We start from the raw sequence: 137,923 nt of genomic DNA on the forward strand, positions 1-137,923 counted from the left end.
ATCTGGAATTTCTTGATCAGCACTAGTGAGGTCACCTGTACGATAAGACCTCCTGCCATTCCCCCTGAGGAAAGGTGACCATGCTTGAAAACAATCCTTTCTCTTCTTTTGCTAATAATGTCCTTGTCCCCACCCCCCTCATTTCTGCTGATAAAAGCCTTCCATTTTGTATAACTCCCGGAAGCCTCTTCTATTTGTCACGTGAGATGCTGCCTCATTCATGAATCTCTGAGTAGAGTCAACTAGATCTTTAAATTTACTTGGTTGAATTTTTGTTCTTTAACAGATTTGGTGGCAGGAGAAAGACTGGCAGAGACTTCTGTTGCAGGATTTCTTTCCCTTTAGTGCCCACAGTTCTTGGTCACATCACTTCAAAGAATGAAGAGATAGACCAGATGAAGAGTGGTGGGCAGCAAAGCAAATTTAAAGCGAAGTTTATTGACCAAAAATACAAAGCTTCCAAAGAGGGAGGGGACCCAAGAGGGTTGCCATTTTGGCACTTAAATCTTGGGGTTTTTTAGGTTCTTTGGTGTGGGCTGTCCTAATCTGATTAAGGTCCATGCACCCGTCACCCAGTCAGTGTCTTGTCCATGGCCTCATCTACCTATCAGGTAGTTGTTGCTGTAGGAAAGGGTTGAGGGCTCCTTCCAGGGTGGTATTTCCTAGCCTTTGGAATCAAGACAGCACAACCACCAATGCCCTAAGGTGTGCCACCCAGCCGCAGGCCACCAGATCAAGCTCTTCATTTGAATATCCCATGGCTGCTGAGCTTACCCCCTGGGCCTGGGTTAAGACACCCAAAGCCATTCCCTTTCTTTCTGTCACAAGTTGTAAGTTCCTCCAGTAGGAAGACTTAAAGCTAGGACACTGAATAAAGCCTAGAATAATAGGATGAGCTTTCTTTTCCTTTTAAGGTTACTTTTCCTTGGGATGGGGCCCCTTGTTCCTGCCTGCCTTTTTCCCCGACTATCCTTCATTACTTCTAGAAGCTCTGGTGACAACAAGAAACACAGATGTGACAGCCACAAATACCTTGAATTCTTTGAATTCTCTTTCTCCCCCTTCCTGAGGGCTATGGGTAAGTTCCTCTTGGTTCTGAGCTCCTGATCTAATTGGCTTTCCATAGTTCCCTGTAGAGCCCTTGGTTCTATCCCCAGATTCCACAGAGGACACTGCTGGTGGCAGCTGCAGTTCCCCATTCGTTTGGAATCAGTCCATAGTCCCCATTTTTGGATTCTGCTGGTTCAATCCTTCCCCCAATCCCCAGATTTCATATAAGCAACAGGTTGGTGGTTATCAGCTACCAGCAGACTAGATCCAACCTAAAAACTAGACTGGGCCTAGGATCTGGGTTTTCACTTGGACTGGGTCCAATTTAAAAACCAAACTAGGTTCAGGATTGGGTCCAATTTGGGCAGAACTAAGTCCTGTGGGAGGCCTCAGTGAATACTACAGGAGGGCTAGCTGCTAATGGAAACCTCAGAAGTCGAAAAAGCTGCAAACATTAGTGAGTATGGGGTCAAGCGTTAAAAGTTGTTAGAGCACATGTACCTCAAGAAGACTCTTGTGATGAACTCCCACTTACTCTCATCTTTTTTTTTTTTTAACCTGAGTGCTTACATTTTACTAATTATCTGTCTGAACTGCCTTTTCACTCTGAAGAGATTATGAGTTACCTTTTAAAATAAAACTACTTGAGGTTGCAGACAAACCTCTTCGGGTATCCTTTGTTCCTTGGTCAGGGACTAAAGTAAGGGCCATAGTTAAAGAATCTTCTAAGCCTAAGGAGGAATTCCAAACATATGAAGAATTTAGAGTCATTGGGCCTGTGTCCCAGGCTGCCAGATCTTTACCAGCCTGCACACATGTAGGTAGGACCTAGAAACACCCAAAATGGATGCAAAAAGCAAGATGACAAAACCCTGAAGAGATATCTGAGATCCTCAATCTTTAACATCTTGGGGCCCAGAAAAAGCTAAAAAATTAGCAACAGAACTTTTACGAGCCATTCCTAGAGTCTTCCCTGCCTTCACTGATTGATTTAATATCCAGACATGCAACCAAATAAAGATAAATCTGTTGCATACTTTAAAATCCATTTGGAAGTCCTTTTTCTATGTCCTTCAGGGTTCCCTTCAATAAGTTCACCCAGTCTGCTCTAAAATGACAGCAAACAGGATAGGAGGCCACCCACCTAATTGAACTTGTGTCTCAGCAAAGCATTTTATTTTTTATTTTTGTAAGTAGACTCCACACCTGGTGTGAAGCCCACCATGAGGTCTGAACTCAGGACCTAGAGATCAAGAGTCAGTTGCCCAACCTAACAAGCCACTGAGGTGCCCCTAAACTAAGCATTTTTTTTTTTTAAGATTTTATTTACTTATTTGACAGACAGAGATCACAAGTAGGCAGAGAGAGAGGAGGAAGCAGGCTCCCCACTGAGCAGAGAGCCTGATGTGGGGCTCGATCCCAGGACCCTGGAAGCATGACCTGAGCTGAAGGCAGATGCCTTAACCCACTGAGCCACACAGGCATCCCTAAACTAAGCTCTTTGGAAGGACCCTGGAGCAAGACTGCAAGCAAAAATCCTCTAGGCTATTAGCTTTACAGATACAACAGATCCAAGGCCAGAGACCCATCAAAACACTGGTCCAAAGATTGATGCCCTCACAATGATCAACTGGAGGGAAGACTGAAAAAGAGACTCTTCAAGGTCATATGCAAATTATTCTCACATGCCCTTATACCTCCTTCTAAAGGAGGGTTCCCATATAGAAACTCTCACAACTGATGGTACTCTGAGGAATTTTCCAGTGAACTATTACTATAGTTACTCCCTTAAACAACCATGGGGAAACTAACATTAAAACTAATGGGAAAATTTGCCAAATTTTAGTGGATACTGGAGTTATGCTTTCTACTTTAAACCCCACCCTCAGGAGAACATTTCCCTCGGGGTAAAAAAGAGATTTCCTTAGGGCAGGAATCTCATAAAGTTTGGAGAGAATTTTTATCTCAACCAGTACAGATGACTCTGGGATCTTCAACTAAGAAACGTTCCTTTTTCGTATGTGATACAACCCTAACCAGTCTATTAGGTAGAGATCTTTCTAAATTACAAGGGGTAATATATTTATTTTATGGCCAATGATGACCTTACGTTAGAATTTCCTCACCAACCTGATCTTTTATGTTCTCTACATTCTGTCTTTGTCATAAAAGAGGAAGAATTTCAACCAAAGTGTTCTAATTTAATCGAGGTGTTCAAAAATCTGTGGGCTACTTCTAAAATGGGCATTGGAAGAATAAAAAGTACAGAATCTCTAAATATTCAGATAGATAAAACTAAACCTCTCCCCAAAGTATCTCACTATCCCTTACATCCTGAGGCCATACATGGCCTCACACCCATAGAGGAGACAATCACCCAGGGGCTAGTCCTTCCCTAGGCAGATCTTGCCAGCCCAAACCTCATAGTTGGGATGATAATTTGTCTAGGATTAGAGAGCTATTGATAAGATATTTACTCTCCTACTAGTTCCAACCTAGACACTCTGCTGGCCCCCGTTCCATCACTGGCACACCTATTCCAGACGTCTATTAAGTCTTTTTCAGCAGTCTTGCAGACACCGAGAGCTACCATTTGCCTTTACTTGGAACAGATAATCCGCCTGGACAGTCATGCCTCCACAGTTCAGTGACGCCCTTTCTTGTTTCCTCAAGTACTTAGCCAAGATGCAAACCCCCTCCAGTTCCATGCAAAATGGACCCTTTTGGAATATGGAGATGACCTTTTGCCTTGCTCAGTTACTAAAGAGATATATCCTTAAAAGACTACATTTACTTGCTGCAATAGTTAGCTGAAAGGAACACAACTCCTCTAAGGAAAAGTTACAATGATCTCCACACGCTGTTCATTACCTAGGTCATGATCTAAGTGCTAAAGGAATTCAAAGGTCTCTAAAAAGAATGAAGCTAATTCAGGAATTTCCTCGATCCATAACCAAGCAATACTTTCATGGATTTCTGGACCTGGCTGGTTATTGTAGACAATGGGTTCCCAATTTTTCTCTATTAGCTTCCCCACTCCATGAACTTACTAAAATTTCCACCCCCGAGTCCCTTCTTTGGGACGACAAACATGCACAAGCGCCATAAGATCCACCTGCCTTGGGGCTCACTATTCAAAAACGTCCACTTTATTTGCATAGGAAGAGGATCATCCAACCCCAGGAATGCTTAAGCAAGAGCACGGTAATAAACATAGGCCTGTGGCCCATGCTAGCGTAAAACCTGATGGAGTCGGTCATGCCCACCTCGTCCAGCTGTCTTAAGACTATAGCCATAGCTGCAAAGTGAGCAGAAGACTCAGCAGACTTGACCCTAGGCAATGGCGACACCACACGCTGTCCAAAGTCTGAACTCTGAATTGATTTGATATTTCTCTCTAAGTGGATTACCTTCTTTTTTAAAAAAAGATTTTATTTATTTATTTGACAGAGATCACAAGTAGGCAGAGGCAGAGAGAGAGAGAGAGAGGAGGAAGCAGGCTCCCCGCTGAGCAGAGAGCCTGATGTGGGGTTTGATCCCAGAACCCTGGGATCATGACCTGAGCAGAGGCTTTAACCCACTGAGCCACCCAGGTGCCCCTGTAAGTAGATTACCTCCTATGAGACCCTTTGGCACCACCTCCTCTACCCCTGACACACTTATCCATAACCCTGCCATGTTACTCCCTTGTACTTGAGGAAGGCAGACCCCATCACTGTGAGGGAACAGCATCCCACTTTGTGACTGCCGATTTACAAGAAAGCCCTCTAACTACTCCTGAACTAATGTTGTTTGTTGAAGGGTCACACGGTAGGAATGAACGAAGGAATCTGCAAGCTGGTTATGCTATATGACCTACTCAGAAGGCGAAACCTCCTGCAAGCTAAAACCACACACCAAGCTGGGCTCCATGTCCTCACCCAAGTGTGCCGGTTATTGGAAGGACAGACTGTTAATATTTACATGGACAGCCCGTCTGCCTCTGGGGTTGTTCGTGGCTTGGGGATGGTATGGCCACAAAGGGGTTTTCTTACATCTTCCCTGGGACCCCGGGGAAAAATGAGTAACAAGTAAATAATCTTCTCACTGCTCTTCTTTTACTTTCTGAAATTGTCGTCATCAAAATTGAGGCTTACACTAAAGGGACTGAACCGGAGTAGCAGGGAAACGCCCCAGCCGACTTTCACGTAGAGGCAGCACCAACAGAATCTATAAAGATTGTAGTACGTGACCATCAAGTCTGTTCTTAATGGCAAAAAATGACCGTCCATTGTAGAATTTTGCAACATGTTTTGTAACATGGCGACAGTCTGCTCCTAAGCCAGAGAAATTAAGATGCGTCAGCGAAAACTGGTGAGTAAATGACCAGTTGGGACCATGGGAAACCTAGGACAGCTTCTCGGTTCTTCCTGGCTCTCTGGCAAACCTCATTTTTCAGTTTGTGCATTTCTTCCCCCACCATAGTGCATTTAGATGACTCAAATAGCACTAGTAGTAATGTTAGGAGTGAGCTGGACCATTAGGTGGTCGGGCCAGGGTCCCTGACAAGAAAATATGGAGTCAGGACAGCTCAAATAAAATAGCACTGACATCCTGTTTTGCAGCTTAGACAGGACTATGCTAGTATTCTGCTCTGCAGCCTTTGCAGAAATGACTTCTGCAAAACATCCTAACATAAGACAATTAACCTGAAAGGTAGACAGGTACATGACCAAAGTCCTGACTCAACACACACACCCTGATTACTTAAGATAGTTCCACAAAAGAGCTCCTAAAAGCCCCCAAATTGAGAAATTCTGAAGGTAGCCCACCTGGGTCCCCCTTGCTGGCCAGGAGATTTGTACTCTTGCTCAGTAAACTGTGCTTTGCTGCCCACTACTCTTTGGTCTACCTCTTCATTCTTCAAAGCGGTGTGACCAAGAACCTGAGCACTAAGGGGACACCCAAATCCAATAACAGGGAAAGGTCTATAAAATTACCAAAATAGTCTACCAGCATTGTCTGATCTGAAAGGTCCATGATCCTGGAAAAACTACTTTTTTTTCCTTATAGAAGCTTCAGATATCCTCCCATCTGGACCCTTTGAACAGCTTCAGCTGGCTTCTTTTCACTGACCCTTAGTTTGGGCTATCAATATGTTCTTGTTATTGCCCATGTGTTCTCCAGATGGGTTGAAGCCTTCCACTACTGCAAAGCTGATGCCCTCACAGGGACCAAAAAAAGAAAAAAAAAAAACCTGCTAGAAAACATTGTTACCACTTAGGGTATACTTTCCACAATTTCCAGTATTGAAGTATCCACTTCACTGGGAAAATCATACAAGCCTTAAGGAAAACTTGGCAAACTTCTGGGAATTATCACTGTCCCAATAATCTTCAACCATCAGGCAAGGTCAAGAGAACTGATCAGATTCTCAAATTGCTGAACTTTCCAAAGCTACTGGACTCCCCTGGCCTATGGTATCGCTTTCGGTCTTGCTGACTGTTCACAGAACATCCTCTGAAAACATAAACTCACTCCATACAAGATAGTCATTAGCAGACCAACGTCTATTGGTATACAACTTCTGGTCCCTGTGGTCTTCCGCTAGTATGACCACCTACTGTACATCTTTAATGTTTTATGTTCAAGATAATATCAATAAAGAAGTTTCCTGGGTCCCAATTCCAAGGATCCTGTTGGTTACAGTCTAGAGCCTGATGACTAGGTATTCTGGAAGTGTCAGCAGAGGAAGATGGTCTTTGAGCCTTGTTGTAAGGCACCTTACCAAGTGCGTCTGACCACTGACACTGCTGCACAACCAGAAGGCATTGAGCCTTGGATTCACATCTTAGAGCTAAAGAAGGCACCACCTGATATTTGGCCCTGTAGAGATGCTTCAAATGAAACTGACAAGGAAGAGAAACAGCAGACATCAAAGTAGACTATTTCTGAACAAGATGCCAGATCAAGGCTTCATACTTTAACTCAATAAGCCCCCTCTCCTTTTTCTTTTCTTTATTCTGTCATTCTCCTTGAAAGATAATGCCTTCCCCTATCTCCCAGGGCACTCCTAATGGGGTAATCTTTCAGATTGCTAGATTTGTCATGGTATAAGAGATCCCCCGATCTTCCCTGTGACCACTTACTCTATTCCCAATAGAGGAAGTCATTACCAACTACAACTGACTCATCTTAGAAGTATGTACCCAGTTAGACACCTTTGCCTATGTAAACTTAGTACATGGGTACCCTCACATTCCCATGATTATCCAGATTTGCCTCCACTGACTTCAAGAGATCTCACCAGCCCATCCTTGTGAGGCACTTAGGATGACTTTTTATTTCAGAATGGGAGATTGTCTTCCCGTATGCACTAAAAACCTAACTGACCCCTGGCTTAGGAGTAAACACAAAGGAGAATATGATCAGAAACCTCTCCTTAACTCTTGGAGACACTTCAGGTCCCATTGCCGAGACACTAACGGCCCAGCAAAGATGCTAACGCTCTCCGGCCAGTGTTATTCTTGGTAACATAATTCTCTTTCAGCTGAGCAATAAGGTGTGTGTGCTATAGTCAATAGCACCTACGGTGTCCAGATTGACACTTCTGGGGAGGCTGAAACTCCGTTACATAAAATCAAGAAGCAAGCTACTAGGCTTCTAAGGGGGAACTCCTTCTACAGAGGTCTCCTCCCTTTGGTTTGGGTCCTGGGGACCATGACTCCAAAGTGCACTCCAAACTTTGGGAATTATCCTGCTTACCGTTATAATAATCTCTCTGGCATGTTGTATTCCCTCAAAAGCTTTAAATGTGTGTTTGCAGCCACTAATGACCAAGCAAATGTCTCCTTAAGACTGGAACGTCAGAAAAGGAATGAAGAGGACAACTGACAAAAAAAAAAAAAAAAAAAAAAAGAGCCTGAAGCCATGACCTGTGAATATCACAGAGTTTTAGCAAAAATGGGATCACCAAAAGTTTTGAGAACTACAACACGGTGGCTGAGAGTGGTGCTAGTACCTTAAATCTTTATTCTGTCTCTCAGGCTGAGTTTAATCAAAAAGGGGGAATTGTTGAAAAGAAACAATAGGCTGGGGCACCTGGGTGGCTGGCTCCGTGGGTTAAAGCCTCTGCCTTCAGCCCAGGGCATGATCCCAGGGTCCTGGGATGGAGCCCTGCATCAGGCTCTCTGCTTGGTGGGGAGCCTGCTTCCCTCTCTCTGTCTCTGCCTGCCTCTCTGCCTACTTGTGAGCTCTGTCAAATAAATAAAATCTTAAAAAAAAAAAAAAAAAAAAAAGAAAGAAAGAAAAAAAAAGAAACAATAGGCTCAAAATGGAGTCACGTCAGTTCCACCAAGACTTAAGATCTAACCTAATTGCTGGAGTGGAATTTTAAACCAATGTATCTAGAATCTCCTGATGGGCACAGGTGAGGTCATCTGTATGATAAGACCTCCTGTCATTCCCCCTGAGGGATGGTGACCTTGCCCCCTCAAAAAGGCTTTCTTTTCTTTTGCTAATAACTTCCTATACCACCCCATTTCTGCTTATAAAAAGCTGCCTGCATTTTTGTTCTTTAAGGAGTAGTTGAGAGCATGCATTCAGGACTCAGATTTCCTTGGTTGGAATCCGCCCTTCACCAGTCACTCCTGGCTCTGTTAGAGTAGACAGGCTCTAATAGGACAGCGACAGGTCAGCAAAGGGAAGTCATGACCAGCTATCCAGAGGGTCAGAGGGCTGTCCTGGCAGCACTCCACAAGAAGCCAGATCAAACTAGACAAGCCAAAGATGGCAGATGCTATGAAAGAAAACCCTCTACTAAATTAGAAAGAAGTGCAAAACTCTGCTTCCCTGCTCCAATAACTATTCGGGCCTCAGTTAACAACTGTCAATAAAATCTAGAAAACCAGACCCTGTGGGCACAACACACACGTTTTTTCTCTCTCTCTCCCCTCTCTCTCAAGCCTTCTCATATCTTCAAAGTGTACTTTTTGCTTTAATAAACTTTCCCTCTTGTGTTATTCATCTGCCTTGCTATGTTGCATGTCTGTCCTTAAATTCATTCTTGTGACAAGATCAAGAAAATCTGCCAACTCCTTTGACTCTGTCTGGGTCGATTCCCCAAGTCCTAGGATTTCCCCTGGGCACCTGGTAATAGCTCTGTGATCACGAACAAGTTACTTAATCTTACTGTACTCTGCTTCTTCATCTGAGACATGGAGATAATCATAGTCCCTACCTTGTAGAGTTATGAGAATTAAATTAGTTAGTAAATGTATGAGATTCTAGAAGGATGCTGGCACAGCCTAAGTGCCCACAAATTTTAGGTGCTGTTGGTACAGCCCTAGTACTCATTGATCTAAGCGTCTCATATCATAGACTTAATGCCTTTCTTACATAGTATTTGCAGCATGGAACTTCTAACTTCATATTATTTCTATTGAAATGATTTCTTCCCAAGCAGAAACCATGTTTGTCTAGATCCCCCAGAGCCTTCTGCCTGGCATAATGCTATGCAGATGAGAGTTACAGGTGACTGAGCAGAAGGGAACAGAATTCAATGAGTGAAACGGAGTTGAAGGTTCTTACTCGTTGGCCCCATATAGTCTGCCCTGAATTAAAGAAGTGTCAGCAGTCATTTTTGAACTAGAAAGGACCTAAAGAATCATCCAGTTGGATCTTTCATTTTATAGAGATCCAATGACTCACGCAAGGTCACACAGTCAGTTAGAATCAGAGCTTGGAATGGACTCCCTTGGGAACAAAGTCTGGTATGATTTCCACTGAGCACTGGGAAGGAAACCTGTGTGTTATTTCCAAGACATAACCGAATTCCAACCATATGTGTGACTTAGAGGAAGTTGATGGATGATGGTAGGAGATTAGCTGAGCAGATGTGCACCCACCATGTAGAGAAACTCAGAGAAATAACAAATCACTGTTGTCATGTCATTCTGACTGGGTCATCTTTCAGACTTGGCAATCGTAGGATTCTGAGGTATAGGGTTTATTTAGGTTAACAATTCGCATTACTGTATTTCCAGCAATTCTAGTCATACTACGTAGAGCAAGCCAGCCCATCAGCACCTCTCTGCATAGCATGAAGAAAAAATTCACCAGCTCTGCTTAGCTCAGTGGTCAAGCCACATCTCTAGGGAAGAATAGCCCCTGGCAGAGGAGGGGCAGAAGACAATGGAGCCAGCCTCCACCACCCTCGTTAGGAAAACAAGCTGTGGGTTACTAATCTGCTGGCGCACAGCCACAGTGAGTGTGTTATGGCCGAGTTATAATAGTGAATGCAGAGCCCGTGGGCCAGGCCCCATTCATACCCTGCAGGAGGAATTCATAGAGAGAGATGCACCAAATCTCCCGTCTCACTAACATTTTCAAGGTGCCCACTCACGCACATGCCACTTGGATGGTGAATCTGGACAAGCCTAAAGAAACAAACTGCCTTCTTTTTTTTTTTTTTTCCCCTTAAAGATTATTTATTTATTTATTTGACAGACCGAGATCACAAGTAGGCAGAGACGCAAGCAGAGAGAGAGAGAGAAGAGGAAGCAGACTCCCTGCTGAGCAGAGAGCCCAACGTGGGGCTTGATCCCAGGACCCTGGGATCATGACCTGAGCCAAAGGCAGAGGCTTTAACCCACGGAGCCACCCAGGTGCCCCCAGACTGCCTTCTTGAGACTAGAGGGGCGTCGGGACCTAGAGTCAAGCCTGGTTTACTTCAACTAAAAGCTGCACAAACTTGAAAAAAATCCCTTAACCTCTGAGCTTCTAACCTAATCATTTATCAATTATAGGATCCAGGCTGAATCAGGGGTTCCCCAAGCTGATGGCATAGGCTGGTCCCTTGGGGAGGTTTTATTCTCTCCTTCCCTTTTCTCCCAGTCTTATCCTCAAGGCCGGTGTCCAGCAATCAAATAATCACTCCACAAATTGATCTGCCTCTCTAGCCCTTGCTGACAGCTACCTTCTCTCCTGCCCATCAGTCCCCACGTACTCACACTTGACTACAAACTCTCCACCCTTGCTCTGTAATTACATATGGTGTGTGTGTCCTTATCCTACTGGTCCAGAAGCTTCTGTGGTCTGGACCACTTCTGTTTGTTTGTTATTTTCACATACTCCTTCCTGACTCAGTGGACCATCTTTAGAAATTAGACTACCAGTAATTCTGTCTGGCATGCACTCTGCTCAGCTGAACACCTATTTGTCTCAAGCTGTGACACACTTGCCCTAGTCACCCCTCCTGCTTTTATACATATGGTTGTGGTCCCCTGTCTTCCCCCAGGATGGCCACCAGCTGGTCACGTATCTCGTACCATTTCATGAGCCACCTACGTAAATAAATGTATAAGGGCATATTCTTTCATATGACTTTTAGTTGATACACAGGGTCCCACATCTTGCTTTGTCCCATCTACTATGTCCAGTTCATAAAGAAAAGCAAGGTTCTGGGGCGCCTGGGTGGCTCAGTGGTTAAACCGCTGCCTTCGGCTCAGGTCATGATCTCAGGGTCCTGGGATCGAGTCCCGCATCGGGCTCTCTGCTCGGCAGGGAGCCTGCTTCCTCCTCTCTCTCTCTGCCTGCCTCTCTACCTACTTGTGATTTCTCTCTGTCAAATAAATAAATAAAATCTTTAAAAAAAAAAAAAAGAAAGAAAAGAAAAGCAAGGTTCTAACGGCGAAGTGTGAGCTTGCACGGCCAGACCTTCCCTCTGAGGCAAGTGAGGCATCACGGAACGTGGCTACTAAGAGGTAGCCACCTCTTAGTAGTCGTGTTATCCTACGGCATAACACCGTAGGATGTGATCTGAAAGGCAGAATCCAGGGCAAAGTCAAGATTAAGCCCAAAGACCATCTGAACAAAGGTTCTAAGCGGTAAAACACCAGAAAGGAGAGGGGAGCGGATCCTGAGGCCCCGAGCCGAGCCAACAGTCTGGGAATGTAGGAGGGTAGAAGGTGACAGCGGAGGATTTGGGTGGATTCCTGAGAGTAGGACTTTGCACCTGCCCACCTGTGGCCAGTGGCCTCGCTAGAGGATGTTGCTGTTAGGGGAGCCGAGCCCAGAACCTGGAGGCAAAAATGTAACATCTCAGCTCAGCTGGTTTTCATAATGTGTCATTCTATACAGTTACGTATCAGCAAAAATAAAATTGTCCACTTCGTGGTTTATCCTTTATTCCTCTTTTCTTGCTTTCTACTCTGACATACCTTTCATAATGGCTTTATTTACATTTTGCATATTTAAATACTTGGTGGAAGATGATCATGTTACATTAACATCCATTTTTAGTTTCTGCTCATTACATCCCAGATCTCACACGTACCTGCATGTTTTGGTAAGTGGTGGGTATACATACTTTTTAAAGCAGGGTTTCATGTGTAAAATACAGGCAATCCCTGAATGTTATCCTATCAACAATGCACCATTTTGCAACAGTCTCCAAAATGATCATCAAAAGTAGTGCTGTGATATTCCTGTAGTGTCTTTGGTTTAATGCATTAACTTGACTTTACTGTAATCTTACTATCTTTGAATGTTGTGCAACATCTCTGGGATTATCAAACCCAGCCTTACCAGAATGCTCAAGAAATTAAATGTTTTAGTTAACAAAACATTCTTTTTAAATAAGAGCAGGAAACATTTTCCCCAAAACTGTAATTCATTTCAACCTATTTCTCTACCTTAATGCCTAGCAGACTGGGAGTAGCTGGATCTTCAATTATTCAGGACTGTGAGCTTGATGTCAATAAGCACTCCACAGCATTACGGACATCTAGAGTTGATACAAGATTGAGATAAATGTCTATAACAATTTTTAAAGACAAAATTCCTGAAAATTGGCTGTTCTTCTTCTGCATTCTTCTACTGTCTTGTGAATAAAAATAGCTCCTCTTAATTGAGACGGCTTACTGTGTATGCCAAGCTTCACTTGCATGACCTCATTCCGTCCTAACAACAGCACAATGCGGCTGGTTCTATTATTGCCCTCCCCACCCATGTCCTGAACAGAACAGAGCTGTGTTTTTCTGCAACCTGAACACTGTCAGAACATCCAGTACACCCTGAAAGTCTTGTATCCTGCCACCCCCACCAATCCATCTCTGGGGGAAATGTTGGAAGGCCTGGCACTGGCGCCATTGAGTCTGAGAAGAGAGAGCCATACCTTTAAAGCTGGATAAGCTTCCCCCCCCCCTCCTTTTTAAGTAGGCTCCATGCCTAGCAGGGAGCCCAAGGTGAGGCTTGAAATCACAACCCTGAGATCAAGACCAGAGCTGAGATCAAGAGTTGGATCCCTAACCAACTGAGCTACCCAGGTGCCCCAACTATTTACTTTTGATCAACTGTTTTCTGGGGTAGAAATCCATTTGAAGGTCAGTGTCAGAGATTGGCTACAACATATGCTTCTACTTCCCACTGCAAATTGGACCCAAACAGCACATCCAGGTAAATCCAAAAACCAAGGGAGAGTCCCCAAGTTTTCATGAAACATCATGTGTTCTGCTCAGAAAATAAAGCAAAGTGCACTTTAAAGGAAAGTGAGTTTTTGTTTTGTTTTTAGAAGATTTTATTTATTTATTTGACAGAGAGAGAGAGAGACTACAAGTAGACAGAGAATCAGAGCAGAGAGAGAGGGAAGCAGGCACCCTGCTGAGCAGAGAACCCGACGTGGGTCTCCATCCCAGGACCCTGAGATCATGACCTGAGCTGAAGGCAGAGGCTTTAACCCACTGAGCCACCCAGGTGCCCCGGAAAGTGAGTTTTGAATTAAAAAGAAACCTGCACAACCATACTGCCTCTGAATTGTACACTTAAAAATGGTCAATGTGATTATAATGGTCAATTTGGTGTTATGTTTATTTGACTGACATAAAATACACTTGATCTTAGCCAAAAGGGCGAGAAGCGATTGACTGACATAAAATAAAGCAAAGGAAAAAAAAAAAAGGCATCTTGCTCAGTACATTAGAATATTATAGTATTTACCAAAATCTATGCAGATTCCTTCTGGACAGTGGGATTCTGCTGTTTATAAACACTGCTTAACATCTGTCTCTTTTCTATTTAAAACGTCCTCCAGACCACACTCCTTTGCAATGTTGGAAAGGATTAGATTGGCCTGGAGCCAGCTGTCTGCTGCTTGGGCTGCTCTGCCTTCGTGTTGTCTGTGAGTGAGAAGCCAGATGCCCTCCCTTCTTTCTGGAAGGCTATTTATTGTTTTAGAGGAACCAGCCATCAAAGAGATCTCCTGTGCCCCACCCACGCCTCCCAGCTTAACGTTCTGGACTGGAAAATGCTAACATCCGACCAGACACACAGAAACATCCTGAAAGACAATGCCTGGGCCCTGATTTTCTAGGGAGGGGAGCTGGGGCTTCTTTATGATCACATCAACCCAGCTTGTTTTTAAAGCTCTGGCAATGCTAACAAGCTAGCTCAAATCTACAGTGTCTTCCTGCTCTTACCCAACACTGACTTATACTCAAGCCATCATCTAGGCCACCTCACTTAAATTTCTTATTTTCTTCCTTGCCTCAGCATTGTACCAAGATTCCCCTGCTCTCAACTCTGAAAGTCTTTTTTTTTTTTTTTTTAATTTATTTATTTGAGACAGAGTGAGAGAGAGCATGAGAGCAGAGAAGTCAGAAGGAGAAGCAGACTCCCCATGGAGTTGGGAGCCAGAGGCGGGACTCGATCCCAGGACTCCAGGATCATGACCGGAGCTGAAGGCAATCGCTTAACCAACTGAGCCACCCAGGCACCCCTGAACTCTGAAAGTCTTATGACAGGAATAAAATTTTTCCAGAAAAGATGGAAATGGATTGTGCTGATTGCCTAGTAGAGGTTAATCAGATGGTCCAGAACATTCTTATATTAGTGGGTTTTTTTATAGTATCAGCAGAGAAAAGCAAATTTTTTTTTTTTTTAATTTTCAAAGAAAACTTAGGTCCAGAATATATCCCTAGTTTGTGGAAAATGGTTGTGAGGTGCATGGAGGGACAGAGGGTGTGCCTGACACTGGGAAGTGATGTTGTCTTTCTCCTAAAGGCAGTGCAGAGTAATAACCCTCACAATGGGGTGTATATATCTCTCTGTACTTTCTATGTGTGTCTATTTATGAAGGCTTGAAGTCAACACCTAATGCCCTTACATTTCACTCTAAATTCCTCAGCATAACTGACAAGGCCCTGTAAAGGCGGGCTCCGGCTTACCTTCCAGCATCATCTCTCCATGGCCATCCCCTTCCTGCTCCACTACCTCAAGCTACCCCATCCTCCGCCAACACCTTCAGTGTTCCAGGTGCTATACTCTCTCAGCTTTAGGCAACTCCTTATGCTGTTCTCTCCTTCTGGAATTTTCTTATATTCTTCTCCCATCTCCTTCTTTACCTGGTTAACTCTCACCCGTCACGTATTAGCTTGAGTTTTCTCCTCTCTGACCCTGTGCTTCTGCTAACAAGGCTTTCCCATAACTATATATTAAAATTGTTTATTTAATAGTGCCTTGCCCTACAGTTAAAAGCGCTACAGGTACAGACGTTGTGTCTATCTTGCTCACCACCGTGTCTCCAGCGTCTACCTAGCATAGGACCATGAACATCATAAATGCTAAATAATAGTAATAATAATAATAATAATAATAATAGTTGGAAAAGAAGAACAGAACAATTAAGGGAGAGTGGCAGTGGGAAAACAGACAATGGACAAGCAGGAGAGCAGGAAGGGGGTAGGCAGAGGAGTCGAGAAACAGAACGGTCAATAAATGGTCCCAAATACAGTCAGAAAAATATCCCTGCTCTTTCCAGTCTCAAAAGAGAGTAGAGATCTATGTGGTCTAGAACGGACTGAATCTTGAATTAAAATCTGCGTCAATTTTAGCACCTAGAAATACAGAATCTTCACATTGCTGTAGCCTCTGAAGCATCCCCTACGCTGTTCAAGGGCCCGGTGCTCTGGGAAGAAGACTCAGCGGGACTCGGCACTCCCAGTGAATTTACCCTGGTGTGTGCACATGAGCTTGCAAATGTCCACCTCCTTTTTTTTATTGGCTAGGAAACTGAATTCTAGACCGCTTAAAATATAACTTGAAACTGTGACTACTGAGGAGCCTACAAGGATGGAAGAACCATCAGGACAAAAGCACCATCGTTTTTTCTAACTGGTTTCCTTGTTTCTTTCACGCGTGTAAGGAAGTCTAACACAGCTGAACCCTGCCATCTAGTGGCCTTCTAATGACAGGAGTTCGCCACTTGGAAGGGAGCTAGCATCACAGGACAGGAGGCCTGAAGAAGCCCGCAAGCACGCATCATCTCCGGTCTTCCCTGGGGGTGGTCCATATCCACCTTTGAGAAACAGGGATCATTTATGGCCTTCTGACAGAGCTCCTCTTTCCAAGTAGCCCAGTGTAATGTTTTCACATTCTGATGTCCACAAGGTTAACAGAAATCAATGTGAAATTTCGATCACTTTAAATTCAAAGCTATCCTAGCAAGAAATCAGTGCCCCCTTTGGAAAAGCATACAAATCTTAATTCTGTTTTGAGTCTTAAATTTAGAAATCAGATTTATAAGTTGAGTGCCCAACTTCTTTTTTAGAAGTTATTTAAGAAGAAGAACTGTCTTCTTAAAAAAGTAGTAGTAGTAGTAGTAGTAGTTAGAAGTAGTAGTAGTAGTCGTCGTCGTTGTTGTTGTCAACAACAAATCTATCTTCCCTGAAGCAACTACCTACATGAGGCCAAGAGTGGTCTTTGGTCTAAAGGGCTTTGGTCTAAATGTGACCCATATGGCATAACTCAGAACACTTGCACAGAATATAGCAGCTCCATGTCAGGAACCAAGAGGCCAGGTTCACCCTGCTGCTCACCCATTGTCACTCAGAACCAGCCACCTACCTTCCATGAGTCTCTGTTTCCTCATTTGTTAAAAAGACACACTTAAGCTTAACAACTACTAAGTTCCCTTTGCTCTCTCAAGTTCCATGAGCTTGTTCCAGAGTTAACAGGTCTCCTGACCCCAGTGGCCTGATTTTTGACCTACTCTGTGCTCAGTGCCCAGCACCACACTTGCACTGAGATACCAATGGAGAGCCTGAGTGTGCTTGTGAATAAGCAGATGTCACCTCTGCCAAGCCAACTGCTGAGTGAGGGACACAAACATAAAACAGGGATTGTGCCATAGGTGATGAGGGCTTCAGAGAGAGTATGTAACTGGGCCTGAGGGTGGGGCCTGAGGGGACAGAACAGGCCTGGGTCTGAAGATCTGTGAGCGGGCTTGTCCATACGTGCCTTACAAGCAAGAAGACACAAATGGGCAAAGGCCCAGGCAAGACGGAGACTGGCACATCTGGGCATCAGAGTCCACAGAGCCTGGACTGTGAACAGGAGACGGAGGTAAAATGAAAGAGGAGGGAAAGGCAGAGGCTATATTATGCAGGGCCTTGTGGGCCATGCCAGGAGTTGTCATTTAATTCTAAGAGCAACAGAATTGCTTTATGGAAGGGCTTGAAGCAAAAAAGTGACAGGACCAGATGTGCTTTTGTGAAGATCTGACTGCTCTGTAAAAGACTGAGGTCAGGTTCAAAACTGGATGTGGTAAAGCTAGTTACAAGATTATGCTGGAGTCCGTGTAAGAGATAAGGGTCATTGCTGTCATGATGGAAAGAAGGAAGACGCAAGAAATCACTCAATAGTGTCATTAGGGTACCCAGTAGTAGTTGACTGGACATGGAAGACAAAGGGAAGCATCGAAGATGATTCCAGGCTTTTGATGAAGGACAACTGGGTAGAATTAGTGCCATTCATTGAACTGAAGGACACGGGAGAATGACCAGGTATGGAGAAGACTTATGAGCTCTGTTTCAGATGGTTCTTTTCAGAGAAAGGCTCAGGCAGTTAGCAGGATGCTGGACAGTCAGATCGGGAGCTCAACAGAATGACTCAGGTCTGTCATATGATCAATGGAGAGCAAGTGGTAGCCTGTACTGAGAAGAGAAAAAGACACAGAACCAACACTTAATGTTTGGGAGAGTGGACAATGCAGAGCTGGTGAAGCAAACCTCAAGGAGGGGCCCAGGAGGCAGGAAGAAAACTGGCAGAAAATAATGCTGTGGAAGCCAAAAGCAGAGTGTTCCTTTCTGTCGAATGGACCTGGTGGGGCAAGTCACGTGGGGACTGAAAAGAAAACCCTGGGTTTAAGGACCTTGACCTTGGTGATTAAATGCATGTAGAGTAGTGGGGCAGGAGTCAGGTGGTCTTGGTGGAGGATGATAGGAGAGGACAGTGGAGACCATGAGGGTGGAGAGAGAGTCTTCCAAGGGGCCCAGTTCTGAAGGTGAGAGAGGACAGTGGCTGGAGGCATATGGGGGCTACGGCCGGATTTCTTAATACAGAGAAGGCTCATGGGAGGGATCCTGTTGAGAAGGGGAGGTTGAAGATGCCCAACAGGGAGACAGTAACTTAGATCTCAAATCTCCTGAGAATGCATGCATGGGTGATATCCAGGACACAGACAGGGATTGGCCTTAGTCCGGAGGAACAACCCTTCTTCTACTATAACCGTCAGAGTAGGGAAGGCAGGGATGTGGTAAGATGGAGTCAAGGCAATTCGAGGGCTCCAACTGTTCAGTAAATTAGGGAGAATTTCATTAGCTCAAAGGAGAGAGATGGAAAAGATCAGAAATTTAGGAAGAGAGAAAAAGTGAGCTCTCTAGAAAAATCTATCCAGCAGTGCTTGACACAAATGAAGTGACCACAGTCTAATGGCACCCGCCTGGCCAGCTGCATGCTTTCCTCCACCAGGGTTCAGTACCCAAGTGTGGGCAAGAAGAAGTGGGCAAACAGGTTCATGGGGTTGTACATTTCCAAAAGGAAAAACAAAGGGTAACATAACTTACTTAGGATGGATTCAAGAGGTTGGTAGAAATAACAGACCCTGGAGTCTGATGAGCATAGAAGGAGGCAAGACAGATAAAGCGGGAGAAGTTCCTGGGGGTGGGGGTGGAAAGATCAGCTGACAAAATGGCTCCATAAGGTGAAGCCAGGACAGGCTCTGAGAGAGTGGGGACGGATCCTAGGTGGCACAGCACCGTAGATATAAAACATAGTCACATTTTGTTTTCACTCCCCAACCCATATGTGCAGCGCACCCGTTGCGCTAAGTATATTTGTCTTTGAATGTTGAATGAACAAATGCATGCCCAGGAACTGGCTTCTGAAATGACCACCAAACCCCTGGGGAAACCAAAAAAACTGTTCCCTGAGTTTTGGTGTGTGTTGGGCACTCTTCAGGGTGCTAGGAATAGGATGATGAACAAAACAAACATGGATATTGCCCAGCAGTGGCTTACATGTTCATGGGGGGGAAGATGGGGATAGGCCCCAGATTACAAAGAATTGATCAGTTCAATGAAAAAGGAAAGAGGTGTACTGTATTTTCTGGATATTCTAAATTATAAATTACATCGGCTGTGCAACATTCTCTGATTTGAGTCTTGATCAGAATTAACCGTCCCAAAAGAACCCTTGATGATCATGCTTGAGAAATACTCACTGCTTGGTAATGATTAGTTGCAGATTATTGAACATTTGCCATAGGCCAGGCAGCACTTACATTAGGTAATATAATCTCCATATTCCAGATGAGGAAAGTGGGTTCTAGGCAAATTGCTGCTCAAAGAGCACTTTGCGGCCTAGTGGTAAAGGCAGGATTAAGCCTAGCTATGCCTCTGCCTGACCTCTCTGTTCCGTAACTCATTCCCCTCTTCTGGTCGGAAGACTGATGGACAAATGTGGTAGCATTGTGAACTTTGTTTCAGAAAGCTACCAAAACTGCTTAAAATGACCAGGCTTTGTTGGAAGCACACCTGGGAGGCTTCCAAGCCCAAAGCTGTCAGAACACTGGTAAGAACTCAATCCACAGGAAAAGAAAACACAAGATGAATACTTCTCTTCTCTCCAAAGGTACCACGTTCTGGGAAAGATGTCAAGAGTCGATTTGTTGAATCTCTGGTGTCAAATAACTTGTGATTTTGTTGTTGTTGTTTGAAATAGTTATGACTAGATGTTTTTCACATTTTTCACATTTTTTGGTAAAGTCTTGGAAGCCCACATCTGTCTTTACTTTCTTATAAAACCCTGACTGGGCTTTGAATGAATACAATTAAATGTTACAAAGTCAAAATTGGGTTTTTTAGCTCTTAGATAGTTCTTTTTGATTCAGATTCATGTTCGCTTTACTTTGAGTCCTTAAGATAGTTTCAAAAGTATTCTGGCTAATACAACTTTGAAAATATTTCTGGAAAATACTAGATCTTCAAGGACCAAATCATCTAGGTTTAAAATACTGTAAGTCAGGGCACCTGGGTGGCTCAGTGGGTTAAAGCCTCTGCTCAGGTCATAATCCCAGGATCCTAGAATTGAGCCCTACATCAGGCTCTCTGCTCCAAGGGGAGCCTGCTTCCTCCTCTCTCTCTGCCTACCTCCCTGCCTACTTGTGATCTGTCAAATAAATAAATAAATAAAATCTTCTAAAAATATACTGTAAGTCAAAGATTAACTGTTCAGAATGATTTTAAAAATCTCAATTCTGAGGGTTTTTTTTTTTTTAAGTATGTAAATCTATCTCACTTTGGGAACTAAATCATTTGAAAGTTAGTAAATGGTAGTAAATCTTTCCAGATTCCCAAGCAGGGGATGCACACACATACTTTAACACACACACACACACACACACACACACACACACCCCACTCTCTATTCTTCATTCCATATCTCCCAATATCCCTCAAGGAAAAGTCTACAAGATTACATCTCCTGACACCAGAAGAGTATCCTCAGAATAAAATGGGAAAGAGTCTTAATACAAGAAGGTAGTGAGATGGAGAGATATTACTTGTATATATTTTAACTTATTTATTCTCTAAGGTGTATGTGTGTCAGAAGTGGGAGAAGATTGTCTAGTCATTGGATAGCTAAAGCTAAATGCCAAGGACTCAGTTAAGTCCCATGAAAAACACAGATTTTTAAAAAAGGAGTCCTAAGTATAAAGAGTGATCAAAAGAGGATGCATCCCAGGCCTTGGGAAAGCAAACCCCGGGAGGCAGGACAGCCTTCCCTGAGAAAGCCACAGGCAGGCTGAAGTTGGCCAGGTTGACGAGGGGGCCCGGAGGGAGCTGGGCACCTTTGATGATCTTGCAGGAGCCCAGGCTAGTGAAAGCAGAGATACTAATCTAGAGATTAGAGGTGACTCTACAGAGATTCTGAGCTCAGGGAGGGTCTCATCAATTAGGTGAAGATGTTGGACTTTATCCCCAGTGGAGCCCTACTCTTTAAGTAGGGAAAGGTCATGTTCAGATCTTAAGACCTCAGCCCAGTGGCTGTGAGAAGAAGTCCAGGAGGACATCTGGGTGTGGTTACTGCGTTTCAGAATTGGCAATGAGGGACAACATTGGCTGGGACTGTGATTGGACGGGTTCACGGATTGAGAGGATGTGGGGGCATGAGGGGTGTTGAGGGGGAAGGCAAGGATGCTCCTCAGTTTAGTGTCCCAGCTGCCATGTTCCGTGGCCTGGAGGGAAGGGAAGTTGTCCCGGGGTGGAGTCTGTATGGAAAATGAACCTCTCAGGAACGCCCAAAATTTTTGATCCTAAGATCCTCATTCTTTCTCCATTTGAGTCATCCCAGACAATATCCTGCATAGATTTTTTTTTTTCCTGAATCATATGAAGAAAAAGCTGGAAAGATTCTTAGAAGTCATGCAGTCAGATCCCCTTCATTCTGTGCATGAGAAAAAGGAACCCCGGGGATTTCTGGGCAACCCCCACAAAGATGCGCTGGAACCTCAGCCCTTAAGGCCCTGGGGTCCTACCAGGACCCACTGAAGTGTGCTCTGTGTTCTTGCTTTTTAACACTTTTTCTAAGCATCATCTTCGCCACTTTTCTTGTGCAAGAAACCAGGCACCGGAAGATACTCATTCAAACGTAACCCTCTCAGCAACTGAGGCTCTGAACGTGAACCTCACATACTCGGGAAAGTAAACACAAATCAGAAGCAGCTGAGAAGTTCAAAATCAGTTTAAGTTGCCTTCTCCTCAATGTGCTTACAGGCATCTCCAGTTAGATCATTTCGGTTTTCATTATGATCACATACAAAATAACAGAAAGCAGTGATTGGGCTCATTATTTTTATGGTATGAATTCTTCAATATCTATGCATCGTGGTTTCAACTATTTGTCTTTTGGCTTCCAATAAGATTTCACCATTTTAACCCATGTGGATAGTATTTGCAGTAATTTTTTTTTAAAAAGGACAAAGAAATAAAATCCATGGCTTTTACTCATGGAGCTTTCATTTTTATATAAGCTGTGAGGGTGAAATCGTAGATGGCAGAAACAACACCATATTTAACACTAAACACTTGACCAACGTAAGTAAAAATAAACAAACAAATGCTCACCTAAGGCGAGAGTCCTTAAAGGTGTCAAGATAGGCAGGATAACTCCATTCAATCTTGTTCCCTTTACATCGAAGCTCTAGAGTTTGGCCTGCAGTCAGGCTCAGGGTTGCTGCAGGCTTCTGGAAGCGGCCTTTATCCATCATATGTATCATTATAGATTGAGTCTTTGGTGGGGCATCAGCTGCATCCCTGTCCTTTATTTTAGGAATTTTGGGTTTCACCTTCTTGTTGGTAGGCTTGATTCTATTCTCTCCAGGCTCCTTTGGACGCTTGCTCTTGGGAAGCGGTTGGCCAGTAACTAGGACAAAAGTGAAGAGAGAAAAATGCAACTCAAGTAGTAATGAACCGGAGGATTCTGCACCTAAAACAGGTAAACTTTGGACACTCTTCTCCTCCATGAAAATTATTTTCAGGAATTATCATTATTTTCTTAGTTCATCCTTCTGTTGGAAAACAATGACTCACTGAGAGGTAAGATATTTCATTTTCAAAGATTTTACTCCAATTCAGCAATTTACCTCATTGCACATTATGAGCTAAAATTTGCACTTGTCAAATAACAAGACTATTTCTTGTAGTTCATCCTGTCTCGCAGTCCCTCAGGGATCACAGAGAATGGCAGCATCAGAGCCGCTCAAAGTTGTTGCCCATCCTTGTGGCCTCAGAGACATCACTGTTCATTCTGAATTTGCTGTTTAAATGCAGGAGAATGTCATCTCCAGGGAGTACAGACACGAACTGCACCATAAACCCTCTCAGAGGAGTTCAAGCCACTATCAACTTTCTCCCAAAGGAGTGCACACAGCGGAGTCTGGGTGTATCTGGATGGACGATGTCCATATGGATGTTGTCCATATAGCATACAAAGCTTAAGAAGAAGTAAGTCCCAAATATTCCCTCATTTATTTTTTATTTTTTAAAGATTTATCTTAGAGAGAGAGCATGCACATGAGCGGGGCAAGGAGCAGAGGGAGAGAGAGAGAATCTCAAGCAGGCTCCGCACTGAACAGCGAACCCGACAGGGGGCTCATCCTATGACCCCCATCATGACCTGAGCCAAAACCCAGCTGGCCACTTAACCGACTGAGCCACCCAGGTGCCCCAAATCCGTGCTCATTTAAAATTTCCAAAGAAGTTATTGAAAGTTCAACAGTAACTATAGCAATGGTTTAGAACTTGGCCAACAAAATATTGGGGGGGGGGTAGGAGATTATTTGATCACCAACATTGTTGATAATTGCTGGCAAAGGGTGTTAATAAAAAGATGATCTAATTAGAGTCTATTTTATCACTGTTTTTCCTTTCTCTATAGATGTCCACCCCTGCTTGCCTACATCCAGGGAGGATGGCTCCCACTTTCCTTCCCTTGCTATGCCTCTGGGCTCCAGAATGTCCCACATGCCTGCACAGACTTGGACTTGTGTTTGCCCAGCAAGGATGAGAAGAAGATCATGCAGTTTCAGTATCCCCTCTGTCTGCACGAACTCAAGGGCAACCTCACTATATGCCCACAAAATTACTAAATGTCCCAACTTACGGGGCCCTGACAGGTCATTTAGGTAAAATTCTTACATTATACATTTAAAAAAGGGACGCTGTTGCACTCAGCTGGTTGGTGGCAGAATGTGAGAGTAGAATTCAAGTCTTCTGACTCTTACTGCAATGTAAAGTATGTTACCTATGTAGCTAAGTATCCTGTATATTTTTTAAATAGATAGCAACACAAGTCTTGGCCAAGATTATACAAATACAGGGCATTTGTAGAAAATGAGAAAAAGTGATAAAGCAGAAGAAATTTTTTTCCTTTTTGATGTATTTATTTAACTAATACTATGTTGGTGTATAAACGGGGATCAATAAATAGAAAAAGGTAAGTGTTGCAAGCTCTTATACGGGTGGGCCAGGCAGGTGACCACAGAAGATAAGCCAAGTGGGCCTGGTCATGCCATGGCCTCCCTAAGGGACAGCTGCTCCTGCTTCAGCAGGGACAACTCCCTGCCTGCAGAGAGTACATGCCCACACTTGCCAGATCTGAGACCTCAAAGGGTGGCAGAAATGCTGATTTCCTGATTTATAAGTGCCAGAAACTCAATTTTTAGAAACTTCCTGTTTGAACCAACCCCTGAGTTTAGAAGTCTGGTAGTAATTGTCCTTGAACAGGTGAGATGACCAGGAGGGGACATGAGGGGAATTTCCAGGAACGTTCTCTCTTGATTTGGGCTAGTTACAGGCATGTGAACAGTTTGTGAGCATTTCATGAAGCCAAATTTTAAGGCTCTAAAAAATGTAGCTGCTCTGGACTCAACCGCTTAATAGTAAGCTTGGCTTCCTTTGCATATTGCCCTGTGCCCTTTGAAACAGGAGCCATTCCGATTCCGCTTTTAGTTCAGCTGAGCCCAGACGCTGGAACCAACCCCACTCTGATCCCAGTATCCATCAACATCAACTCTTCAGCCTGCTGCCTTCTTTGGGCTTATATGTCTTGCTGTCTGAGCCCTGTTCTTTTCCATGGCTTCGGGACCCGTTGAGACCCTTCCTTCTTTCCCTAGGTCTGAGTCTCTTATTATTTCCCATCCTTCCGCTACTCTAGCTGCTCTGGGTCATGGGCCCTGCTGAGCTTCTTCAGTCCTTCCAGAGAGCACAGTTGTGTCCTTGAGCCCCAGACTCCAAGGTGAGTCTCCAATGCCTGCTGCTGAACCTGCTGTTCACCAAGACGTCCCCTCATCCTGCACATTTGCCTTATTTACCTCCAAAGTTCTAATGACAGAGAAGGGTGGGCAGTGGCACACATGCACATTATTTCCCCAGCCTTCTAGAAGGAGAAGCTCTATAACCACCGGGAACATGTCAACTCAACAGGAGTGCACTCATCCAGCAACGTCAGTTGTGAACTTAAGTCTCAGTTTTGCAACAGAGGGAAAATCACCGCACTTGACTTAGGGTAGCACATTCCGTAGTACCATGAGAATGTCTGTCATCGGTGCTTTGCAGGCATTTCGAACGCACTGTGCCTATGGGATTCATGGACTTCTGAGCTAACGTCGAATTTGAGGTGTTTTCTTTATCATGGAACAGGAATCCAGGGTATCAAAAATGACCACAACTGGCTGTAAATCCTATGGAATTTAGACAAACAGTGCAACTCACCTGACTTCTAACCTCTCAGATCCTATGGGACTCTGTTTCTCAGGAAACTAATAAGGGATATTATGCATCCAAATGTGGTATTATCCCTGCAAAGTAATTTGACTTGTTCAACAAATAGACATAGCAACTGATCTAACTGTATAGTTGGTCCACCTACCTGATGATGGAATTGGTCCAAGGTCTGATAACAGTGACACTAAGTTACAAGAGCCAGCTTCCTGACCCCATAAGGCATACAGACAGACCTGGGATTGAGTGATTCCCAAACTCCATGTCTAACTTCTTAAAGAACATGACTTTTCTACCTATGTAAATTATTTTCCAAAGATCTGAAAAATTTATATTACAGATAAATAAAAGCAAAAGCCCATTACCATTGTGTTTTTGAGATGATAGCATAGTAGTATGTTTTATAGAGAAATAAGTGATAAAATTCACACATCATTAAATATCATTATTGACTTCAGATCCTGACTGCCACTTACTAGCTATGTCACAGCAGGATGTTACCTACCCTCTCTCTGTTCGTTCATCTATAAATTGAGAATTATAGGTTAACAATGACTATCTTATCAATACTTGTGGAAGATTACATGAGTTAATACATTTAACACACTGAAAATATTGTCTGGCCCATAATAAGTAAGTGCTAGGTAAGTGCTACTTGCTATTTTGTGGTTGTCTTGTGATAACGTCTCACGGTGATCTCCATGATAAATTTGTAATGGAAGCAATGAAGCTAATATTCTTCCTAATTTACAGGTGAAATAACTGAGCACAGATGCCAAGTAGCTCACTGCAGGTTACTAAGAAGTTATCTAAGAAACAGATCCTTGGATGTCAGGTCTAGAGTCTTCCCTGGTTCATGCTGTTGTCTCTTGAGTCACTTAAAAGATTAGAATATTGTAACAGTTTCTTTTCTTTTTCTTCTTCTTCTCCCTGCCCCATATTGTAACAGTTTCTTTTCTTTTTCTTCTTCTTCTCCCCGCCCCCCTCTCCCCACCAAAATCTCATGCATAACACCCTGTCTAAATGGTTTCTTTGTGTGATATGCCCCAGGCTTTGACAAGAAGTTCCAAATCAAACAGAACATGATGCCAGGGAGGCGAGTACAACCTTCCTGGAAGGGCTGGGTATGCTTTTCCAAGGCATACATTAGAATCCCTAAGTGAAGAGACACTGGTCAAAAGCCTGTCTCCAAAATAAATGAATAAATGTTATAAAATAAGAAGTAAACAAGACAAAAGACTGTAACCTTTTGGCACTAATTGAGGATTGCAATCACCCCTTAATAAAAGTAATTTAACTATTAACCTCTGTAATTCTATAGACTAGAATTATGTTGGAGAAGTTAAAAAAAAAAAAAAAAACAAATTCACTAGCAGAATCATTGACATCTGCTCAAAGGAAGACTATATATGAATACTGTCATTAATATAAAGATCTGTAGCTGTTTGCCTTTTTCTTCTCATGGACAGTTAAGGGTAAAAGTCCGACATGAGGGTTGCATGAAAATAACTACACCGTAAATTGGCTGAGGAGCTTAGGGCTTCCTTAGTGAGTTATATAAAGTGATGAACATGCCCTACTCTAATTTTTTGGTTCCTCATGGAACACCCCACAAGAATACATACACTTTGCCAAGAACAACGTTGAGAAGGTAAGAAAGCAATGACACTTGGGAGAAGAAAATATAAAGATGAGAGGCTTTCCTTCCCCTACTCTCTTTGAGAGACTCACTCCAAAATACCCTCTTACCATTTATTAAAGTATCATTTTCTTAAAATAGCAATTTCTAAGAAGAAACACTTCTACTCAAGGAATAGGTTGTTACTTTGACAGCTCCTGCCTAACTCCATCAGGTCGCTGACCTCTGCTAGGAGCAGTGCACCCCCAAAGTGGCTCCCACATGACTAGCCTCACCCAAAAGTATGCCCACAGCAGCTGTGTTCCAGCCACAGCAGGAAGGCACATGCAGCCCACACAAGGTGACCCTGGAATGTCTGGTTCTGATGACCAAGAAGGACTGCACTTCCAGGCCTCACTGGACACCCTTTACATGACACAATATTCTTCAAGGCTGGAAGATGTAGCTCCTCTCCCTAAAACATAGAAACAAACATAGAGAATGAGAGAATGAGGAGACAGAGGAATATATTCCAAACAAAAGAACAAGACAAATCCTCAAATAGAACTAAACAAAATGAAGATATAAGCACTCTATCTGATAAAGAGGTCAAAGTCAAGGTCATAAAGATGCTCACTGGATTCAGGGAAAGAATGGATGAAAACAGTGGGAACTTCAACAAAGAGAAAGAAAATATTAAAAAGAACCAATCAGAATTGGAGAATATAATAACGGACATAAAAAATACCCTAAAGGGAATCAATAGCAGATCAGAAAATGCAGAAAAGTGGATCCATGATCTGGAAGACAGGGTACTGGGAATAACACACAAGATTAAAAAAATGACAATAGCTTAAGGAATCTCCAGGACAACATTAAGCATAGTAACATTTGCATTATAGAGTTGCCAGAAGACAAAAAAGGACTGAAGATTTATTTGAAAAATAATGGCTGAAAACATTCCTAACCTGGAGAAAGAAACAGACATTCAATTTCAAGAAGCACAGAAAGCCTGAAACAAGATGAACCCAAAGATACCCATACTAAGACACATTACAATTGAATATCAAAAATTAAAGATATAGAATCTTGAAACAGCAAGAGAAAAGCAACTAGTTGCGTACAAGGGAACACACAAAACAGTAGGGTTTTGAGCTGAAACCTCACGGGCCAGAAGGGAGTGTTATAATATATTCTAAGTGCCAAAAGAAAAAAACTATAATCAAGAATACTCTACCCCACAAGATTATCATTCAAAATTGAAAAAGAGGTCAATTTTCCCAGACAAACAAAAGTTAAAAGGGTTCATCACCACTAAACTGACCTTATAAGAAATGTTAAAGGGACTATTTAAGAGGAAAAATAAGTGGAAGAAAATTGTGAAAGAAAAAAATCTCACTAGTAAAAGCAAATGGAGTAAAGGAAGTGGACCAACCACCTATGAAGCTCTTGTGAAGGTTAAAAGACAAAAGTAGTGGGGCGCCTGGGTGGCTCAGTGGGTTAAGCCTCTGCCTTCAGCTCAGGTCATGATCTCAGGGTCCTGGGATCGAGCCCCGCATTAGGCTCTCTGCTTAGTGGGAACCTGCTTCCCATTCTCTCTCTGCTTGCTGCTCTGCCTACTTGTGATTTCTGTCTGTCAAATAAATTAAATAAGATTAAAAAAAAAAGACAGAAGTGGTAAAATCAACTGTATCTACAATATTTATTTAATGGATACACATACCAAAAAAATGTAATATGATGTCACATATGTAAAACATGGGAAAGGTAAAAATATATCATAGTGCCTTTAAAATGTGTTCAAACTTAAGCAACAATTAACTTAAAATAGATTGCTATATACATAGGATGTTATATATAAACTTCATGGTAGCCAGAAACAAAAAACCTAGAAAAATTTTACAAAAGAGTGAGAGAGATTTCTAAACATAGCACTAAAGAAAGTCATCAAGTCACAAGAGAGCAATGGATGAGAAAGGGAAAAGAGAACTATAAAAGCAACGAGAAAACAATGCACAAAACACTGTAAGTATATATGTCAATAATTACTTTAAATGTTGGTAAGTGCTCCAATCCAAAGACATAGGGTAAGTGATAATTTAAAAAACAAGACCCATCTTTATACTGAATATAAGAGACTTAGTTCAGAGGTAAAGACACACACACCAACCAAAAGTGAAGGGATAAAAACAGATTATCCATACAAATGGAGATTAAAAAAAAATACCTGGGGTAAAAATATTTATACCAGACAAAAGAGTTTGTTTGTTTGTTTATTTATTTCAGAGAGAGGGAGTGAGTATGAATTGGGAAGGGAGGGTAGAGGGAGAGAGAGATTCCTAAACAGACTCCATGCTCATCACCCTGAGATTATGACCCAAGCTGAAATCAAGAGTTAGATGCTTAGGTGACTGAGTCACCCAGGGGCTCCCAGACAAAAGAGAACTTTAAAATGAAGATTGTAAAAATGGCAAAGAAGGATATTATATACTGATAAAAGCATCAATCCAGCTGGAAGGTATAAACACTTTTAAATATCCATGCACACAACATGGGAGCACTAAATACAAAAGCAAATTTTAACAGACATAGAGAATTTCACAGTAATACAGCAAGAATAGGGGACTAAAACTCCCACTTCTATCAATGATCATCCAGACAGAAAATCAATAAGGCATCAGTGACTTTGAGGAATACATTAGACAGACAAATATATACAGAACATTACATACCAAAACAACAGAAAACACATTCTTTACAAGTGCATATAGAAGATTCACCAGGACAGATCGCATGTGAGGCCACAAAACAAGTTTCAGTAAATTTAAGAAGACTGAAATCATATCAAACATCTTTTCTGACCCCAAGAAAATGAAACTGGAAATCAATTATGAGGGGGGAAAAAAACCCTAGAAGAAAACACAAGCATATGGAGGCCAAACAAAATTTTATTAGCCAACTAATGGGCCATTGAAGAAATAAAAGAAATAAAAAATACCTAGAGACAAATAGAGATGGAAACACAGTTTTCCAAAATCTATGGGATGCACGAAAACTGTTCTAAGTTTATAGAGATAGAGACCTAACTCAAGAAGCAAGAGAAGTCTCAAATCTAACTTTACACCTAAAGGGCTTGGGTGGCGGGCGGGGAGCCCAAAGTTAGTAGAAGGAAGGAAATAACAATGATCAGGTGAAAAGCAAATAAAAGACTAAAAAAAAAAAAAAATACAGAAGAATATTGATGAAATGAAAACTGGTTCTTTGAAAAGATAAAGAAAATTAATAAGCCTTCAGCCAGACACATGAAGAAAAGAAACAGGACCCAAATAAAGAAAATCAGAATTAAAGAGAAGTTACAACCAACACAATAGATATAAAAATAATCACAAGAGACTACTATGAGAAATGACACACCAACAAATTGTACAACCTAAAAGAAATGCAAGAATTCCTAGAAATATAAAATCTTCTAAGAATGAAACAAGAATAAAGAGAAAATCTGAACAGACTGATTACTAATCATTAGATTGGATGAGTAACCAAAAAATCTCAAGAACAAAAGTTAGAACCAGATTGTTTCACTGGTAAATTCTACCAAACATTTAAAAGAAGTGTTAATACCTAACCTTCTCAAACTATTCCAAAATACTGAAGAAGGATTGCTTCCAAATTCATTCTATGAGGAAACTATTACTCTGATACCAAGACCAGACAAACACTACAAAAAAGGAAAATTACAAGCAAATATTCCTCATGAACATGGATGCAAAAATCCTCCAAAAATATTAGCAAACCACAGTCAACAATACATTAAAAGTATTATACATCACAATGCAATAGGAATTATTTATTCCCTTGAATCAAGGATGGGTCAGTATCTGCAAATCAATCAACATGATATACCACATTAACAAAATAAACGATAAAAACCATATGATTGGGGGAGGAGTCAAGATGGCAGAGAAGTAGCACTCTGAGATGACATCGGGTAGCAGGAGAGCAGCTAGATAGCTTATCAAACCATTGCAAACATCCACAAATCCAACAGGAGATCTAAGAGAAGAAGAGCAGCAATTCTTAGTGACAAAGCATTTGATAAAATACAGAATCCTTTCCTGATCAAAACTCTGCAAAGTATAGAGACGAAGGGTACATACCTCAATATCATCAAAGCCATCTATGAAAAACCCATAGCAAATACCATTCTCAATGGGGAAAAAACTGAGAGCGTCTCCCCTAAGGTCAGGGTAGGGATGTCCACTATCACCACTGCTATTCAACATAGTACTAGAAGTCCTAGCCTCAGGAATCAGACAACAAAAAAATTAAAGGCATCCAAATCAGCAAAAAAGAAGTCAAACTATCACTCTTTGCAGATGATAAGACACTATATGTGGAAAACCCAGAAGACTTCACTCCAAATCTGCTAGAACTTGTATAGGAATTCAGTAAAGTGTCAGGATATAAAATCAATGCCCAGAAATCAGTTGCATTTCTTTACACCAACAACAAGACAGAAGAAAGAGAAATTAAGGAGTCAATCCCATTTACAATTGCACCCAAAACCATAAGATACCTAGGAATAAACCTAACCAAAGAGGCAAAGAATCTATACTCAGAAAACTATAAAGTACTTGTGAAAGAAATTGAGGAAGACACAAAGAAATGGAAAAACATTCATGCTCATGGATTGGAAGAACAAATATTGTGAAAGTGTCTATGCTACCTAAAGTAATCTACACATTTAATGCAATCCCTATCAAAATACCATCCTTTTTTTTTTTTTTTTCCAAAGAAATGGAACAAATAATCCTAAAATTTGTATGGAACCAGAAAAGACCTCGAATAGCCAGAAGAATGTTGAAAAAGACAATCATATCAAAAAATGGGCAGAAGATATGGACAGACACTTCTCCAATAAAGACATACAAATGGCTATCAGACACATGAAAAAATGTTCATCATCACTAGCCATCAGGGAGATTCAAATTAAAACCACATTGAGATATCACCTTACACCAGTTAGAATGGCCAAAATTAGCAAGACAGGAAACAACATGTGTTGGAGAGGATGTGGAGAAAGAGAAACCCTCTTCCACTGTTGGTGGGAATGCAAGTTGGTGCAGCCTCTTTGGAGAGCAGTGTGGAGATTCCTCAAGAAATTAAAAATAGAACTTCCCTATGACCCTGCCATTGCACTCCTGGGTATTTACCCCAAAGATACAGATGTAGTGAAAAGAAGGGCCATCTGTACCCCAATGTTTTTATAGCAGCAATGGCCACGGTCGCCAAACTGTGGAAAGAACCAAGATGCCCTTCAATGGATGAATGGATAAGGAAGATGTGGTCCATATACACTATGGAGTATTATGCCTCCATCAGAAAGGACGAATACTCAACTTCTGTAGCAACATGAACAGGAGTGGAAGAGATTATGCTGAGTGAAAAAGTCAAGCAGAGAGAGTCAATTATCATATGGTTTCACTTATTTGTGGAGCATAACAAAAAGCATGGAGGACATGGGGAGTTAGAGAGAAGGGGGTTGGGATAAATTGGAAGGGGAAGTGAATCATGAGAGACTATGGACTCTGAAAAACAATCTGAGGGGTTTGAAGTGGCGGGGGGGTGGGAGGTCGGGGTACCAGGTGGTGGGTATTATAGAGGGCACGTATTGCATGGAGCACTGGGTGTGGTGAAAAAATAATGATACTGTTATGCTGAAAATAAATAAATTTTTAAAAAGAGAAAGAAAACCAAAGTTGGCAGCATCACAATTCCAGACTTTAAGCTTTATTACAAAGCTGTCATCATCAAGACAGTATGGCACTGGCACAAAAACAGACAGACAGATCAGTGGAACAGAATAGAGAGCCCAGAAATGGACCCTCAACTTTATGGTGAACTAATCTTTGACAAAGCAGGAAAGAATGTCCAATGGGAAAAAAGACAGTCTCTTCAACAAATGGTGTTGGGAAAATTGGACAGCCACATGCAGAAGAATGAAACTGGACCATTTCCTTACATCACACACAAAAATAGACTCAAAATGGATGAAGGACCACAATGTGAGACAGGAATCCATCCAAATCCTTGAGGAGAACACAGGCAGCAACCTCTTCGACCTCAGCTGTAACAACTTCTTCCTAGAAACATCGCCAAAGGCAAGGGAAGCAAGGGCAGAAATGAACTATTGGGATTTCATCAAGATCAAAAGCTTTTGCACAGCAAAGGAAACAGTCAACAAAACCACAAGACAACTGACAGAATGGAAGAAGATATTCACAAATGACATATCAGATAAAGAGCTAGTATCCAAAATCTATAAAGAGCTTAGCAAACTCAACACCCAAAGAATGATCTAATCAAGACATGAACAGAAGACATAGATATTCTGGCAAAGAAGACATCCAAATGGTGAACAGACTCATGAAAAAGTGCTCCACATCACTTGGTACCAGGGAAATACAAATCGAAACCACAAGGAGATACCACCTCACACCAGTCAGAATGACTAAAATCAACAAGTCAGTAAATGACAGATGCTGGCGAGGATGTAGAGAAACGGGAACCCTCCTACACTGTTGGTGGAAATGCAAATCGGCGCAACCACTCTGGAAAGCAGTATGGAGGTTCCTCAAAAAGTTGAAAATAGAGCTACTCTATAATCCAACAATCGCACTACTGGGTATTTACCCTAAAGATACAACTGTAGTGATCCAAAGGGGCATGTGAACCCACATGTTTATAGCAGCAATGTCCACAATAGCCAAACTATGGAAAGAACCCAGATGTCCATCAACAGACAACGAATGGATAAAGAAAATGTGATACACACACACACACACACACACACACACACACACACACAGAGGAATACTATGCACCCATCAAAAAACCCCAAGATCTTGCCATTTGCAACGATGTGGGTGGAACTAGAGGGTATTATGCTAAACAAAATTAGTCAATCAGAGAAAGACAATTATCATATGATCTCTCTGATATGAGAAATCTGAAAGGCAGAGTGGGGGTTGTGGGGGAACATTAAGAGACCTTTAATCTCAGGAAACAAACTGAGGGCTGCTGGGGGAGGGATAGAATGGCTGGGTTATGGACATTGGGGAGAGTATGTACTATGGTGAGTGCTGTGAAGTGTGGAAGCCTGACGATTCACAGACCTGTACCCCTAGGACTAATACATTATATGCTAATAAAAAAAGACAGTGTGAAGCTTCCTCAAAATATTAAAAATAGAAATGCCATATGATACAACAATTCCACTTCTCAGTATTTATAAGAAAATTAAAATACTAATTCTAAGATAGATATATACACATATATATATTTCTACCTTCATTGCAATATTAATTATAACAGGCAAGATATGGAAGCAACCTGAGTGTCCTTTGATTGATGAATATATAAAGATGTTTTATATATATATATATATATATATATATATATATACACACATATATAAATATATTATATATATAATGTATAAAGATGTTATATATATATCAAGATGTCATATATATATACACACATATATAAAACAATGAAATAGTACGCAGCCATAAAAAATGAGATTCTGCCATTTGCAACAACATGGATGGGACTAGGGTGTATTATGTTAAGTGACATAAGTCAGACAGTGTTAGACAAATATGATTTCACTTATATGTAGAACCTAAAAAACAAATGAACAAATAAAACAAGAGTGAAGGAAACACATCGATGTAAGAAATACAGGTTAGCAAAGCAGGGGTGGGGGGCAGGGAACAGGGGAATGAGGTGGAGAACAGGAGGTACAAGCTTCCAGTTCCAAAATGAGTCAGTCACAGGGCCACAAAGTATAGCCTAGGGAATAGAGTCAATAATATTGAAATAAGTTTGTATGGTAACTCGAGTCACAGCGGTGAGCATGTCATAATGAATGTAAATATTGAATCAGTACGTCCTACACATGACATTTATGTACTAATGTATGTTAACTATATTTCAGTAATAAAAACCTGGCTTTGAAATATTCCTTACAATGTTCATTCGAATAGTGTTGGTTGCTCTTATTTAAAAAAATGTAATTGATATATTAGTTTCAGGTGTACGACCTAAAGATCGGATATTGGTATGTATTGTGAAATAACCACTCTGTTCTTGAAGCACTCAATTTGCCTGGGTCCTAAAACACAGCGCCATCTTTGCTTTTGGTTTCTATTTTGTTTTTACCTCCGTCTCGCACAACTCCTTTTCAGTCTCTTTGGCAGTGTCATCGTTCTTTCTGGCATGACCCAAGTGCCAAGGGCTTACTCCTTGCAGCTCACCTCAGCCGTTTAGGACACTCAATCTCTAAGTGGCCTGACACAGCCTCCTGGGTCCCAGCAGCATTTTTGTGCTGCCAGCTGCTGGCCTGGTCCTGTCCTGACTTTGCCTCGAAACTCCAGATCTGAATATTCTGGCGTTTACTCAGCACGGCCACTTGGAAAGCTAGCAGGCATCTCCAATTGAACGTGTCCAAACTGACCTCCGGAGGCCCCTTCTGTCTGGCTCCTTTCCCTCTGTCCCTTTACCAGACTATGACAACTCTATTCACACAGTGGCTCAGGATAAAAACCTCAGAGTCCCACGTGGTTCTTCCTTTCTCTCCTGGGCCACATCAAATCCAGCCACAAATCCTTTTGGCTTCATAGAACCCGATCCTCGTCTATAGGGAGAAGTGCCTACAGCCACAGTAGCCACACCAGACCAAGGCACTTAGCACACGGACTATTAAAACCGCTTCCTGTGTAAGCTCCCAACTTCCTCCTGAGCACCCCTGCCTTTAAAAACCTCAGTCGCATCAGGGGCGCTCCTCTGCTCAAGACAGTCCAGTGACTTCCATCTAATTCAGAATAAAGCCCCGAGTCTTCCTGTGCTCTACTAGGCTTGCCAGTTCCTGTCTCCCACCTATCAGTCCTCGGGCCACACGGGCCACAGGACCACCTGGAAACTGCTGCAGGGCTCCCCCACCCCCAGACCCCTCCTCCCCGCACCCCGCCTTGCCCTGCACACCTCTTCTTCCTGATACTTGCTGCCTGTGCATCATCTCTCTGGCCAGGCCTCTGACTCGCCTATCCAAACCATGCTCCCACTCTGCTCCGTGCACCTTCTATCCTCTGACCCTATGTTACAGGTTGACTTGTGCCCACCAAAAGGTACACTGAAGTCCTACCCGGTGGTAGGGCAGAGTGTGACCTTATTTGGAAATAGGATCTTGGTGGTTGTAACCAAGTTAAGAGGAGGTCCTCAGGGAAGGCTCTGATCCAATATGCTGCTGTTCTTATAAAAAGACACATGGGGTGCGTGGGTGGCTCAGTCAGTTAAGCGTCCAACTCTTGATTTCAGCTCAGGTCATGATCTCAGTGTCATGGGATCAAGCCTCCAGGCTCAGTGGAGGGGGCCGTTTGGTGTGGGTAGGCTGCTTCAGGACTCTCTCCCTCCGCCCCTCCCTCAACTGGCCACACTAATAAATCAATCTTAAAAAATAAAAAAAAGAGAGGCACACACAGAGGGAAATGCCACGTGAAGTTCAAACACACATAGGATGCAGAGCACCTCGTGGCAACAGGGGGCAATCGGGGTGATTCAGCTACAAGCCCAGCAGCAGGAAGGACAGCCAGCCACCACTGGCAAAAGCCAGGAAGAAGCCACGAGACCCAGCGCTGCAGACACAGCTGGTCCTGCCGACACCTTGCTTTCTGACCGCTAGCTTCTGGAACTGGGCGATACTCAACTTCTGTTGTCCTAAGCCACCTGGTCTGTGGTGCTTTGTTTCAGCAGCCCTGGGGAACGGATATGTCCGGGTTAGGATTCCTCATGCTGCTTAGCACTTCCTGCTATTTTTAGCTTTTCTTGTTGGTCCACTCACTGTCCTCCCCATTAGATTATGGGCACCAGAGTTGGGATCTCTCAACCTTGTCCAGGGAGAGGCATCGGTCCTCAGGACTCACTCGTCTGGCCATCACCTAGTCTCTCTGTTGCCATCAAACTTTTCTCGTTTATGACTCTAAGGATGGGAGATTATTTTTTATGTCAAACATATGGGCCAAGATCCCATGTGCTTAGAACCATTATTTGCACTCCTAAATGGTGAGGATTTTTATAATTCTTTTTTCATTATAAGGATTTCTGAGCTAATTTTTATACTCCTTTTCCAAGGAATACATGGAGATGCAAAATGCTAGAGTCCTGATTGAAGATTCATGAGCCTGTGTCTCCCTCCCTGCCTTAATGGTCGGCTATTTTGCCCTGGTATCACAACAAATTCCTGCTGTCCTCCCCGAGACAGAACCTTCCACAGGATACAAAACAAGCCCATGTGAGACCGAAGATCACATTCATTAGCACTGACCAAAGGTCTGGGGTAAATTCAACAAAACAGGAACAAATCCATTTTTATGGATGTATTAACTAAATGAAATATATTAAAACTATTTATGTAAATATTTATGTAAATGAAAAGCCAGTAAGGGCTTGGGCTTTTATACTCTAGTATGTAAGAACAGCAGCACCATATGAAGAAACCCGGTGGGGACAGATTCCATACAAATGCTGACAATCCCGGGCTGGATGCCGGACCTGACTCTAAAGGGGGTCTGAGCTGTTTACAGTCTCAGTCCCTCACTTTCATGCCTCCTGAGTTGCAGGTGCCTTTCTGGCTATCATCCTTCATGAGACAAGATTATACTACTTCTAAAGATGTTAACAACGCATTTCAGATTTAGGCAAGGCAAACATTACTGGGGTAGAACCAGATGTAGAACCAATATGTGCTCGCAGGGTAACCTTCTACTATCAGAAGACCTTTTTTTAGAAATGATCAGAAAAACAAAAGGCAGTGGCCTGAGCTAAGTCATGGGCCTTGGGGCTGCGGTGTGTGCTCTGCGATGGACTGGGTGCACCTGGGTCTAACCTGCCCATCAGACTGACTCTGGACGGCTTCTATATATACATCCGTCTTTGGCTGGTTCCTGGCCCAGCCAGCCATGTGATCACTCAAAACAAAAACAATTATTCTTTTTTTTTTTTTTTTTTTTAAAGATTTTATTTATTTATTTGACAGAGAGAGATCACAAGTAGGCAGAGAGGCAGGCAGAGAGAGAGGAGGAAGCAAGCTCCCTGCTGAGCAGAGAGCCCGATGCGGGGCTCGATCCCAGGACCCTAAGATCATAACCTGAGCCTAAGGCAGAGGCTTTAACCACTGAGCCACCCAGGTGCCCCCAAAACAATTATTCTTAATGGGTTTAAGAAAACATGGGACGCCTGGGTGGCTCAGTTGGTTAAGCCTCTGCCTTCGGCTCAGGTCATGATCCCAGGGTCCTGGGATGGAATCCCACATTGGGCTCCTTGCTCGGCGGGGAGCCTGCTTCTCTCGCTGCCTCTGCCTACCTCTCTGCCTGCTTGTGTGTACTCTCTCGATCTCTGGCAAATAAATAAAATCTTTAAAAAAAAACCCAGTTACATAATTTAATGAAGCAGGTATACTTTTCTAATTATGGATTCAATATTTTCTTGCTCACAAGTCTACATATACTTTTTAAAAACAAAGCTACAGTACTATTAGCACACCTAAAATGTACCCATTATTTCTTGTAAACTAGCCTTTGTGCTCAGCTTTCTCTGTCTCGCCAAGGTTTCTTGTTTTTATGAATCACATTGGGCTTAAATAGAGACTAGCGGATTCAGGCAGTTATTTGCAATCATCCCCGAGGTCTGGACACATACTGGCTGAGAAAGACCCAGGAGGTAGTGGGCGGGCCTGCCTCCTGGCCCTTGGAGGGAGGCATCATGGGTGTACTGTATAACCAAGCATATGGGCTATTGTAAGTTATTTTGTCTGGCCATCTCCTGACCTAGTTTAAAAAAAAAAAAAAAAAGAGAGAGAGAGAGAGAGAGAGAGAGAGAGAAGATACCAGATTCTGCATTTCTGGCACTTGAGCAGTCACATTCAAGGACCTGCCAGGAGCCTCTTAATAGTGATTTTTACAATGTGACCTCATGCCAGCTCCTCTCTGGGCAGAGTACCCCTTGCTCCTGGGACAGAAGCATTGCCCAGCTTTGATTCAGCAAGTCTCTAGGGCAGGAGGGTCCTCACCTCAGCTTCAAGCCCCAGGACCATCTTGGCCTTCACAAACTAGAATATGGTTGGGGGGGGGGCACAAATGCCTCCAGTTTCACGGGAAATTCAGGAACTGCTGAGGATTGAGTAGTGGATAAAATGTGAGCCAGGTTGAGGTGATTCCAGAGTGAGGTTGCATAATAGCAAAAGCTATTCAAGTAAAACTAAGCAAAAATCGCGGCTGTAGCGGAGGAATTCTGAGGGAGGTTCCAGGATACCAGGATGTACCAAGGGCCAAATGTACTATACCTGTAAATAACACTGTTTGAATAAATAATGGGGCCAACCCAACAAAAATCTAAAGTCATATATCAACATAGATACAAGAATACATACACACAGACACACAGACACCGACACACAAATAAAGCCTGACCCTGGTTGTGAGTCTAAACAACGGGGTAAGCCCAGGGGAAGCCCACACTCAAAAAAAAGTCCAAGAGGCACTAGGGAGCCCCTATGCTATACAAAAATGCATTTTCTTTATCTTTTCCCTATCAGTTAAGAAGTGCTAACAGCGGCTGGATTTTTTGATTAAGGAAATCTTGCAAGATTCAACCCCAGGGTGGTATACGAAAATAAATCAAGGACTGCCGCGGGAGGAGGAGGACACTTCGAATTTTGCTAAAGAATCAGCAATCGCCTTGCTGGGATCCTCAGAAGCGGAGATCCGGGGAGAAGGCGCGCGCGCAGAGGTGGCAGCGAGCCACCGCTCCCTGCTCCGGCCGCCGCCTCCCAGAAAGACACGTTGACACTGGGGCTGGACCAGGCGCTGGCGGGGGATGCTCGGTTTGCCCGCCAAGGGCTTTCCAGGAGCATCGGTGCGTTCCTAGTGGGGACCCTAAGGGAAGGGGTCGTGGCCATCGTTCCCGGGGGAGTCCCGAGGTGGAGAGGAGAGAAGAGGCAGGTGCACCGGGCAGGGCCAAAGCCGAGCCTTGGAAGGTCAAAAGTTAACAGAAGGAGCTGGCTGGAGGACGGTCGGCTGCGGGAGGGTGTTGGTTGGGGATCAAAGCTAAATGAAGGCACAAACTGGGTAGTCCCCGCCCAGGGTCACTCACTTTCCTCGAACGCTTCGTGCAGGAGCAGAAAACCAAGCAACAGCCAAACCTTCATCTTCAGGGCAAAGGGCGCACGAGCAGAGGTGCCGGGACCGTGGTCGGCGGAGCAGCCGACAGCACCGGGCAAAGGCAGGGGCGCAGGGGGGAGGCGGCGGGCGAGGGGCGTGTCGGGGCGGGCGTCTGGGGCGTCTGGAGGATTCGGTTTCATGAGATGGAAACCAGTTTGGGGGAAAAGTTGAGTTTTTCTTTTCTTTTTTTTAATTCAACGTTATGTGACCTCTCCTGCCCCCTAGCGGAGCAGTGGAGAGAGGCGCTTTTTCGTGCGCGGAGAGGAAGGGGCTAAGGGCGAGATGTCCATTACAACAGTCATTTCTTGAATTTCTCCACCTGGGCGGTTCACCAAGTTTATTGACTTCAACGAGGCCCGTGTAATCCTGTAGGTACGGATGGAGTCTTATTTAACCATAATTATCCAAATATCACCAACACTCTCAGGCAGCGCCAGAATGCCCTGTAAAAAGTGCCCTCTAAATATTTTTTTATTCCCAGGTCTGTCCCTTGGGCTAACAAGACCATTGTCCTCAGCAGTTTTTGCTGTTCCTCCGTATCTGGCCAGAAAGGGGCTCTGCACCCAGCCCTGTTTCTTCTGGGCACCGGCATTTTTTCAGCTGATGAGATGTTAAAATCCTGGGGTTCCCAAATGTGGAAGCCGGCCTTCCATTAGAGGGATCCACAGTAGGCCAGCTCCTTCCTTAGTTTCCCAGCAGAGGTTTTGGAGAAATAACTCTGGCCTTTTTGTTCAGAAGTCCCCTTACCGTGCAGGACACTCAGTTGGGTGTATGGGAGGGGCTGTGCCAGAAAACAGTTCCAAGTAATAGCATCAGTGCCTCTGGGTCTCCCAACACATACAACATATCTTTCTGGGGTGCCTGGGTGGCTTGGTTGAAGCATCTGCCTTCAGCTAGGTCATGATCCTGGGGTCCTGGGATGGAGCCCTGCATGGGGCTCCCTGCTCAGCAGGAGCCTGCTTTTCCCTATCCCTCTGTCCACACTCCCCCTGCTTGTGCTCCCTCTGTCAAATAAATAAATAAAATCTTAAACAAACTAACACATCTTTCCTTCTGAATCAAAATCAGTACCATGGGCTTCTTTTAAAAGTACTATCTCTATTCTCCCAGGAAGCTCCTCAGTTCTAGCAAACTCTTCCCCAGCCTTCAGGTTGGAACCCAGAGAGGTTCACTGGTGCTCCATGAACCCTTCCGTATGCTTCTCAAAGCATGCCAAGGACGTAAGTGAAAGGAAATAGTTTGGCAAACCAAAATATCCTCAAATGCTCCATGGTGTAATATAAGCTACTAAGAGTGGCGAAGTTGAGAGGGGTGAGAAATCGTGCAGGTTGGAGGAGTGATGGGAAATCTCGGGCTAGGGCTCGACTTTGGAAAGCAGAGGAGAAGTGAGGGGGCAGGTGTGCCTCTTTTCGGATTCCTGGGCCAGTTCTTGGGAGAGCGGGGACCAAAGCACAGAGCAAGACCCGGCCAGGCTGGAAAGGTAGTTTGCTATGGGAGTAGTGTGGGAAGGAGACGGAAGCAATAGCAGGTCCACAGAAGGCGGGCTGTGGTGGGGTGGAGAATTTAGCATTAATGAGCCCCTCTGCAGACCCCTAGGATAGGTTTCTCAGCTTGCAGACCCCTATGATCAAAGCAGCTTGCAGGTACAATCCCCCAGTGAGCAGCAGGGTCTAGACCTCTAGCCCACTTCATTCCAACATTACTATTCAAGCGAACTTGATTCAAAATAACAGGAAGGGGACTTTTCCCTCAACACTGAAGGCAACGAATTCAGCACAAACCAGTATTCATCAGCCACTTAATGCCCAAGGAACCAAGAATTCCACCTACCATCACCAGCTCTGGGGCCAACGTTGCTCCTCCTTGGGTGCCGTGGAGAGAACAGTTGCCTGGGAATACGGGAGACCAGGGTTCGGGTCCTAACACCGCCGCCACCTCCCAACTCCTCCCCCAACTCCCGTTCACCTCTCTAGATTTAAGCTCTCTCCTTGGTAGAGGGAGGAAACTAGATGATTATTTCCACATGTGTCTACAAGGTGTTTGCTATTATGACGGTGGAGACCTCATTGCTATCGTACGGAGTGGATACCGTGAAGACAAGCATTTGAACCACCATAATGGGATGTGTCTCCTTGTGGGGAGCACACACAGGAGTGCTGAATCTGCCTGGTCTGCCCCCACGGAGATCCCTTTTCATGGGGACTCCACGACGTTGACAACTTCACTCTTACTGGGTGTCAGAGCCTGGGTTCAGTCTACATCTCCTCTCCCCGACTCCCCATAGTCGCCAGGCCCTGCCTGGTCTACCTGCTGACTGCACCAAGGCCACCCCTCTTTGCTGTCATCCCTCGCTCCATAGCCTCCTTGTTGGTCTCCCTGCCCCTTCTTTTTGCACCCCAACAATTCCAGCAACCACATCTGTCTGTACAGTCAAATGCTCTACCACCAACCACATCTGTCTGTGAATGATACTCTAAACATCTAATGCAATGGAAACTCTTCAAAAGTCCTCTGGGAAGGCTGAAACTCCCAAGTTCACCGCCTTGCTGGTCTCTCTGGATGCCTCCCTTGGTGCCACTCTCTGTCATGTCCTCCACACTACCGGCACACCGCCTTCACCCGCCCCCAGGCTTCATTGTGCGTTCGCCGTTCCTGGGACTCCCTCTGCCCCAAATAGCCCACTCCCCTGTTACATACCTGCCTGCTCTCTCACCACACCCCAAATCCTGGCCTCTCTTGCCCTCCAAAACTTGGCTCAGATCTTGTCTCCTCCCAGCTGGGCTTCGCCCTTCTCTCATAATGGAAACTTCTATCACAGCATTTAGAACAAAAGGCAGAATTTAGTTGTGAATCTAGCTATGCTTCTTTCTCCTGCACCCTTCTAGGAGTTCAAAGGTAGGAACTGTGTCTTATTAAATTTTGTATTCCATTACCAGTTTCTGGAAAGTAATCATTGGTTAGGAACTTATTCTCTTCCAGGCAGGGTGTAATCACTGTTTCTTATTGATCCAATCAACAAGCCTATAAGGTAGCTTCTGTTGTTAGTATTGTCCCCATTTTATAGATGAGGGTGCCCAAAGTTAAACTTGTAGCTAAGTCATAACCCAGGTTCTGCCTGACTCCCAGATCTGTGGGTCTAACCCCTCACTCTACTCGCTAAAATGAGCTGCTGAAATCACTACGGATAAAATTTGTCCAACGGGGCCTGCCCTATAAACTCGAGATACCACTCAGTTGTCTCTCTTAAGCTCCTGAGACTAGCAGTGAATACACCGTGACTTGCCTCAGTGTTGCACAAGACGACAGGGCAGCCAGATGAGCGGAACTGCACATCCTTCCACGGAGAGAGGAAAACACACACCCTGTTCCCCCTTTTGTAGGAGCCGGAAGAGCAGGTGGCCATGGAAGCAACCATTAGAAGAACACAGCTATAATTTTAATGAATTGTTAAGAAGCCGAATGCGGACTGGAATGAAGCTTGAGAATCTCCTGGAAGCCTCAGACTCCAGAAGAGTCCAGATTCACTCAGGAGCTCTTTCCATCACCCCTGCGGGTTGCTGGTGAGGAAGAGCAACCAGATGGCCCCACACAGGAAGAGTCTTGGCATTAACGATGCACTGCACTCAGTAGCTCCACCTGTGTTTTCTTTTTTAAAGAAAGTTTTTTTTTTTTTCTTTCATTCCTCAACCCACTTAAAGATACTTAAAACTTCCACAGAATTATATAGGACAGAAAATGACAAAAATAATAAAAACGGCTTTTCATGTCCCCTACCCTTCCCACTAGCTATGAAGGGTTTCAAAGGCAAAATGCACCACAGCTTCATTGCTGTCCTGTTGATAACTAGTTTGGTTGTTTAAAAAACTCTTTTACAAAAAAAAAAACAAAAAAAAAAACTTAACTAACTGTTGTGATCCAAATATCTAGATGCTCACGAGTGGTCATTCTACAAGAAGTGAAGTGAAAATGAAATTATTCAGCCAAAGGTCACGATCTCTCATATTTTTGGTGAATGTTGCCAATTTAACAAGGCTGTCCCTGCTGACAGCCAATTCTGCTTTCCTCTGGAGCAGCCCCCCCCTCCCGAATCACGCTACTCAATGTTTATAACCTGGAGTGGGGTGGGGGTGGGGGGTCTCATTATGCTCTTTTTTTAAGAAACGATTTCATTTACTTATTATTTATTTGAGAGAGAAAGAGCACCAGCCAGAGAGGGAAGAAGTGGGCACAGGGAGAAGGAGAAGCAGATTCCCAGCTGAGCAGGGAGCTCAGTGTGGGACTCAGTCCCGGGATCCTGGGATTATGACCTGAGCGAAATGGCAGACATTTAACCAACTGAGCCACCCAGGTGCCCCTCCTTATGCTCTTTTAATCCCCTTTCCTTTTGTTACTATTGAGAACGAGCGTTTTTTCATGTTTTTATTAGCCACTTGTATTTGCCTATTTTTGAAAACCCGAGTTATTTTGATTACTTTCTTACAATAGTAGAATCTTAATATATTCTGGTTTGTAAGCTCTTTGGGTGTTATACATATCACAGACATTTTCTTCTAATCCTTTTCTGGTGTTTTAGTGTTGCTAATGGTGCCTTTCTTCGAACAATTACAACCAATGTTTAAGCAATTACATTTTCAGTAACTTCTTTCATGGCCTCTGAGTTTTATATCTCCTTAGGTAGGTCTTCTCTGCCTCTGATTATCCAACTCTTTTATATTTTCACCTAAAATTTACATAATTTTGGTTTTATGTTTGGTCTTTAAACCCATCTATATTTTTTTCTTTTTTTTTTTTTAGTATTACAGATTAGAAATCTAATTTTATGTGTTTCCATTATTTGGTTAATGTCACATTATTATTTGTTAAATGATTGGTCCTTTCTCCATCGTTTTGAGTAGACTTTTAATGCGCATTAAATTACATGTGTACATGGGTCCATTCTGTTTTATTCTATTGATCTCTTCTATTGATATTTATTTGTACCTATAGAAATATCAGAATGCTTTAACTGGTACTGATTTATAGCATGTTTTGTCATTTGTTTTGGCCTCCATCATTGTTCTTTTACTTACCATTGTACTTTTCTCTTCTAGATGAAGTGTGGAATCAGCCTGTCAATCTCCATAAAAATTTTATTGTTTTGATGATGATTGAATGGAATTCATGTTTGGGGGAAGAATGGTTATATTTACAATATTGAGTCTTTCCATCCGGGAATATTATAATATGAGCTTTCAACTTACTCAAGTCTACTTTTATGTCCCCATTATATTTTAATAATTGGTAGTGCTGGTATTAGGACAACGGTTTTAGAATTCTACATTCCCAGGTATATTTTGTCCAATAGTCTTTAGCTAAATATTGGCTACCTAAATTTGTTTGTGTGAGTGTATGTATGTGTTTGTGTTTAGCTACATAGCTAAAAACCTATATAGTTATATTCACATAGTTATATCTTTTCATGTGTCTTGTTTGTTAATAATAAGCAATAATAATTAAGCAAGGCTTATTTCTTATTTTTACTTGCTTTTTTATTTTGCTATTATGAGTGACGTTCCCCCAGTGCCTTGTCAAATTGGTTAACTGGTACATTGAAAATAATTTTGGAATTCTGCTTTCCCAACTCTTGAGGCAAAGTTAAGTATCTACACTTATCTGAAGTCTGCATTAATAGGCTGAACTGTGTTCCCTCCTCCTTTCCAAATTTAAATGTGGAAGTCCTAACCTCCAGTACTTCAGAATGGGACCCTATTTGGAAATACGGTCTTTAAAGAGGCAATTACATTAAAACGTGGTCATTAGGGTGAGTCCTAAACCAAGATCACTGGTACTCTGCTGAGAGTTAACACAAGCACAGAGGGAAGACCATATGAAGATACCAGAAGACAGCCTCCTACAAACCCAGGACAGAGGCTCGGAAGAAACCAATGCTGCCAATGCCTTAATCTCAGACTTCTAGCCTCCAGAGCTGTGAGAAAATAGATTTCTGTCACCTGAGCCATGAGTTTGCGTTACTTCGTTAGGACAGCCCTAGGGGACAAATACTCCTTGAGGATGGGAGCAGAAGTTACAAGAAGTATAGGGGCTTTTCAAAAACACGTACCTGCTTCCTCACAGACTTATTATCCTTGAAGGAGACAATCTCAGGATGACTGAATTTGAAAAACAAAACTGCCAAAATTGTACATTTTATGGGTTGTATTTCACTATTAAAAACCCATTGGCTTCTCTTGGGTGAGAAAGATTATTAGAATCTGTTTGCCTTGGTCTTCCATTCTTCCTCCCACAATTGCTGGGATATTGGCCAATCAAAACAAGCATTTTCTTACAGCTCCAAGTCAAATACAACTTGAAGCCTGGTTTCCTAAGGCGTGATTAATTATCGTGCGTTTGTGTCTGATCACCTTAATGGACCCTCTTACTAGTCCGTATAGCTTTCCACTGATTTTTTGTTTTGTTTTGTTTTGTTTTTAGATAAATGATCATATTATCGGCAACAGCCACTTTCTGGTTCTTGGTTAGCGGCTACCTGTCTACTCCCTCCACCTCACTTGTAGGGCAGGCTTTCATGTCGGTCGCCCACCACACAGCCTCAGGAAGCCCAGAGCACCTCAGGGGTGGGGCAAATGCAGGAGCCCATGCCTTCTCTGAACCATTAGATACGGCCTGATGTAGGAAGAGGATGCTGCAAACACAGCAATGGCTCTTTAAAAAGCTCAGTGGGTTAAAGCCTCTGCCTTCAGCTCAGGTCATGATCCCAGGGTCCTGGGATCGATTGAGCCCCACATCGGGCTCTCTGCTCAGCGGGGAGCCTGCTTCCTCTTCCCTCTCTCTGCCTGCCTCTCTGCCTGCTTGTGATCTCTGTCTGTCAAATAAATAAATAAATTTTTTTTTTAAAAATGGTGTCCAGGGAACCGGTGTGACCCTCGGGAGGAAACAGCACTATTTGAGGGAAGGTGTGTTACTGCCTCTCTCTGAAAATCTGGGACAGCAGAGCCCCTAGCACTGGATTAACAAATGCCAAACCAGAGAAGAAAGAGGAGTGGCAGACGTCACAGACATCAGGAAATAGAAGAGAGAAGTGAGTGGGTCAGGGGTGGGGAGTAGGCTGCGCCCGGAGACTTGGGTCTAGAGAAGCAGATTTCTTCCCATCGTCTTTAGAAGCAGAGTTGTTACACAATGTGTGTCTCAGGGATGCAGAATCAGTGATCCCTTCAGGTTACCCAAGGCCAGAGTTCAGCACCTCCATTATGGTTTCAATTGTGAGTTATTTTGTATGTTGCCTTTTCAATATAAATCTTAATTAGTAACAGTTGTCTATTACTGCTTCGTTCTGAAAAATCTCCCTACTCCTCTGCTCCCTCTACTCTTTCTTCCCCTTCAAAGTGGTGACTAGCACCAGGAATTTGTTAGGTCAGCGAAACAAAAAAAAAAGTCCAAAATTGGGACATTTCACTTCTTGAACTAGTCTTCACTAACTACACAAATATAACCAAGAAGGACTCTCGGGTGGCTTCAGCTCAGGTCATGATCCCAGAGTCCTGGGATTGAGCCCTGAATCAGGTTCCCTGCTTGTGCTCTCCCTCTCTCTGACAAGTAAAGAAAATCTTAAAAAAGAAAGAAATATAACCAAGATGACTATTTTTTAAAATTAATATTTCGAGGTTTAAGCAGGAGCTAAATACAGCTTTAAATAGTGGTTTTAGATACTGCTCTGGAAATCCAATGGAATGCCCATCTCTGCTGATGTTCCCACAGCTTCTCCTTGGGAGACATGTGGGGATCCCAGAAATTTAGTTTACTTAAAATAGGTGGAGCAAGCAAAAGAACTTTCTTAGCTTAGCTCCAGGATATAGCATGCTGTAAAGATGTATTGTCTGTTGGTAACAAGAGCCTTTAAATAATGGGTAAACGCTAAACGAAAATGTAAGTGACTTAAAACCACCATCCTCTCCTTCGTTTTTCTTTATTTTTTCATCATTTTATTATTTTCTTTATTTGATGGTAAACGATCAATGATCCTGTGCCCATTTGTTTTCTCCTACTTCCCCGAGCTGCTCGTTTTCTGAAAGTGTCTTCTATTGGTCATTTGCACCTTGGTGCCAAGTCAATGTTTCAGTTCCAAGAACATTGTCAATTTAAGTCTGATTTCTACCGGGGTCCTTGCTTGAAGAATTCCCTTGGTCCTGGCTTGAAGAAATGTCAGATGTCAGGGCAGTGCACAGACAGGGAAAGATTTTGGAGACCCGGAGACTCAGCCACTGGGAAACTTATGTTCCCCAACGGTGTAGTACTTGTGAGTTAAGGGATTCAGAGCCCAGAAACAAGCGTGCTCCTCATCAGGGAGGTTCAAGCCCACCTTGAGCTGTAGAGTGCTCCTGGGTAGTACAGGCCTGTCTTGTTTTCCTCTTCATGTTGGCTGCTCCAGTTTTATTTATTTTTTTAAATATTTATTTGAGAGAGAGAGAGAGAGAGAGAGAGAGAGAGAGTGCAAGTGCACACATGCATGTGAGAGCAGAGAGAAGAGCAGAAGGAGAGAGAATCCCAAGCAGACTCCACACAGAGCTCGGAGCCCACACAGAGCTGGGAGCCCGCCCAGGGCTCCATCCCGCTGCCCTGAGATCATGACCCGAGCAGAAACCAAGAGCTGGACACTTAATTGAGGGAGCCCCCCAGGCGCCCCTGGCTGCTCCAGGTTTAGTAGAGACCAATGACTCTTTACCCAGCGTTTACTGGAAAAGTTCAAGTAAATCAGTATTGAGCTGAGTTTCTCTCTGAATAGTTTCACCCCTACTGCTTTGACCTACCCAAAAAGAGAAACTGTGATAATGCGTTATTTTGGCATGTCTTTGAGATTTTCTTCTCTGAGACATTTTATGGGAAGAAATGAATCACTTTTTCCACACAGATGGGGACTTTTCAGTACACTCTCCTAGCAATCTGAGGGCTTTGAGCCCTTCACCTGAAGTGCAAGCCTATCTGTGGCCTTCTTTAGAGAACACTAGGAGATGATGTTCTTATCGCTGGGGTTCCTGGCTGGGCCCAGACACAGTTCCTGGGGCATCACTTCCTTCACATGGGGCACCCAAACCTAGTAACAATCCTAAAGGCCAACAATTAGATAAATCAGGGTTTAAGGTTTCTGCTTGATAAATACTTTGCTCTTTTAGCTTGGTTTTCAATGTTGGTTATACTGATACTTCAGTTTTCTTAGTTCAACATGGTTTACCCTCCAATTTATTAAAATTAATGGGAATAAAATATATACACAAAGACATTTCAAAATAACAAGCTAACTCCAGAGATTTGAAATTTAATGTAATGTTGGGCCATGTCAGAAAGCGGAGTCCTTCCTCCTGGTCAGAGGTTAAAGAGGGTTGAAGTTGGTAATAGTTCTTTATTATACTATAAAAAATGTGTTAGTTGTACATAAATGATCACCAATTATTAAAGGCTATGATTTGGTAAGGGGAATATTGAGGAAGGAGCTTCTTACAGATAAAAACAATGATGAAGAAGTTGACGGTTGATGTGGGAGGATCTCAGATGTGTGGTCCTGGGATGGCATGCTTCAGGAACAAGTGATATTTTTTTAGGATGTGCCACGTGGACTAAGGGTATGTGAAAACATGTATTTTTATCCTACAGGATATGGTAGTCCCCATGTAATCCGCGGCTGCCAGGTGAATATTCTGGATGTTATAATCATTTCAGGTTAGAGGGTACCATATTTCTGAGCTTTAAAGTTCCCCCAATTTTTTTAAAGATAAGTGTGAAATGTATGCTTTGGGTGTGTGTGATACATATGCATATTCTATTATTACAAGTTGTATTACAATTTATTTAAAAAGTACATGGTCACATTGGAAAGCCTATTTTACAGTGGTAAAGCAGCAATGGTTTTTATTTATTACAATTCTAAAAAATAATCCAACTTTGTAAGTAAAAAGGAACTCTGATTATCATTGAGAACATTTAAATTTGAAATTATCTACTAAACAGAAAATCTTTACATTCAGACAAGTCCAATGTATCTGTTGGCTTTTACAACATAGAATTTCTGTAGGGGTTTGGGCCCTATCAACAGTTTCTGTTACATACAAGGAGAACAAAATCAAGCAAGAACACAATGGGGCAGCCCTTGTGGACATCAAAGATGAAAAGCCCGTTAACCTGGCCTGGGCCAGAGAACCTCATTGTGCTGGCAATACAAGCTCTCCACCAGCTGAGCCCGGGCCCATGCACTCTCCACCATGAGGCTGTCATTGCCCATTCGGGGGTTGCAGTGGGCCAGACCCTGTGGTACCAGTTGCAGGAACCAGCCATCCTTCCCACGAGTCATAGACGTTCCTTATCATTGACCTTGTCGTGTCCCTGGGATATTCAGAACTGAAATTAAGGACCCAAACTCCTACCTCGCATGGGAATCTTTCACTCCATACCCCATCCTGTCATCCCAAGACCCTACTCAACAAGGGTAGCTATGGACGCTTATGCTTTGCAGGCTGCCTGATCCTAGAACCAGCCTGGGCTCTTGGTCATGATCCCCATGGGGCACCAGTGGTCACAGGAGGTTCTCTTAAGGCCAGAGATAATGGCAGTGACTTCAGCCATGGTGACTGTAAGCTCGGTATAATTACTCGCAGCCAGTAAGGCTGCCAGTTGGGTTGAACTGTAAGAAAATGCACTTGAGATCAGTAAGACTAAACTGTGTACATATAAGCAATAATGAATGCTACAAAAACCAACAACCACAAAAACAGAGCAGGCCTCTCAAAAAATCCAGAAACCAGAAATTCATTTAAAAATGCTTAAATACAATTATACAAAGAGGGGAAGAAAAAAAAAAAAAACACCTCAGCTAAACAACAAAGTCAAGCAAACTGACTTCCAAATCTACATGGCTAAAAAACCTGTGCTGAACTTTGGTACTTTTTTCCCTTGATATTTTAGGACATGTGAGAGAATATAAGCAGAAACTATACAGAGATGGCACTAAAAAAAAAAAAAAAAAAAAAAAAAAAAAAAAAAAAACAGAGATGGAAAAAAAAAAAAAACTAATCCCCTTCTCTCTAAAATTCACGTTCATCATGTGAATTTTAACACTCCTTGATGTTCACGCTAAACCCAATCCTTTGAAGTTCTGTGGAAGTGGTAGTTTGGGTATTAATTACAGTTGCTTGAAGCACTTTGGGAGAAAATCATAGAACATTAGGAACAACATCAGAGGGAGAGCTGGAATCTTGGCACAAAGTCATCGCCCTGATTTATGAAGGAAGAGGACTAGCCCTGCTGGCCTGGCATTCTCGGCACTCGAGGGCAACCGTTTTTCTTATTCTCCCTGTTCAGCACTCAAATCAGTTTAGAAAAGAACTTGGTAAATATAGAGTCTGATTCAAAATAGGTCGAACAACTATCTGCAAATACCCAGGACTCAGCAAATATTGTGGCTAATTTTTAAAATTTAAAATTTTAAGAAGTTCAAAAAGATCTTTTATTCAGAAAATGAAAAGAGAGGCTTTTGTATTTTCGAGGAAAAGAGTTCTGCAAGAGATATTTTCTTCTAATTATGGTTGTTAATAGTAAAGTTTTAAATATATCAATACTAGTTTTTCTTCAATGTATATATCCCAAAGGATGTATTTGGTCTTAACGAAGTTTTCTTGATGTTTATCTCAGGGGGAAAATGTGAGTAAGCAATCATCTGCATTTCAATATTTATCAAAAGTTGTAAGTTTTCTCATAAACAGGGCTTGAACTTGAATTTGTATAGCTACCTTTTTAAATGTAAGGTAGGCAGGGACTTTCTGTGGTTATTTACAAATCTTCTTTTCCCTTCTGTGAAGAGTATAAAATAAAAGTGCTCTGATATGAAGTTTCTCATTGAAAATATTAAGAAAGTGTATTTCCTCCCATCTACGTACTAACCAGGCCCGACCCTGCTTAGCTTCCGAGCTCAGACGAGATCGGGCGCGTTCAGGGTGGTATGGCCGTAGACAAGAAAGCGTATTTCCTAATGTAAGAAAGAAAAGTAATTTAAATGGTTCTTGCTCAATCACAATTAAGAGAATGTGTGGTATGCATTTTTTTTTTTTTTTTTCATTTCTGGAGAGGTGTTAATGGAAGTGTGATGGACTACCAGTCACATCTGCACCCAAACATCTTGGTAATCCTAAGAAAGTAAAAGCAGTATTTTGTTCCAGAGGTTATGAATTCGGATGTAGGAATAGGGAGGTAGTGAAAGAGTTGACAGAATTAGGTTTTACTAAGAAACACAGAGCAAGACAGAGATGTCAGAAAAGGTGCGCCAGAAATAAGTAAACAGAAAACCCCAACACCTCCTATACTTACTCCATTTCAGATTATAAAGCACCTGTTACAATGGACTAGAGTTTAGTGATTCCACATTAGATACATGATAAATATATCTTTCTTAAAGAATCTATAGAAAATATCATACATATAAAATTGCTGTATATTGCAAAATAGTTTAAAACCTAAAAATTTTGTATAAGCATACCTATCAATATAAAACGTTATTTTTTTCTCCACATCAATTGGGTTCTTTTATCCATACAAATGCTATCATCTCCAAAGACCATCATAACCCAACTGACTTACACACTATTTGAAATACACAGACATATACATATATATATACACACACTCATACAGAGATAGAAGCACACATTTGAGTCCTCACAGAAAAAAAGCACAATCACCAACAAAGCATCTTTTCATAGATATTTGTGTTTGCAAAGTGTTTTAATGTGGAAAAGTAAATTTCTAACTAAATTCTGCTCCTAATTGAACACAGTGGGCTTAAGAGTTTTAGCTGCCTATCACATTCTAAATAAAGTTCTTGATTTTTGTTACAAAGACTCAGATATTTATATATGAAAGTCCTTGTGTTCCCTGTGTGAAGGGCCTAGTCTAGATCAATTAGAGAAGAAAAGGGGGTTCTCAGCCTAATACTAGAACAAGGATTTAGGATCATGCCTACAGTCCTTACCAAAATCGTTTTACTCCTTGCATATCCAACTCTTCCTCTCCAGAAAAAACATGCTTGAAAGAGAATTCTGGGTCTCAGATTTTACCAGGCACCCTGGCAATAGTGGAATGTCAGTACTGAGCTCTAGATCAGGGAGGCTCCAAGACTAGCAGCCGGAAACCCACGCTTTCTCTCTGTTTATCTGATATTTAGTCACAGTAAACTCTTGGTTAGAACGATCACAACTTGCTTTTTAATAGCATCAGTAAAATAATCTCTTGGAAGAGCTGTCAGGAAACAAATGTTGTCCTTGCGTTTTGGATTAAGCTGGTTAACTGGTGTGCTTGATTAACATTTATCCTGGGAATGTAACCCATCTGTGTGTAAGTACACAGCCCCTAGCCTCACCCAGCAAACCATTTAATTATTTGTAAGAAAGCTAATTCATAAGAAGCAAAGCACTCTGCAGGTAAAAAGTCCACTACGAGAGAACCCTATGAAGTAAAATAGAGTAACTAGAGAATCTTACATAGAAAAACAATTCATTTACTCCTAAAAAGGTTACTGTGCTATATGCCTTTAATTTAATTAGGTTCATTTTTCTTTTTTGCTTAAGGTTTTCGATAATCATGTATTTAGCCCACATATTTTATCCCCCAACCACTGGGAATGGGGTATTGACAGATTTACTGTGGTCAATTAAAAGTAAGTGAGATAAAAAGTGCTAAACAATTTATAGGATGAGGGGGAAGGAAAACATCCCTACATGTTTCCAAAAGAAACATCAAAGGCAAATTAGATCCAAACCCCTCAAACTGGGGCAAATGCAACTTAAGATCCAAATAGGCACTTTAAACTCAGAACAGGGACACTTCCTCTTCTTGTATCCCGTTGTTTTTTCCACTGTGGCATGTAGTAAAGACATAATTTGCTAGTGCAGCCCCTCCTATCTAGGACAAGACAAAATACTAGGAAGAAAGGAGTGAATTCTGTACCTGAAAAGGTTTTAAGAAAAAACTGAACTGTGATTAGTTATTAAGTAAAGGAGAAAAGTGTAAAACGTTCGGCCAATTGTGTGATCCGGGAAGACTTTACTGGCTTATTTTATGGGACATTGAAGACCAAGTTGCTTGGTGTCTCCTTATCCAAGCGTCTGTCTGACTCTGATTTCCAAATACAGCCTCTTCGCTGCCACTCACACAAGCTTTCCTGCCAAGGGACTGCCTTCCTTTTCTAGCAGAAAGGGTCCCAAGTAGATCACACACACTGTTCTCAAGCCTCTACCAGGACTGAGGGGGAGTCTATCATTCACACGTGGAAGGATTGGTTCTCTCAAAAACCACAGCAGTTGCAAGGGGCGTCCTCGGGTGACCCAGAGCGCCGCCCCCGCCCCGGGTAGCCCAGCAAACACACTTGTGGCTGAGGTTTTCACAAAGGGCCATACTTTGTGGAAGAAAAAATCTGGATTAAACCCACTGCTGGCATTGATAAGTTCTAGAAAAGGCTCATTTCTTATCCCCTCCTCTTGCTCCTGACCAACGACAGATACCAGGAAGGGTAACTGCATTTTGAGCATGTTCTAATCAACGTTAATGACAGCTAATAAGGAAAAGCCACGGTTATTTCCCCGAAAGCACCAGGCACGTACAAAACACCCTTCTAGTCAGTGATCATTTCTATTTCAGCATGTGCAGTATAAGCCGCCCATTAATGACAACACCAGAAAAATACCAGGCGCAAGAGTGAACCACAAACAACTAATAACATTCATTCACCCCCAGGTACACATACACACGTACACACGCTCCCACTACTTGAGGGATAGTCATCGCTGAGGAGAGAGCTTGGGAGGTTTCCCCAGGTACACAATTCACCATCTGAGAAGGTGCTGTCCGGGTGAGTGAGTATAAGTTAGGGGAGCTACGTCTGCAGCAAGGCCACGGCAACCCAGCGCGATGATGACAGCCTGTCACGGTTTACTCCACGTAGGACACGTACGGTACGACTGTGGACCAGCCCGGCCCCAGCCGGCGTTAGCATTCGCTCGTCTTCTCGTGGAATATGAAAGGTAAACTGAGGTTTCTTTGGTGCTGGTCGTTGGCTTGAATGGCGGCTTTTTCTTTCGCTGCGGCATTGATGTTGTCTGAGGAAGCCTCTTCATCATCTTCCTCCTCTCTCGGGTGACCCTCCAGGCTGTGTCTAATACCGTAAGTGAAGTAGATCAGGAAGCCTTTCAGAGGAAAAAAAAATAAAAGAAATCCATGTTTTAAGTATGTCAGGAAATGACAATATGGGAAAATGTAATATAGAACTTAATGGGGTTTTTTTGCCTTCTCTTTCTGGGCTCTTTCAGGACAGAAGGCAAGGACAGAATATCCCTGCAGAAGGTCCCCGGTGGATGCTTTCCCAGTAGAATGTGCTTTTGCATTTTTAACACCCAATCTCTGTAGAATGTTTCTCTCAATTAAGGGTTTTTCAGGCACTTGGGCTGAAAAAATTGTATTTATTTTCTCAAACTCAACACTACACTTTAAACAAAAGGATGTGTGGGGGAGGGTAAAATCTCGATTCACAGCCCCGACACAAGCAGCGGGTTGTCTGAGTCATAATGGGGTATTTTGGAAAATGCGCTATGTGTAAACAAAGGGAACTTGGCTGGGCCTTAGCCATGTTACTGTCACCAGGAGAGGCCAAAGAGGGGCACTGGGTGGCTCAGTGCGTTAAGCATCTGCCTTCGGCTCAGGTCATGGTCCTGGGCTCCTGGAATCAAGACCATATTCTCATTCTGGGGAACTGGGGGGCTGGTGCCTCGGGTCACAGAATATGGGCAAAACTCTAGTGTGGGTATGGGGAGATGAGCAAAACAGAGATTAAATCTCCCATCAACTCAAGTAGACTGGTGGCCTGAACTTGAAATTGAATTAATTTCTACCCAAAGCAAACAATCACATACACAAGAGCAAAACTAGGCTCATTCTTGCTCAGCCAAAGGGAGGACTGTCAAAACGCACACTCTTCAACTCCCAAAGTGGCCCAAACCAATGTAGACTTAGGACTCATCTCTCCCTGCTTCACCTTACAGACATGTCTGCTCACATTTTTAAGACAAGTGATCAGTGCGTTACATCGAATGTAAACTCTCATTTTCCAACTCAATTTTCACATGGGAAAGGAATCATAACAAAAAAACCATGTGGTAGAAATATAAATAAGCTCACTCATCTTATTTAATGCTAAATCCCAAGGTTCAAATAATAAGAAATTTAGATAACAAAAGAAATTTTGGCTATCAGCTCATTCAAAATGTCTTCAAAATCCACTGGGACACTGGAAAGAACTGAATTTGGAATCAGAGTTCTATACTGCCATCCACGAATTTTATCCTTTGCCTTTTGGGTGTTTTATTTCTCACCCATTAAGTTGGAGAAAATGGAATCTACAAGGTTCTTCTACAGGGTTACTGGGAGAATTTAATCTAAAAAAAAAGTATCACATTTAGAGAAGCACTCGTTCACAGGTCATCATTCCACACGGGTTACACTAATTCTCTCTTTCTCTCACTGTGGCCCTACTGGTAGGTGGCTCTGCTGCTTCAGGACAAGTATCACATTTAGAGAAGGAGTCAGATAATCTAAAATTTGGGAAACGAAGAAACTGACAAAAACCCTTTATTTCCAAGAAGGGGGAGAGGATGCACTTCTCTAATCACAGAGCAAGAAATCGGGAAGACAGAACCACGGTTCAGAAAGCTACAACATTAAAGGACCTACCGAGTGCCATCCAAATGCTAAATCTGATCCAAGTGTCTGCGCTCAGCTGGACCATCAGGTAGATGTTCACCAGAATGCTGAAGGCTGGCAAGAATGGTAAGAACGGAACCTAAGTGGGAAAAACACCCTCTTCAATATACTCAGATTTGGAAAGCACATTCTCCAAACTGTTCCAACATGGTGATGACAAATTTGACATGGATACTTTCACCCTGGGTCGGTAAGTTTATATTCTTACACAAAGGACAGCCTGAAGAAAAACAATCCTTCTTGTCGAGTCTACTGATGGGACAGTTAACACTACTTAAGTGCGGCCCAAAGCAACAGGGGATTTCTCCTGTCCACTAACACTGGCATCATGACCAAGACACAGTCAGTTGGTAGGGCTTGGTTTCGTTTGGGGTTCACTGGTTTTGTTCAGATATCAACAGGGTGTGCCTCTGGAAGTCTGGATATACATGGCATCTGAGAAGGGGGGGGCGGGGATCCTTCCAGAAAGCTCTCTTCAGGTCCAAACCTGCTTCTATTCAAATCTGACAGGATATTGGGGCGGCTGGGTGGCTCAGTGGGTTGAGCCTCTGCCTTCGGCCCATGTCATGGTCTCAGGTCCTGGGATCAAGTCCAGCAGCGGGCTCTCTGCTCGGCAGGGATCCTGCTTCCCCCTCTCTCTCTGCCTGTCTCTCCTCTCTGCCTATGTGTGATCTCTCTTTCTGTCAAATAAATAAATAAAATCTTAAAAAAAAAATCTGACAGGATATTTATAGCAGAAGGGCTTTTAGGGGTTAATAATCTTCCTGAGAGAGGACTGAATTTCTATAATAAAACATGCTACTTATTCTTCGATACTACAGACCACTTGACAAGGAATGTGTTTATTTTACCGTTAGAGTTAATAACGTGAAAGGGGCATATTAGAGTTTTTGAAAAGCCACATACAGAGAATCCTTAAGACAAATGGATAACTTCCTCAGAAGTGTCTTCACCCCCCCACCCCTTTTAGAACAACTTACGAAACTAACACATGAGATAATACTGAGGATCCCTAATGTTCATGATTCATACCATGAAGGCTACTTTTTGCTGATTCTGGGGCTGCCTCCAAATGGTGAGCACAATGGCGATGCAGAGAACAAGAAACAGGACAAGAAGAGCAACGCTCCATGCTTCTAGCCGGGCAATAGCTTGGACTCCGTACGTGGTCAAGATACTCAGGCCCAAAACAAGAAATGCTGCAAAAGCGATATGTCGGGGACACAAAATCAGCACACACATTCCACTCAGATTCCCCAAGTTCAAGCAGTCTCTTATGATAAGATATTGAGCTCTTTCCATAGCTTTTTTTGGCAAATACTACAATTCTTCACTTTCGTTATGGGAGAAAATGGCTCTTTTCACCCATTCCAGAACCACCGCTTGCTAACTCGTGACTGTCTCTTCCCCCCTCAGCACTAGCATCCTGCTTTTTCTGCATGGGTGTCATCGGGCTCCTCCTTGGCTACAGTCTCTGACTGTAGCCCATGGATTGAATGTGATACTTTCAGGGGTGGAGATGTCCCTTTTTTCAAACGGGAAATGGCCAGTCCGTTTTCTGCTCTTGTAGACACTGTTCATGCAAACAAATAATCAATAATCTGGGTCTGCTTTCCCTCTTTCAGAAGGTGACATCACCACCCACCCACCATATTCCTGACCATCATGTCTGCATTTGGGGTTCCTCCTCTGTGCTCTAGAGAAGCCTCTACTTTCCGTAGCTTGCCATCAAGAGTCTGTTCCTCAAAGCCCAGTGAGAGCAAGGACCATCTTTCTTACCATCCCAAGTGTCCTGCAGAGTTCTTAGCATGTTGATGGTGCTCAGTGAACTGAAAATATGACTGATTATATAACTGTATAACTGTCTGTGAGCAAACAAGTTGTTCTGTATTGCCTCCCAGTCTCCTTACTGACAGGTCTTCCTGGCCAGAAACTTGTACACAAGGAGCCCCCAACAGCCCCTGAAAGGGACCCGCTCCGTACAGCTACCACTCGTACCTCAGGAAACTTCTTCCTTTCTTCTTCAGTGGCAGGACCCATGTATCCTGCTAATACAGGGTCTCCACTCCTAGCGACCCATCAGGTGGAGATTTCAGGACTCAAGGCAGTGGCCAACAGAGGCGAGGGCCAGGTAAGACCTCTTGTGCTCTCACATCGTACCTGCTCCCCCGACGCACACCCGGGGCCCTTCCCAGTGGACACAGCGCAGAGGACTCACCAAGAAATCCCACCAGAAAGCTCACGAGAGACGACGACTGCTGTGTAGGCAGAGCCGATGGGCTGATGAGGAGGCGCAGGCTGAGGCCCGGCCCCTGCAGCATGGTGACCGGCGACTCGCTCTTGGAGGCAGCCTTGCCACATGACCCCAGAGCTGCTTTCTCAGGACAGTATTTGGGCTGCTCATAAGATAAGCCGGGCTGGTACCTGGCCCCAAATGAACAAACAAACATCTCAGTCTTTATTCTCAACAGACACTTGGCCCAAAGGAAGCAAACAAGAAAACTTGAAGGGAGACACCCGACAGGGTCCTGCACCAGAGCGGCCTCAGCCAGGTGGCAAGCCTGCTCCGCGAGATACCCACTCAGCCTAGATCTCCCTCGACAGGCATTTAACTGCAGAGTTACACATTCGATGTGGAAGGGAGTGACCTTTTCACCCGAGGCAACTGTGACTAGAGGAGGATTAGCCTGGCAATATCTGTGTCCAAAGGAACTGCAGTTCCAGAAAACAGCACAGAAAGTCTGCTTAGTCAGCAGCTATAGAATGACGTTCAGGCTTCAGGATGCTGTTCTGCTGTCTTGGGCAGTCTGCCTCTCAGGCCTCATGTCCCTCCAGTTCCCCTCTCAGTCCTTCAGTGTAACCCTGACGAACTCCGTTCTGCCACCTGCCATGTCCCTTCATCAATGTAGCCTCTTCTCCAGCCTGTGTGGGTATCAGCCCGCCTCACCTCCTAGGATCTGCCTGTCCCTTCAGTGTGCTCTCTTTCCCTCTGAGCAGCCTTTACTTAAACTTAAAAGTAACATCTGTCCTCAGTCTAAAGAAGAAATAGGCTCACTGAGAAAAAAAAATACACAAAGTATACAGAAGAAAATCAAAACCACCCCCAATACTCCAACCCAGCGTTAATCACTGCCAGCATTTTTGTACAATTTCAGCCAGGCATAAGTGCATAGATGTGTATCTTGATGCACATAAGACTCAAGATACATCTCGGTGACTTCTCCATGCAAATTTATGTTAAATTTAAATAAATTCAGATGCTGCATACAACTTTACTGAATCACATACTTTTCTCTATATAATTAAGTATAATTAAGAAAAAGAGTCCACTGTGTTTAGTTATTCTGCTATTAATATTCAGGTTTGCTCAATTTTTTCACTATGATAAATCACCTTTTCATAAATATCCTTTATACATACGTATCTGCATGTATCTCACTGTGTAAAATCTTCATTATAAAATTTTAGCAGTTGAGATAGTGGGACAAAAATGATAATATTTTAAAGTGTTTTTATACATTGTAAGAACTTGCTGTTCATATAGATTAAGCCAACTTATTTTTAATTATCAATTGTGTTTAATTCTTTACTAAGGACCAAGTACCTTTATTATAGCTTATACTGGTGTTTTTCTGTCCATGGCCTCTCACTTCTGTGAGACCGCTAGCTCCTTAAAAACAAAGATGATGAGTCTTAATTTTCTTTATTCCCTGGGCCCCACATGACGCACACCATTGGACACAACGAGGACACTCACCTGAGGATGAGAACACATGCGGCAACCAGAGAGTAGGCCAGAAGTGTGCCAATAGACATCATGTCCACAAGTGCCTTCAGGTCAAAGAGAAATGCCATCACAGCTATTGGGAAAAGAACAGCAGGGTTACAAAAAGGAAAAAAAAAAGGCCTATGATAAATCTCCATATAGCTGATAAGTTCTAAGTCAGGGACGACTGGCATGTTACAGTTCCAGTATCCATGATAAATCAAACAAACTATAGGAAATATATTTCTCACAGTTAAAAAGATGATCCTTGGATCATATAAACTGCTAGTAAAACTTCAAAAACCCTCAGCCATCTATCAAGGATAAAACACATTCTACTTTGATTACTTAAAAAATATTGGCCTGACAAAGAGTGAAAATATTCTATGACAGAATTCTCTCTTTTGATGTTTCAAAAGAAAAACATGGCTCAGAGATATTGCCTAACTTGTTTTAAAACAAGCATTGAACAATTCACAGAGGATCTTTCACTATAGATGTTACATAATCCTTTCAACTTCCATCCCTGCTTTGAGTTATGTCACATACAAAACAATGTAATTTCCAGTTAAATTGTGTTTCTGATAGAGGTGAAATTGTATGCTGGTTAGAACTCCACACTCGGAGAAGACTGACTAGATTTGAGAGATGAATCGATGTCTCACACTCAAATCTTAGTAATGTTCTGAGGCAAAATATACTTTTCCAGTTGAAGAGTGAACTTGCACTGAGCAATTTTTTTCTCCGTTGAAACATCAAATAGTGATGACCTGATTTGACCACACAGTTGTCCCCATCATCCTAAGTAGAAACACCACATTCCATTCACATGCTGTTCCAGACATTTCTTAGCAAGCTTTACATCTCTCTGACCTCAATTTATCTTTGATCCAATAATCCTCTGAGACCGAGGAAATGATATAGGTTTAACCAAATGCAATGGCCACAATTTGACTGGTTTTGACCCCGAAACCAGCAATTTCACATAGGTTGACCTGATAAAATTATGCTCCTCATTCTATAGACAGGCTAACTTAGCATGGCAACAACTCAAAGGGGACAGCAGAGTTACAGTAAACTCAATCTGTTCCCAGTTCCCCGTGCTCCTATAGTATCACATGGTTTCTTTAAATACACCTCATGCCTTACTTTGAAAACCTTCTGTTGCTAGTATACTTATACATTAGCTTATTAAAATTTCAATACGTTTTGTAAGAATCACAAATAGAAAAATAAGTGGCCAAGACAGAATAAAATGATTAATTATCCAGACAAGCTCTCTGATCTAAGCTAAAAATGAGCAAAGTAAGGCAAAGGAGTACAAATAACAAAAATATAGTATTTCAGAATGTCAAAAAAAAAAAAAAAGCCTTCTGCTACAATTATCTTCCTTTAGTTATTACTGTCAATATATTAGGCTGCCAAATAAAACTTTTCCGGAAGAAAGAAGGATACATTTTTTTTTTAAAGTTCTGAATATGAAACAGAGTATTACTGGGCAAGATTTCACTGCCAAAAAAATAAACATTTTTATGGAATAAATAAAATGTGTGATCCTTTGTCAAGATTTATAAACTCTTCTGAAAAGCATAATCCACCATTTAATAAGAAAACGGGCTTTAGATCATCTAGTGCAACCTTCATTTCATGGGGTCAGAAATCTAAGCACTAAGAAAAAAAGGGAACTGACCTTCCAATGTATGTCTAATTAAGTGCCCGACTGATTGGAAAACATTTACAAAGTGAAGTTGTTTAGGCAAATACTTTCTGACTCTGACGAAAATACCATTTCGTACACAATTAAGCATTGGCATTCTGTAATTTTTCCCAAATCCAAATCCAGAGTCTCAACCAAGTTATCAGCTTGGCTTGAATTTTACTACCAAAATAGCTTTATAAAGCATGATGAAGTCTCTCTCTTGCTTTCTATAACAGGACCTTTAAGGCCTTTCTCTCAGTCTATAAAATCTCTTTGAAAATTTCTGCATGGAATAAGAATCTGGCCAATGGCATTTTACAAAAATGTTCTGACGTCTCCTAAGGTGGGCATCTGGGAGGTGTTTTTTTTCTTTTTTCTTTCTTTCTTTCTTCTTTTTTTTTTTTTAACATGAGTTGAGTATCAAAATAGCTGAAAGCAAAAATAGATTCCTAATAGAGTCTAAGAGGAAAGAGTTGTTAGTAAGTCTTAAAGAACCATGATGGTCTGGGATGTGCAGTGATTACCACAGCCAAGTATCGGTTACCCCAACATTTCTTATACGTGATTAAAAAACGAGTAAAAATACAATCAAGAACCATTACAGCCCTCTGCATATTTGTTAGAAACCCAAAAGGTTAAAATAACAAAATAGTAAAAAAAAAAAAAAAAAAATCCCCAAGGGTCAGTTAAGAATGAATTTCCATAGACCACCACCACGATTACCAGATCCCACTGCTCATAACCTCATTTATCAGTGATTTTTTTAACTTACATGCACAGCAAGCAGACCCTCTTTATAAGTCCATGCATGCGCATAAAACGTTCAAGGCCAATGCTGAAGAATCCTGTGTTTGTAAAGCTTACCAGAAATGACCCCTGCAGTCAACGTGGCAGCAACTGGTGACTGCCTCTTACTCACTCTGCCAAGAAATCTAAACAGTAAACCATCCCGGGCCATGGCAAAGAGAATTCGGGGTAAAGGAAACATAGAGCCCAGAAGACTAGAACAGAAAAATTCATAATCCACATGTGAGTTATTGCAAGTCGTATTCCTAGACAGATATATACAGGTAAAGACCGGACACACTAAAATGCAAACCTATGTCAAAACAATTCAAAACAGGAACACATTCACACACAAGTTCTTGAGCTTTATATAAAGAAAAACAGAAAACTGCCTAACTTGGGCATTTCTCTTCAGAATCCTTGATGGAAAAAACATTCCCCCTTTTCTTAAAAAAAGTCAACTCTCTCACCTGCCACCGCACCCGATGATAAAGTAGCAATTACTGGTGTCTTCGTTTTGGAATTGATTTGAGCTAGACATTTGAAAAGCAACCCATCCTCCGCCATAGCATAGATTACACGAGGCATTGGGAAAATGGATCCAAGAAGACTGAATAAAAAGCAAACACATGCAGGATGGCAAACACATTCATGCAAGATTACATCCAGAACAGAAATTAAGTACTTGGATAAAACTCAGCATCACAGCTCTGATTACAAGGTCTTGTTATTTTTAAAACGTGTTATGATTGGACATTTGAAAATATTTGCCAATATTTACCATAGACTAAGAACAATACTGCAAGTAATTTGTGCAAGCCCACAAATTATTACTGAATTAAAACTAAGTAATTAAGACTTAAGAAAACCAAACCCAATTGTATCATTAAGGCATTTTTAGTGGCCTTAATGCAGAAATTAAAATTCCTAAACTGACATGAAATTAGAGATTAGGTTATTTAATTGCATGGTATAGTCACTTCATTACTTCGATAATTATGAACTTATCATATTTATTTTACCATTATTTTGCTTCAGATAGCCTTGATATTCCATCAAATTAGTCATAATACCCAGCAGCACAAGATAATCAAGAAAGGAAGGGTTAAAAAAAAAAGAAAAAAAATAACTCACTGTAAATTTAGTACACAGAAGTAGCCACGATTAAAAGTCAGGAACAGCGAAGTTTAAGAAAACACTCTTTGCATTAGATGTTTCAACTTTCTTGTGTGTTTACTGGCTGCACCATTCCATACATGACTTAGTTATTAAAAAAATAACCATTTAAGAGAAAAATATGTAAAATATTTTATTTTAAAAATTCATTTTATCTTTCGATAAAGCTGGGTTGAGCTTGGCCCTGGATAAATCTTTATCCGGCTGTCTTCGGAAGACCATGATGGCATGATGTCTTCATAGCTGAGATTTTTGAAAGTACTTGAAATTACTCAGAATAAACCTCAACACTAGCAGATCGCTGAGAAGCCAATGAGGGTACATTTCTAAGTGCTGCTTACTATTATCTTGAATAGAAAACAAATCAGACTTTGAAAGAGAATCAAAGCTAGGTTGAGAATCATATAAAAAGATTCCTTTTTCCAACTTTGGACTTTCAAAAAACTATTTTCCCTTTAAAAAATTAGTCATCAGGCAAAGAGATTAATTTTCTCTTCATAAGAATGTCCTATGGGATACCATGATATAAACCAGAATGAAATATCTTATGATCACATGTTAATCTGGAATGTAAGTAGCTCAGGGAACCTGAGAAATGAATTCTCAAGTATTAAAACAAGTAGCTACTGCAAATCTGAGCACTTGAGATTCAACGACTCTTTGCTTTCCACACAGACATTATATGAACTTCCACCATTAATTTCAGAAGAGTAATTTCTATTTCTAGCCCAAATTCAGTCTGATGAGTACCAAGAGAAAAAGCCTCAGTGTTTCACAATAAAAAGCACATTATACTGAATGATGTCACAGCATATAGTTCCCAGTCACATAGACACGATGTAATTTTAAAAGGCAGCAGAAAATGTGAAGTCTGCACCTAAGGTCTTGGCTGTCTGTAGTACTATAAGAAATCCTTCAACTAACAGGGAGACATGTTAATTTAAGTATCCTACCACTCTTTAATACATACATATATGAATATGCATGACATACATGTACGTGTATGTGTTCATGTGTATCGATGCCATCTACACTTCTACCGAAGCTGGACCACCATTACCTTGAAAAAATGACCTTGAACTGATAGGTGAAAAAGTTTTTATCACTTAAGATTTGTATGTAGCTATTCTGGTCAAACTATTCAGAGAAGACATAGTTGCATAATATATTCCTTAGATTAAGATTACTTTAAAAACCTATAAAAGCAATTCTTTAAATACTGACTGCTTGGCAGTGTCACCAACAGCCCCATGTTCAAAGGCAACGCCATGTACCTTGTTGACAGAGCACAGAGAGAACCCGCTGCAACAACGTATTTGGCGGGGCCCCATCCAACATATTCAAACGCTACCGGCAGAGGGCTTTTCTCGTCCAGGAGGTAGTATGGCATCATAAGGGTTAAAGCTGCAGAGACCCCAAAGTAGGCCATAAAGCAAACAAGCAAAGAAGTCACAATTCCAATAGGAATAGCTTTCTGAGGATTCCGGACTTCTTCACCTAAGGAGATATAAACAATAGATATGCACCTTTAACGAAACATTAATAGATACAATATGAAGTCGTCTTCTCCTTCATAATCATTTCCCTCTGCCTTTGTCTTTTCTGTTTTCTTAGCTTGCTCCACACATTGTACATGATGCTGTCTGTCTTCTTGAGAGCACGATGCTATTACACAAAATTCTGAACCCCAGAGGCAAAAAGAGAGAGCAAGAAATCATGCAGGTCCATTTCCCATTTCTAGAAAGAAAAGACATGTTCTACCAGTGCTATTAAATATTTCAGGATAGTATGGCAGTCTTAATTCATTTGGAAAATGTTTCGTCCACAGAAATTAAGTGACTGCCATGGCATTCTGTGGGCCCTTCAACAGGAAGGCCCACAGAATAAATATGAAGCTAAACTTTTTCAATTCATATCAAACTCTGGCTTCAACACAAAAATAGTACTTGAATCTTTCTAATAAGATTTGACATTTGAAGTGCCCTTAAAATGGCCAATGATAAGGCAGTACAGTAATATGAACCCAGAAGAAGTACTTAGCATGTGTGGCATGATTACTTTGTTGTACAAGTTAAAGAGAAAAGAATGACCACAATCTATTTTGTCCGACTAAAGAAGAAAGAATTTATGAGCACGATCATCATTTGTTACTCACTGTGATAGTACTGGAGATTACTTCCAGACTGAAGGTTAAGGACAGTAATTACAACTAACATTTATAAGATATTTGACAGCCTACAAAAATCTTCAATGTGTATTGTTATCTTAAGTAACCTTCATAACATGAGCATGTTACCAAATAATGGAAACCAAGGTTCACAGAGTTTCATGAAGTTTCTTTTTATCATACACAGTAGGTGTCATAGCTAGAGCTGGGACCAGTCTGCATTACCCAAATCCCACTCTTTCCTTGACCCTCTGTTGCTACCCGTGGGTACTCCTTAGAACAAGGAACACCTTTCCCTCTACATAGAACCAAGATTCTGCCCTTACCAGTTGTTGCAATGCAGTCAAATCCCACAAAGGCATAAAAGCAGGTGGCAGCCCCAGCCAAAGTTCCTGCAAAGCCATAAGGCATAAAGCCACCAGCCCCATAGATACTTGTCCCATTTTCAGAAGGCGGATCTCTAAAGGAGAGAGCAAGCACAATGCAAAGTCATTTTCATAGAAAACTGTTTCTTGGAAGGCTACTGTGTTCACCAGCTCTTTGAAGCTCACATATATAAACATAAACCCTGATTTTCTCACCGTGTCCTAGGGAATGTAGTGATGTTCCCAACAACGGCACCCTCTTGGGTTGTCAGCACTCAGCTGGAGGTTGGTCAATAAGAGCATGAGGACAAGGCCCAGATCCACTCTGACTAGAACTCACAGCCAGGCAGGATTGTGAGAGCAGAGACACCATGTATGGGCCATGCTCCGAAACAAAGACATAAAGCCTCTTCTTTTCGTGGACAGTTGGGCAGGTGGTGCATTTAAAAATTTTACTAATAAGACATTTGAAAAGATGAAATCGAATTCTCTAGGCTTGAATAATAATTTTGAAGTTGAATACTTTATTACATGTTAAAAATTGTCTAAACCAGAAGTTCCTAATTTTTTTGCTTCAAAAGAATGGATTAAAACAGAGTATCTAAGAAAAACATGTAGTTATACTTCACTTCATGTAACAGACATTTATGTAACCTCATTTTATTTGCACATCAGAATATTAATATAAAACTTATGATGAAACCTTTTGTATATAATCATTACTAATTTAATTTTTGAGACTACCAGGTTAAAAGCAAAATGCATGGACAACTCTGCTTAAGCAACCAATGATGTTCTCCAAGAATCAAGGCCCGAAAATTACTAAGGGGCTGAAAGAATGCAAGGAAACTAAAGGGAATTCCCAAAGGAAGAACTAAGGGATACATGGCTCAAAAAGATCCATTGTGGGGCGCCTGGGTGGCTCAGTGGGTTAAGCTGCTGCCTTCGGCTCAGGTCATGATCCCAGGGTCCTGGGATCAAGCCCCGCATCGGGCTCTCTGCTCAGCTGCAAGCCTGCTTCCTCCTCTCTCTCTGCCTGCTTGTGATCTCTCTCTGTCAAATAAATAAATAAAATCTTAAAAAAAAAAAAAATCCATTGTTTCGCAAAGGTGGCCAAGTTTTGGGGGGAAGAGGCATCCTTGCAATGGTTAGGATCTCACTTTGCTCTTCTCCTATATCTCCTGCACAGCTTGAAGCTGAGAACCAGTCACTGCTTGGCTTCAAATAGCTGTTCAACAGTGAGCACACATACACATCTACGTTTAGGGGGAGATTGGGAAGAAGAGCCTCGGAACAGACCAGACCCTCGGAAATGTCTCCACAGCAAAAGAAAATTGAGAACCACCTTGTAGAAGAAAATGTAAGAAAAGAGCAGGCAAATTAAAAACAAAAACAAAAACACATTCAAAATAAGAAGGGAAAAAACCCAAATATTATACCTGGCACTCGCTGATATATTTTTGAGAAACTCTTCACTAATCTTCCAGTTTGCCACATTTCCTTTCACAAAGCCAGCAACCATCACGAAGAGAAGGACCAGGATATTAATAGCTGTGAAGATTTTATTCACCCAAGCAGATTCTTTTACTCCAAACGATAAAAGACCTATGGAAAAAAAGAAAGGGTAATTAAAAAAAAATTTTTTTAACCTAAGTTTTAGCAAAAGCAATAGGATTTTGAGGCAGTAATAGGGTTTAGGATATTATTTTACCAAAATCCATGTTTTTAACTTACATTTATCACTTTCTCTTGTGAGTTCTGACTTAACCTGTCACAAGATTTCCTGAGTACAACCAAGTCCCTAGCAGACAGCAGGTGGTGTGCAGAGCCTAGAGACACCACACTCCAAGAGATCAGTTAATCTAGTAACTTTGGCTCTTATTACCAATGGGTAGGGAGAGGTAAAGTAACTGAATTTTTTTTTTTTTTTTTTTTTTTAAGATTTTATTTATTTATTTGACAGAGAGAAATCACAAGTAGATGGAGAGGCAGGCAGAGAGAGAGAGAGAGAGGGAAGCAGGCTCCCTGCTGAGCAGAGAGCCCGATGCGGGACTCGATCCCAGGACCCTGAGATCATGACCTGAGCCGAAGGCAGCGGCTTAACCCACTGAGCCACCCAGGCGCCCAAAGTAACTGAATTTTAAAGCAATGCTCTTCTCAAAAAGCCACCTTAAGATTAGTGGCTACAAAATTTTGAAAATAAGAGTTAAATCATATGTCTGCTTCATATTTTCAGAATATATAAAATAATTCAACTGCCTCACCAAAAAAGGTCTATTTTTCTAATTGATTCCCATTGTAATTGTTTTATTTTATATTCTGATTATTAACAATAATCAATTTCCTATTCAAGTTATTTGAAGACACAGAAAAAATAGGAAGGGAATAAAGATCAAGTATAATCTGTTCTCCAGAATTTGGGGCGTGCTCACACACGCAGACACACATATACATGTTCAAGTTGATAAACAGATAACCTCATTTTTAACAACTGCCTACTCTTCTACAACATGAAAATGCCATAATCCCTTAATTATAGACTGTCAGGTAACTTTTAGTTTCTGACAACTATAAATAGGACTGACACCATCATCCTTTTATACATATCTTTGTACACATTCAAATTTGTACTTCAAAGTAATGTTCTATAAGGTTATACCATATCAAGGATATGTTTTTTCATGCAAGGCTTTTGGTTCACATTGTCAGAAATATTCTCCAGAAAGTCTGATCCAATGGAATCTTCCTGTTTTTTTCTATTAGGTTATTCTATTTATATCAATTTGTAAGACTTTTTATATAGTAATGTTATATAAGATCTCTGTCATGTATTGCTTATGTTTTTCCCAGTTTATCATTTACTTTTACTCTTAGGATTGACTTCATGTGTATGTGTGTGTGTGTATGATTTTATATATATATAGAAGTTTTAGAACATAAATTTTTCTTTAGTTTTTACCTTTAGAAAGATTTTACCCAATACGAACTCCAAAGCATTTACCTTTGTTTCCTTCTAGTAACTTCATGACTGTATTTTTAATGTGTATATGTGTATTTTTAAAAAATTTTATTTATTTATTTGACAGAGAGAGATCATAAGTAGGCAGAGAGGCAGGCAGAGAGAGAGGAGGAAGCAGGCTCCCTGCTGAGCAGAGTGCCCGATGCAGGGCTCGATCCCAGGACCCTGAGATTATGACCTGAGCCAAAGGCAGAGGCTTAACCCACTGAGGCACCCAGGTACCCCGTGTGTGTATGTTTTTAAGAGAGAGAGAGAGATAAGAAAGAGAAAGAGGAGGCGCAAGTGGAGGGGAGGCGCAGAGGGAGAGAGAGAATCTTAAGCAGGCTCCATGACCAGCACAGCACACAGTCAGAAGATCGATCTCATGACCCTGAGATCATCACCTGAGCTGAAATCAAGAGTCACAGGCTTAACCCACTGAGTCACTCAGGCACCTTATCACATTTTTACCTTTAATCTGTCTTATATAGAATATAAATTATGGACCAAAAAGAGTTTAACTGTTACCACTGGGGAGAGGATGATGACGAAGGGATTATGCTGTACATCTCTATTTGTTCTGCCCACAAATCTACACCCAGGGTCAAAAAAGCAAAATTAGGGCGCCTGGGTGGCTCAGTGGGTTAAGCCGCTGCCTTCAGCTCAGGTCATGATCTCAGGGTCCTGGGATCGAGTCCCGCATCGGGCTCTCTGCTCAGCAGAGAGCCTGCTTCCTCCTCTCTCTCTCTCTGCCTACTTGTGATCTCTCTCTCTGTCAAATAAATAAATAAAATCTTTAAAAAAAAAAAAAAAAAGCAAAATTACCCTAAGAGAGATGAGGAAAACTGAATTTCATTCTTCTACCCGTGTCATTCCCAGAATTTTACAATAATGTAACTATCATGAGAAAAAGGAAACTGCACAAATGGTATAATTACTGGTTCTGCAGCGCTAGAAACCACGATCCCCTATACGTTTTGGAAATACACGCTGCACGCAATACTGTTAGCCGCCTGGAAAAGAACAAAGCCACTGTTGTGTTTTCTGAGAATTTCCCAATACTGGGCACCTGGGTGGCTCAGTTGGTTAAGTGACTGCCTTCAGCTCAGATCATGATCCTGGAGTTCCGGGATCGAGTCTCCCATCGGGCTCCCAGCTCCACGGGGAGTCTGCTTCTCTCTCTGACTTTCTCCTCGTTCGTGCTCTCTCTCAAATAAATAAATAAAAGGTTTAAAAAAAAACAAAAAAGAATTTCCCAATACCCCATGTGTACTCTTTACTCTGGGATTAAGGACCAATGAACAACTCATCTAAATACTGCAGACACTTCCCCGCGTCTTTCATAAAGTAGCAGCTTCCGCCAACAAGACATTTGGTATTACAGTATGAATCAAAATTTGTCACTGAAGGTTTTGATTTTCAGAGATTCTAGGGACAAAGTTACCACGTGAGCTTTTAAAGTAAAAACACGCTGGCCAATAACACAGGCAATGCTGCAGGTCAAGGCCGACTCCTGCTCTGGGCTTTCACGATTCTAACCGTGCCATGGCTGCGTGCTTCTCGTCGCTTAGAGATTAAAGCCCAATATGTTAAGATGATGGAAATCATCCCTAAATAAAATAGGAGGTGAGTCCTTTAATAATGTTAGCTAGGCTGTTTAGAAAGTAAAACAAATGAAATCTATCACCCATTGGAAAACAATTGTTGTAATTTTTCTTGACATTACAGGGACAATGCCAAATAGTTCAGAGCTATAAACTTTGTTCGTGTTCCTAACCCTACGTGAAATATTTAATTAATAACTAAGTTTTTAAGGGTGAAGTTATTTTTTAAGTCATAGAATTTTACAAGTAAAAAGTTCCTGGTAGAGATTTCTGTCACACCTTTGTAAGCAAGGGAGAAAGCCGCTGGAGATAAGGCTGGACAGGAAAATAATGCACAGATTATCCGAGAGATATCAGGTAGGAAGTGAGACTACAGATTTTATTCTTAGGGAAATCCTTGATTGGCTGAAGCAGGAGTGCAGGTGAGAATGGCAAAAAACCAGAAAATGTTTAAATAATTAAAAGAGAGATAAGGCGGCAGCAGAGATTAACTATGCCTACAAAATAAATCTAACTGCCATCTAGGTGCTTACTATATACCGGGCAAGTCTCTATCTTATAGACACTGATATAGCCATTTTATGGATGAGCAAACCAAGTCACAGAAAGATTATGCCACTCAATGTGCCAAAGATCGTGCATAGCAAAGTAGGACTGAGAACCTGGTTGTTCTGATTCTAATTCCTATACCTTTCTTTCTAAACTACTATGCTACAAAATGTAAGATATGGGAAAATTCTAGCAACAAGTAACTTTATCTACATAATGTCTACATTAAAAAATCACAGGTGGTTTGAATATGCTTTCTTTTCAGCTTAATACCTACATTACGTAGATGAAGGCATGAGTAGACAGAAATTCTAGAAATAGTATGCTGATAAATTTCCTTAGTTGTAGTTAACCAGATAAAATAATGTTAAAAATTATGCATTCTTCATTATTGAAACTTCAATGCCATTCCTGAAAATCTCCAACTGGTATCAAAATGATGTGCCTTATCTTATTCTTTGGTGCATTCTAAGTAACATTTACTTAGAAGTGCTCTTCCTAGCATTCCACGTACTTTAGATTTATTTATTGTTTTATTTTTTAAAGATTTTATTTATTTATTTGACAGAGATCACAAGGAGGCAGAGAGGCAGGCAGAGAGAGAGGAGGAAGCAGGCTCCCTGCTGAGCAGAGAGCCCGATGTGGGGCTCCATCCCAGGACCCTGGGATCATGACCCGAGCCGAAGGTAGAGGCTTAACCCACTGAGCCACCCACACGCCCCTTTAGATTTATTTTTTAAAAATGTCTATCACATAAGAAAAAGACATGATTCTAGTTAGTGATGAGGCCCACAGATACCCAATAGTAACCTCAACATATAAGTATGCCACCTTGTCTTTGGAAGTCAGACCCCAAATCCAGTGGTAACTTATTTTCCTGGGATAATTAGTCTGGATTATCCCAGGAAGGAGTGTAATTGGTTTTCTTACCTGCTAGAAGTAATATAAGGCACACAGCAAAAAAGTCAGGATATTCTGCAAGGCCGGTATAATTCATTTTGAAGTATGTCCTGAAAAACTGGCCAATCTGTTTGCTAAGAAGTTCATCAAAGGTGCCACTCCATGCTCTTGCAACACTTGATGTACCTTCCCAAAACACAGAATATTAAGAGAATGTATAGGTCCCTGGGAGAAGATTAACATAACATCCTTTGCTACCCTGTTCTAGGATGAACACGGGTTAGTTCGGACAGAAATGAAAATTCGAATCACATCTAAAATTATCTTGATAATTTTCCAATTCTATGTTAGTAACCACGTTCAAGTCCATAAATGTGGAATCAGCTAGCTTCATCTGCATTAAAGAACTTTTTTTTTTTATTTTAAAGCTGGTTTCCAATCCCACTCAGAAGCATATTCAGAGATGAAGCAGAATCACTGAATTTTGCCATTAGGGAGTATTTTCTACGTGAGATAAATGGGACACACAGGGATCAAGTAATTCACTCATGATCCCATAGTCACTAACTAATGCAGACCTACAAGGATCTCAGCCTCAGGAGCTCTACCATTCCATACAGTAGATTGATTTTTTTTGGGGGGGGGGGCAACATACCTATCACATAAGATAAAATGAGATTCCAGCCAGTGATGAATGCCCACAGTTCTCCAACAGTGACGTAAGTGTACAAGTAGGCAGACCCAGTCTTGGGAACACGGGCCCCAAATTCAGCATAGCAAAGACCTGCCATCACGGAAGCAAGAGCAGCAATGAGGAAGGACACCACAATACTGGGGCCAGAATCTGCTTTGGCCACCTCTCCGGCAAGGACATAAACCCCAGCACCAAGAGTGCTTCCAACCCCCAGGGCAATGAGGTCCATGGTGGATAAGCAGCGGCATAATTTGGAATCTTCTAGACTGTCCAGGGTGACTATTTTTCTCCGGATCAGACATCGGGCAAAAGACAGCGCAGCTCTGCAGGGAATCATTCTGAAGCAGGTAGCCTGGGGAAGAGAAGGGAGAAGCTTAGAAGCAGATCAGCAATCATCATCCCTCCAAGGACTGGCCCAGCTTCTCAACCCAATTATGGCACCATTTTGTTTTTTGTTTTGTTTTGTTTTGTTTTTACTTGTTCCTAGAAATGCAGCCTAGAGCTATCAAAGAGAGGACGGAAAAGTCAAAGCCATGACTTTCTTAGAGTTCACTCATCGTACCTGGCCTTTTCAAAGGGACTGAAACAAATGGCTTCTTTGGGCAACAAAGGAGTGGAAGCTTTGGGTGATTCAAAAAGATTTGCCATCGTTGTTCTTTGTGCTGTTACAGTTTTTAAAGACTGACTGATGGAAATCTCTCCCAGGACATGGCTCATTTGTCCTCGCTACAAACAAGGGGAAGAATGACCTCATCTTTTGTCAATCATTCATTCGACTCCTACTTTTTACACCTTATTACATGCCAGGGATTGTGCTAAGAAATATGCTGAGAATGGCGTGCTGCGTGTTGATGGTCTCCAGCTTTACGAGGCTTGTGGTGTAGCTATTGTCTACAAGCAGGTAAAAGATGCCATCATACATATTTTCCTGCTTTCTCAGATACGTCTCTTTTCATTTTAGTCTGTTTCATTTTAATGTGAAGCCATTTGAAGCCTTTAGAATAGAAAAAAATTCCCCCCAAAACATACTTGGATTTTCCTAAATAAAACTTCTATTCAAAGATACTTTGATGATGAATTTGTAGTAAAACACCCAAGCTTATTTACATTTACTTGAGATTTCTAAATAAATGAATAGTAAATGATAATATTTAGAATAAATAATTCCACACCAAATAGGATGTGTTCTTTTAAAAATGGAATGAATAAGGTAGACACAGAGAGACATACTTCCTGTACCCTATAGGCCCAAACAATCTAACACTGAAAAAAATTATCAGGTTATAAAACAAAGCATGCATCCTAGTAAGGAAAAAAATATATATGTATTACAGTAAAAAGTCTGAAGTAAAAAAAATCAAAATATTAACCATGATGATCTTTGGGTGGGGGCTAATGTTTACTTCTATGTATTTCACAGAATATATATAATTATTGCTAATATATATTTCTAGATTACCTCCAGTAAACACATACACCTTGTATGAAAAGACCTATAAAAATGAAAAAAACCCTACATGACCTTGTCTATAGAGATGTTTAACTCAGCAGACAGGGAAATAACTGATGACTAGGGATCAGTCAATAAAATAGAATGTTTTTAACTTTCAGAAGTTCAGAGTCAGGCCTGCCACTTCTGCTGCACAGTGATGTACAGACATGGAGTGCTTTCTCCTTTGATCTTATTAAATTCATTATCAATAACCTCAACTCATGAGAGTATAGCTTTCCAACTTTATCCTATAAAATAAACCCTTGAACACTTCTCATCCTTCTTATCTATAAAAGACAACCTTCATTAAAATTATTTTATTTAAAAAATAATAAATAAGATGAATTTTCTATGTTAAATCTAAATGACTTGTTGCTGATAAAAAACACAGGCATTTCTGGGATATGAATAATCTAGTATCACACTAAACCTCGTAGAGAAAGTAACTGTCTGAACATTATTCATACATCAACGTAAACACAAGTCCTTGACTTCAAAAGCAGCTAGTTCAAAGAATTGAGAGAAAAATCACACAGATATAGGACAATGACTGAAAGGTTCCTTGATGGTAATAACAAAGTTTTACACATCGGTGTTGCCCACACTACCCGACAGAGTGCCGAGCCTGGCACTTCACAAATACTTGTTGAAAAATTTGCAAATACAGGAGCGCCTGGGTGGCTCAGTGGTTTAAAGCCTCTGCCTTCGGCTCAGGTCATGATCCCAGGGTCCTGTGATCGGGTCCCGCATGGGGCTCTCTGCTCAGCGGGGAGCCTGCTTTCCTCCTCTCTCTCTCTCTGCCTGCCTTTCTGCCTACTTGTGATCTCTGTCTGTCAAATAAATTTAAAAAATTTAAAAAAAGTATTTAAAAATTTGCAAATACACACGACGTCTCCAATTTTGCCAATATCCTAGCTTCCAAAGGCAAAACATAATACTTCTCTAAATCAAATGTGTGTCAATTTCTACCTTACCTGGCCCTTAAAGAGCCATTTCTCAGATAACACAACTAGGAGATAAGGTAGAAAGTGATCTTTTTAAAAAAGAATCAGGAAGTGAAAAGGTGAAGTTAGAGAAAGACCAACCGAGATGGGGGGAGGGGAAGTGAAGGCATTTACTAAATGCTGACCTTCTGGAACTTTCAAGTGTGTTTTTACACACTTGAGAGGCCGGCAGAGATCAAGAAGTAGGGATCCCTGCCAACTGAAGAGGGCTCAGAAATGAAGACGCACTGAATTTTAATAATGATTTAGGATCATGAGGAAGTGCGAACGTGTCATGGACAACTTTAGGAAAAAAGTGATGGGCAAAGTGAGCACACCTGTTCTTCACTTAACTAAATGAAATGCTCTGGATAAAGTACTTGATCAGCCCCAGATTTTAAGAATAAAAGATGCAAAAGGAAAACTAAGAAGAAAGGTGAGTGGCACGATTGTGGGGGAACTTTCATTTATTTTTTTAAATTCTTTTTTTTCTGGTAACATGGCCACAATGTTGCTTGTGAAATTTCTAAAACAAAACAAACAAAAAATGCACACAAAATCCACCCTTAAAATGAAAGGGCATAAGCCAGCCAACCAATACTACATACTCTTTGAAGCGTTAAAAATAGTGAAAACTTTTATAAACATTTACCCCAAATCAATACACGAGTGACCCTCATCTTTCAATAGGAAAATGAATTTCATTTGCTCCAGATCTATAGGAAGCAGAATGATTTACAGAAATGGATAGCTTTAATCAGATGAGATTTGATAGCCACTGCCTCTGCTGTGTTAAAAACGGAAAGTATTTTATGTTCAGTGTTTCTGTGTTGCCCTGAGGAAATAGGACAGAGCTCCCATTTGTCAAGTACTCATTTACTTTGAGTAACAGAAATGCATACGTCAGAAACTCTTCTCAGAACGAACAGGTTACACAATGTCCCTCGCAAACAGCCTCAACTACGCACACCTATCTGATAACACGCTGATTGCAAAAGCCGTGACACAGAACCAATTTTACAGAAATATAATGGGATGGAAGAAAAGCAACGTAAAAACATCCTGGGTCAGCTTAATGAATCATTCTTAAACAAATATATATTAAATACTGGTAGCTATATCATGTAGCATGTAGTGACTAAAGAAAAAAGAACCCCGTGCTTCTGTAAAATGTGTTTTTGTGCAGACGGAATGATATTTGAGGTTACTATCAGTGATAGAATCTGCTATTTACATATTTTTATAACTCGTCCTTTAAAATGTTTTAAAAAGATAGGCTCCTTATGCGAGAGGGTTATGATAGCTTTATCACACTTCTCCAAGTGCTTTTCATTGCTGGAAAAAAAACACCTACTCATACATATCCTTTGACCCAGGTCTGTATCCATTGTCTTTGCCTGGGCTTTGGGAGGGTTGTCTCATCAACAAATTATGCAGGGAGAATATGCAGGAATTTTGAAGGTAGTTCCATTGATCTGGAGGGCACAGTTTTCCCAAGAGCAGACAACGATCCACACCATCATATCCACTGTGAGCTATTGCTCTTAGTGACCAAGGACTAGTATTATTTCCTACAGAAATGTATAGTAAAGGACAATCATCTAGGCCTTTGGAAGAGACTTTTGAAGGAAAGCTTAGATCTGAAAATGCTATTAACCAAGGGAGGGTTAGAAGGGATCTACGATATATTCTCTAGCAGAAAAATCTCTGAACGAATTTAATGAGCTTGATGATAGTTAGATCTTCCCTCAATCCCTCCCTTGTTCCTAACCCTAAATAGAACTGTTTCAAGACACCTACCTCTTGAAGGAACCCTATTAATTCTTGCCAGAAAGCCAAATTACTTCCTCAACAGCTTGGAATCACCTCTTTCTTAAATGTCTCCAACCCAGGCTACAAACCTTATAGGAGAGAATTTCAGGTCAAGTCAATTTCTAGTCCTGAGGATGTGACCGTACCCCCAAAGCGGATTTCCCTTCACCTAACCACAGAAACCTTTTAGAATCTGCTAAATAGTCAAAAGTCAATCCTGGATTTTCACTTGGGTTCAAATGTCTGATGTAGTATTTAATCTCAGAGAAATGAATCTTTGCTTTCCTAAGTAAAGTGAAATCTCACACTTAATCCTCTGTATCAGGCCCTGGCAATAAATCTTACAGGAAAAAGCAGCTGCAGCAAGACAGTGGACAGGTCTTCCAACAAATCCTCAACAAATTAGCTGCTCAGAAACCGAACCAATTTTTCTTGCCTCATTTGAGTTGCTGGTTTCATGATGAGACATTCCGCACTTTAAATTTCTGGACTGACGAGGGAAAAGAATTAAAGCATAGAGAACTGGGATCTCTGCCCCATTGTGTTTTTTCTCTCTTCTGAGCTAGAGCTTCGGGGTTTGCCATCTCCAAGCTCAGCACTAATTACATGTCTAACAAGTTTAAAGTTCAAAAACATATTTCCAAGTTATATTGTAGGTTAAATAATTTAGTGAAAAGGAGAGGAGGGATATGGACATAAAATACCATGAAATTACTGACTTTCATTCTTTTTATGTATATTTAAAATATTAATTTCTGAAAAATATATTGAAAATATAGTGCAGGATAAGAGATCATAGAAAACGGTCAACTGTTCACTTTGGTTAGTTAAAAAAAAAAAGCAAACAACAATAAGTCTTTGCATTTAAACTTAAAACCTTCCTTTTTTGGAAAAACAAAAATACTTTTTCATATACATTTCACTTATATTTAGTCCAAAGCTTATCTTTTCTCCAAATCAAATTTTTGGACCAATATTGTCTTCCAAAATTTTCTTCAGTTATGTGAATACAAATGTATAAATAAGTAAAAATTAATGACCCGATTTAGGTCCATAATCAATATAGCGATGACTTTTACATTTTCTTCCCTTTTACATTAAAGCAGTACTATAAGGAAGTTACACTATTTCAAAACTTCTTTTTTTTTTAAGATTTTATTTATTTATTTGAGAGTGAGAGAGCACGAGCAGGCAGAGCAGCAGGCAGGAGAGGGAGACACAGGCTTCCCCACGGGCAGGGAGCTCGGTGTGGGACTGGATCCCAGGACCCCAGAATCATGACCTGAGCCAAACACAGACACTCAACCAAATGAGCCACCAAGAAGCCCCTATTTCCAAATTTCTGATACAAAATACAGACAGAAACAAACATCTTTCCTAAGGACATCCAACAAATGAACATCTGATAAGAGTTTGCAAAGGTAGATGGTGCTTTGCAATGTGAGCCCATTCAGCTTTATTTAAGTAAAGGCAAAGATACAGGACTAAGGCATCCCTAGCTGTCTCAATGAGATAGATGCAGAGCAACGAAAAACCATTAAGTTTTCCAGGGGCACCTGGGCCGCTCAGTTGGTTAAGCATCTGCCTTCTGCTCAGGTCCTCAGGTTGTGATCCCAGGGTCTTGGGATCAAGCCCCTGTGGGGGGGCTCCCTGCTCAGTAGGAAGTCTGCTTCTCTCCCTCTTCCTCTGCCCCTCGCCTTCAAGGTTAAACTCTCTCTCAATCTCTCAAATAAATGAATAAAATCTTTTTTTAAAAAAACCCTAAAACATTAAGTTTTCCAGCTTCAGTTTTTAGGGTTGGAAAAAAGGGGAAGATAAAAAAAAGAAAAAGAAAAAGAAAAAAGAAAAGAAACCAGAGCCCTCAGCACCTTGGTAACCAGAGTATCTGCCCAGTCAGCATCCCACTTCCATGGTCAAGGATCTTGGTGGCACACTTCGGCACCAGGCAGACGCCCATTCCCAGTAGGTATTGCGATCTCTGGCTAATAAATCACTCTGAATGCCAGAGGGTACCACCTGTTCCCTTTCCCCTGGCAGCTATGGAAGGAAGTGTCCTCTGCAGGCCTCTGTCATCGTCTATGGACCATTTCCAACATCAGGAGAGGCCTTTTCCAAAGCGATTTCACACCCATCACAACTCTGTGTTATAAAACTGACTAACATTCATTGACCATTTCCCACGTGCCTTTTAGTTTATTCCTTGAAGAATCTTCACAGCATCTGTATAAGATCAGGACTTTTGTCCTGATCCATATAAGATCAGGACTCACAGCATAGATGAGGAAACAGAGACAAAGAAAGGCTGGGCGATATTGCAGTCAGCAGGCGGAATGAGGGGTGAACCCAGGGGATGTGACTCTGAAGCTTTTATTCACAGCCGCTAACTAGGCTGTCCCGCCACCTTGCCAGGGAGCTGTCCGGACCCACCTACCCACACCTCCTTTAAAGAAGAAAGAGGATCTGTTCCCACTGCACTGTCTGTCCTGCCATCCCTAAGCCACAGGTAACCAGACCTGAGACAGGCCCTCGACTCGGGGTTCAATATCCAAAGGCTGGGTACGCTCAGTCAGTTCTTGAAAAATCTGAGTATCACAGCTGATAGGGTCAGATGGTGCTCAGGCGGAAGTCATGCACACTGGAAGCCAGGCTGACACTCGGTGGAAACCAAGTGGCTGAGAGCAAAAGCCAAAGGGCAGCAACTCAGGAGAGCAGAGAGATCCGCGCCCCCAGCAGGGAGATGCAGAGGAGAAGGCAGGGGTCAACCTCTCTCTTTCCTGAGGCCTTGCTGTCCTTCCTGATCTGGGTGTTTTGAGAGTCCCCGGAGTCATTTCAACAAGTTTGCTGCTCACATAAGCTATTTTCAGTGTTCTCTGTTCCTTGAAACCAGAAGCTACTAAAGAAAATTAAGGTGGCATGAGTTGGTCTTACCCTACCAGGCTCCACTCCCAATTTCAACCCTTCAAGTCTTGTGCTACTTCATGCCATTTCTGGTGAGTTTCCTGATAATTCCTTTTCTTTCTAAGAGCAGGTACTCTGATGGAATAACTTGTTCAGATGTTTTTCCAGTAAGGTACTCACTGAGTGGAACATGCATGAGGCCTATCCTTTATAACGACCTACCTGAAAGACACAGCTTTTTACAAGGTGGAAAAATGTTTTTCTTCTTGGATATATATATTATCCAATCTGGACTCCTGATAACACTACTTCTCCAATGCTCACTATTGATCAAGGAGACCCTACCCCTGGTCAAAGTCTCAGAAACAGCAAGCAAGGGTTCTACAGTACCTACTAAAGACGGCCAAACATTTTTTTTTCACCGGTGAATTATAGAAGTAAACCAACTTTCACCTAATGAAAGGCAGGACAGCAAAGGAAGCACAGGAAGTATTTCACCACATTGCAGAAGGTTAAGAGTTTCCGGGGTCAGAGAAGGATGAGCTGGATTTGGCCATCTGAACGTGCCCTCGAAGGAGTGCAGGAAGGGCGTGGTTGAGGTTATGCGTGCTTTGGGTGGGGAGAATGACAAGTGCAAAGGAACAGAAAGTGGTTCAGTATGTTATAGAGCTCAGGGGCTCAAGGAGAAGCTGGAAGAAAAAGGGGTTGGCAGAGGGGTCCCTAGGCCATGCAAGGAGCTTGGCCTTTATCCTGAGAGGAGTGGGGAATCACCAAAGGGCTTTAGGCCAGATACACAACTTGACAACTATTATTCTGACTGTGTTATAGGGAAGGGATGAGAAAGATCAAGACTGGAGTTAGGAAGAAAGGAAACCAGGCTCCTGGAATGATCAAGGCACAAAGAACCATGACCTGCTCCAGGGTGAAGTCAGGGAGGTGAAGTGAAAAGAATGGAACTCTGATCTGTTCAGGAGGTAAAGAATAGAGAAGTTGTGGAAGTTGGGCCCACGGCTTCTAGATGGTTTATGTGTCCTTCACTTAAGGAGTAAGAGAGTTTCTTTTTTTTTTTTTTTTTAAAGATTTTATCCATTTATTTGACAGAGAGAGATAACAGGTAGGTAGAGAGACAGGCAGAGAGAAAGAGAGGGAAGCAGGCTCCCCGCCGAGCAGAGAGCCCCATGTGGGACTCGATCCCAGGACCCGGAGATCATGACCTGAGCCGAAGGCAGCGGCTTAACCCACTGAGCCACCCAGGCGCCCAGTAAGAGAGTTTCTTTTTGACCACTCTGATTTTGAGATCTGCATGGGGCTTTCACACGGTCAACAAAGCTGAAGAGCACAGAAGACAAGAGAAATGAGAATTATCAGCACGGAGAGCATGACTGAACAATATCACCCAGTGACAGATAGAACATGAGAAGGGAAGGGAACAAAACACCAAGGAGCCACACATTTAAGGAATGGGAAGAAGAGGAACCCATAGTGGAGCTGAGAGGAAAAGACAAGAGTGGTAGAAGGAACCAGAAGTTCTGACCCAAAAGGGGAGTGAGCCTTTGAGGAGTGAAAGAGTGGTCAACGGGATCAGACAGTGCTTGAAAGGAAGGAACAAAGTATGATCTAGGGATTTAGTGCCAAGGAAGTCTCTCGGGACCTTGACCGAAGAGATTTCCACGGCTTTGGGAGGGTGTAAGCCAGGTGCATTGGGCTGACAAATGACGAGAGGTGTGGGAATCAAAGACAAGCTCAGGTAGTTTTTTCAAGTGGATGATATGAGGGGTCCATGGAGTTGAAGGGAGAGTTTGTATAAAGAAGGAATGTGCTGTGTTTAGACCCTGAAGGGAAAGCTCCTAGAGAAAGAGAGACAGAGAGGTAGACCACAGAGAAGGGAGAATGGATCAAGAAAGCCCTTGAGATGTGGAAGACTGGGATTCAGAGCTGAAATGAAGAGTCAGGTAGAAGAAGAAATGGCACCTCCGTGCTAAGGGTCAAGGAGGACAGGGTAGGACAGGGTCAGACGAGTTTGTAGGCTGGGGGAAGACTGCCTACAATTGTAGACTGCCTATAATAGGATGGAGCATCCTATTGAGAACCCCTAAAATTCTAATTTTATGTGGCATATAGCATTGACCCTTAAACAACACAGGTTTGAACTTCACAGACCCGCTTATGCCCACATTTTTTTCAATTAAAGCAGTACATTATAAATGCATTTGTTCTTCCATAAGATATTCTGCCTAACATTTTCCATTCCCTAGCAGACTTTAATGCATAGGATAGATATAAAATATAAAATATGTTCTAACTATATTATCTGTAAGGCTTCTGGTCAACAGTAGACTATTAGTAGTTAAGTTTGTGGGGAGTCAAAGGTTTTACCTGGATTTCTAACTATGAGGAAGATTGGCTTCCTGACCCCCCATGGTGGGGGCAATTGTAGTTCAGAGATGATAATAAAAGGGAATGAACAAGTAATGTCAGAATGACTGCAGCAAAACTGTCCATGGATGTCTTTTGTTTTGTTTTGATCATCAAAAACTTGTACTCCCACTTCACCTAAACATGAAAAAATAAATGCATAAATAAACTATACACTTCTAGAATACAGTTAAAACGTCCATGTCTGGCTCTGCATACTCAGAAAACAGACAACAGTAATATGTGGCATGGTGACTTTGTGGAACATAAATGTGCTTTCAGCTAACTAATGCTAAAATCTCTAAATCACCGACTACTGTTGCTCAGATTTTGCCACAATTCAGTGATCCTCCTGAATGCTCCTGAATTCTACTGTGGCTGTCTGCTGTGCTAACGGGGGCTGAAGCTGCTCATTTTGTAAGACAGTGATACATTCGGTATTCCTTCTCAAGGAATTGTTTAAAAACAAATAAATAATATTACCATCATTCTGATTTTAATCCACTGACCACACAAATCAGAGCCATCTCAAGGATGTCAAAAAATCCAGATGAGGGGCACCTGGGTGGCTCGGTCGGTTAAGCGTCTGCCATCAGCTCAGGTCATGATCTCAGGGCAGGGTCCTGGGATTGAGCCTCGAATCAGGCTCTCTGCTCAGTGGTGAGTCCGCTTCTCCCTTTCTCTCTGTGGTCTCTCTCCCTCTGTGATCCCTCTCCCTCTGTGATCACTTTTGCTCTTTCTCAAATAAATGAATAAAATCTTAAAAAAAAATCCAGGTGAGCTGAACAAACCCAGGATCCTGAGCCATTGTTCAGGAAGGATTTTTGTTTTTTGTTTTTTGTTTTTTTAAACCCCATTTCTATATCAGTGGTTGAATTTCAGATTAAAGAATCCAGCAGTGTGTTCATGGAGTAGGACAGGTATTAAAAATACAAGAAAGCTCTTTTTGTTTGAAGAAATACTTTTGAAGACTCTGATTTCCTCTAATCATTCTCTTTCCAAACAGAGCCAAAGAATCTCTCTCAAGTCACCCACCCCCCTATACCCTACCCAAAATGCTAACTATAATTCATTGTTAGAATTCAACCACTTTTGTTTCAATGCTAAGCAAAATTCCTTCCATCAAAGTGGGGCAGAAAAGGAATTCAAACAGAATTCAGATTCATTTTTAGTTGAAGTTCATCAACTCTAGATGGATATTATGTTGAATATCCCATGGTTTATGGTTTTGTTGAAAGTCACTTCTTGAAAAATTGTCTTTTTGAAGTTATATTTTCAATTTTGCAAAGTGCATTCTGATTTGATACTGCTGGAAATACAAAACAATGTGTCACCAGAGATTTTTATCATTAGCCTATTGGCAGATTATTAAAATACTGCTATTGGCTAAGAGATATTTGGAAGTTCATGTTGGATTCAGATAAATCTGAATAAAACATTTCTATTCTGCACTCAGAGAAAGTAATTAAAACAGTATCAGTTCTTCATCATCATGATTCATAGCTGCTAAGATTTAAGTTTAGAAGATGAAAACTAAGGAGAATTTTTAGAACTAAAATAACTTGAAATAATGAGGTCCTTAACACTAAGGTCTGACATTCTTGTCACATTTATGTTCTACTTATTAATATGCCATAACTGCAAACAATTTCTACAACTTAAGTTTTCAACAAAAACTTTCTTAATTTTTTAGGGGCGCCTGGGTGGTTCAGTGGGTTAAAGCCTCTGCCTTCGGCTCAGGGATCCTGAATTTTGTATAGATACCTAATAACTACTGAAGTCTTTTCCTTAATAAATAGTAACAAATCCTTAACATAAAATATTAACCTGCAAACTATTAATCTGAAATTCCTGGAAACATCTATTTTGATTTTTAATTTCCAATAGCAATGGCTTAAGTTACTCTATAACTTAGAATTCAAATTATCTCATAATCTGCTAACAACTCTACTTGGTAATGGCTGATCAATGACAGTTACCTAAAATAAGTAAATTATTTAAATGTGTGAAGAGTGGGCTCCACAAGGAATATGATTTATAAAAACAAAAAGTACATTTTGAGCTTATCTTTGTGTATGGTGGAAGAGAATAGAAGACCTCAACATGAGACAGGAATCCATCAGAATCATAGAGGAGAACATAGGCAGTAGCTTCTTCAACATCAGCCACAGCAACTTCTTTCAAGGTATGTCTCCAAAAGCAAAGGAAACAAAAGTGAAAATGAACTTTTGGGACTTCATCAAAATCAAAAGCTTCTGCCCAGCAAAGGAAACAGTCAACAAAACAAAGAGGCAACCCACGGAATGAGAGAAGATATTTGCAAATGACAGTACAGACAAAGGGTTGATATCCAGGATCTATAAAGAACTCCTCAAACTCAACACACACAAAACAGATAGTCATGTCAAAAAATCAGCAGAAGACATGAACAGACGCTTCTCTAAGGAAGACATACAAATGGCTAATAGACATGTTCATTATGAAAAAATGTTCATCATCACTAGTCATCAGGGAGATTCAAGTCAAAACCGCATTGAGATAGCACCCCACACCAGTTAGAATGGCCACAATTAACAAGACAGTAAACAACATGTGTTGGAGAGGATGTGGAGAAAGGGGAACCCACTTACACTGTTGGTGGGAATGCAAGTTGGTACAGCCACTTTGGAAAACAGTGTGGAGATTCCTTAAGAAATTAAAAATAGAGCTTCCCTATGACCCTGCAATTGCACTACTGGGTATTTATACCAAAGATACAGATGTGGTGAAAAGAAGGGCCATCTGTACCTCAATGTTCATAGCAGCAATGGCCATGGTCGCCAAACCGTGGAAAGAACCAAGATGCCCTTCAACGGACAAATGGATAAGGAAGATATGGTCTGTATACACTATGGAGGATTATGCCTCCATCAGAAAGGATGAATACCCAACTTTTGTATCAACATGGACAGGACTGGAAGAGATTATGCTAAGTGAAGTAAGTCAAGCAGAGAGAGTCAATTATCACGGTTTCACTTATGAGTGGAGTGTAAGGAGTAACATGGAGGACTTGAGGAGATGGAGAGAAGTGAGATGGGGGAAATTGGAGGGGGAGATGAACCATGAGAGACTGTGGACTCTGAGAAACAAACTGAGGGTTTTGGAGGGGAGAGGAGTGGGAGGTTGGGTGAGCCTGGTGGTGGGTACTATGGAGGGCACGAATTGCATGGAGCACTGGATGTGGTGCATAAACAATGAATTCTGGAACACGGAAAAGAAATTTAAAAAATAAAATTTGAAAAAAAAAAAAAGTACAGAATGTTAGAAGACCTGCCAATAAAGCAGAAATTTTAAAAATGTGTAGACCTATAGGTACTACTCACAGAATTTCTTTTTAAAAACATTCATTTTTAATCTTTTCATTAGCCCCAATGACAAACTACTATCTTGGCCTTCTTGCCAAAATCGCTCTAAAAACTCTCTAAAAACCTCTATAAGTGTTCTGGATTACAATGTGGCAAAGGATCACCTGGGGTAGTAAAAGAAGAAAACTGTAACAAAAAGATAAACTCCCTTCAACCCCACACCCCCTCCCAGGAGCGGTTTCATCTGACCTTCAGAGCCTTTAGCACCAACATGCAGAGAGAGAAATATCACATGTAGGGCTGGGAATTCCAGCTCTGTCCAGGAAACCAGACTGTTAAGTCCTAATCCTGACTTTACAGGATCATGCCTGTAAGAGGAAGCAACAATTTGAAATCAAGCTGTGCAGAGATTTGGAAAGAATGATTTTGGTCAAAGAGAGTTTAATGTCCGTAACTTTAAAGCACGCTTGGAAATGCTTCGGATTCTCAGCATACTCCAAAATAACAGAGGATTATGAAATACAGGGACGAGCTGCACTTTAATTCTTGGGAACTATTTAGTTACACTTGTATCTAATGTGCCTCCCGCCATGTCTCCAGCAATCGCCAATACCTAAGCCTGAGCCCATCTGCCACCGGGTTCAGCCTGCGGTTCTTCCTAGCCTATTTTGCTATTCTCCACATGAACATTCTAACCCACTTTGCCCACCGACTACCCCTTGCACATCTGTCTTCTCGCCCACATACAGGTAACAAGATTTATTGGCCTGTGTGTTTCCAGTCACTTCCTTGTCCTCTATGAAGGGCTGGTTCCCAGGCCCTCTGAGTCACTGAAGAGACAGCAAGAAGGTTCTTTCTTGTCTTCTCTGTCAGCTCCTGAGTTTCCTCTGAACTCAAAGAAGTAAAACACATACACCACACACTTAAAGAAATTAAAGCCAAGAAGCTGATGTGTCTAATAAAGGGCTAGCAGTGGGGGTGGGGGAAGGCAAGAGAACACTACAGCCCAGAGCAGGTCCACTGGCAGGGAAAGTGGGGGGAGGGCTGGTGTGGAGAAGGAGCTGAATGTCCTTCCAGAGATTCAAGGAAAAGTCGAAATTCTGTTTGGGTACAGCATTGGCAGCTGGTCAGTGTTTCTTTGAATATGACCTCCCACCATGGGACTGGGTCCTATGACACTTGGATAGTGATATTAACTTTCAGTTATACTATGCTCCCCAGTGAAGGTAAAACTGCTTGTTTGGTGCAAAAAAGATTGCACACACTTACATATCATCACTTCTAAGTAGGATTTACTTGGCTTAACATAAAGGGCTGGCAATTAACTTCTAGGAACCAATCGGATAGAACAAGCCAAGTGAGGACAGCAGGCAGACATCAGGAAAGGGAAAGAGACAGTCGTACCAAAGACGGGAAGTGAAGGACCATACTGTGATCACTGCAGAGTGTCAGGAAAGACAAATGCATCTGAATTATTCTGCAAAGATTTTAAAGATTTTAGTGATTTATTTGAGAGAGAGCTTGAGCAGGAGGGAGTAGGGACGCAGAGGGAGAGGGAGAAGCAGAGTCCCCACAGAGCAGGGAGGAAGCAGAGTCCCCACGGAGCAGGGAGCCCAACATGGGGCTCTATCCCAGGACCACCAGATCATGGCCTGAGCTGAAGGCAGTTGCTCAACCAATGGAGCCACCCAGACACCCTAAAGTTCTTTTTTTTTTTAATTGAGATATAACGGATGTATCACATTATGTTACAAAGTTGTTTTTTTTTTTTTTTTAAGAATTCAGTTGTTTAATAATCCCCAGTGACATTTAATCCTAAAACCTTTTTAACTGCTCTTAAATTTTAATTATAAAGTTTGGTAAATGTATTTTAGAAATCTTAACATCACATTTGAAACTCTAGCGGATACTTCTCATAGGGGACTTTGGAGGAAATCACTGCCTGCCTCACCTTCAGTGCAGGGCCCGTTCATTCCTGCAGAAGGCGAGGCACAGAAAGGCCTCTTTCTTCCGGCACCCTGTTCTCTCCTGCGTAGCTCCCCGTGTGAGGAGATGTCTTTCATGGAGACCTCCTGTAACTCCTGCCTATGGTCTCATTCTTCCCCAAGAATAACCACAGCAAAGTCTTCTGCCTCAACTAATTCCAAATGACTACCATCCCAAGATTTCTCTCCTCTCTGGTAAATGCATGAATTCAAAGTATAACTACTACACTTTGAAAAACATGAACTTAAAAAATGACGCTCTGAACGAGACCAAGGCATTCCAGATGTGATCAAACAAGTAGAGTCTCATTTGCTTATTATCTTCTTCCATCCTATAGACTTTTATTAGTTTTTTGTTTTGTTTTGTTTTGTTTTGTTTGTTACAGCCACCCTAAGCCACCTGGACACAGCTTCCAAACCTCGCTGGATCTGGCTCCTCCCTATCTCCTAGCTCACCTTCTGCCTTTCCTTCATACCCTTGAGCTATACTGCATTTCCTTTTAACCTTCTCAGAACTCCAAGCCCCTGGGCTCCAAGCCACTGGGCTTTTGGCGCAGGTGTTTCTTCTTCCTGGAAGAAGACTCCTTCTCCTCTTTGCATGGACAGCTCCTCATCATGCTTGATGTCCTCCCCCAAGCTAATGGGGGGGGGGGTAACCCTATTACTTGTTCTCATGGCACTGTATTTTGATGGCAGTTTTTCTTTACCATAATTACAAGCAATCACTTGGAGGAGAAGATTTTAATCCTTGTTATGGGTTGAACAGTGCTCCCCCAAAAGATATGCTGAAGTCCTAAACCCTGGTACCTTATTTGGTGACCTTATTGGAAACAGGGTCTTTGTAGCTGTTATCAAATGAAGATGAGATCACGAGGATAAGTCCTAATCCAATGATTGGTGTGCTTATAAGATGAGGACAATGCCAGGAGAATTACACACACGGGGGGAATGCTACGTGATGACAGAGGCAGACATGGCAGTGACGCAAGCTGAGGAACACCAAGGTTTCACGGCTGCCACCAGAAGGTAGTGCACTAAGGAGGAAATTGCCCCTATAGGTTTCATAAGGAGCATGACCCTGCTGCCACTTTGGTTTTGGACTTCCAGTTTCCAGAAACTATTGAGACAATAAATTTCTGTTACTTTAAGTTGCCTGGTATGTGGTACTTTTTTATGGCAACCTGGGAAACGAACACGCTCCTTTAGACTGGAAGCTTCCTGAACGAAAGGTCTCTATTTTGTTCCCTTGCAGTATTCCCTGTGTACTTAGTGATATGGATAGGAACACAATAAACATTTGTTCAGTGAATGAATGAACCATACTGGGTTTGCAGTCAACGAAAACCTCAGGTTTCTCCTCTCAAAGATATAAATACAGATGAGTTGCTTAAGTCCATTTTGTTTCACTGATAAATTTAAAACCCACATTCAGAAGTCTAAATTTTATATTACTTGGGATTATGTTGTATCACAAATCCATCAATCAATATAGTAAATACCTTACCTGTCTTTACATCTTCAAATTTAATAAGCATGTCTTCTATCTCAATCCGATGATAAATGATAAAAGTGTTAAACCTGACAGAGCCAAGGGCAGAGTACCATGGCATGTCACCAAGAACATCCAAGCTGCTATCGACCCATTAATCAACACTCTGAGCATATCACGCAACCGACTAGAAATCCACATCTCTCTCCAGCTCATCCAAAAGTTGTCACAACACATAATGGGAAATCTTTTCTAAAATTCTAACCCATTGTATTTAATCTTCCCAAATCCACCAGCCTAACAGCCATGTAAAAACAGAGCATGGAGTTTAGAAGGCATAACTTGTCCTTGGTGAACACATGCCTTTTGGCAATCTGTCACGTTCCACTGCAAACCACAAACTAAGAGTTTGTTGGTGAACTGGGCCCAGGACCCACATCTGTGGTTTCCAGGATCTACACTGGCCTTCATTTTGAAAGCAAGGGTAACAGCTTCTTTCTTGTACTTCAGGGCACCTCCAAGATAACAGGTGGTCACTCCACACTCATATCTACCAATGATTTTAATATCACAAGGTATAATTCATCCAGGCCTAAAATGCAAACTAGCTGAAAGTAGCTAGGATCTATCTCACCAGTTTGGTTTATGGACTCCCTTTCAGTTATTTCTCCTTTCTTCTGTTTAGATAACACCTTTCTGATAAAGAGAAAAGCAAAATAAGGATAGCTGGTCATTTAGAGAACGTTTTAAGGTGCAGGCAAATGACTTCCTTGGCATCAAAAGACAAACATTTTATGAATATTACAAAAAAGTGTAGTTTGTACAAATACTTTTGACCTTCTAAAGTCTCACTACTCACCCCTTCTATTTGGTTTATCTTGTGCCAACAAAGACCAAGGTTTGTTTAAGTATCTTTCACTGGAAGGTTTCAACAAATCCTGCTTGCGGGAATGTCCTTGTTTGCAAGCAACAAAACAAAGTTTCATCATCTGTGGCTCTAATGGCATCGCGTTATTTAATGTACTCTGAGCGCGAGCTCACATGCACCCATCATCACCAGCAATGCACACAGAATCCTACCGCGATAATTCGAAGGTAAACAGCTCATTGTCAAATTCAAACCCAGGAAAACAAATCTTTCCAGATTATCACTTAAGCCTTCCTTAAGACTGGCCAGTCCTACAGTTCATGCATCCAAACCCCTACTGTGTAAAGTCCTTTTTCTAGGACATTTTTCTGTTGAGTGAAAAGATGATTTACTGAAGAATAAGAAACAAATGCAACAAATACCAATAATTATAACTATGATTTTTGACTACATTCTTGTTTCATATTCTAGAACTTATTTTTTCCCTTTAAGACTTCTAAACACTTCCTTTTTCTTCAAATAGAGAAATACTCATACACCAACTATCCTTTTTAATGGGGCATACAAAGAGCCTTACACATCTAAGATACTCAATGGAGATATTTTTCAACCTAAAAAGTCAAGGCAATCTCCTTGTGGGTGGAAAGGCTAACTTTAACACAAATATAGCAAAAATACCAGGGAAGTATGTGGAAAATGGCTCCACGTTAGATTACAATGTCATCTAGACACAGGAATAGAGAGGCTATCTAGCTCTGAGTCATTCTTGACTTTTGCCCCAATCAATAATTTTTAGTAATTTCTCCACCTCCAATAGTTAAAGCACTATCACTACACAACAAGTAGGTAAAGATAAACTGGTCACCAATGCCAAAAATTTGTTCCTAAGAGCATATTGTGGCTCTGTATTTTTCCCTAATACAAAGAACATAGGAAAAAAACCCAAAAACAAAAACATGTGAAAGTTACAACTATGTACATAAATGCATACACATTTCAGCCAAGTATTTTACTTATTCTGGAGGTTGAGAATGAAAGGGGAAGGGGTGGGAAAATTGCTTTTATTCATCCCTTTGCAATGCCAGTAACCACAAAACAACCATTACTGTTATCCTTCCAGGCATCCAACAGAAATTTAAGAGGGCCCTCACGCAAAGTTAAACACCTCTAGAAAATTCAAAGGGAATCAGGTGCAGTTATATTACCATTCACACTCATTTGATCTTATAGTTGAGTGATAAAAGCAAATTCCTAAAAGTAACCCAGTACAGGAAAAGCTTTAGAGGGCTTTAGAGGAAGGCAGGTGGGTGTTTACCTCTCAGCTCTAATCTTCTCACTGCTCAAAATGAAGATGTGAGTCTTACAGGGTAGTTCTGAGGGTCAAATGAGGTAAGACATGTGAAGTACCCACTACAGAGCTGGTACTCAATGGAAGGTAGTAGCTGTTGTTCACTTATTATAATATAAACCAAGGACACATGCTTGACATTCACATCTTGGAATGCCCAATATAATCCATTTCTAAAAGCCACTCATCTTTAGTTCAAAATATTTGTAGATAGGTAGAAATTGAAATTGAGAAACGAAATAGACTGCTCGTCTAGTATTCTAAGTTTTGCAGGAGAAACCTAAGGCCAGGGATAGAGAGTTAATGGGACTGGCTCAGAATGCAGGTCTTCCCACTCCACCCAAGCTGTGCTGAAATGCAAAACATGAGCAAAAATGTAGAACACATATAAAAACCACAAATTAAAATGACAGAGATATTTTAGATCAAGAATTATACTAAAGATGATGGACACATTTTCTCGTTAAAAGAGTATAGACCGAATTTTTAAAAAGTTAACAATTCTATGTGTTATTACAGAGAAACATCAAATCAAAAGAACCTGGAAATGCTGGAAATACAGAAAAAACAACCAGGCAAATGCCAGTAACAAATGAATGGAAACAGATAAAAACAAGTAAATATATACTAATAAAAAACAAAACTGAGGTAGCTGTATCAACATAAGGTACAATAGGGATTTAAGACAAAACCTTTTAAGGCCATTTCATAATGTGACTAGATTAAACTTGTTGTTTTTGTTGGGAAATTATTCTAGATTTGTATGCAGTAATAAAATAACCTAACAATACATGAAGCAAAAATTGAGAGAACTATAGAAAGAAACTGACAAATGCATGCCCACAGTGGGAGATTTCAACTTCCCTCCCTCAATTTTTGATGTTAAAGAAAAAAATTATCAATGTTGCAGGTGATTTGAAGGTCACAATTGATTGGACTTAGTTCACTTACAATCAGTAATTAGAATGCTGTATGTCAGTTACTAGTCTAGCTAGTGGAGATAAAGCAGTGACCAAAACCCAGCCTTTACCCTCATGGAAATAACATCCCAGATGAGGAAACAATAAACACTATGGACATAAAGGCAGAGTCCAGACATGCACAGAACCTTGCAGTTAGAGAACCCATACTCTAATCTAGCATTTAGAGAATTCATATTCTCTGCAACCCCATGAGAAACATACACAAAAACTGATAGAACTTTAGACCAGTTAAAGTAAATCTCAACAAATTTCAAAGGAAACTAAATCATAAAATCTGACCACAATGCAGGTTGGTCAGTTACATCAATCACAAATCCATTTTAAAATCCAAAGTTTTGGACATTTGTGAATATACTGAAGAAATTCAGAATAACTTGATAGTTTTCACAGAGCTGCAGGTTTAGAAAAATCTTCCAAGTTTTAAATGTCCTACTTGTATGAAAATAACTACACATAAGTTATTCAAGTAGAGTTGGGCTGAATTTCTTAATATGTTTATCCCAATACTTAACAGTTCCTTCCAGTGTTTTTTTAAACATTGTTCACTGTTTAAAAAGTTATCCTATGTTGAAAATTTAAACCTCTTTTGCATATCTTTATTTTAACTTCATTTACCACATTTTCTGTACTCATTAGGATTTAGGTTCAGCTAGCTATCAGTGACAGAAAACAGTGGTTTACACCATGTCTTATTTTGCTGACATATAAAGTCTAGAAACCATCTGCCCAAGCTCCACTGGATCAAGGCACACCAAGATGTCTTCTAGCATGTTCTCCTACCACTTCATAGTATAAATATATTTAAACTTCAGTCCCATATCTGCCTTCCAATCAGTGAAAATCAGGAAGGTGTCTCAGTTAATTGGGGCTGCTGAAACAAAAATACCATAGACAGGATGGCTTAAACAACCAACACTTATTTCTCACAGTCTGGAGACTGGGAAGCCCCAGATCAAGGCATCAGCAGATTCAGTGTCTGGTAAGAGCCCGCTTCCTTGTTCATAAATGGCCTTCTTCTTGCTTCATGTGTCTTGTCACAGCGTCTTCATGTGGCACCAGGGACAATGGAGCTTTCAGGGGGTCTCTCTTATAAGGACGCTAATCTCATTTATGAGGGACCCACTCTCATGACCTAATCACCTCCCAAAGACCTTTCTTCCCAATGCCATCACACTGGGGATTAGGTTTTCAAAATATGAATTGAAAGGGACACATTCCATCTATAACAGAAGGCATGAGGGGAAGAACATCCCCCCTTTTTAATGTAGGCTCCATACCCAGTGTGGAGCCCAAGATGAGGCTCAAAGTCACAACCCTGAGATCAAGACCTGAGCCAAAATCAAGAGTCAGGCGCTTCACTGAGTAAGACACTCAGACGCCCTTATTCCCCCTTCTTGCATGGGGAGTGAGATAAACCGTGAGACTCTTAATCTCACAAAACAAACTAAGGGTTGCTGGGGGGAGGGGCGGTGTGGAGAGGGTGGTTGGGTTATGGACACTGGGAAGGGAATGTGCTACGGTGAGTGCTATGAAGTATATAGGCCTGACAATTCACAGACCTGTACCCCTGGGGCAAATAATACATTATATGTTAATAAAAATAATTTTAAAAAATATATACTTGAAAAAGTCACAAGAGACACTTATCCTTACTTGATATTAACTAGGATTAATCCAATGCTTCAAGGGAGGCTATGAACCTAGTCTTTATTTTGGCTGTTCATATATATATGCCCAGGTGAAAACTGGGGACATGTGGAGAAAAACAACAATTTCTATTAGGTCATCTGAGAAAACTGATAAAATATAGTCAAGAATCCTGTCCAGTCTCTCTTCTCAGCCATTTGCCAGGTGATACCAATGAGTGTATGGCTCAGGTCCCGGTACGCATATTCAGCCTTGTTTCACTGGGGCCAGTAGGGTTTTCAGTCTCTGGGGCCTCAAGTATAGTCTGGATCATTCTTGTCTTCTTGCCTGGAAGAGCTAATGTTGCTGAAGAAACCTGTCTTTAAAGCACAGTCTGATATTCTGTAGCTTCCTTTAAGAGAACTTCAGTTAAAAGAAATTTCAAATACAATTTTCTGAACCCAGCCCACTGGGTCCTATCTCCCTAAGAAGGAAGCTGCTTGACAAAAAACTTTAAAGTGGGAGAGGAAAGCATTAAGAAACTTGCCTTGGGGCGCCTGGGTGGCTCAGTGGGTTAAGCCTCTGTCTTCAGCTCAGGTCATGATCTCACGGTCCAGGGATCAAGCCCCGCATTGGGCTCTCTGCTCCATGGAAAGCCTGCTTCCTCCTCTCTCTCTGCCTGCCTCTCTGCCTACTTGTGATCTCTCTCTCTGTCAAATAAATAAATAAAATCTTAAAAAAAAAAAAAAAAAAAAAAAGAAAGAAAGAAACTTGCCTTCACATTCAGGTTTGATTTCTTCCTTTTACAAGGAAGGCGGCAGACTAACAATGTATCCTTCTGACCATGGACACAAAAGAGGAGTTGGGCTTTCTTCAAGGCTTTGCTTTGGGTTTTCCTCCTTAGCCAAGCACATCCCGGCACTCATGCTAATGAAGGACTTGCTGCCAGGAAGCCAAAAAGAGGCTACAGCCCAGCGCCACTTCTTCCAGGGGAGAGCCCACTTCTGGGGCTCCTGGCACAACCTCTGGGCTAGGTCCTGCCATGGCCGTCCTTACAGCAAGGTCTGGCCCAGGAGCAGGAGTCCAGAGGCCCTCAAAAGATAACAAGCTGCTATGGATAAGACAGCCAAACTCTCCCACAGTCGTTCCTTAGCCAAGAAGTTCACACACACTAACAAGATAGAAACAGTGTGCCTAGAATTAACTATCAAGGAACTATCAGAACTCTGCCAAATGAACCTGATGTGAATTCTTCCAGTCCTGCCCTGTCCCCTTCCCACCAATCACAAAGAACAAACGCAGGCCATTTACAAGCACGGGTCTGGGTGTGTGTGCGTGCACATGCACGTGTGGGAAAAGCACAGCTGAAGTATGCCAAACGTTGCCTAAACTGTGAGGCTTTCCTTCTGTTTTTCTGAAATAAAAACATGTCTTTTGACCTCCCTCAAAATATACAGTATTGTATTTTAAATATATTTTTCCTCAAAGGCAAGTACCCTAAAAAGGCTCAAGGACAACAAAAAAGACTACAGAAAAAAAGGTGTAGTTACTTTACATATATATTAGCCTAAGTAATAACGTCAGCAGATCGGCGACAGTTAATATCATTACGGTACTATGCTTAAGCCTGAAGGAGGTTCACAAAGGTCATTTCAGACACATTTTAGCTTGAGGTTAAAATTTTAAGTGACTTTAAAACAGGTAACAGATTATATTTGCTTTTAAGATACTTAAAAGCTTTTTTTATGTAGCAGCTCTGTAGTCACAAATCAATACTGGAATAGGAAATAAACATGTTACTCTTTTATTTATTTATTTGACAGAGAGAGATCACAAGTAGGCAGAGAGGCAGGCAGAGAGAGAGAGTGGGAAGCAGGCTCCCTGCTGAGCAGAGAGCCCAATGCGGAACTCGATCCCAGGACCCTGAGATCATGACCTGCGCCGAAGGCAGCGGCTTAACCCACTGAGCCACCCAGGCGCCCTGTCCTTCTCTTTCTAAGTCTTTTCAAATCCTACCTTCTTCAAGAAACTTTCTCTTAATCCCCACAAGTGGAAGTGGTCTCTCTTGGAGGAGTCCTTATGGACTATATATCCTGTCAGCACCTCTCTGGATGTGGCATTCAGACCTGTGCCCTAGACTAGAGCACCATATGTATTTGGCTTATCACTTTCCTCAGCACATACACATTTGATAAACCTGCTGGGCAGAAACTTTGTTCTTTGTATCATCATATAAACCCTTTGGAACGTACCACACATCCCCTTAACTGAAAAATATACTAAAATATTTTTTTAAAGGTTTTATTTATTTGGCCGAGGGAGAGAATGATCACAAATAGGCAGAGAGGCAGGCAGAGAGAGAGGAGGAAGCAGGCTCCCGGCTTAGCAGAGATCCCGATGTAGGGCTCGATCCCAGGACCCTGAGATCATGACCTAAGCTGAAGGCAGAGGCTTAACCCACTGAGCCACCCAGGTGCCCCTAAAATATTTTAACATTTTTTAAAATTTTAACAATTTCTGTGTTGAAGAAGTACTGGCATTTTTTAATTGAAAGAATTAAAGATTTTACATATACATATATTATTATAAACAAAAATACATTTTCCATGTATCTCTAAACTCGATAGGCCTCTGCTTTGAAATAGTTGATGAAATGTATGCCATAGTAAGAAACTGTCTACCTTTGGGATGCTCCCCTGAAACACTTTTGCTATTTGTTACACATAATCTGTTTTAAGATTTAAAACTCACTTGTCGCTTTTCAAAGTTTCAAAATGGTGCCAATTCTAAAATAAATACCAAATAGTATTCAAAACTAAATACAGATTGAAGATATGTGTTTCAGTATGGTAATCAATAATAATTCTTTTTTACAGAACACTCTTATTTTCCCCAATTCATTGCTGAGGAATAAGATGCTTCATTCTATGACATGTGCTACTGGTAGGCAGTCATGGTAGACTGGATCCATTACCAGGGTCCACAGAAGAAGCAGCAGAGTACTCTTCTTAGGTCAGTCTAGAAGGCTTTATGGAGAAGTCAAAGTAGAGAATATTTTAAGCAGTCAGAAAGAGCCAGTTTAGCAAGCTAAATGTGAACACCTTTTAGGAACCTGACCACTCCTGCTCAGAAGACCTGGAGAAACTCTCACTTCTGTATATAAGTGACCTTAATGTAAACGAGGGAGACAAGATGCAGTAGCGGGGGGGGGGGGGGGGGGTCTGGGGGTTTGAGGCAAAGCTGAGGGAGTCAAAAAGCAATGGGTGACATGCACCTACATATAAGGTAGTGTCGGAGGCAAAAGAAGAGCCCAGTAACTCCATCCACAGCGGAGGCTGATCTGGCGGCACAGAGCTGGAAGGAACAGGGTTCAGAGCAAGCAACTGGCAATTAAAATGGGAAAAGAAAGGGGCAGTAACCATGTTGATACTCCTTAAAGAGAATTCAATCATCAACTTAAAATTTAACAAGTGTCTTGGGGCACCTGGGTGGCTTAGTCGTTCAGCATTCAACTCTTGATTTCAGCTCCAGTCATGATCTCAGGATCGGGAGACTGAGTCCCGTGCAGGTCTCTGTGCTGAACGTGGAGCCTGCTTAAGGTTCTCTCTCTCTCTCTCTGCCCCTCCCCCTGTCCCGTTTGTACACACTCCCTCTAAAAACAAACAAACAACAATAATAACAAATAACATTTGAGAAGGGTCCTGATAAGTGCCTAGAATGAGACATGTTCATGAAGTGTATGCAAGTGGATCACCTCTACGACTCTTACTTTTGCTGCTGGTACTGACGCTCACATTTATCAAGGGCATTCTAGGTTTCAGCAGCTGGGCTAAGTGCGTTACGTGGATTAGCCCAACCAAATTGCCCAATACCCCTATGAGGGAGGTACTATCACTATCCTTACTTCATAGATGAGATAAATAGAGAGGTAAATACTAGCCAGTACCTATCAAAATCAGCACACAAAATCAAGTCTGCCTGACTCTCCATAACAAAGCATAATGTGAGCATTAGCTTTTAATGCTCACAATTTAAGAAATAACAACAAAAAATGAACAACTTTTCCTTTTCTTCCTCTTTTTTGCTAATGTTTCTCTCTCATGGCAGCCCTTGAAGTTCTTGGCTGGTTTGCACCATCTAACGAGACAAGCACAAAGTTTACATTTCTCCAGAGCCGACAGAGTTTCCCAGGATGAGGGCGGGATTGAGGAAAGAGTGTTTTGAGGACTGAAGTGCTAACCAGCACATCCCAGAAAGTGAAGCAGAGGCAGTTCTCTGCCAATAAATAGTCCAGTTATGAAGCACACATTCTAAACTGAGCTGAAACACTATCCAGAGTGTGCCTTAAGGAAAGAAACTTGTCCCCACAGCCTGGGTAAAAGCCAGTGTTTGCTAATGGTGACCTCATCGAGCTCAATATAGAGTGCAGAGGAGGAACCCAGAGTCGAAGGAGTTGTAGGATACCCTCCCTATAGTTCTGGAGGTTGTGTAGCAAACAAAAAGGAAGGAAAAAGAATACATATTTGAGACTATCCACTAAAAAAAGAGAAAAAAAAAACCAAAACAGTTAAAAGGGGGGCTTCATTTTACCACAGGCTTTGAGATATGTTAAAAGGGGGGGTTCATTTTACCACAGGCTTTGAGATATGAACATTAAAAAGCATAGTGGGGGTCATGCACAGCTCTTCCATTAGGATCTGGATGCCTGACATTAATCCCTCATAACCACCTCAGGGCAAGCACTGCCTCTCCTTCAGATGGGACAACTGCTCCTCAGACCCTTGCCCAAGACCCCCTGCCCAACTCTCTAACTGCTTCCATGCTCCTGGCAGCCCATCTGACACCCAAATGATGAAAGAAAGACAATCTGAAGGTTGTCATTAAGATGTTGCCAAAAATATGTGCAAATCACTTTGGGATTTATTGCCAATAGAGTGTCATCCTCCGAACTCATGAACCACTACCATCTTAAGACTCAAAGTATAAGAATTATTAAAATATCAGCAGTGGAGGAAAAGTTTTAGGAACCAGGAAGAACAAATAAGCATCATAAGTTATGTTTTCATTAAAAATTTTAACATATATTAAAACTCATTTCTTCTAGCTATAAAAACCTTCAGTGATCTAAGAAGGCTTCTTGCAATATAGAAACTGGGGATTTTACTGCTTCTGTTAAAACATACAATGTTTTCGGGGCACTTGGGTGGCTCATTGGATTAAAGCCTCTGCCTTCGGCTTGGGTCGTGATCCCGGGGTCCTGGGGTCAAGCCCCGCATCAGGCTCTCTGCTCAGCAGGAAGCTGCTTCTCTTCCTCTCTCTCTCTGCCTACCTGTGATCTGTCTGTCAAAAAAATAAATAAAATCTTAAAAAAATATATACAACATTTTCTGAAACACTATTTTAATTTTATAATTTATCTAGTTCATTCTTCACCCATGTCTTGAGTTCTCAAATAGCTAATATTCTCTATTCTCCCCATATTTCTAAATTCAAAACATTATTTCAGAACTAATGAAGTCTTTTGTTATTATAAGTCACATTTTTCATGTTTTTATTTTGTTTAGATTTTATTCCAAATGGCCTCTGATAATATGAAGCACCTTTCCCTTCTATTACCAAAAGTTTTTCTGTGGCCTCGTTCTATGTCTGGGAATTAACTGTTGTAATTCAGTAGGAGTCAACATTATTTTTTTAAATCCACAGAAGGAATCTGTCTGGAGGGATGAAAAGGGGGAAATGAGCAGAGGTGTTAGATATGCATTTGACACACCATTTAACATTTTACATAGAATTCCCACTTATATCCTTAGTGGCACAGAGCATCTGCTCTAACTCTGTGGTCTCCAGTTTCAAACTCCTCTTGGGTACTGGTTATGGGGCTGGGGCCTCAGCCTCCCTGTAAACCCTCACAACATGGAAGCTTCACAAGGGCAGAGATTTCATTGGAATTCTATGTTCACTGCTGTATTCCAAATACCTAGAGTGCCTGGTACACAGTAGATACTCATATCATTCCTGAATGGGTGATTGCCACTATCTTTTTCTTAAATGTTGACCAAGTACGTCCAGTAAAGAATGACGAGGATATGGTGAGGGGTCTAGAAACCATGTCACCACTTGAGCAAGGAAAGCAGCAGCAGGTTTTTGGGTACAAAAGGCAGGGATAGAGCTGGGACCCAGAGAAAACCCTCCTCTTTGCCCAGCCCATAAGCCTAAGAGTTACCAGCCATGGGCCCAGAGTCTCCATCTTTGAAACATTACTGCTATAAGGATTAAATACACAAGAAAGGCGTCTGGCAAAAAGCGAAGAACTTATGAAAAATAAATTGGTACTAGTTCTACATTTAGCTTCTTTTCACTCTTGGGGGGAAGAAAAAGACTGAGAAATGATAACTTGCTTCAGATATGTGAACAGCAATGTGTATGCAAGACAGTAATACCATCCATAGTACACAGGACACAAAACTCCAAATAAAGGATATAATACAAAGAGGACTAAAATATTGACCCAATAAAATGCAGACCCCCCTAATTAAGAGTGTTTCTACCCATAAGAAGCTGCCTACCAATAAAGGTGTCAGATTTCTGCCATTTATTTTAAACAGAGGACAGGTGATTCAGAATGATTCAGAAATTCACAGAAACAGGTTTCTGGGTATTAGCTAAGGTATCTGCCAACTCAGATTCTCTGATTTAATGATAGGATTTCTTTTTTATGGCTGAAATAACCTACATTTGTCGTGATTCTCTGCATACGTATAAACCAGCAGTCAAGATTGTAGGTAGACAATCTACACCAACGTCCATATTGCCAAAAAATCTGCCATCCCAATCAACATCCTCGTCTTCACCCTCCTCAAAAGCATGGCAATCATGTTAGAGCACAGTGACTAGAAAACAAAAGAAAACAAAAAAACCCAAAAGGTATGTGCTCCTAATAGTGATGACTTTGGAAAAGTGTCAAGGGGTATTACACCACTACATATCTGCTATTCAGATCAGATAAATATTGATTCGGTAAACAGTTCTCAAGTTTAAAGGTTCCCCTGATGCAACAAGTCTATTTTCGGGCTAGCAACTGTGATTCCTCTTTCTTCCCCCATTCCCCTGTAGAGAATATTTAATTCACAACAGCAGGTCCTGCCTCCACCAATGTCCCTGCAAACAGCAATGTCCTACAAGACCAGGAAGAAGAAGAAGAAGAAGAAAAAACTCTATCATTTTACTTTTTTGGCCCAGACAACGGCAATGCTAAACACCAGAATATTCAGATCTCACAACGAGCAGATTTTATCTTTCTCATTGCAGTAAAATTTATCAGAGTCTCCACTGCCTTTATCTTCGTTACTGTTATGCTTCCAAGACTTAAGATAGTTGTGATTCATGATTTTGAAAAAGTAGCATCTGCTGGAAGATGAGCCTTTACTTGATCATCTTCACGAGACCACATTTTGGGCTCAATGAAAGGATAGTGAAGCTAGCCTAAGAGATGAATACAGAAACTAAGAAGTAGGGAAAAAGACATTCCCCCAGGCAAGATTGAGTTTTGTTCCCACTCAGAATAGCTTTAAGAGGAGAGGGAAATCTGGAAAACTTAAAAGTTTAAGTTATTCCAGAATTAAATGCAAGGAATCAACTGCGGCAGCCGCTGCTACATATTTCCCAACTCCTTTTCCACGTGCATTTTTGGGAGGGGAAAAGATATTTGGAATGCTTTATATACAGTGTGTTCTGGCATATTTAAAGAGAGCTAGAGTAAAAAGAGGGTTTTTTTCCTGGGCTGTGCTTTCATGCCATACTCTTCTCACAGTGTCAGGGACTCTGTTGGGTTCCTTATCAGCCACTCCTCCCAACTCCCAACCTATGTTTTAGTGCAGGTGGTATTTTCAAAAGATTGCTCTCTGGTTCACCATATACCTTACTATTTTGCACTAACTGGTTTCATTCATTTGCGTTACATGCCTGGACCCAGGGAACTGGAACCAAATCAGTGGGAGCCTCATGAATGTGAAGAAAGGCTTTTGCTCCCAAATAATCCTTTAAGAGTGAAGCATGTACATCCTTGATATTTACACGCTACTTGTGGGTTGAGATCAGCTCAAAACTTTCTTTATCGACCTATGCTATTACATAGATGTATACAAAAGGCAACTGATCCTGGGAATCAATGGAAACTTTTTAAATCTTAGAAAAATAACCAGGCAACATTTTAAACTTCTTTTTGTGTGAATGAAAGTAAAACACCTGATTTTAATTTTATTTAGTTAGTTAATTCAGAGACAATTTGTAACTATAAAAGTGCTTTAACACCTGGTCAGATGGCTGCAAAAAAAAAAAATAATAGTATGTGTTGACTAGCATGGGGAGAAATTCTTGGGCACTGTTGGTGGGAATGGAAAATGGTTTAAATGGTTTGGCCACAAACAGTATAGTGATTCTTTAAAAAATTTAGAAATAAAATAACCATATGATCCAGCAATTCCATTTCTGAGCCTATACTCAAAAGAACTGAAAACAGGGACTCAAGAAGGTATTTGCACATCCATGTTCATAGCAACATTATTCACAACAGCCAAAAGATGGAATCAATCTAAGAACCCTTTGACAAGGGTTCTTGTCAAATGAATGAATAAACAAAATGTGGTCGAATCACACAATGAAATATTATTCAGCCTTAAAAAACGCGATATCCCAACACATATTACAACAGGGATGGACCTGGCAGGCATTATGCTGACTAAACCTGTCACAAAGAGACATATACTCTTTGATTCCATTTATATGAGGTATCTACAGTAGTCAAATCCATAGAATGATGATTATCTGGGATTGAGAGGAGAGGAAAAATAAGTTGTCAATGGGTACAGAGTTTAGTTTTAAAAAATGAAAAAGTTATAGAGATTGGTTATACAACAACGTGAATGAACAGTACTGAAATGTACACTTAAAAATGATGAAGGCAATAAATTTTACGCTATGTGTATTTCAACATAATTTTTTTTTTTTTTTTTTTTTATTTGTGAGAGAGAGAGAGTGAGAGCGAGCACAGGCAGACAGAGTGGAAAGCAGAGTCAGAGGGAGAAGCAGGCTCCCTGCAGAGCAAGGAGCCCGATATGGGACTCGATCCCAGGACGCCGGGATCATGACCTGAGCCGAAGGCAGCTGCCCAACCAACTGAGCCACCCAGGCGTCCCTCAACATAATTTTTAAAAAAATGTTTTTGAAGAAAAAAAGACTTTAGGAGTGTTCAGAAAGTCTACATAGAGTTTATTCCAGAACAACTTGGGATTCTATATTTTTTATTTGAGAGCGAGAAAGAGAGACAGAGAGAAGAGCATGTATAAGTGTGGGGGGAGGGGCAGAGAAAGAGGAGGGGGAATCCCAAGCAGACTCCTTGCTGAGTGTAGAGCCCAACGCCGGCTGGTCTTACAACCCTGGAATCATGACCTGAGCCAAAACCAAGAGTCAGAGGCTCAACCAACTGAGCCAACCTGGCACCCTGGTTTCTATTTTTTTAATGATAGATATTGGAGTATATGTCCCTAGGGTTTAAAAAAAAAAAAAAAAAGCCATGTCATTTGATACTCTGTTTTGGGCATAGAGACACTAGTAATATTGACCCGGACTGTAAGTGTTAAGGGCTCAAAGAGCATGTCCCTTTTTAAATTTGTGTCTGTGTCTAAGTACACAGAAAAGTTCTGCCCTTGCTGGGCATTCCGTAACTACTGAGTGGCCACATGCTTTAAAACAAACAAACAAACAAAATGAAATTATAAAGCTTACAAAGTTTTCTTTGGGTCAATGAGCTAAAGATTTCATTTGGTTAGAAATGCTAACTAATGCTGTCCATGGCTGGTTCCAAATGTCCCAGTTTGTCGAGAAGTGGCCCTAGTAGAGGTTTCAACTCTCTCAGTTTTAGCTTTCAGAGTCTGTTGTAAATGGGAATTTTTTTCAATGACAGGTTGCTGTTTGGGCTTTGTAAAACCCCCAATTTGGTACCCTGTAGCAGCAAGTTCATATAAAATGGTTGTTGCCCTTGAAAAATCTGATCTAAGTTACATTCTGCCAGGAGATGTCATTTAAATGTAATAATTTTTAAAACATATGTTGATTAAGGCTTTTGAGACAGGTATTACTTGAATACAAACCTAATTCACTGAACTGTATCCCCTGAATAACAATAACAAATGTAGTAACTGGTAATAACAGGATTTTCAAAAGCAGTAACTATGTTACTCTAATTCAGGTCATAAACTAGCTCCATTTATTTGGAAAAGCAATAACTAAAAGTGATGATTCACAGGGGAACCTCTTGAGAAAACACATTGGCTTTTTTTTTTTTTTTTTTTTTTTTTGGAATAACTACAAGGTGCTCTTCCACGCAAAGTTAAAGGGAGGCTATAAATGGATGAAGATGCAGATTTTTCTTTAAAAGTTCTACAATTACCCTCCCTATACTCACTGTTCATTTTTATGCTTTGAAAAGTTTGCCCATTATCCTCAAGTTAGCGTTTAAATCAGGCTTGAGGGAAAGGGAGTATAGGAAGAGAATGAGGGACAGGAGGGAACTGATGGTGCTTTCCCCGCACACTAGTGTTCTCCCCCAAAGTCTCTGCCAAGTGCACGTAACAATGCTCTTCAAGGCTGACCTGATCCAAAGGAGAAAACACAACCCATGTTCCAAGGACAGCAGCAGCTAGTTAAGGACGACACCCAGAGCATGGTCTACAAAGGAGTTCAGCCTTGACAACTGAGGCTCTGCTGAGCGCTAGGCTCAGGTTGAACTAGACAGTTCGCCCGTTCACTTCCAATGAAAAGAATGGTAAGGGGGGAGGGGGAGGAGCAAGATGGAAAAGGAAAGAGGACCAGGGGACTGAGAGGAGTCGGGGAGAAAACCTGGAGCCTGCTGTAAATGCATCCTTGATTTCAAGCTGAATTATCTTTTTTTTTTTTTTTTAAGATTTTATTTATTTGAGAGAGAGACAGTGAAAGAGAGCATGAGTGAGGAGAAGGTCAGAGAGAGAAGCAGACTCCCCATGGAGCTGGGAGCCTGATGCGGGACTCGATCCCAGGACTCCGGGATCATGACCTGAGCCGAAGGCAGTCGTCCAACCAACTGAGCCACAGCTACAGTGGCCCCTGCCAGCCACCCCCCGCAGTACATCCCATCTACATATCAGGGTCTCTAACATCTGAGTGGCATTGTATCTGGATATGGTCAGCAAAGACACCAAGAAGCTCTTGACGGGAAAACCTAGGGGATAATAAGTAGCAACAGTCTACTTGCCAATTTTCTTCTAGAGCAGGAAAGGAGTTTAAGGATTTTTCTGATGCTCTAAGCCCCTCTTTTTCTAAATACTGAAATAGAGTTGGAAAAAAATCAGCATTTACTGGGAATTAAGAAAGAGAAAATGTGGATTTTTTTTCTACAGCTATAGATATTCTCAGCATTTTATTGTTCTAAATATGAAAAAATCATCATTTATGTTACCAGTTAGGAAATTCTGACTTTTCTGTAGAAGTCTGCACACACAATCTCCAGCTCTCTCTCCTCCATGATACATAATACATCTATGTGGAATAATTAGGCATGATTCTGCTTGGAATGAAATGGGACAGGCGTCTTCTGAGCCTAAAAATCTCATGATTTATTAACACCAGCAATGCTGTATTTGATGCCTTCAAAGGCATGGAAAATTCAATTCAGGAAATAATTTCAGTCTAGTTCTGTTGAAGTGAACACTGGAGAAAAATTACTTTCTCTACCTTGAAACAGTAGTCTACGTACAACATTTTGTTGGGGGCAAAAAAAAAAAAAGAATAAGGATTCTTGCATTGTTTTTTAAGATTTTATTTATTTATTTGACAGAGAGAGATCACAAGTAGGCAGAGAGGCAGGCAGAGAGAGGAGGAAGCAGGCTCCCCGCTGAGCAGAGAGCCCAATGTGGGGCTTGATCCCAGGACCCTAGGATCACGACCTGAGCTGAAGGCAGAGGCCTAACCCACTGAGCCACCCAGGTGCCCTGGATTCTTGTATTCTCTTTTCACCTTTTATGTCATGCAATAGAAACTACACTTGGTTCAGTAAGATGAGCAGTTTTCTTCCACTTCTTGAAAATGGCCTGAATTTGATTCATGCATACAAAGTTATAAGTGAAATTATATGGTTTTAACTTTACCAGTTCCCCTGATCTAGTGGGTCATGTATTAAAATTGTGCATGACGAAGTCAAGTTTTCAACTGAGCTTTCAATTACCACTTGCAGCTGCTGTCTGCCACCCCACTCGCCAAGTCACCCCCACGGCGGCCGCATCATCCCCCCTGCCTCCCACGACTGGCACCTCCACCTTTTGACGTCACGCAAGAGTTAAGCAACATCAAGGGGCTGGTCGATCAACAGAAAGTCAAACATTAGCAATCGTACTAAATAATTTCAAAATTGGGGGATTAGAGAAATGATGGGGTTTTCAAGGACTTAAGGTTTCTAATCCTTAAAAACATTAAGTTACTATTATTCCAATGTCGTGCAATCACATCAAAGTGCCTGCAGTTTCCAGTCCCTGGAGCAACTTATCAGTTTCGAAAGTAGTCGGGCATGAAACGTGCCTAGAGTTTGCACTGTAGTAAAAATTTAAAAATACTTTAAATATTGTATAACTTTTAAAGTGGCAATGCTAGGTTTATCCTTCACATTTATTTTGAACTCTGCAGTGAAAATGACCAGAATAATGTAAATATGCTGTTCATTATTCAGAAGGTTCACACAATCTATTTCAGTGAGATAAAATGCACTATCAACAGAAATTTTATGCAAAGTCTGGTCTTTGTTTGGTTCACTGAACTAAGTGCAAACCATCTGTTACGTACGATAATCAGAAAAAGTAAAAAAAAAAATCAAATAGCCTTTTTCCCCTCTTTTTCCAGATAGCACAATAGCACTCCAAACAGAACTTACTTGCTTAAAAGCATCATTGAGGAGGTTTAAATCCTAATGACTTTAGATTGCTTAGAACCCACATTTAAAGTCATTTTATTTTCAGGTTAAGATTACATTTTTCCTTTTTTTGAAAAGCAAGCCATTAAAAAAAAAAATTGTTCACATCATAAGAATGCCACTATATGAAAACATCTTATTCAAATGTTAATTTTCAAGAAATTTTTTTAAAAATTACACTTGCTTTATAAAATTCCTACCACACACCTGGTATATTATGATTCTGATCTGCTTTCAGAAGCAGAAGAGTCTGATATAAATCAATGCTTTTGCTGCATCAAAATCTTGAAATCAGTTCTTGACTCTGGGCCTAGCTTTCCAACTTCAGATAAGTTACACCTCTAAAGATCTCAATTTCTTAACCTATAAAAAGAGAGGTCTAAAATGTCGTTCTCAGGAGTTTTACCTCCTTGTCTTCCAAACTGGTCTATCATGATGTTTGGCTGATATATACATAGTGCCAAGAACTCAGAAACCACACGAATTATCCACAGGACAGTTTTTCAACATATTGCTGAGTTTAGGATGTGGAATACAAAACCAGCTATCACAACATTTTTTCCAGCGGTAGAACCAAATTTTTGGGATACCAAGCCTTCTGCATCTCTTATCATCTAACAAAAGAGTGATTTTGGTTTTAAAGGTGAAATTGTTTCTCAGGAGAGTTTAAAACAGGCACCAGCCCAAGATCTGTTTTCAAAGCTCTAGTACTACAAATTGTATCAACACCCACTGCTGCTTCTCAATGGCATGCAAATGTGCTTTGTGCTATTTTCTTGATGAATACTGCATACACAAGTCCTACTCCACCTACACAACCACAATGGCACCAACGTAATGTACTTAAAGAGAGCTCCTTGCAACAAAACATTACAAATTGTAAACACTTACCAAGTTTTGTGAAAGACAAGAATTTCAGTAGAGAAATCCACTTTAAAATCTTGTTCTTCATTAGGCACATTATTAAGCATCTGCAGGGCTGCTTTCTAGTCACTCTTGAATTCAGCATGACTTCGTTAGTTCCATTAAACTGTACCTTTTTTAACTTCCAGAGCTTTCTAGAAGAAAACCCACACCAGACTGACACTGAGACATTCAGGTCAGATTTCAAATGTCTCTCTAAAGATGCTCTGATTTTAGATGGGAAAAGAGGGCACTGACTATTCCTATGCATTAGTTTTTTTCCTTCCCATTTATGTATATATTTAACTATTTAGTTAAAGTGGACTCAGTGAAGTTTAGAATCAAATCTATTTCCTGGTCCATAGCTGGACATAGAAATCTGTAGATATGAGAATGTGGAAGACAGGTGTTGATGCTGGAGATAACTGATGTCCTAAGTGTTCCTTTGATGCCAGGCAACTGCTTCCATGATGGCAGAAATGAGAATGGTCTTCAGTGGGTTACTGTCACAGCTTTTAACTGGAGCCACACTTACCTCTGAGCCTTTTCTCAGCTCCTCCGTGGAGGCCATGAGCAGCCCTCCACCAGCAAGAATAAAGGATGGATGACCCAAGAAGGCCCCACCCGACCCCAAAACATCCTCTCCTAAGATACTTTTCCAAGGATTTGAAATGGCCTCTGGATCACAGGATTCTCATCCCGTGGGATCCTAAAACCCTAGGTATGAACTCAGGACAGCTTAAACTGCCAGATACATTACAGAAATTAAGGGGGGCATTTGTATTTTTCATGCATGATTCTCCTTTTTTCCATGAAAATATAAACATAATCAGAATGGACAGAAGGAGGGGCTCCTTCTCTATCAAAAAACTGTAGGTACTAATGTTCAAAGATAGTTGATCCAAATGGTACGAAACTTGTCATGAAACCTTCCACTAAAAAGACAGTAAGTCAGTGCAACCTTTCCTTTCCAACCTGAATCTCTTTATTCTCCCATTTAATTCTATGTCCAGTCTTTTAAGAGCTGGAGAGTTAAATTTCAGAGACTGCTCCAATAGCAAAGACCTCAAGTTATAAATATTAAAATGATTCTACTATGATTACATTAATACATTAAATGATTCCGCTATATTCCCTTACAAAAAAGTTCATGTACATTGGTCATATACATTGAGAAGCCAAAGAGGAGAGGCTTTGGTAGGGAAGTAACTCTGAATGCCATCGAGTTCCACAGTGATTAAACTGTGAGCTACCAGAGCATCTCATTCATAAGGCACATCCTCGGGGCACAGAGTGGGCACTCAATCTTTACTCTAAGCTGAAATGCACTGAAAAACTCAACCGTGTTGTTTGTTTTAGGTGATGAGCAAAGTGAGCTCTCAGTAGGTTTTGGGCTTGGATGATGCTTCTTATTCTTGTCACTGCTTCAGATAAGTCTAGGGCCTCGCACCCTGTCAAACCTGACAATGCAGCATGACAATGCAACAGGTCAAATCTGAACTAGCGATCTTACTTTGCTTGCTTAGCCACAGCCAACAGGACTCGATTTTCATGCATACACTGCCCTGGGGAAAAAAAAAAGTTAGATTCCTAACATGGCCAAGACCGTTCAGAGTGTTAAGGAGCCCTCAGGATGGAGTGTCAAATCTCACCCCTGGATCCTTCCAATCAACTGCTCAAGGAACAATAGAATTAAAGAAACCCCTTCAAACTTGATGTTGGATTCAAACACAAATGTAAAATTGTGTTGTTTAATATGGTCATGAAAATGGCTCAGTAGGTTAAGCCTTTGCCTTCGGCTCAGGTTGAGCCTTTGCTTTCCGCTCAGGTCATGATCTCAGGCTCCTGGGATCAAGCCCTGCATCCGCTCTTTGCTCAGCAGGGGGGCCTGCTTCCCCAACAGCCCCCCCCCACTTGTGATCTCTCTCTCTCTCTGTATCTAATAAATAAATAAAATATTTTTTTAAATTTTTTATTTTTTATAAACATATATTTTTATCCGCAGGGGTACAGGTCTGTGAATCACCAGGCTTACACACTTCACAGAATAAAATCTTTTTTTAAAAGTCAGACTAGCCTGAATTTATCAGGCACAGGATTTTCCCGGAGGAAGTCACACCGAAGTTGATACAAACTATCAATAAGTTTTCATTTAGATTTTTATGGAGTTGCAGACATCTTTGTAGACTATGAGCCCCATGAGAAAGTAGTAAGAAGTATCTCCTCTGCTTCAGGAGACCAGGAACAATACAGAACTGAACACAAAGTGAATTTCAAGAGGAAAAAAAGAGTCACTCTCTAAAGAAAGCTGCCCTTCTGAATGAAAGGGGAAAACTTCATTTAATACAAACGTTCTCTACTTGAAGGAACAATAGACGTTTGCAAAGACTTTTTTTTGCTAATTTATTTAGGAGAAATTTAAGGTTTTCCTATCCATATAGTATTTTAAAATAATAATACAATGAATATCCACTCACCATTGAACCCAAGAACTTAAAATATTTATTGGTCAGACGTGAACCAATCAGTAATGGCACTGACAACAGTACGCTACAAATGAATAATTAGGATTAATGTAATTATTAGCAGCTAAGGTCCAGTAAACAAAAACCTCGTGAAGTGATCTTTTGTGTGTGAAGAGATTTTTAATAAGATTTGTCTTCGTAAACTAAAGATGTAAATTAATTACCAATCCTTCTTATCCCCACCCCCTCTCAGGAACAATCATCAGTTGTTTTCATTTTTGTTTTTAATGGCATATTCACAAGAACCTCGAAACCTGGAAGGTGAAAATGTGGCACTCGGCTCCGTGTCTTCATGGAGACCTTCTGTGCACCACCCAAGAACTCTGACAGGAACTGAAATATAGTTTGGGTTTTATAGTCTCTTTAAAATATTTTTTTTTCTAGGGTGCCTGGGTGGCTCAGTGGGTTAAGCCTCTGCTTTCAGCTAGGTCATGATCTCAGGGTCCTGGGATCAAGCCCTGCATCGGGCTCTCCGCTCATCACCTGCTTCCCTCTCTCTCTCTGACTGCCTCTCTGCCTACTTGTGATCTCTCTCTCTATGTCAAATGAATACAATCTTTAAAATAAAATTTTAAATAAAATATATTTTTTTCTTGGGGCGCCTGGGTGGCTCAGTGGGTTAAGCCTCTGCCTTCGGCTCAGGTCATGATCCCAGGGTCCTGGGATCGAGCCCCGCATTGGGCTCTCTGCTCAGCAGGGAGCCTGCTTCCTCCTCTCTCTCTCTCTGCCTGCCTCTCTGCCTACTTGTAATCTCTGTCTGTCAAATAAAATAAATAAAATCTAAAAAAAAAAAATAATTTTTTTTTTCTTCTACTAGGTCAACGGTAGGACACTAACCTAAATGTGCTTTCTTTTAACAAATCAGCTCTTTCCTCTCTAATGTGGGATAGACAAGGCATCAGCACTTTTTGTCCATCCCTTGTCCATTGCAAGCTGAAAGCAAATATTGTAACTGTCACTCAAGTGGAGACACGGACTGCTTTCCTGGTCTTGAGCGGATGTTCTGTGCAAGAAGCAGTAATGAGAGGATGGATGAAGACCTCTTGTGATCTTTCCATTGTTGAGATGTTCTTTATGGGTTTTTAAACTCATTACATTTGCAAAAATGTGCCACGCTTGCCTAATGTAAGAACTCAACTGTTAGAGTGAGATATTAAAATAATTTCATGTTCTTAATTTGATTGCACTTTTGGAATGGCTTTATTCTTCAAGATTTCCATCTAAAATATAATCTCCTAATGTGTTTTAACATTTCTTCTAAGACCTTTCAGACTAGCCTGAATTTATAGCCAAACATAATTTACCAGAAGTCTGGGGTAATAAATGGTAAACAATTTTGCCAGACTAATAATAAGTATTATTGCCCTCCCAAATGCATATTTTGGTGAGTAACTATTCAGCCAAATTAAAGTCCAAGTGACTCAAGTTTTACCAAAGAGCAACTAGAGAAGAAGATTGGCTTTAACAGCAATGACAGTAACTCTAACGATGAAAATACCTGAATTAGGTGGACATTTAGTCAATATATCAGAAACATAACACATACTTTTTTTAAAAAGTCAAGTTTAGAATAGATTGTTATCTCTTGTCCTGATACCTTCAGCTATTTGTGTCACTCAACTGGCAGCTTTATCATTCCCTTTCCATCGTATGATTACTTGTTAACTTCTTCACTGGGTGATCAATGCCCAGAGAACAGGAGCCAAGTTATCTATTCTTTGCTTCTCTATGGACTCCAGATCTGGGCAGTAAATATATACAATGAACTCCAGATCTGGGCAGTAAATACACAGAACACATACACATCCAAAATGGATTAACTAACTGCTGTTCATGGAAGACTCCAAATAGCTTCTCTCATAAGATATTCTTAGAATCAAAAATGACAAAGTTGTATTTCCTATTCCAAGGCAATCCTAAAGTATCGAAACAATATTCAGTAACTTGGATGCACACACAACTGCTAAAACTATAAATTCTGCATATGAGTTGTGGTAAATTTTGCATATTAGTTTCACAAAAAAATAAAATCTAGTTGTTTCCACCCAATGCATACCTTCTTTTGGAAACCAGACAGCAGGAAGGGGGAGAGGGAGGGAACATAACCCACATGCTTTGGTTATAAACTCTCCATGTGATACAGAGATGATTTCCCATTCCTACCACTCAGATATATTTCAAGTTCTAGAAATTGTAGTGTGATTTTTAAAAGTAGAAATTGAATCGCATTCTGAAAATCTGCCTTCAGCACACATTGAATGTACAAAACTAAGGCTGAACATGCAAAGAGACCCCATTTTTTTCCCATAAGTTTCAACACACAGTCACTTAGTTCCACTATCGCTTACCTCCACTCTCCCTATTTCACTAGTGACTATCATCATCATCATCATCGTTTACCCATATAACAGCTAGATACCCAGAGTCAAGGCAAAAAAAAGACCCCAACCAACCAATCTTTATCTCTAATGATCAAAATACCAACTCCTAAACCATTTTGGTCTACACAGAAGTAAAATAATAAAAAATAAAGTTTCAGGTGTACTTTCTTTCTTAATTGTTTTTGAAGGGACGAGCATTTATTTTTCAGTAGAACACATCCACTTACCTTAAAACCTGAACTAAAAAAAAAAGTGGGGGAGGGGCAAAAGTAGAACAATAAAATGGGAGCCTCTTAATTACAGCATCATTCAGCATTCCTGTGACATGAAGCTCCCTCCACCAAGATCACTAGGCTTACTAGGAAGGAGGCTTTGACAGCATAAACAGGATTGTATTACGTATAATTGTATAAAGACCTAGGGAGGCTTCCTGAAGCCAGATTGGGTTAAGGAAAGAAAAGAATTTTCCCCAGAACTGTGGGAAAAGCTACTAAGAATCAACAAGGGACATAAAAATTCTTTGCTGTGTATTGTTCACAAAATATTCCAAAAATGAATACAACACAGGGCTTTTTTTTTTTAAACTCCTGAAAGAAAGGTTAAGGAATGTTCTTATATCATCTGTCTCACTGCTGAGACCCAGATTGGCTCGCGAAGAAAGGTACTAATACGCGGCACTAGAAAAGTATGGGTTTTGTTTTTATTTATTTTATTTTTTGAAGAGGGATGGAGAGAAGCATAAAATCAAATTTATAACACATGCAGAATGAAATCATCACATAGGACGCTGTAGCCTGATGATTCCATCTTGGATATAAGAACTCCCCAAGAATTTCAACAACGTGTGTCCATACACACCCAGAAAACCGGAACTACAGATTTCCCTGAATAGAGAAATCCAGCGTAAAATTCTAAATAGGAACCAAGAGATGCAACCCACCTATTTAAATCCAGCCTTTAAAACAAAAACTGCTTTAACTCAAATCTTAAATGTCAATACTAATGGCACTTACCAATGAGAAGGTTAACTCAGGACCCCAGAGGCCATTCCCAGAAACATTCAAAGTTTAAGAGTCCATAAGCACACACAAAAAATAGTGCACTCTGTGTTTCCACAGATTAACATATGTTTGTTAAGTTGGACAAGAAAAATTAATAGATAAATCATGTTCTGATTATCTTAACTGAGCTACTGAGAACCTGGCCAACCGCGGAGAGCTGGTGGAAATGAACTCCCAGCTGTTGGGTTTGGTTTTGTCGATGGCATCTACAACATTTCCACAGCCACAAACACCACTTCTAAAACAACAGCCAAAAAGGCAAGCAAAAGAATATGTTAGAATCAGGACAAATATGTAACTACCAGTCAAAAACAAAAATGCAAGCATAAGTGCTTTTGATGATGGAACAGTAAGAAGCACCCTCTCCATATATGAAAGAGTATATTCCTGCTTTCTAGTATACATGGTACTCAAGTCATCTGTTTACAGGTATTGTTACTTTATATAAAATTACAACAACAAAATAACTGCTCATCAATCCATCAATGAAGGGTTTCCCAAATGTAAACTAACTGAAGAATCCTTCCAAAATTGGAGCCACACATTACTTTAGGTGGTCCGGTGCCTAGAACTGAGTAGGGACCCAGTAATTTTCAATGAAGGAATATATATTCAAATATATATTTGAACATAAGACCCTTTCTCAAATTACTGAAATCAGTTGGGATTCACTCAACAATAAGACATCCTGAGCATGTGCTGTGTCAAAAATGTGTTAGGCAATAGAATGAAAAGTTATTAAAACAGAAGACAACGAAAAGAGTGTTTCATTAGGTTTCTTTAATCAAGGCTTTATCGGTATGGTTTTATATACTCAGATTAATGATATAGAAATGAGTTAACCACATAGATTTTCCAAACCATTTAAATGAGTTCTACCAATAAGGGAAATCCTACAGTTAGCTGAGTTTTTTAATATTCAGTTGGATGACAAAATATTCAAATGAGACACACAGTACTAAATATGTGAACGTTCAGAAATATATCCAGTTGGAAATGTCACTTTTGTTCTGACATCCAGTAAGTAGTCTACAGGAACCCAGTCCTTAAAAATCAACGTGTTCATATCATGCTTGGGAAAATAAAACAACCAGCCACATAGGATGTTTTCAATATTCTGTTCTGAAAGTCGGTCACTGAACAGGGCATCAAAGTAAAACCAGCAGATGGCCCTGAACACTTTAAAAAAAAATACTAATATTGGTCTATAGCTAGGGATATGTGGAGTAGCAAGCAAACAAAACAGAAGGGAAGATAGAAACTAGGCTAAACGGAGAACTCACCGAAGGAAAACTATGGGAGAGAGTCCCTTTGAAAAAGCAGGCTGAAAAGAGCAGAAACAGCCACAGATGAGGGCTCAGGTCTGGCCAGAAGAGCCAAGAGAAACGCTAAGAACCTGAAGGTAGTACAACAAAAGGTGGGCCATGCAGAATAGAGACCTTGCACTTTCCCACTCTGCAAAGACGAGCAGGTGTGTGGCGGAAAGCAAGACCTTGAAACTTCTGCTGGCACAAATGTTCAAAAACAAAAAACAAAAAAGGCTCAAAACAAAAGCGGCTGCCTTTGGCTCAGGTCAGGATCCCAGGGTCCTGGGATCTAGTCCTACACTGGGCTCCTTGCTCACCAGGGAGCCTGCTTCTCCCTCTGCCTGCAGCTCCCCCTGCTTGTGCTCTCTCCCTCCCTCTCTCTCTCCCTCCCTCTCTGACAAATAAATCAAGAAAATCTTAAAAATACATATATGAGAATATAAGATGAAAAACTCCAGAATGTTCTCAGACTTTTCAAACCCCAACAGCTACCTTGACTTCCCTCCCAGCCTCTAATTCTCTTTAACAGACTCTAAGTCCGCTGATAATGATTAGAGATTTCGGAATCAAAAGGGCTTTGCCGACAACATGCCAAAGAGGCCAAAGATTCTGCAAACTGAATCCCAGGGGATATCAGGCAGAGTTTTACTCTGGTCTCCAAGGCCATGGCACACCCTTAAAGATTAAAATGCCTTAAGGTAAATGACATTCCCCTGTCAGGCACAATGTGGAAACCAAGTGAGGGCAAGGGAGAAAACTGGGGGAAAAAAAAAAATCCTAATAAATAATGAGGCCTCCTAGGGTTAACCCAGAGTAGCTAACTGGGAACTTTTTAGTAAAGGAAAAGATTTAAAAATGCATATTTGCTTCTGCACCGAAAGATCATTTCATTTCAAGCTTTAGTGCAACTGAAAGAAAAAAGGATTTAATTTACAAGGGAAAAAAACAGCTATCAGCACGTATACACTTAAATTATGATCTTGCACATCTCTTAGAAAAAGAGCACAAACACAATTGCTTACAATTTCCTGGGGAGATAATCATTATAAAAGTTTACGGGGGGAAAGAGGCGACTGAAGTTTTAAGGACTGGCTGGGGCAAGAGTGCAAAAGTATCAAGTCAGAGGTCACATACACACTCACTTGACGTGCCAGCCCCCGCCAACATTCAGAGAGCTCTATCTGAACAAAATCTGACGATATCCCCTCACTAAAAGGATGAAGGCTTCTGAACCTGCGACCAGTCCTAAAAGTCAACTAAATCGTTTTGGAGGCAGTTCTGCCTAAATGTATGCAAGTCTGAATAGTTTGAACCATTTTTACTCCTGAAATCTAGGCACTGTCTCCACTTAACAAAAACGCGCAGGACTCGTGTGCGTATTTTTAAATATCTTGAAGACACCGTCTCTGAAGTCCTTACTCCCTGGACTGGGTTATACGCTTCCGTGCATGTGGGAAAGTTCTCCGGAGGAAGAGATATTCCGACGCGACGGACTTGGGGTCGCCTAAGCATCAAGAATGGCATTTCGCGTACGAAGCTGAAGACTGCATGGAAGAGGCTTAAAAGGGTATATATAGCCCATCTCAAACGTGTTTAAAACTGCACCCGTTACTTTCAAGAACCCCCAAACACACATCACAACATTTGACCTGTCCTACCAGTCCCGGTCAGGTCTAGGACGAGAAAGGCTTCCAGAACTCCAAGCGCTGTTCTACATTTAAACCAAGAATCTCTGGAAGGCGACTTCAGGGACCCCTCAGTGCGCAGAACGGGGGCGGGGGAGAGCGGGTTTGCGCCCCCCGGAGATGGGTGCCCAGCCCCCCGCCTCCCCGGACAAGAGCGCCTCGACGGCTCCCGCAAGAAGTGCCCGCCGTCTCCCAGTCGCCGCGACCCTCGCAGCTGCCGCGGACCCCGCTGCCTTGGGGCACACGCGGCTGCACGGGGCTGGCCCCGGAAAGGCGCAGACTCTCGAGACAGAGGTCCGCGGCCGCAGCCCCCTCCCGCCGCCCCGGGGCTGTCGCTTTCCGAGTCGCTGCAGCGCGGCCTCGGGGCAGCTGCGCGCAGCCGGACGCGGCCCTCCGCGCCCCCGCCCAGCCCTTTCCCCTCCGGCGCAGGCCGCCCCTCGCCGGCGGCCCCTCCGCGTGGCGGCACACTTGGCAACTTACTGGGGCAGTGCTAAGGACGCGCCGAGGGGGCGGCGGTGGGCGAGCGGCTGGAGCGTGTCGGGGGCCCGTTGCTCCGGGAGGCTGGAGGAGCTGCCGCCGCCTCGCTGGTCGGCGCGGAGAGGAGCGCTCTGGCCGCTGCGCTGCAGAAGGCGGGCTGGGCACGTGGGCGCCCCTCTGTGTAGCCACGCCGGGGGCGGGGCGCGGGGCAGGGCGGGGCCGCCTCCTCCCTCCCCCGCGCGGGCCGCCCCGCGTCCCGACCGTCCCGGCTGCGCGGGCCAGCCCTCCGGCTAGGCGGCGTCCGGCCGCTGCGCCGCGCGGTGGGTTCGCGGCCTGGGGGAGCGCGGGCCCTAGCGGGGGTGCGCTCCCCCGGGCGGGGAGGGTGGGCGCGGGGCGCGCGGCCGCCTCCTGGGGCGTCGGGCCTGGGAAGCGTGGTTGCGCAGGAGGGAAAACTGAATTCCTGCTCTTCTTGGAGAACCCAACCTCAGGGGCGTTGCCAGAGCTCTAAGTGGAGTTCTTCCAAGTGGGGTTTTTGTCCCCCGTTTACTATTTATTCTGAGAATTCTTGAATAAGAATGATAATAACATACTAATGATAATGATCAATAATAGACGCTTTGTCAAATAGTACTACTTCAGTAAAAAATCATGAACATTTATAAAAATGTGCAGTTGCTATTCTGAAAATTCCAGTAAGAGTAGGTTGCCATGACTGAAGGTGAGCAATAAGAAAATGACATTTGCTATTTCCAAAACAGCCAGAGCAAAAGTTACACAATCAAGGTTTCTCATACTGCGCTATTGTTTGCTTTAGGAGTCTCTGATAAGATTGAAGTCACAATGTGAAACTCTGTTAATTTTAATCCGAAAGGAGGCAAAACATTGACCTGAATTGAACAGTGAGTGTCTGTTATCATTTTTGTTTGATAGAAAGATCTACCTTATTTTGTTTAATATTATGTTAAATATCTTATACATCTACTGGTAATTCTATTAACTTTGGCAAAGCACCAGATTCACACTGATGCATTACGCCTATACTTTTAATATAGTGTCCTAAATCATTCTTAACTTCTTTAACAGAATCTGATTAAAAATTTGGGACTTCACTCCAAAAAAATGTTACATGCACAAAATCTCAGTGACTATTTCCAGAGTTCAGCTATCTCCATGAAGCCATCAATGGACCTCACTGAAGAACTGGAAGTCTAAATAGCGTTCTGACTGCAAGGATATTCACTATCTCTTATGGCAAATGTCGTAATAGAGTTTTTATCAATGTAAACTTAGTTTTACAGTATAAAACAGATTCTTTGTGCAACTAATCACTAATGATATAGAGGAAAATGATACATGTTGATTCTGATAACAAATTTACTCAGTCCCATAAGGGTTAGGAGGCATTGCACCAAAGGGTGAAGGAGACTTGGGATTCAAGAGTCTTTGTCTAATTTCTAAGGGTGAGGAATCTGAAGAATTTCCATCTCTATTTTTTTTTAAGAAATTTAAGGTTGATATTTTAAATTTAAGAAATTATTTCCCCATATATTTGTACCTGTATACCCTCAAGAGACAGTCTGTGATGAGGTTGCACCACAGTGATTTGAGATAAACTAATCTATTTGACATTTAGAAACTGCCAATTTAGTCAGAATACCAATCTCTGAGTTTATCTGATAATCTGACTATCTGATGTTGGTGCTTCCTGAAGCAAGAACACATTGTGTGCATGTGTGTGAATAATAAAAGCTATTTCATCTCTAAGCAAAAATGAGCAAGTCCTTCTAATAAGCACAATGCTTGATAGCTATCTTGACGGACTAGAGTCTTTGACTTATGCATTCCTTTTCCTGTTGGAAGTTATTGATTAACTGTGAATCCCACATCTTGTTTTTGGTTATTTCTCAACTTTTAAAATGTGTTTAGGTGTAGAAAGAAGGGACCATGCATGGATCCGAGTCTTTAAGTTGGGACTCTGAGGGTCAAGGAAATTAGGATAGAAACAAAATATTTGAAATGGATTAAGCTATACTGACTTCATCTTCATCTGCATTTCCATCTGCACTGCTCTGTTCCTGCTCATCAGAGGGGAAATTTCATCTTCATCCCAGCTGAGTCATGTTTTTATCCACCTTGATCTACCTCACCTTCTCTGGTGTACTACACTTCTCAGTCTCATCTGTCAAACTTCCTCCTTAGGGATGAAACAGAAAATCCAACTTAGTCATTTTCAGCAGCAGGAGTGATCTAGGGGGTTGCCTTCCACAGATTTCAGAAGCATTTGTGCATCTGACCTGTTCAGTTTTATGAAATTGCAGGGAATTTCAAGGGACTTTCATAGCTGAATAAATGCCACACCCTTTACTCCTACACTTGCCAAATACAACCCAAAGTAAATCGCATGTCCACGAATAAGCAAGTTGATTCTTACTAGTTCTAATTTGACTCCATCATCCCAAAGCTATTTCAGTGAAGACAAAACTAAAATCCTCCATTTTCCCCCCTAAATCTTCAGATAATGGGTACTGCGTTACAGTTGAATGGGCATGACAGAGAAAAAGGATTGGATCTGAGTTCAGGCCACTAAAGGTTTGAGGGCTTTGGGTCCACTTTGAGTCCACATTGTTCCCATTCTCCTTTCAAAAACGTGTCAAAAAAATTAAAGGCAACTTTCCACTGGACCCATTCCATATTTGCCCATCCCTAAAGATAAGCAATAAAATATTGAAAACAATGATTGGGAAAAAAAATAATAAGTCCTTAAAATGACAAATCAGATTTTAAATTCCTATTTTTCTGCTTGTCTTTTTAATGAAGACCAAATAATGGTTTCGCAATGGTTTCTCCATCCTCTGCTGCTCTCCCTGTGAATTTCCCTGCGCGTCCTGTCACTTGGCTTGTTTCTGGGATTTCTTTACATTGGCCACTGATCAAGAATCACCCAGAGCTCCACCCGCTCCGTGCTGGTCTCTGTTTCCTTCTGCCAGGATTCCTGCTGGGACTCTATCTGCTGGAAAAAGTCAGCCTTCTCAATCCAAACATCTTCAGTTGGCCTGTTGGTCTAAGGACTGAAAACCAGGGTTTTGGAAGAGAGCTCAGCTAATGTAAAGCTTTTTTCCGTTAGCCTTGACAAAGATTCTAATTGCTTTAGAGAAGGCTTCTGAAGCCCGTCCAATGGACTTTTCTGTGTTCTCATCTGCTTTAAATTCTCTCCTGCTTGCTGGCCCTTTCTGTTTTGAAAAGATCTCCCCTACCTTGACTTCTGTGATCTCTTCATTTTCTATCTACCACCCTTATCACTTTTTTGTGATAATTATGGAACGCTTGCTAATTATGGAACGCTTAAGATTAAATGTTTGAATCATTCTTATCTCTATCTGCCGTCACAATCTCAAGACCCTCAGGCTCAGCCAACTTAATGGCATTGATCCCAAAAGCTACTTTGCCAGGTCTCATCTCTTATCCCTGCTCCAAACTATGCCTCTGGTGAGATGGACTTGCCAGCACCTGAAATCACATGGTTGAAAACAAATCCCTCTCTTTCTTAGACTGGACTGTCTGTCTGTCTCTCTCTCTCTCTGACTTCCGTCTTACTCTATTCTCCTGGTCCTCCAGGCTTAATACCTTTAGTTCTTGATTACTTGCTTCTCTCCTTCAGTTTTTATGTTTCATTGTTTGCAAAGTTCTGCTACTCTTCCTCTATTTATTCTTTATCATGGAAATAATCCTTTCTCTTGATTTCTATGAATTTGTATCCTTAATCTCATTATTCTCATCATAGTCTCATACATATTCTCAATATTCTCATACATATTCTCAACATATTCTCATCATGTTAAGACATGGAATTGCTGTCTTCTAAAAAAACACACACACACACAACTTATTGACAGTAAAATCAAACTACACTCCTGTCATGTAAATCTCCATTAACCACTTCAGTAAATTTCTTCAAATCATCACTCAGACCTGGGCTGTCTAATATGGTAGCCACTAGCTGTATGTGCCTTTGGGCACTCGATTTGTGACTAGACCAAAATGAGATGTGCTGAAGAGTAAAATAACACAAGGAATTTCAGACTTAGTACAGTTAAAATCCTGTAAAAGTGTTTCATTAATAGTTTTTTCACATTGGTTACATGTAGAAATATGTTTGGGATACAGTGGGCTAAGTAATGTATATTACTAGAATGATTTTCACCTGTTTCTTTTGACTTCTTTTCAATATAACTCTAGAAAATTTTAAATTACAAGTGTGGCTTACCTTATATTTCTGTTGGAAGTGCTGTTTTAGATCATCAACAAGCCAAGACACTATGCAAGAAATCAGAGGCAATTTTTAAAAAGCTAAGATTAATCTGGACAGCCCACTTTTCCCAGCGCAGCTGAGGAGACAAGGCATTGAGAGTCATGGACTGACACAACCAGAAAGCAGACACCAAATGACTGACGAAGATGCTCCTTATGGCAGCTTAAAGGAGAGAAATGGTCAGAGATATCTTTTCTGAAGAAGCAGAATTTCAGAAGATCGTTGCAGGGTAAATAGTACTTTCTTTTCCACTGCTGGAGGAGTAAGGGAATGGCATTCTGGAATAGAAGGGGAGGAAGCACGGAGTGGGCCAGGGTTAAGATTGTAGACCAATTTGTCTGGAATGCGTATTGTATCCTGAAAGGGACTCAGGTCCACACCATTTTCTGCACGTTGATGCATTCAGTCACCTTTAGAATGACTTCCTGCCTGCTTTTCATGAATCTCTGTCCTTTCTTCCAGACTTTACTGTACTCAAGACCTGAAGCTAGAAAATAAAGATACACACACGTTGCTAGCCAGATCTTCGCCCTGCTTCTGAAGAAGCTTCCAGAAACCCTGTTTCAAATATATGCCCTGGGACAATGGCACAACACGGTGTTTTCACTGAGGAAACATTCTCCTCAACCAGGTAATCCTTCGAATGGACAGTTCAACTCATGTAAGGAACAGAACTCCGTATTTATTTAAATTGTCACCTATCTAGATGGACCGACCATTCTGATTTGCCTGGGACTGTCCCAGTTTCAGCACTAAAAGTCCAGTTCTAAGGAAACACTTGGCAATTCCAGGGAACTGGAGATGGTTGGTCCACCTCACCCACTCTGCCATATTTCAGTCTCTGACTTTGTTTCTCATTTCTAGTTACTGGCCTCGTGCTAACTTGCTTTCTCTGGCCACAGCAGTGCTGACTTGACAACATTTTTCTTAGCCTAGGTTTTGTGGTTTCCAGGTGTGTGGAGGTCACAAATCTTCATATTACATTCACCTTCCATTTTAAAAACATGTCACTGCATACTGGAAGAAGGAAAGGTGTTGTGCATTCAGTCAAACACAGGAGGGACACCTCAGTTCCAAAAAATGGGAACAGAAGTCCTCTATGCAAGTAGACTTACCTCATCACTAGAACCTACTCATCTCTGTCAGTTCCCTGTCCTCCTGAGATCTCTTCCTGGCACCTTTGAAGCCATGTTTCTCTAGTAAGTCCTATTCTTGTTTTCAAGGACTGTTAGCTAAGGGGCAGCATCAAAATGAAGTGAAAAACCCCTAGATCAGAAATTCAGAGAAGGAGGTTCAATTCCAAGTTGTGGCTGCAAAAAGGTTACATAATTAAGTCATCTCCAAGTCCTGGGGCACCTGGGTGGCTCAGTGGGTTAAGCCTCTTGCCTTCAGCTCAGGTCATGATCTCAGAGTCCTGGGATGGAGCCCCACATCCGGCTCTCTGCCCAGCAGGGTGCCTGCTTCCCCCTCTCTCTCTGCCTGCCTCTCTGCCTACTTGTGACCTCTCTCTCTCTCTCTGTCAAATAAATAAATAAAATCTTAAAAAAAAAAAAAAAAAAAAAAAAAAAGAAGAAGAAGAAGAAGTCTCCAAGTCCCAAAGGAGTGAAGCCCCAGGGATAAAAGGATAGGCAGTGGGTTTGAACTTTTAAGGTACAGAACTGAAACCTTTCGGATTATACCACCCATGTCAGGGGTTTGTAAAACTAATTCTATTAGAATCACCAACCCCAAAGTTTTAGCCTCTGTCTGAAAAAATATCTAAATTCCAATTTCCACTTAGCAACAACTTCTTGCACAGGGCTGTGAATTCCAAGTGGCAAGAAGTGGGTCTCAAAATATTCATGTGGAACATGTCACTGTCTAGCACCTTCTTGGGCTTCCTGGTAGCCTTGTCAAATTTTAATTCTTAAAGATCGAACAATGAAAAGTAAATGAACCTCTGGTGGTGGAGGGACGGAAGGAAGATGGACAGTGGATTCCTTGCAACGCTTGGCTTTGATGTCTTTAACCGTCTGGCTTAGAGTCACAAGATCCATCTCTTAAAAAGCTCCATGCCTTGGTAATGTGTCCTAAGACCTCAGGGGCTGCATGCTTCAGAGAGAATATTTTTAAAGTTCCCACCTGTTTTACTTTTATATTTAGATTGGCATGAATTGATGCCCCTTGGCTAATTAAGTAGTCTTTTTCCCCCCTTTTGTGTTCTAGACAGGCAGGCAGAGCCTGTTTTAATGATGAGCAGTCTGGTCCTCCACACTTCTTCGTTACAAGTCAATGCTGGCTTGTTCAGTCAGAGGGAGAACACCCAGCTTTCTTCCTTAATTATATGGAAGAGTCAGAACCGCTGGCTCTCCTGGGTCTTGTGCCTCAATCTCCACTATCAAATCAGACCAGGGGCGCCTGGGTGGCTCAGTGGGTTGGGCCCTCTACCTCCGGCTCCGGTCATGATCTCATTGTACTGGGATCGGGCCCCGCATTGGGCTGTCTGCTCAGCGGGGAGCCTGCTTCCCTCTCTCTCTGCCTGCCTCTGTGCCTACTTGTGATCTCTCTCTCTGTCAAATGAATAAATAAAATCTTAAAAAAAAAAAAATCAGACCACACTGTTCAGGGCAACGGTGCATTTTCTCCAGAGGCTTAAGAGGAAACCTGCCCTTTTGTGCTTTTGCACGGACATGGAGGGAGAGCTCTTATGGGCAGGCTGAAACTGAATAGGATCCTGGCCTAATCTGGAAGACACGCCGGTTCTGCTTAGGTTAATTTTGATCCTTCTCCAGCTTTCATTTTGCGGACAAGACCATGAAATAAAAAAACAGGCACCTGGGTGGCTCAGTTGGTTGAGCAACTGCCTTCAGCTCAGGTCATGATCTTGGAGTCCCGGGATGGAGTCCCGTGTTGGGCTCACAGCTCGGCGGGGAGTCTGCTTCTCCCTCTGACCTTCTCCTCGCTCGTGCTCTCTCTCACTGTCTCTTTCTCAAACAAATAAATAAGATATGAAAAAAAATTACAATTGCATACAAGTGTAAGGTAAAAAGCACAAATTAATCCCTCTGGATTTAATCAACTAAATGCATGATTTTGAGTAGAAACCTCTCAGTTGCATATTTTGGGTTTCTTTTTTCTGTGCAAGGGGGATCATAATAGTCTTCTCCAAAAGATTATGAGGAGACACACAGGTGAGTGAAAATACTGTGAACAAGTTAAGTCAGTAAGGTTTTACCCTTTTTTTCTAAGATTTTAATTATTTATTTGTGAGAGAGAGGATGCACGTGCACAAGTGTGGGAAGGGGCAGAAGGAGAAGCAGGCTCCTCATCCAGTAGGGACCCGGATGCTGGGCTTGATCCCAGGACCCTGAGATCATGACCTGAGCCGAAAGCAGATGCTTAACTCGCTGAGCTACCCGGGCATGCCAACATTTTAGTCTCACATCCGTTCACACCCCCATTAGTTAAAACTTTGGATCCAGATACAATTTAAAATTAAAAATCTAACTCTCAATCTCAGGCTCTACATGTAACTCTGGCAGTGTAGCATTGTATTACATTGAGACACATAAAATAGGGTTTTAGAAACTGACCCTTCTCAACCAGATTAATCTGTCCAAGTAAATCCTTCAACAACAGTCCTATCTTTGGTACCATCCTCCATGTCAGCCGCAGGGACTGACACAAGGTGACCTGTGACCCCGTGGATTGGCTAAAAGGATTTCCGCAGGCTGGTCACATTTCTTCCCCTTTTTCTTTTTGAAATGGCAGTGTAACTGACAGACAACATTATGTTAGTTTAAGGTGTATGACATAAGGACTCAACATTTCTCTCCATTGCAAAATGGTCACCACAATAAGTCTAGATACCGCCCGTCACCTTACAAAGTCACACAATTTTTTTCTCTTGTGATGGGAACTTTTAAGATTTCTTCTTAGCATCTTTCCAGTTTACCATACAGTATTATCGAGGCTCTCACCACCTGTACGTTACATCCCCATGACTGATTTATTTTGTAACTGGACATTCGTACCTCTTGATTTCCCTCTACTTCCCCTTCCTCCCGGCCCTGCGTAGAACTTCTTTCTAGTCTTCCTACAGTTTAGACAATTTTAGTGCAGAAAGTAGCCAGCAGAAGAAAAATAGGAGCAGAGAAAAAAAAAAAATCTTGAAATGACAACATTTTAATTGTAAGTTCTCAGGCGTGTCACAGCCTCTGTAGGCACATGAAAATTGTTGAAAGTAGACAAAAATATGGCTGTTTCTTGTGAATGAATGCATCTAAGTATGACTCTCCAAAAAGTCTGCTGGGCCCCCAGTTACACTGCAGAGGCTGCCATTCCAGCCTGCTGGGGAGGCCAGGCAGCTAACACCAAAATGTGAATGCAGCTGGGCCTCGGATCATCATGGGGGGAGGGCAGGGGAGCAAGGTATGTATGGCACTAAGGAAGCACTCAAATACAAAAGTCTAAAAACACCGAGCCAGATGGCAATACACAAATACAGGCAGGAGTGTACCTTCGGGCTTCAAATTTTCAACATCTGCTCTAAGGTTTACTTATATAATCAAGAAGTCAGTTGAAATCATTCATCAAGATTATTTTTTAAAGCCCATTCACTACAGGCTGAGTGGATATTTAATTTTCTGTAATATTCTAGTGGTATTCACTTGAAGATACTGATTTATTTGTTGATTTTTAAGCAAAGTTTAGTGCAAATTTCTTTCAAAAAGTTACATGTTAATAAAAAAAATTAAAAAAAAATTTTTTTTAAGTTACATAACATTTCCCATGAGAAACTCGGCTCGTTTGTGTGGGAAACTATACAACGGAGTTTATTAGCAGTAAGATTGTGCGTGATCATCAGATTAGCAAAGTGATCTTTTTTAACTGAGTGCATATTCTAATCCTCCCGTATGAATTCTGTGAATAAAATCTTTGAAGTGTTGTTGAGGAGGTATTCTTGGCTAAATTGAACTTGACAGAGCCCCTTTATCTAGTTCCATTGTGATTATACTCAGAGGCACATATAGAATCATAGAGAATCCTGGTTTAAAATACGACTCAATGAGGACATTCCAGCGTGAGATAAAGCAACTCAGGGCAGTGCATTGAATAAGGGGAAATTTGATGTCAATAATTTAATATTAACTTTGGGGGGGTGGGGTGTTGCTATTTGACAAGCTGGTGCACATCGTTTCATATTTAAGAAATGTGGCACTAATATCTAAGGGAGTAAGCATTCATCTTACAACTGTATGTCTTAGACCCAGAAGGTTTGCAGCCGACATAACCACAAGAAGGGCCATTCATGCGGACAGAAGGTAAAAGGCATTCCCCTATGTGCAGTACAATTTACTCAGCCCTAAAAGTAGCCTCTTGAGGATTCAAGAGTTAAAGTAAGCTGTTCTGCATGGTACAATTCTCAAAGAACAGAAATCTGTCCTTTTAAGGACCTAAATGTAAAGTGCCTTTATGTGTGTATAATATTATATATTAAATATATATTTTATTTATGTTTTTATTTGTATCATAAATATAAATTTATATTAGATATTAAATATGTGACATTAAATATATAATATAATATATAGTAATGATTTTTATTTATTTATTTATTTGACAGAGACAGAGCATAAGCAGGGGAAGCAGCAGAGGGAGTGGGAGAAACAGACTCCCCACTGAGCAGGGAGCCTGATGTGGGGCTCAATCCTCTGGGATCAAGACCTTAGATAACCGACTGAGCCACCCAGGCACCCCTATAATTTTTTTTTTAAGATTTTATTTATTTTTTTGACAGAGGTCACAAGTAGGCAAGTGAGGCAAGCAGAGAGAGAGGGGGGAGGCAGGCTCCCTGCTGAGCAGAGAGCCTGATGCGGGGCTCGATCCCAGGACCCCGAGATCATGACCTGAGCTGAAAGCAGAGGCTTTAATCCACTGAGCCACCCAGGTGCCCCAGGCACCCCTATCATTAATGTATATTTTCTTAGAACCTTAAAGAGACTCTGCGGAAGAAACTGTCTTACACCTTTGGTCAGGCTTATGAGGATGCAAATAATTATAATACTGTTTTATCATACAGATTATCCCAGTGGTTACTGAAGTGCACCTGGTTAATGACACCTTCAACAGCATTTTTTAAAATGTTATTGACATGTCTTTAGAAGAAAGACAATTTTCAAGGATCCTACCCTAGTTTGGGATTTCTCAGAAACAAACACTGAGACAGGATTTGAATGCAAGAAACGTATATGGGAGGGACACCTGGGTGGCTCAGTGGGTTAAGCCTCTGCCTTCCACTCAGGTCATGATCTCAGGGTTCTGGGATCGAGTCCCGCATCGGGCTTTCTGCTAGGCAGGGAGTCTGCTTCCTCCTCTCTCTCTGCCTGCCTCTCTGCCTACTTGTGATCTCTCTCTGTCAAATAAATAAAATCTTTAAAAAAAAAAAAAAAAGAAAGAAACGTATATGGGAAGAATAAGGGAATAAGGAATTAAGACTGCGAGGAAATAGAAAGTGTGTTATCCAGAGACATACCACAAGTAGGGTGTAAGCCTTTAGGGAACAGTGTCGATGGTGAGGGAGAAGGAAATGGGATATTCATGCACCACTTCTACTGTCTTTGGTCCAGTGCTTCTCCTGGGGGCTGCTAACTCTCCCAGAACATGGAAAAACATGCTTTGATGGCCAGAGAAAGCCCCTACGAAGGCATGCGGGACATAACTTCCCTGTCTTTAGGACGTAGTAGCGGACCTATACCCTCATGTCAGCCAGAGCCTCCTTCTGTGCTTCTTGGTCATCTGGAAGAAGAAGCTGAAAATGACAAGGGAGAAGATCTGACTTAAGATTCAGTGGCGCCCTTACTCTGTCCCCTTGTAGAAGGATCCTTTGCCTTCCAGGACCCAGAACCTCTAGCCCACCCTAGGCAAAAGTTGTGGGGCTGGGAAGCCCAAATTCCCCAAGTCATTCCCTAGTTCATGCATTTGAAATGCAGACACTGTAACAGGAGAACCTATGAGGTTAAAATGGACTACGATGCAGATCACAGCTCGTGCATATTACCATTTTGCCAAAGACAAATGCTCTTGATTTATTGTCATAGCTGCTGGGGGCATTTTCAGGGACTTCCGTTTGGCCTTTCTCCCCATATGACTCACATTGTATAGGCCAAAGAGCCAGCATGAGGTAAGATTTTACAACTCTAATTATAGCTGTTTCCATGATTCCCTTTGGCAACAGAAATTTCTACTTGGCAGTTCCCAAGATCCACTGGTTCTACTGTGAAATGAACTTGGGCCAGGACTCCGATTCCATCTACCATCCAGGGTCCGTGCACCCCTACTCTAAAAGGTGGCCATGGCGTAGGTTTAGATCCACCGGCATGAGTGATCTAACAATGGCCCAATTTAAATCTGCTGAAGAAATGTAGGAAATAGTTCAACATGTGCCTTAAAGTTATCTCACCCACATCAAGAGAGAGCAAGAGCTGAGGTATGTACATACCAGCTCCCTTGCAAAGATCTCCGTCATAGGATGAGGGCTGTTCAAGGAGGGGTAATTTTCAAGCCTATCTGCCTGCCCTATGCTCAGGTACAGCAGACTATGAGGGCAAGAAAAAGCCCTCAGCTTCAGGCACTGGGAATATTATGCGCACCACTGAAACAGAACTAGCCCAAGGGGGTAAGCATGAGACACGGATAGTACCTTCTGCTTTTTTTTTTTTGCTTTTTTTTTTCTGCTTTTAACTAACTTTTAAATTTTTATTTATTTGCCTTTATTTTTTACTGTATTTCTTAAATACCTCACAAACATAAAACTAATTGTTAACTCCTTTGCTTATATCTTAGAAAACTATAAAACCTACCCAAATTACAAATGAAGAGGACAGAAAATTTGCAAACCAATAAAATTTAAATTAACATGAATTCAGTATGGGAGATGATATTCTGCTAAAACTAAAATGCCACGTGCACTATAAGTACAATATGGACTGCCAAGATTTTTGAGTCTGTCTTCCTTTATTTCATGTGAAGACTCAAAATTTTCCACCATGTTTTTCTTTTTTAAAAAATTACTGAAGGACTTTAATTTATACAGTGAATGTAAAAGCATTTATCCTCACTCAGCCTGAGTGCATTATTTACATGCTAAGCCATTCTCTTTTATTCTTAAGACTCAGCTAAGGTGTTATTATCATGTAAATGTAAATGCAAACTCTGGTGGGAGGGATATGTAATAAAAACACTGTATTGTCATTGAGGACACATGGGAACATAATGAAAACATTATAGCACATAGAAAGACACAGCACTCTTTCTCAAATTGGAGAACCCAGAGATTCCAGTGGAGAAACTGCTTGTGTTGAACTGATAGCGAGTCTTGTGTCCATTCTAAGGATGTACAATCTAATACCAGCCAGTGTGGAAATGATGGTTACAGAATAGAACATGAATTGTATAAACCTGACAGTATAAAAATGTAATGTAACAAATCCAAACCAGAATGTGGGGCCGAGAAAATGCGAATGTCTAAGAGAAAGTGGTAATTTTATCATTTTTCATAATAATATCTTAAAGTAGGTATCTAAAGGAATTCAATATTAATAAATAAGTAACAATAAATGAGTAATAAATAAGGTATCTAAAGGTACCAAGAATAAGGACCCCTGGGTGGCTCAGTGGGTTAAACATCTGCCTTAGGCTCCAGCTCCCTGTTCAGCAGGGAGTCTGCTTCTCCCTCTCCCTCTGCCCCCTCCCCACACCCATCTTGTGCTCTATCTCCCTCAATTTCAAATATATAAATAAAATCTTTTAAAAAATTAAAAAATAAAGGTACCAAGAATATCACACTCATATTGTGATGTTGAATAATATTCCAAATTCCTAAAGATTTTTATTGTTTTCTTAATTTTGGAGAGATTTTTAAGAAGCACATTTTTCTCTTTTTTTTTTCTTTTATATTGAGAAATAACTGACATATAACATTATATTAGTTTCAGGTATACAACATAATGATTTTACATTTTTAATATATTATGAAATTATCACCACAATAAATCTAGTTAACATCCATTATCACACATAGTTACATTTCCTTTACTTGTGATAAGAACTTTTAAGATCTACTCTCTTACCTGCAAATATACTATACATAATTACTAACTCTAGTCAACCATGGTTACCTTATATCCCATGATTTTTTATTATTATTGTGTTAAGTAACCATACAGTAGTACATCATTAGTTTGTGTGTGGTTTTTTTTTAAAAGATTTTATTTATTTATTTGACAGAGAGAGATCGCTAGCAGGCAGAGAGGCAGGCAGAGAGAGAAGAGGAAGCAGGCTCCCCGCCGAGCAGAGAACCCGATGAGGGGCTCGATCCCAGAACCCTGAGATCATGACCTGAGCCGAGGGCAGAGGCTCAACCCACTGAGCCACCCAGATGCTCCACATCATTAGTTTTTGAGGTAGGGTTCAGCGATTCACGATTTGTGTATTACACCCAGTGCACATTACAACAGGTGCCCTCCTTAATACCTGTCACCTGTCTAGCCCAGCCCTGCACCCCCCACCCATCTGAAAGAAACACATTTTTAAACACAGAAATAGTAATCTCAAATTTATCAATTCTACCAGTTTTTTTTTTTTTTGGTAACTTTTTCTTTGTTTGAATTGAGGTAAAATTATACTGAATACTATTAATTTAAAAGTAATACATGCTTAGCGAAATAAGTCAAGCAGAGAAAGACAACTATCTTATGATCTCCCTGATATGAGGAAGTGGAGATGCAGCATGGCGGGGGCTTAAGCGGGTAGGAGAAGAATCAATGAAACAAGATGGGACTAGGAGGGAGACAAACCATAAGTGACTCTTAATCTCACAAAACAAACTGAGGGTTGCTGGGGGGAGGGAGGTTGGGAGAAGGGGGTGGGATTATGGACATTGGGGAGGGTATGTGCTTTGGTGAGTGCTGTGAAGTGTGTAAACCTGGTGATTCACAGACCTGTACCCCTGGGGATAAAAATATATCATATATTTATAAAAAATAAAAAATGAAAAATAATTAAATTTTTTTAAAAAAGTAATACATACACCATGATCCTACTTTGTTTTTTTCCATTTTCTTTCCTCTCGTCCTTCCTTTGTTCTTTAAGCAGAGATGGATGGCTGGTATTGTATTTACTTCTGACTGTTGAATTTTGGCTATTTTATTTCTGGGTAATAAGAATATGAGGACTTTTAATTTTGTTTAGATTTTTCTTGAATTTTTATAATTAGCACATTTTCACAAGACAAAATCAGAAAAAGTATTGGGGGAAAAACAGTGTAATCAACCTTGATTGCCATTATTTTAAATTATGTCGTAGCTTCTGTACTAATCTAAAGATCAAGACATATTTTTAAACCAATCCCCATTATACATCAACCTAACTTCTGGAGGCTAAGTGGTCCAGGCACAGTATTATATTTAATATTTTAACAATTCTTTTCGGCTTTCAGGTTTTAATTAATTGAGATGCGTCTTTTCAGCCCAAAGAAATGGAAAAGATTTCTTATTCTTTATCTAGTGGTGGTTAAAATCTGTCACTCCTCTGTGCCTTGAAACCCATAGTTTCAAGCCCCTGAAATCTATCGCTATGATGAGAGCTCACAGAATTAACAAACCTGAGCAAACATGACCCGGTGTCATGGTGATCCTCCAGGAGCCACAGGAAATAGAATGGTTAATCACCGTATAGTTCTTGAAATGGAACTGGATGGAAATCAAAACCATATAAAGGAAAAAGGCAGTTTTAGGGTAAATATGAATTCAAACCTCAGACAGGAATGTTGTCTATCCCATGGACGATTAAGTGTGTTTGAAATTCAATGTCCTAACTTAACATTCCTTGCCGTTAAGTAGAGGGCAAGAAACAAGAATCTAGAAAGTCCTTACAACAAAGATACTATTTTATCTGAAATCTAATACTGGCCTCAGCTACAACAGTAAATTCTCCCCAGTTCAAATGAGGTTAAATTCAGCCCCAACGTTCACATGTCAGAGCGAACAAGGATGCACGTCTATTAAAAACAGTGCTATGCCTGGAATTCCCAAGCGCTGTGTCAGAGTAACAGATATAAAGCAGCATTTTTCTTGTTGTCTCAGAATTGCTGTGAAGACCCAAGCCTGAGGGAAACAGGGAATGAGTGAGCATCCTATATGCTAAGCTCAGAGACACCAGCATCCGGGGCCTGTACCTCTCTATCTGGGAGCCGGGGTGAGGGATGTGGGCTTTGGGAGAATCTGCTACTCATGGGGAGATGTTAATTCCCATCCTCCTCTAGAGCCGAGGCTGGAGACGTTCCAGGAGAATCATTTCTAACGATTGAAAGGAAAGATTAGCATTGACGTTTGCCATTTGACATTCATTGGATCAACAGACTGGGTGATGTGACAGAGGTCAGAGAAGAAATGTTGCTGTGGGACTGAGATGCTCAGGGCTCAAATCCCACCAGAACCCTGGCTGAGTTCTTCATTGAAGAAGAGAACAACACTTGACCTACTTGTGCCCACGGTCCAGAGAACCACCTCACAGGGTAGACTGGAGACGTTGCACGGCAGTCTGGAGGACAAGGATGTGGATGCATTAGAGCAACTTGATATGGGGTTACTAGCTGGTTGGAAGTTATCAACTCTTAGAAGGGGCTCCCAGTGACTAAGGAAGCTGCTCCAAAGTGACCTCTCTTCAACCATTCACATCAAGACAGTGAGCTAGAACAGCAGGGATGTTGTTGAGAGAAAAGGACTCTAACCTTGTAGGATATAGTAATGCAATATTTGTCTGTCTCTGATTCTCCAAAACCAGAAGTCCATCTCATGCCTCCCTCTCTGTTTCTTAGATTGGCTACTCTGGTGAGTTGAAAGGAGGGGTCTAGCTTTGAAACAGACAGATGGGAGATTAAAGTTTGAAATGAACTGGTTGGGGACTTCTGGTCAAGATGGAGTCAGCAGGATCAGATTACCTTCATTCCTATGCGCGCTGCGCGCGCACACACACACACACACACAGACAAAATATATGAAACAATGCTTTTTAAGACATAGAGTTAAACACATGACAAGGTGCTCAACATTGTTGGTCATTATGAAAGTGAAAATTAAAACCAAAATGAGAGATGAGAGCCATAATTAAAAAGATGGACAATTTCACATGTTTGGAAAGACTTGGAGAAACTGCAACTCTCAACCACTTTTGATAGGATTGTACAACTACTTTGGAAAACAGTTTGGCAGTTTTTAAAAATATCAAGCATGTGCCTGTCATATGACCCAGCCATTCCTCAATTAGGTGTTTATCAAAAATTTTAAAAGCACAGATGCCCATATAAAAACTTGTACACAAATCTTCACAGCAGCTTTATTGGTAATAACCCCAAACAGGGAACAACTCAAATACCCATCAACAGCTGAATGGATATACAAATTGTGGTATAATCATATAATTGAATACAATGCAACAAGAAAAAGACATGAACAACTAGGACACACAAGCACGGATAAACCTCAAAATATCAATGCCGAGTGAAGAACATTATACAACAAAATGACTGCATACTCTTTAAGGGAAAGGGGAGATAAGAAAGGGTCGGAGGGAGAGATTCTAACAGGCAAGAGGAAACTGGGGAGCGATGGTTGTATTCACCATCTGGACCTTGGTGACAGTTTCGCTGATGCTTATATGCATCAGAATGTATTGAATTGTACACTTGAAACATGTTCGGCTCAATCTATGCCAATAACACCTCAATAAAGCTGATAAAAAGTAAGGAACTGTAATGTGACTATAGGAACTAAAGTGAGACTGATGTCATCATCAGAGGCACTGAAAAGTTGTGGAATCAGATTGAGAGAGATTTCCTTGGGCAGAAATGGAACAGCTTAACACACAGGGCTGTGGCGGGGGGCGGGGGGACTGCTATCTTTTATATTGTAGTTTGTTGGAATTTGGCAATATATTAGTTACAAAACCAGCCATTCACTCGCAGTCGCCCAATGCTACAGCCAACCCCAGAGCCTCGTTATCCTATGCTATCTTGATAATGCAGTGTTAGTTCTGCTAGTGCATTTTTAGGATTTGTTGGCCAATGTGTCATGTGCTTAAGCTTGAGAAAATTAATCTCATTTCTTTCCCCCTTTGGGTTCTGAGACAATCAAGAAACAGACATAGAAAATGGGATCAAAATATTATCTTTGATTTATTATAATGGATCAGTGAATTAGCTTGGACCTAAGGTTCTACACCTTCACTTACGATTTGAATTTATTTATTTATTTTTATGGACAGAGAGACACAGACAGGGGCAGGGAGGAGAGGGAGAGGGAGAGAAGATCAAGCAGACTCCCCACTGAGCATGGGGCTTGACGCAGGTTCTATCTCATGACCCTGAGATCATGATCTGAGCCGAAATTAAGAGTCCCATGCCTAACCGACTGAGTCACCCAGGCGACCCATGGTTTGAATTTTATTTTACCAACACCTGGACTGCTGCATTTCTTCATTTCTTCCTTGCTCTTCTCCCCATGCCTCCCCACTGCCAAGGATGAGACAATTGTAATAGATTCACATAAGGAAGCAGGTGCAGAGAAAGAGAGAAAGATTCAGTCTGTTCAGGCACCAATGTGGCACTGGGAGGAGCTACCTGAGAAAATGTTTGGAGTCGCAGAACAGTTAAATGTCATTGCAAGCATCAAGCTGACCATCTGTCCTCTGTAAATAAATAAGTGGATTGGCACTGAGGTGCTATGAGGTTTTCATTTTTATTATTTTGCTATTTTTTTTTTTGCAATTTTTTTAACTTGTTGCACACCTTGCTAGTATCAACACTAATCTCAGTACATCCCCCCCCCCCCCCCCCCCGCCCAGCGGATATCTAGCTTAGAAAAGAGTCTTTACTGAAATGGATCTGTTCCCGTAGCAAAGTTGTCTAATAATACATTTCCTTCACATATAGATCAAGAACTCCACATCACCCATCTAAGTATAAACGGATACTTTATATGAGGACATACACGGGATTTGCTCTTTCACTTTGCAGCACACTGATTGAAGCAAAAGGGTTGCCTCATTTGTTCATCTAATCTAGATATACACAACTCTATTACAGAGAGAACATGAGAGAGGGGGGAATAATTCAAATAGCACAGCTCACCTACTCTGCTACTCAGTCTTTATGCCCCCAATCAAGCATGTGATGGGGGTTGTGAGTCTGCTCTGCCCTCCTTAGCTGCTCTCAGATCCCCTGTGTCTCACATCCCATTACACTATGTGTGACTCTGGTTTAAAGGTACATATATTCTGTATAACATGGCCCCTAAATGCAATCCATCTAGCTCACCCAGGGCCAACCAGAGTAGTAGTGATCTTGTTCCGGTGCTGGAGGAAAAAAACCTGACCTTGTGATTAGTAAGAGATCATTTGTCTCTTCTGTGGTGACGGTTGACATCGCAATACCGCCATCCTAAGAGATTCTCAAGAGGAGTGATTTTTCTTTGCTTTTGTGCTACCTATTTACCTGAACCCCTAGATAAGCAAGACTGCCTCTGTAATATTTGCCATTCACCGGTATTATTGAGTAAAGAGATTTGGAGAGGAGATGATGCTATTTTCTCTCAGAGCATAGTATTTGCCTTCAACTTTGTAGCTGTTTCGCCAAGCTTACTGACCTATACCTGAGGCTTACTTGTTTTTAATCTCTTTACAAGGTGCAATTTTGAGTCTCTTTGTATTTTGTTCTCTTCTCTGTTTTTAGCAACAAAACCAATCAATTTTATACTAGATGGTATTATTTTGTACTTGTTCCTTTCTGGGTTCACCAGAGGGGTCATTGCACTTTTTGTTTTAATGATATGGGAGGTTCCATGGCTTTTTGCCACTCCTTGACAAGGTTTGAAAATAAACGGTGACCTGGGGACGACTGGCAGAGTTGTTAGTCTAATAAAAAAAGGTTTTAGATATTCTTCAATAGACTTCTTATTTACTTATCT

At 41.4% G+C, this 137,923-nt stretch overlaps 2 protein-coding genes across 3 annotated transcripts in view; both read right to left on the reverse strand.

The window, feature by feature from the left end:
• Positions 1 to 40,703, reverse strand: part of PDGFRL (platelet derived growth factor receptor like) — a 68,112-nt gene extending 27,409 nt beyond the window's left edge. Inside the window, exons 1-2 of the mRNA XM_059156267.1 lie at positions 40,477 to 40,703; positions 22,491 to 22,788 (exon numbers count right to left, since the gene is read on the reverse strand). Of these exons, the coding sequence (XP_059012250.1) occupies positions 22,491 to 22,788; positions 40,477 to 40,684 (506 nt within the window). The 5' untranslated portion in view covers positions 40,685 to 40,703. The remainder of the gene's footprint in view (positions 1 to 22,490; positions 22,789 to 40,476) is intronic.
• Positions 40,704 to 50,353: 9,650 nt separating this feature from the next.
• Positions 50,354 to 118,819, reverse strand: SLC7A2 (solute carrier family 7 member 2). Of its 2 annotated transcripts, none has more exons than XM_059156010.1 (12): positions 118,616 to 118,819; positions 73,998 to 74,388; positions 73,373 to 73,528; positions 68,731 to 68,896; positions 67,253 to 67,386; positions 66,034 to 66,256; positions 64,054 to 64,193; positions 61,090 to 61,192; positions 59,551 to 59,756; positions 58,365 to 58,531; positions 57,303 to 57,411; positions 50,354 to 55,762 (listed from the first exon to the last, which is right to left on the reverse strand). In XM_059156010.1, the coding sequence occupies exons 2-12, from the start codon at positions 74,371 to 74,373 to the stop codon at positions 55,566 to 55,568; spliced, it is 1,977 nt and encodes a 658-aa protein (XP_059011993.1). In that variant the 5' UTR covers positions 74,374 to 74,388; positions 118,616 to 118,819; the 3' UTR covers positions 50,354 to 55,565. The 2 variants fall into 2 exon arrangements, with proteins under 2 accessions (XP_059011993.1, XP_059011994.1); XM_059156011.1 differs by lacking the exon at positions 64,054 to 64,193 and adding an exon at positions 63,662 to 63,798 and having other exon boundaries at positions 118,616 to 118,816.
• Positions 118,820 to 137,923: the final 19,104 nt, after the last annotated feature.

This window comes from Mustela lutreola, chromosome 18 (assembly GCF_030435805.1).
Source record: "Mustela lutreola isolate mMusLut2 chromosome 18, mMusLut2.pri, whole genome shotgun sequence".
Taxonomy (NCBI): domain Eukaryota; kingdom Metazoa; phylum Chordata; class Mammalia; order Carnivora; family Mustelidae; genus Mustela; species Mustela lutreola.

Excerpts from the sequence above, each read along its gene's own strand:
- SLC7A2 (XM_059156010.1), bottom strand. The coding sequence starts at position 74,373 with ATGATTCCCTGCAGAGCTGCGCTGTCTTTTGCCCGATGTCTGATCCGG. Across the intron at positions 61,193-64,053 it reads ATCATCGGGTGCGGTGGCAG|CTGTGATGGCATTTCTCTTT; the intron begins GTGAGAGAGTTG and ends TTTTCCCAATAG. Across the intron at positions 58,532-59,550 it reads CTTTCTGGTGGGATTTCTTG|CATTTCTTGTTTTGGGCCTG; the intron begins GTGAGTCCTCTG and ends TCGCTTTTGCAG.